At 47.8% G+C, this 115,540-nt stretch overlaps 4 protein-coding genes across 10 annotated transcripts; 1 reads left to right on the plus strand and 3 right to left on the minus strand.

Annotated features, from left to right (window-relative positions):
* Positions 1-10,015: 10,015 nt before the first annotated feature.
* On the minus strand, positions 10,016-10,270 carry HRK (harakiri, BCL2 interacting protein; the record flags this gene model as incomplete). The annotated part of the gene is made up of 1 exon (XM_080628882.1): positions 10,016-10,270. One exon carries the CDS (start codon positions 10,268-10,270, stop codon positions 10,016-10,018), a length of 255 nt encoding a protein of 84 aa, XP_080485008.1.
* Positions 10,271-13,488: 3,218 nt separating this feature from the next.
* FBXW8 (F-box and WD repeat domain containing 8) lies at positions 13,489-68,170 on the plus strand. Of its 4 annotated transcripts, none has more exons than XR_013957915.1 (12): positions 13,489-13,856; positions 16,850-16,954; positions 25,750-25,914; positions 27,350-27,438; positions 40,705-40,862; positions 48,444-48,640; positions 50,252-50,461; positions 60,678-60,805; positions 64,307-64,480; positions 65,559-65,696; positions 66,538-66,654; positions 67,321-67,337. XR_013957915.1 is itself a non-coding variant. In XM_080628343.1 (12 exons), exons 1-12 carry the CDS (start codon positions 13,539-13,541, stop codon positions 67,463-67,465), a joined length of 1,854 nt encoding a protein of 617 aa, XP_080484469.1. In that variant the 5' UTR covers positions 13,489-13,538; the 3' UTR covers positions 67,466-68,170. The 4 variants fall into 4 exon arrangements, 2 of the variants coding, with proteins under 2 accessions (XP_080484469.1, XP_080484470.1); XM_080628343.1 differs by having other exon boundaries at positions 65,559-65,606; positions 67,321-68,170; XR_013957916.1 differs by lacking the exons at positions 65,559-65,696; positions 67,321-67,337 and adding an exon at positions 66,312-66,439.
* A 6,417-nt stretch (positions 68,171-74,587) lies between these two features.
* Positions 74,588-81,694, minus strand: TESC (tescalcin). 2 transcript variants are annotated; one of them, XM_080628875.1, is made up of 8 exons: positions 81,630-81,694; positions 77,848-77,917; positions 76,615-76,695; positions 76,263-76,402; positions 75,449-75,510; positions 75,271-75,378; positions 74,882-74,929; positions 74,588-74,790 (listed from the first exon to the last, which is right to left on the minus strand). In XM_080628875.1, the coding sequence occupies exons 1-8, from the start codon at positions 81,685-81,687 to the stop codon at positions 74,713-74,715; spliced, it is 645 nt and encodes a 214-aa protein (XP_080485001.1). In that variant the 5' UTR covers positions 81,688-81,694; the 3' UTR covers positions 74,588-74,712. The 2 variants fall into 2 exon arrangements, with proteins under 2 accessions (XP_080485001.1, XP_080485000.1); XM_080628874.1 differs by lacking the exons at positions 74,588-74,790; positions 74,882-74,929 and having other exon boundaries at positions 74,949-75,378.
* A 5,807-nt stretch (positions 81,695-87,501) lies between these two features.
* On the minus strand, positions 87,502-105,853 carry FBXO21 (F-box protein 21). 3 transcript variants are annotated; one of them, XM_080628695.1, is made up of 12 exons: positions 105,628-105,853; positions 102,863-102,998; positions 102,069-102,163; positions 100,188-100,309; positions 98,162-98,308; positions 97,189-97,322; positions 96,860-96,996; positions 95,917-96,093; positions 95,014-95,146; positions 92,233-92,423; positions 91,175-91,332; positions 87,502-88,154 (listed from the first exon to the last, which is right to left on the minus strand). In XM_080628695.1, the coding sequence occupies exons 1-12, from the start codon at positions 105,783-105,785 to the stop codon at positions 87,976-87,978; spliced, it is 1,767 nt and encodes a 588-aa protein (XP_080484821.1). In that variant the 5' UTR covers positions 105,786-105,853; the 3' UTR covers positions 87,502-87,975. The 3 variants fall into 3 exon arrangements, with proteins under 3 accessions (XP_080484821.1, XP_080484822.1, XP_080484823.1); XM_080628696.1 differs by having other exon boundaries at positions 102,863-104,677; positions 105,628-105,766; XM_080628697.1 differs by having other exon boundaries at positions 102,863-104,695; positions 105,628-105,685.
* Between the last annotated feature and the right edge of the window lie 9,687 nt (positions 105,854-115,540).

Raw genomic sequence — 115,540 nt, forward strand, 5'->3', positions numbered from 1 at the left:
GTTCCCCATCCTGTCCTCCCCATGTCCTGTTCCAACCTGACTGTGCAACACTGTACACACAATTGCACTCCCTCGTTTGAGTGATCTGCAGAAAGTTCTATTTTTAAGACTATGCCTGATCCAGCACCTGCAACACTGCTGAAATCAGCTGAGGCTCCTCCTTTTGCTAGAAGAATTCTTACTTATCTCAGCAGGAGGCTGAGGCAGGAAGGGGACAGGATGCTGAGCATTACTGAGCATCAGGCCCCAAGTGGTAGGAAAACGTTTTGTGGTCCCTGTGGTTGTGAGACCACCGAAACTCTATCAACAGACAAACTACACGTAGCTACATGATCCCTCCCAACGCTGCACATAACCTAAAGTAGGGCAAGGTTACTCATTAGGAACAATTTGCTCTTTCAGCATAGCCCTTTCTGCTGTTTGTGAATTGACTGGGATCAATGATACCCATGAAGATGTGTGCAGGGGCCCAAAACATATCAGAGAATAGTTGATAAAGGGAGAGTTGAGCTTTTAGATTGCTTAGAAACATTTCTCCTGCAGTAGTGAAGAGCACAAAGTGTGACTTGCCTTGTTCCTTGGCAGAGGGTCAGGGGTTTTAAAAGCAGGGAGCCAAACTTCCTTTGGAAATCAGGTTCCTGACATTCCTTTATGCCTTTGAAACCACCCCCCTGCCATGGGAGGGTCAATTTTGTGGTTCAAATATCTGAAGCTGGGAGAAATGTTTCTAAAACCCTGCACATAGTGATCACTGTCAATAGCATCTGGAAGGTATCCTACATCTGACAGGTAGTTTTGGCTGCAAGAAAAAAGTGCGCTGTACTAGACTGAAAAAAGCCCTTTGCTTTCTAAGGACAGGTTCTCCTGTTATCCCCCAGTTTATTGATTAGTCTAGATGCAGTTCTCTTCCCTGGTTCATGGGATCTGAGGCTTAAATCACCATCCAGGAGGATACCCAGCTCTGGAGCTGTAGGAGATTCTGCACCAGCAGACTTGGACAAGTCCGCTGCAGTGAAAAGAGCTGGTGTGCCACTGCCACCCCAGCAAATGCTGCTTCCCAAGCTCCCAAGCATCCAAAGAAAAAGAACTGCCCCAAAGAAAATGAGTTTTATAAAGTTCTGGGCTAGATTCTTTTGTCTTAATTTATGCAGAGATTGAAAGAAAGAAAAAGTAATAGCACCTTCTCAACAAGTAGTATTTTTTTGCTATCTTGTGTATAAATATCAATAACCAAAATAGATTTTTCCTTGTCCCATGTTTCAGAACATCCTCTCAGGGAAACTGTAGCACCACAGAGAGGCAGTTTAGCCCCAGACAAATATGAAATGTAGCACCAGAGAAACTAAAGTCAGAAGAACAGCTTATCTCACCTGGTGCTATAGCACTGAATATATACACACACAGACTGTATGTCGTCCAAGCTGCCAAGCACCCGTGCCCGCCCCACGGCGAGGCTGTGCCTGTCCCGCAGCAAGCTTGGTCTCTCAAGGTAGTACTTAACTCTGGATGTATTTTCCACCCCACTGCATCGAAAGGAATGTTTATGTTGCCATAAACAAGGTGCAGTGGAGATACTGCCAGCGTTACAGCAAGGACATCACTAATCTCTTGACTCAGACTGCTGGAGCACGAATGCTCAGACCACCATCATCTACAAGGAATGTTGCTTACGTTCTCAACAAGGCATGCACGTCTTAACGTATGCATACAGGAGGGTTTACATTCTTCTATATATAAGCATGTATGTGTCTCTGGTTTGCTGCTGGGCCCTTGAACAGCTCCTTCTGTGCAAATCCTTCTTCACGTTGCCCAAAGCACTTCCAACATCTTCCACTTCTTTCTTTCTCTCCACTCTTCACAGCTGCTGCTCAGGCTCTGGATTCCCTGTAGGAAAAGGGGAAACAATTTTCTCCAAGGGCACAGGGTTCTCTCCAGCCTAAGAAAGCAAAAGAATTGTGTTTGGGTTTAATTATATTGATGCATTGGTTACAATAAAAGCTTCTTTGAAATTTATGCGTGAACCCTCCCGCTAAATTTACTGACAAGAAGAGGTACGTAATTTATGGGGAGGATGGTTTGGTGGTTCAACACGAGATTACACCATTACCCCTGTGCTACTGCAGGATGCCTGGTGAGCTCTCATTCTGCACCGCTCCTTTTGGGTGCTCCATCTTCATTTACATCACGTTAACAAAAACATTAACTTTTAGGGAAGCCATTAATTTTGTTCCAGGTAGGCAACGGGGCGCAGTGAGTACCACAGGAGACTGGAAGAGCTCACTCATTCCTGCTTCTGCCACTGATTAGATTTGTGGCCTTGGGCAAACCACTTCTTTCAGTTGCTGCTGTAAAATGAGGGCAGTAATAACTTCTTTGCCTTAGAGGTGGGCTGCAAGCCTTAATTAATAAAGTGCTCAGAGAAAGGCACCTATCTAAGTGCAAATTAGCAGGCAAGGTGCCCAAGGGGCAGCCACTCTGCAATTCCCATTTATACCTAGGGTTGTTGATACCAGCACTCACTGGGGTAGGTCCCATCTTTCAGGCTGTGGTGTCTGGTCTGCAAAGACTGTGGCAGTGAGTGACCTTACAGAAACCTCAGTGGAGAGATGTCTGCTGCCTTCGGGATGAGGTGATTTCACCCGGCTGGGAGAAGGGAGGGAGGAGTAGCTGACTCTGCAAGTGCATCAGCTATGAAGTCAGTGTAATTAGGGCTGGCAAACAGCTTTGGGACAGATTCTGAGCACCATTACTCCGTGTAAACCCAGAATCACGTCCCTGCTTTCTGTAGCACTGCCCTGCCTATGCCAGCGTGAAGGTTGTTGTGATTCAGTGGCACCGTCTCTGAGATGAACTGAATCCTCCTCTGTGAGGGGACAAGTCCTGGTGCTGCAATGGGACTCAGTAACCTGCAACATCTCTGGTTCAGCCTCATCAGATTTAACCTCATCTGCTCTATCCCCATTGCTGTGAGCTCTCGAGCTGCTGCTGTGCACAGAACGTGGCGATTACAACCTTTCCCTCAGTTCACAGTCCTGCTTTCTGCTTTTCAGGAATCTGAAGCAACCCTGGAAGTAGCTTGAAGGACTCAAACCAGAATGAATCATGCGGACTCGAAGCACGTTTCCATTTGCCTTGCTGGGATCAATGCTTCTGGGGCTCCTGTATCTGCACACACAGACTCCACACACCCCCCCCCCGCTCTCTGGAGTGCTCCAGGTATTCTAAAGGTCTTCTTGCAGAGCTACTTCGGGTTGTGGGAGAAGGTAAATAGGAAAGGTGCTCACTACTTGGAACACCTATTTAATATTACCTAAAGTAGGAACACGGTAACACTGGCTACACAAAACCAGCCAACAGAGCACAGACCATCAATAACCTGGACAGGGTTGTTACAATATTTTACTTTTATATTAACTTATTGTTATAATTTGGAGAGGGGCTTTGGACAAGGGCCTGTAGGGACAGGCCAAGGGGAATGGCTTTAACCTGCCAGAGGGGAGACTGAGCTGAGCTCTTAGGCAGAAGCTCTTCCCTGTGAGGGTGCTGAGGCGCTGGCCCAGGGTGCCCAGAGAAGCTGTGGCTGCCCCATCCCTGGCAGTGTTCAAGGCCAGGTTGGACACAGGGGCTTGGAGCAAGCTGCTCCAGTGGAAGGGGTCCCTGCCCGTGGCAGGGGTTGGAGCTGGATGGGCTTTAGGGTCCCTTCCAACCCAAACCATTCCATGATTCCTGGATAACCAGCTGTCAGTAGGTAGCCCAGCAGGGGTTGAAATGTGTCCTGCTCAGCCTCCTGGCCTGCACACATGGAGTCAGCCCTTCCTGCAGCCTTGTGCTCACACTCCAGCCTCCATAGATCTCAGCCTGCACTTGCACAGCTGCACTCTCAGCTCCAGTCCAGTGCCGAGCACAGACAGACAGCACCCCGGATGTCTCCAGATGTGTCCAACGTCACAAGGAGGAGATTCTGCACTCCTAACAAAAGGTGTCTTTATAGGGAGGTCTTCAAAACAAACCACGTCAGCATCACTGGGGTGGGACAGCAGAGCACAACCGGAGCTGTGTGGGGCTGGGATGCAGAGGAAGAGCCTGGGATGTGGCTGCTTACACTCAGGTGAGGCATTTACTTGAATTACACTGGATTAAAGACTTCAGGAGCTGATCAAAGGATTTCCTCCCAAGCAAAACCATTCAATCCCTATTTATTCTTTCTCCTGTAGTAGCTCTTCCAATTGCCAGCTATGAACCCTTGTCCTCCTGTGCCATCTATGGCCCGCAACAGATCATCCTTGCTGCCATTGTATTTTACAAACTGTCTCTCTGTGTGTCACTTAACGTACAGAAAAATCTATAAAAACCTGTAAAACTTGATAAATCCTAGAATGTCTTGAACTCTGAGTGATAAATCTGCTCTGGGATGGGCAAAGAGCTCAGCACAATGTTTATGCATCTCATACTACCCCATTCTAAGAGCTTTAAATGGCTCTTAAGTTTTGCATCAGCCTCGTGCTGGCCTTTTGCATAAAGGTGTATTTCATGGAAAGAATAAAAGAGAATCCCAGAATCCTGGCCTTCAGCCCATCTTCCCATAAAACAATTCTGAATATCCTGGGCGGTGTTAAAGCCATTTCTGGGTGCATATTGGCTGCATTGCCAGTATCTGACTCATTAATGGAATATACTTTGAGCCAAATTCTGATCTCATTTACAGCACTGTAAATCCAGGGCAACCCAATTGACTTCTGTGGAGTTCCTCCAAATTTCCCACAATAGGCAGTCAGCAGACAGATCAAAATGTGGTACTTTGGGTCTGAACAGGCTGAGGAAAGCCAAACTGCATCCCATTGTAACACTGGGGTGGAAAGCAAGTTGGAAAGGGCATCCCCCTTCTGTGGAGCTGCTGCAAATGTGTTTATTTTATGTGTCATAAGGTTGAAACCTGGAGGGGGGCAGGAGACTGTCCACTACTATCAATATTTTTCATGGAATCCCAGCCTGGTTTAGGTTGGAAGGGACCTTAGAGCTCATCCAGTTCCAACCCCCTGCCATGGGCAGAGACCCCTTCCACTGGAGCAGCTTGCTCCATGCCCTGTCCAACCTGGCCTTGAGCACTGCCAGGGATGAAGCATCCATCATTTACTTATAAAGAAAGAAAGGAATTACAGCTGAGTTCCTGTAAGAAAAATGTGGTGTCTATGGAAAACATGAAGTGATAAAGAAAATATCACTTGCTTCGAAATGTTTCATGGGACCCACCATTCCCTTTGGTGATGTGTCCCTCTTTTCCTGGTTATTTAAGGGGATGCAGATTCTGCTTAGCAAGTTGCTCTGATTCATTGCTCCTATTAAGCAATGAGGCTGTGAGACGACAAATCACGTTGGCTGCTATTTGCAAAACCATCTCATCCAGCCTCGACACATCCCATTGCTTTTAATAGATACAGGCAGCTCCACTTCCCAGTTCCTTTGAACTCTCCAGCCTTAAATCCGGCAGTTTTATCACACAGCTCTGAGCTGCTGTTTACACACACACACAAAGCAAGCTGCTCTTCTCCAGGATGCTGAGTAGGATGAGCATGAAATGACTCGGGTAGGGGGTCCCTGCTCTCAGCTCAGCACTTCTTTGACTAATCTTTCTTCAGCCAGGACACAAAGCCATGCTTGGGCACCACCTGCATGAAGCCAGGGGAGAATCTGAGCTCATGGCCCCTAAAGCAGTTGGCAAAAGGAGCTCTGCTCCCAGCTAACGTGTCAGCATGTAACTTCTTGATTTAAATGGATTACCGAGGCAATTCTGTTGGCACAAGTTCCACTTCTAATAAACAAAATAACAGTTGTTCATATATTTAAAGGAAATATATATGTTCAAGGGCTTGAATTGCTAAGGGAAGGCTTGAGATGGGGACTAAACCAGGCGTGCTCTCTCTCGCTTCCTTCCTCACACAGCAGCAGGTTAATGAGAGAACAAGGGCTGGGCAAGAGCCCTTCCAAATTCCCAAGCAGCCTGTATCCATGTACACTCACACTTCATTAGCATCTCTGTGGGAGACGGAAGGGTAACTTGGAAGACCAAGAAACAATTAGGAGGAGGTTCAAGAGGTAGGAGGAAAGAAGAGGAGAACTACTAGGGAAGAATTCGGCAGAACAGCGTGTTCAGGAGACCTTAGCACAAGAAGAATGAGGAACCCAGACAGGGGAAAGAAGTATGTCGGGGCTCCAATCTTTCCACAAGGCAGTGGCCTGCCTGGCTATAGCCCACCTGCAGAAAGAGGCAGTTCTGGACTGCTGTTTGCTTTTGAAAACTCTGCTGCTTGTTTATCATGAAAGTTAACGATGGAGTTTCCCTTGTGCAATTGAAGTGTGGCGGGCACCTTTGGCGTTTTCGAGTAGGATGCTTGACACTAGGAAGAGCAGGCTCCTTCTTCCCTCATTATCCAGGAGGATAAACAACAGCACTGGCCTCTTTGTGTCAGGGATGCGCACAGGGCACAACATGCTGAACGCCTGTCCTCCTGCGGAACTACAGCTCACTGCTGAGCTCACAGCCTAGCCCTCTGCGAGCTGCACTGCCTCTGGTCCTTCATTTCCTTTGCTCTCCTGCACAGCTCAGTGTGACATCTCCAGACATCTTATCAACCCTGTTTTAATACAGATAATTAACTGCACGGAGACTCTGGACAGAGTGGCTCTGCATGAACCTCGCAGCAAACAGCGGGGGGGATTACTGGCAGCACAGTGGGCACAGAACCAGGCTGATGAAGCTGGCAGGGACAAATAGGGTTTGATTTTAATACGCTGCCACTTCTGAACTAATAGAGCGAAACACAAGTGACACTGGATGCCAAAGTGGTACATGACAACTATACTTCATGCCCTGGTTGGGTATTTCAAGGTGATGTCAGATTATGTATAATAAAACTGCCATTTGCAGAGCATCCATCCCCAAATCCCAAGCATGCTCCACAGATACAAGCTGGTCACATGCAGCAGCCCTAATCTTGCTTTCCCTGGCATCACCAGAAGTTCCTTGGTACACAGGATTATTCCCTGAGCTGCAGTGTTGTGTAAAGCCACAGGGACCTGAGGGAACAACTACCAACCTTCTTCCTCAGAAACACGACGTAGGCTCATGGCAGCCAATGCAAAATGCTGTTACCACTTGAAAAGGCAGCAGAGGAACTCAAGTAGTAAACCAAGCTGAAACCGGCCTCTTCCTCTGACTTTCTATTCCTTCTGCAACCATCAGCTCACAAGACAAACACTGACTGCAACACATTTGTTAAGTGTACAAATGACTCTCCTCTTATGAGCCCTTCCATGAAATCCCTAGATCACAAGTGCTCAGAACCTGGACTTCCCATCTTGTTGCAGAACGATGTTATTATCAATGCAGTGTCTCTGAGGGTGGCAGAAAAATACAGACTTTGCTCAGAAACACTCTGCAGAGTTAAAACACTGCTGTCCTACCACATCCCTGAGTCCAACCCAGCACACTGCACTGTCACTTGGGCTCTGAGACACCTCCACTGATGTGAGCAAGTTACTGTTCAGGATGAACAGAAAAGATTCTTAATGGCAAAAATAACCCAGAAACTGAGGTGTAGATGATCTATTTAATTGTTCTGGGGTTGCAGTAAATTCTCGTCCTCAGCCTGGTCACTTGTGCCTTAGCATCTTGCCAGGAAACAGGCAGGTCAGTCCGCTGCACACAGCGACAACCAGGAGACTGTCCCTTAGCTTGTTCCTCTCTCACATCTGGCCGCTTTATCCCTGCAACTGCTTCACATCACACACAAGGATCTTCTCTTCAGAGACTGACATTTGTATTTGTGTCCACGAAGCCCCCGAGCATTTGGAGGCAGCTCAGCGCATCCTGTCTGTGCAGCCTTTGAAGCGGCGAGGCAGGACTGTGCATGCTGAAGGAGCTCCCTTGCTGTGATGAGGATAACGCTTTGCTTTTCCATAGTGTCTTTATCAAAGCAATTCACAAGCAACTGGTTATTGCTTGGCCTGAAGTGCAGAGAGCCAGACGGAGGTGAGGGCTCCACAGAGTCAACAGCAGAAGAGATTGTGGGGGAAAATTAATACCTGGCCAACCAAAGCTACGTGAACCTTCACAAACAGCTTCCAAACAGCTTTGGCCTCGTGGCAGTGCCAGAAGTCTGGGCTGAGTGTGTGCACGGATCCATGGGGTCAGAGAACAGGATCTCTCTGCTGGCCCGACTCACCGCCACCTTCTCTCCACGGGATGAGAGAGTGGGCAGGGAGGAAATTCCCTGGCTTTTTAGAGAGAAAAGGACCCCAAGATGAAGGAGATCACTGCAGTCCCCCCATGGGTTTCGACTTTTAGAGGCAAGCAAGTCAGACGGGTGGGTTTGCTTCAAACACTAGAATTAAACTGACAGGAAGGGAAGGAGGGTCGGTGGCTATCCCAGAGCCTCCTACCTCTATAAAACACTCATATGTTATAGAAACTGAGGCTTTGATTCCTCAAGAAAAACCCCAGGTTTGTTCTGGTTTTGCTTTCAAAGAAAGCTTCCCAAAGGTAACCAGCTCCCGACAGACACAGCAGCTGTGGCTCAGACAGACAGACGACAGCGATGCCCCCTCATACACCAGGGCACACACACAGAAACCTGCTGGAAAACCTGTTTTCAACTCTCCTAAGAACCATACTCCTCCTCCACGCTATTCATATGTACTTAATGGCATCTCGTGCACCTAAAAAGCATGCAAGGCATTTTGCAATAGGAGACCTGATTCCTGACAGGCAAACTCTTGTTTGCCCAAGAGTTGCAAACAGCCCAGTTAAACTGAATCGTACAAGATCAGCCCAGTGTTGGTGGCATTTTTCACCTCATTTTAAGCTCCTCTAAACCCTATCCAAGCTGTGGGATATGAGAGGATGCTCAAAGTTAGACATGCACTTAAGGTCTTTCCTGAACAGGGACAGACATTAAGGAACACACACGGGATACAATTTAAAGCAACCAAAATAGCAGCCCTTGCTCCTCATGTCTGTGGGGGCAAACCCATGTCCCAAAGAGCACTTCAGAGCACCCAAAACCCCTAAGGTGACCCCACATGCACTCAGACTCCCAGAGCTGAGGGTGCAGAGCTGTCCCCACCAGCCCAGGAGGTGTCCCCAGGATGACAAGGAGGGTTAGAGGACCAGGTATGTCCCATTTCCCTGCTGCTGCTTTGCTCGGTGGCTCTGGAGCACAGTGGGAGCTCTAGGAGCAGTGACTGGGCTTGGATGCTTTTGCTCAGCTGGTGGCTTGGGGAAAGCCTCCAGCACTGGAGCAAGGCATTATTCAAAACTCAGAGCCAGGCACTGCCAGTCAAAGTCCTGGGCTACCCTGCTCGATGGTCCTGTGGGGACATCCACCACTCGGGGACCTTAGTGATGGGTGCTCTGCAGCACCCGTGGGTCCAAAGCCCAACAGGGGATGGCAGGACATGGGACATTCCCGCACTCACAAGAGGGCTGGAGGCTCTGCAGGCACGGGTGTGCAGGACAAGCACCCTCTATCTCCTAGGGCTCACAGCTGGCGCGATGTGGGACCTGCTCTGATCCCTGAGAGCCACACCGTGCTGCTGCCGCTGCCTCGCTGGGGCCACAGGCTCACCCAGTGCGGGCATGGAGCTGGAACTGCCCCGTGAGAGCATGGGTGACCCGGGCGGAGGCTGGAAGCCGTGAAAGTTTGGGGAAAGGGAAAGGGGAGTCCTGGGAAAGGGAGAGAGGGAGGAAGGGAGAGAGGAAAGGGTAAAGGAGAGCAGAGATCGGAGCGATCTGGCAGTGACGGCACCGGCGTCCGGGGCTCCGTGCGCTGCCGTTATCAGCCACCGCAGCCGGTACCGCGGACAGCACGCTCCGCCCGTCCCAAGCCGTCCCGACCCCTGCCCCGCCGCGCCGCTCCGGCCGCAACCGCGCCCCGCCAAGCGCCGTCCCCGTCCCCGCCGCGGTGCCGACCTGTTGCGCGTCCCGCCTGCTCCCCGCTCCGGCCAGCGCCCCTCTCGCCTAGAGGCTCCTCCTGCGGATCAGCCAGGCCAGCGCGGCCGCGGGCGTGATGGCGCACAGCAGGCACACCACTGCGGCCAGGCGCCGGCCGGCCCCGGGCCCGCGGCCCCGCGCCTTGCGCCGCTGCTCCAGCTCATCGCCCAGGCGGCGCAGGCGGGCGGCGACCAGGCGGGCGGCGGCCGAGGGCCGAGCGGCGCGGCCGGGGCTGCAGGGGCAGGGCGCGGGGGGGCCGCCGCGCAGCGCGCAGGGGCACATGGCTGAGCCGCCGCTCACCGCCGAGTGCCGCGCAGTGTGCGGGCGGGCCGGGGCGGCGGCGGGCGGGGGCCGGGGGGGGTTACATCATCCCCCGCGGGGCGGCGCTCGGCGGCGGGCGGGGGGACGGGGCGGTGCGGGGGGGAAAGGGGGATGGAGGGGACGGTGCTTGTGCGGGGGGAAACTTGGGTACCAGGGATGGGGGAGGTTGATGGGGCTGCGTGGGGGGACAGTGTGGGATGGGGGGACAGCACGGGGCTAAAGGGACAGTGTAGAGACACAGGTGACAGTACGGGGATATAGGGACAGTGAGGAGATAAAGGGACAGTGTGGGATGCAGAGTGACAACGTGGAGATGTAGGTGACAGCATAGGAATATAGGGACAGTGTGGAGACACAGGTGACAGTATGGGGATATAGGGACAGTGAGGAGATAAAGGGACAGTGTGGGATGCAGAGTGACAACGTGGAGATGTAGGTGACAGCATAAGAATATAGGGACAGTGTGGAGACACAGGTGACAGTGTGGGATGGAGGGACTGTGTGTGGACAGACATGATAGTGAGGGATGGAAGGATAGCAAGGGGATATAGGGACAGTGTGGGGATATAGGGAATGCTTGGGGATGGAGAGACAGTGGGGGATAGAGGGACAGCGTGGGGATGCAGGTGGCAGTGTGGGGATAGAGTGACAGCATGGAAATATAGGGACAGTGTGGGGATATAGGGAATGCATGGGGATGGAGAGACAGTGTGGGAATATAGGGACAGTGTGGAGACACAGGTGACAGTGTGGGATGGAGGGACTGTGTGTGGACACACATTATAGTGAGGGATGGAAGGATAGCGTGGGGATATAGGGACAGTGTGGGGATATAGGGAATGCATGGGGATGGAAAGACAGTGTGGGGATAGAGGGACAGCGTGGGGATGCAGGTGACAGCATAGGAATATAGGGACAGTGTGGAGACAAAGGTGACAGTGTGGGATGGAGGGACTGTGTGTGGACACACATGATAGTGAGGGATGGAAGGATAGTGTGGGGATGCAGGTGACAGCATGGGGATATAGGGACAGTGTGGGGATACAGGGAATGCATGGGGATGGAGAGACAGTGGGGATAGAGGGACAGCATGGAGATGCAGGTGACAGCATAAGAATATAGAGATAGTGTGGAGACACAGGTGACAGTGTGGGATGGAGGGACTGTGTGGACAGACATGATAGTGAGGGATGGAAGGACAGCATGGGGATATAGGGGCAGTGTGGGGATATAGGGAATGTGTGGGGATGGAGTGATAGTGTGGGGAGAGAGAGACAGCATGGGGCTGCAGATGATAGCGTTGGGATAGAGGGACAGTGTGGGGATGCAGGTGACAGCATGGGGATATAGGAAATGCATGGGGATAGAGGGACAACGTAGGGATGCAGGTGACAGTGTGGGGATGGAGTAACAGCATGGGGACGCAGCTGCCGGTGAGGGATGGAGGGGGCAGTGTGGAGATGCAGGGGGGCAGTGAGGGGATTACGCAGAGCTGGAGTGGATTTCATCACCCAACGCATTACCGATGCTGATCACATTTTGGGTGGCCGAGGCAGGAGCACACAGCCCCCGGGCACTGACCCGGCGCTATGCAGAGTCTCCACAGCCATCAGTGCACAGCAGCAGGGCTGGGACCCCCTGGGCAGGACCCCCAATCACACCTCAGCCCTGGCACAGCAGCGGGGCCTCCCTGCAGCTCCCTCTGGGGCAGGAATCACCCCGACCTGGCCTGTTTCCTTCTGCCTCGCAGGGAGGCTGCTGCCACCCCCCCGGCAAACCACCCCGGTATTGCAGAGGGGTCTGGGGCTTGCTCTCTTCCCAACATCTACCCTGCCTGGAGCATGCATCCATCCTGATGAAGGGGCAGCTCCTGCTCCGCAGTCCCTCCGCTGGCCGGGCTCACCGCGGTCAGTGCATGCACCCGGGGCAGGCCATCCTCTAAGTGCAACTGATTGTTTCGCAGGGAATAAAAGTCTTTTGAAGGGTTTGTACATAGAATGATGGAATCACCCAATGGTTTGGGAAGGGACCTTAAAGCTCCTCCAGCTCCAACCCCTGCCACGGGCAGGGACACCTTCCACTGGAGCAGCTTGCTCCAAGCCCCTGTGTCCAACCTGGCCTTGAACACTGCCAGGGATGGGGCAGCCACAGCTTCTCTGGGCACCCTGGGCCAGCGCCTCAGCACCCTCACAGGGAAGAGCTTCTGCCTTATCTCCAACCTGAACTTCCCCTGTTTCAGTTTGAACCCATCACCCCTTGTCCTATCGCTACAGCCCCTGATGAGGAGTCCCTGAGGCAGCTCAGGTTTCCCAGAATCCAGACTGTGTTCATTACATTGGGTTTTATAAACTGCATGGATGGCAACAAGCTACCAAGCACAGACACCAGCAAGTGGGCACTGAGGGTGCTGAAGGGCAGCTTCAGGAGGCGGACACAAGGGTGGATGGATGTTCACCAGCACAAGCTGCTGCTGGAAGCAAGGGCCACGTGTTTTACCACTGTTCACCAGTGAAGGAGCAGCCATTTGAGTGACTCCATTGACAAGTGTCACTTACCTGCTTCCTCGAGTGCTTCACAGAACCGGTGCTGAAGACTTGAATACCCGCGGCCTTTCCTCTCCTCAGGGCAGCAGCTGAAGCGACAGCAGCTCCACGGCCATGTTGGGTTCAGCCATCATTTGAAACGCAGCCTTGAAGCAACAAGATGGGTTGATACTGGAGGGCGTCTCCTCCCCAACGCGCCACAGAAGTGGCTGTGGAAGCCAGCGGCTGTGACTGGGGTGCTCTGACCAGCACAGCACCTTCCTGGGGCGCACAATGGTCACGACCGCCCCTGCCCATGAGCTCCGGCTCAGCCTTGGCCAACAAAATGGGTGGAAGATGCGGTCCAAGTGGCGCCCATCACCCAGTGCCACAGCAACCCGCCTGCTCTCGCTCTGCGTCCTCTCCTGCTCTTCTGCGAGCAGCGTTCCCCCATGGGCCGGCCACTGCTGAGGGCTCACCGTAGAGCCCTGCCCGCGGCCCTCGCGAGGCCACCGGCAGCTTCCCAAGGCCCGGGGCCTCCATCCGGCCCCTCGTGTGCTGCGGGGCGCGGCGCTCACCCCGCCTCAGGCCCGCAACACGGCGGCGCCGTCAGCCGTAGGAACCTTCGTGCGGCGGAACGCGCGGGAGAGGGGGCGGTTTCCGGGCCGGGCCGCGGGGGAGACTGGGCCGGGCCCGGCCCCGCCGCCATGGCCGAGGGCTCGGCGGAGCTGGAGCTGTTCCGCCGCTGCTGGCGGGAGGAGCTGGCGGGGGGCGCGAAGCGGCGGCGGCGGGAGGCGGCGGCGGCCCCGCAGCCCCCAGCGGGGCCGGCAGCGGAGCCCGGGAGCCGCTGCAGCGCCGAGCAGGCCGAGCCGGGTTACCTGGCGCTGGCCCGCGGCCTGCTGCACGGCGGCGCCCCGCCCGGCCCGGCCCGCCGCAGCCCTTCGCCCGCCCGCCCCGCTGAGGAGCCCGCGGGGGATGGAGGCGGCGATGGCGACGATCTGCTGGGGCAGCTCATCCGCGACCTGGTAGGGCCGCGGCGGGGCCAGGGTGAGGTGGGGGGGGAGCGGGGGAAGGGCCCGTCTGTGGCCGGGCCAGGGAGGGGGACCCGGGTTTGGGTTCCTGTGGCTCCTTTATACCCTCAGCGTATTCCGTCTTAGAAGGTTTTATCCCTCCAAAATGTATTTTTCTGCTTATGAATTGGCATTTGTTTCTTCTCTTCAAAAAGGTTTTGTTTCTTATTTAGGCTATTTGATGCAGGTGCAGTGCTTCTGACTGCTTTGCCTTGTGACATGGCAGTGTAGTAACAAAGCCAGTATTAATTCATTAAATAAACGGGTTAATTCGGAAATAGTCTTAAATACAGTTCCGAACCAGATCAGAGTTATTTTGGCGAGTCCTCTAAATGCAATAGAGGTTTTATTTACAGCGCAGGAAAACAAGGGGGGGAACCCATTTTCTCGCTTCTGACTAACCAAACTGGGACTAATTACTGTTTGCTTCAAAGAATTAAAAGGAAGAGATTAAATTTCTGTCTGGGAGGCACAAATTAATCCATTTACAGAATTAGTGCCCCATTAGCACACAGGAGCCCAAATCGGTCTCAGAGGGATGGATTTTGGATCCATTCCAGTAGACTTTTAGAGAGGCTGGTGCTGACTTCACGTTACCGCTTGGTTTGCAGCCCTGTGCTCAAGACGAGCTGTGTGGATTTGGGGGTATGGGAAGGGGAGACCTTGGTCTGTCTCTAGTGTTAAGGTTGCGTTAGAATGGGATTAGTACGAGCTGCTCCTTATGCTTTGTGGCAAGTCTGTGCTTACAGTTTGGCTATAAATGCTCTTGCAGGTTAGTTAAAATGAAATCTCTACACCTGGTTTTAGGTTTTCCCCCTCTTTTTCATGTGAGAGCTGTCAGCCCTGACCGTCGTGTCTGTACCGTCTGTCTGTAGGCAGTCTGTCCTTCCAATGGCACCTTTGGGTACACGCAGACAGACCAGATTCTGCTGGCTGGATGTGAGTCAACTCCAATTTGGAAGCAATACGTTCATAGTGGTGCTGTGCCTGAGCTCATAAGCCTCGAGCTAATAAGGCTTGCCGAATGGCTCATCTTGTTTGTTTGGGCAGTGTGTTGCTCTGAAATGGTTCCTGGAGCTGGTTCACATCTGGCCAGAGATGTGCGCTCAGAGCTCCTTTGATATTTTTCTTTGGTGTCCCCTTTGGAAATGGATGCAATTTAAATCACATTGAAAGCAAGCAATCGTCTTGCAAATCCACAGCAGGGAGTGGAGCCAGTGGTCCTCATGCAGGGGGAAAGGAGCTGTTTGTGCAGGAAAATTATGGATGAGGAGGGAGGGGACCAGGAGGTTGGCGGCAGGTCCTAGTTTAAGTAACTTTGGAATGAGTGTAATATTCCAGTGGTTATAAATGGTGCTGTATAGCTAAAAAGACCTAATGGGAACATTGCCCATATTTGTGCTGTCTCAACATTTACCTGATGTATCACAGAGTCCCAGCCTGGTTTAGGTTGGAAGGGACCTTAAAGCTCCTCCAGCTCCAACCCCCTGCCATGGGCAGGGACCCCTTCCACTGGAGCAGCTTGCTCCAAGCCCCTGTGTCCAACCTGGCCTTGAACACTGCCAGGGATGGGGCAGCCACAGCTTCTCTGGGCACCCTGGGCCAGCGCCTCAGCACCCTCACAGGGAAGAGCTTCTGCCTAAGAGCTCAGCTCAGTCTCCCCTCTGGCAGGTTCAAGCCATTCCCCTTGGCCTGTCCCTACAGGCCCTTGTCCCAAGCCCCTCTCCAGATTTCTTGTAGACCCCATTTAGGTATTGAGGTATTTGAATTACTGAATATTAGGTGTTAGAATACCTTTTGCATTAAAAACTTCCATGCAGCCATATTCTGCAATGGTTTTTCCTGTGTAACTACTTTTAATAAACCCAGCACTGCCTGTATGTCCTACTTCATGGGTACTGCCAAGGGCCCAGGTTTAAACAAGCAAGGAACATAGAAGAGACCTACAAAGAAATGAAGGTATTTGGGCTAAAGAGGTGCTAAGGCACAGGGGATGATCCTGATTTGGGATCTGCCTGATTTTCTGATGGAGACAGGTTGTAACTGAGCAGCTGATGTTGTGCATAGGGACCAGGCATTCAGGACCACCTGGGGAGGGTACAGGAACCAGGGAAAAACACCAGAGAGCAAACCTTCAAAATGGGTGATGTAGAAATACCCAGAATGGGGCTGATTTTGTTCACTCTCTATTATGTGGTATAAAAATTTGGGATATCCAGGCAGAAATGAGGGAGACAAACCTTGATGTAATGACAAATCTTGATGCAGAAAGAACATTTAATAATTATGTAGTTAAAATAACCAAAAAGCATTGATATATGCCATATATGTGTTGCATTTAGTTGTAAGGTTGAAGTGATGAGTCCTTTGGGTTTGAGTTGGTTTTTTAGGTACATAATCAGTTAAAGCAGCAACTCTTTCAGCATGTTGCATATTAAAAAGACATTTCTATGTTACTGATGAAAGACAGAAACTGTAACATGATTTTCATTCAGTTTTATGTCAAAATACTCATTTTCCATCATCTGTTTGAAGTCTTGTGAGTGAAATTAATACTGGGCATATGTCTTCACAGTTTGATCTGCTTGTTTGGTCTTTTTGGTGCTTAAACCTTAGACAAACTGTTTCACTGGAACTTGTGTCTTGCCTTTCTCTGCCATCTGACTATAGATAAGCCTTACATTTTCCCTCAATCTGCTTGTTAGCTCCACTCTGCCTTCTAATATCCTTTACCTGATGTGGCTCAGAGAGAACAGAGTAGCTTGGGTACCTTCACCCAGCATGATCTGTCTGATGTGCTGTTACAGGAGGGAGAGGCAGAACGACCTTTGCCTTTTTGGTGGCACTGAGGACACAACATCCTTTCTCCATACCGTGGTAACTTTAGCTGCTACCTAGCTGTACATTAAGGAAGCCTAACAAATTATTGTCTCTCTCTTTCTTTTCAGAATGAAATAAATGAGGTTCCTTTCTTTGATGTCCAGCTGCCTTATGAACTGGCACTGAAGATATTTCAGTACCTCGGCAAGGCGGAGTTGGGAAGGTGTGCTCAGGTGAGTGCTGTTGGCTGCTTCCCAATACTGTGTCAAATGGGCAGGAATATTCCAGAAACAGTCATTGACGAAGGGCAGGTGTGTGGTAGCCCTTGTATATAGCTCAGCTGATTGTGCTTTTAAGTGCTGAAAATACCTCCAAAGGTGAATATTGAAAAGTAATAGTAAATGGCCTGGATTTAGAGCTTGCAGTTCAAATCATAGAATCATAGAATAGTTAGGGTTGGAAAGGACCTTAAGATCATCCAGTTCCAACCCCCCTGCCATGGGCAGGGACACCTCACACTAAACCAGGCCACCCAAGGCTCTGTCCAACCTGGCCTTGAACACCACCAGGGATGGAGCATTCACAACCTCCCTGGGCAACCCATTCCAGTGCCTCACCACACTCACAGTAAAGAATTTCTTCCTTAGATCCAATCTAAACTTCCCCTGTTTCAGTTTGAACCCGTTACCCCTTGTCCTGTCACTACAGTCCCTAATGAAGAGTCCATCCCCAGCATCCCTATAGCCCCCCTTCAGATACTGGAAGGCTGCTATGAGGTCTTCTCCACGCAGCCTTCTCTTCTCCAGGCTGAACAGCCCCAACTTTCTCAGCCTGTCTTCATACGGGAGGTGCTCCAGCCCCTGATCATCCTTGTGGCCTCCTCTGCACTTGTTCCAACAGTTCCATGTCCTTTTTATGTTGAGTTAAATAAAGCATGTGTGGCTTGGACAAAAGTGAAGCCTTCAAATTTAAAATAAATACTTCCAAAGGTTTTGGGATTCAAGTGAGTGTACTTAGGACCAAGTGAGTGTCTTGCTGCAATATTTAGAACACAACACTTTGCAGTACTAAAGGGCATGGCCACAAAGGTGTTTCTCCAGCTTTTCAGTGTGTGATCTGCACCATAAGGATTGGAGTAGTAACTTCTTGTCTGTAGTAATTCTGTGTGAGGCTGAATTCTTATATGATGCTGATTTCCCTTTACCCCCCGAGGGCTTCATAACTTTATTTGGTGATACTTTAAGATAATGTTTTCACCAGTCTGTACTCAGATGTTGTCCATGTGTAGTAATTTATGTGTAGCTGTAAACTGCCTGTCTCTTCAAGCAGCTTCACTGACTTAAACACTTACACACACCTGACTTGGGATTGTTCAGCCCACCCTACTGAGCCTCTTTATTACCTTTCTTCACACACTGAAAGATTAATCTCCTCTCTGAATGAAGCAAACTTAATTGGTGAGTGCTGAGTACCCTGTGACCTGGAGCAGGATATAGTGGATGTTCATTGCCAGCTTCTTGCATGGCCACTGGTCAGCGTTTCAGGCTGGTGTTCACTGCACTCTTAAGCACAAAGCACATCTTGCAACTTCACAAGAAATCCATCCAGACCCATTCTTTGTGTTACACTTGAGCCATGCTCTGGATTGTTTGCAGGAGAAAGAAATGATAACATGTGAAAACTGACAGGGTCAGGCAGGGTACAGGTTTGTTGGGGAGGGTGAACTGGGCACAAGTATTACCCAAATGGCACGTGTCTTGAAATCAGGCTTTTAAGGTTCTGTATGAGCAGGTCATGGTGTTGAATAGCTACCACAGTTGTTTATTGTTTAAAGCTTTGACTTGCTGATGCCTTTTATGAACAAGGACTGTTAGAAGAAGAATAATTCCTCTTTCAGGGCTTCTGTTGCAGAGGAATAATTTCTCCAGGATTACTTTTTGGTGTTGTCCAGGAGACGAAAGCTTTCAGATACGCTTGAGCTTGTCATTTGAGGTAGAGAGATGTGATCAGTAAAGGCCCCATCGCATGAAATGGAACAGGGTAGCATTTCTTGAGTGGACTACTTTAAGGTTGTTCATTTTCCATCTCTTTTGTTGCTGCTGTTAGTTTTGGTTTGCTTTGTTTCCCTTGGGATGATCAGTTTATCTCAGGGCATAATAAAAAGATTGGCTGGTGAAGGGCTGCTCCTTTTCTGTGTGCTCGGGCTGCACTTGATCTCTGTTCCACTCACTTGGGTTTCTAACCTGAACCTGTTCTTGTAAGAATTGCTTTAACACTGAGAAGATTTTCCACCTTTCTCATTCGCCTTCTCACACTGAGTCAGTTGGTCCTGCGTGGCAGCTGACAGGTAGCTGAGCAGATGTCCAGTGTTTTACAGGGCTTTCAGAATGAGGTGAAGATCCAATGCTTTTGGAGCAGAGCTGGCTGCTTTTGAAGTGTTCAAATAAAAAGCAAAGCGATAAAAATAAATCCCATTTGCATTTTTCTCTTGGTGCTTTGGTTTTTGAAGTGAGGGGGGGAAGCCCACTTGTGTGAAATGGAAAGCCCTGCTGCTTTATGGTGTTATCCCAGAAAGGTGTTTTTATTAAGGTGCCTTGGGATTTTAATGACATCGGGCCAGTTGGTGGAATTGGCATCAGGAGCTATGTGAGTGCCTTTGGAGAAAACCTGTTAGCTTAGTTCTTTATGCCAAATTGGTACCCGACTAACGCTGCAGTCAGGCTACTTCACCGTCTCTTTGAGGTTTCATCACACCACAGACTGCTCTGGAGAGCTTTAATTTCACCTTGATATTTCCCCCCTCCCACTCTTCCCCACAGCTTTTCTTTGAGTTTTGGAATTAGTACCCTAAACCACAAACTATCTATATGGCATTTCAAATACCAAAGCCATGCACAGCATGTAAATGAGTGGTGTCATCAGTTCCTGAGCTCTGCTGGGTTCGCAGGAGTTGTGTGATACTCAGTAGCATCCAGCAGACCACTCTCTCTTGATATCCCGTGTTTATAATTCAAGAAGTGTATCCAGGACTTAATGTGTCAGCAGAACAGGCCAGAGTAAGGGCAGAATTTTCCCTCGCTTTGTGCCAGCTCTATGATCACCTTTTGATTCTGGTCTGACCATTGAAAGATGTGTCTGTGCTGTGAGTGATTCTCTACAGCTGCCTGACAGGAGGATGGAGCCAGGAGGGGCTGGGCTCTGCTCCCAAGGAACAAGGGATGGGACAAGAGGAACCGGCCTCAAGCTGCACCAGGGCAGGTTTAGATGGAGCTGAGGAACAATTCCTGCCCCAGAGGGTGCTCAGGCATTGGAACAGGCTGCCCAGGGCAGGGCTGCAGTCACCGTCCCTGCAAGTGTTCACACACCCTCAGTGCCATGGGTTAGTGGTGGCCTTGGCAGTGTTGGGGAACACTTGGACTTTATGAGCTGAAAGGTCTCTTCCAACTTAACTGATTCTGAGATTCTTGTGTTATTTGGGGCTGATACTGCAGATACCTGCAGTTAACTTCACTCATGGTCTGAGGATCTGGCCTTTACATTGTCAGCTTTGTGACAAGGTGATATGTCTCATCTATGAACTTCTCCATAGACTTACAGTTACTGCTTTCTAGTAAATGCCAGAGACTGCATGAGCTGCGTTTTGTGTTGTGAAGGGATCAGGGGGAAGTTACCTCTTTGCATTTTCATCCCAGGGAAGGTTTAGAAATGTCTGCCAACACAATTGTGTATGTATTTAAGACAAGGGAGACTGTTTCTAGGAATTTAAGAACGAATTGCCTTCCATAAATGGAGAATTTCAGATGCTTGTCTCTAGAGCTTCAGGAATTTTCAACCTGTTAGGATTTTAGTGTTTATACATATAAAAGAAGAAAATCTCATGTGTTTTTTGAGCATACTTTTGCATCATGGTTGTATATGGATAAAAGAAATCACCCTTCCTCCTGATAGTTGAGAAGGAGAGCAGAGAAACCCATGGATAAGGATATCCTGGGCTCAGGATGAGACTTAAAATAGCAGATGGACCGCTTGGTGGGTAAGGAATTGGCTGGGTGGTCATGCTCAAGGGGTTGTGGTCAGTGGCTTGATTTCCAAGTGGGGACCAGTGATGGATGAGTGGTGTTCCTCAGGGGTTGGTGTTGGGACTGGCGCTGTTCAACGTGTCCGTTTGCCATACGGGCAGTGGGATTGAGCAGCCTCAGCAAGTTTGCTGATGACACTGAGCTGTGTGGTGTGGATGACGTGCTGGAGGGAAGGGATGGGAACCAGAGGGGACCTGGGCAGGCTGGAGAGGTGGAACTGTGTGAAGCTCATGGAGTTCAACAAGGCCAAGTGCAAGCTCCTGCCCCTGGGCTGGGGCAGTCCCCAGCACAAACATAGGCTGGGGAATGAAGGGATTGAAAGCAGCCGTGAGGAGAAGGACTTGGGAGTGTTGGTCAATGAGAAGCTCCCCATGACCCAGCTTCAGTGAGCGCTTGAGCCCAGAACCCCCCTGTGTGCTGGGCTGCACCCCCAGAGCGTGAGCAGCAGCTCAGGGAGGGGATCCTGCCCCTCTGCTGTGCTCTGGGGAGACCCCCCCTGCAGCCCTGATCCAGCTCTGGGGCAGCAGCACAAGAGGGACGTGGAGCTGCTGGAGCGAGGCCAGAGGAGGCCATGGGGATGCTGCGAGGGCTGGAGCAGCTCTGCTCTGGAGCCAGGCTGAGAGAGCTGGGCTGGGGCAGCCTGGAGAAGAGAAGGCTCCTGAAGGGGAGACCTGAGAGCAGCTCCAGTGCCTAAAGGGGCTGCAGGAAAGCTGGAGAGGGGCTTGGGACAAGGGCCTGTAGGGACAGGCCAAGGGGAATGGCTTGAACCTGCCCGAGGGGAGACTGAGCTGAGCTCTTAGGCAGAAGCTCTTCCCTGTGAGGGTGCTGAGGCGCTGGCCCAGGGTGCCCAGAGAAGCTGTGGCTGCCCCATCCCTGGCAGTGTTCAAGGCCAGGTTGGACACAGGGGCTTGGAGCAAGCTGCTCCAGTGGAAGGGGTCCCTGCCTGTGGCAAGAGTTGGAACTGGATGGGCTTTAAGGTCCTTCCAACCCAAACCATTCTATGATGCTGTTGTTATCACTGTGAATTGAAAAGATGAGCAGCTTCCACCTGGTGTGGCTTCCATCTGAATGGCTTTGGATTAAATCTGGTTTGGCACTCTGTATTGTACTGAACTGAAGGTGCAGGTATTTCTAATTGAGGCCCCTGGCTTCAGCGAGTGAACTTTGACAATGCCTTGTGTGTCTAGGGAAGAAAATTAACCTAATGAAACAAAGAGAGTTATTTGATGGAAAGGGATAAATAAACCTTTGTTACAGTTTGAGCCAGTTGATTTAGGTAGGATTAGGAGGAATTTAGGATTTAATGGAAGAGGTGGCCTTTGTTTGTTGCTTTTTTTGTGTGTTTTTAATAGCAAAACCTATGTGAGTGAAAGCCTGCGAAGTCCTTCAGACCATTATTACTTGCTGAACTAGAAGATATAAAACCATTCCTGCGTGGAGCTCAGGGGAAACCAAAGTTTCTTTGCTGAGAAAGGTTGAGAACTGTAGTAAAAAGGTAATAAGAACACTAAATGCAAAATGAAACTGGGAACTCTCAGTCTGTAAACAGCTCTGTGAGATGCTGTCATTGATGGTTGCTGGAGTTTCTACATGATGTAGATTTGGAAATCATTATGTTTGTAGTTTAATAAGAGCTTTGCACATCTCAGCTACTCCCCAACAAGCCGAATGTATGGGTGCGTATAAATAAAGCCGTAATGGTCTGGCTTTCGGGGCCTCACCTGAAACTCGAAGTCAAGCGGATCTAATAAAGCTGACTTGGAGCCAATGGCTGGTTTTAATGCGGCAGCTCACAGTGGTGCTGTAAAGTGGAATGCTTGAGACACTTTTATTAGTGATTTCTTGCAGCTGAGCCTCGCTCAGTGGGGCTTTTACAAGGGATTGTCATGCTAGTTTTGGTGCAGCAAGAAAAGGCTGCGTTAAGGACCCTTTGGAAATCCAGGCTTGTAAAGCAGCAGGATTCAATGTAATTTGATTTAAGAAAATCGTAATAGGCAAGGATCTTTATTCCCTTTGCATGTTTGTTCCTGAAAGTTGAAAAGGCAGCCTAAATTTTATGTAGTTCCCCCCCTTCTTTTGTTTTCATACCGTCTTTATAAAATGCTTTTAAGACCTTGAAACTGGAAAGCTCTGAACAACATTGTCTATTTTGGCAAACTCCAAAGGTGTGTGTTTTTTCTTTCTTTTTGCTTCTTTTTTATTAAGCCAGGCAAACATTGCCATCACTTGGCTTTGTTTCCTTCTGCTTGGCCCCTCGCCTGTCCCCTCCATGTCAGCAGAAACGTGCTGCTGGAACAGGATGGGGGCAGAGGTGCTGCTCATGTCAACCCGACTTGGCCCAGTGCTCAACTCCTGCCCAGCAGCTGCTTCGGTTTGGTGTGTCAGCACAAAGCTGGGTGGTTTTTTTTCCTTTGAACAGTAATATCTGGACTTATATTGCTTTAAAATCAAGTTGAGAGCAAATTCCCCACTAAACTGTAATGCTCCGAGGGTTTTTCTTTTGCTTTTGAACTTCCTGAGTATGTCCCTATAGGGAGAGGAGCATTAAGCACTGCTTTTTTATTACAGGCTGATGTATAATGCTAGAGAAGACTCAGTGCTGTTTCTGTCGTTTGTAAGGCATTCTGATTGCCCTATCCAGGTTGTTTGCTTTGTCAGATGATGGAAGAGGATTGCACGTGTCTGCTAGTCTGAATTAAGTTCTTTTGGTGATTAAGTATTAGTTCTGCTGGACTTGGATGTTCCTATTTGAGAGCTGCTCTTGTATGTAGGTATCTTTGGGCCCCTCACTACAAGAGAGACATTGAGCGGCTGGAGCGGGGCCAGGGAAGGGCACTGGAGCTGGTGCAGGGACTGAAGCACAGTGTGATGGGGAAGGGCTGAGGGACCTGAGGGGTTCAGTCTGGAGAAGAGAAGGCTCAGGGGGGACCTGATGGCTCCCTACAAGTGCCTGAGAGGAGGATGGAGCCAGGAGGGGCTGGGCTCTGCTCCCAAGGAACAAGGGATGGGACAAGAGGAACCGGCCTCAAGCTGCCCCAGGGCAGGTTTAGATGGAGCTGAGGAACAATTCCTGCCCCAGAGGGTGCTCAGGCATTGGAACAGGCTGCCCAGGGCAGGGCTGCAGGCACCGTCCCTGCAAGGGTTCACACCCCGTGGAGACGAGGCCTCAGTGCCATGGGTTAGGGGTGGCCTTGGCAGTGCTGGGAACGGTTGGACTGGATGAGCTGAAAGGGCTTTTCCAACCTGGTTGATCCTATGATTCTATCAAATCTTAAAAACATATTCAGGTTACTCAGTCCACCCTTCTCTCTTCATATTAAACTTTTCTTTTCCCTGGAAGAATATATAATGAAATACATCTTATGATGCAATCCTTGATTCCTAGTGGGATGCTGGGTTTTGAGAGCGGTGATCATACATGTGTATCTTCATAGCGAGGCAACACAATGTAAACAACATGGGTAGAAGATTCATAAAGCTTTCCACAGGGGAGATCTATGCTGTTCATTGCGTAGATACTGTCCCACTGCTTGGGGACTATATAGTACACACCATGTGTGCAAGATGTTTTTGCACTTACTGTGACCCAGGGAGACCTGTAAGACACAGGGTCATGTCGATGGGTGCTTTCTGGACCTTAGCTCCTGTCTCCCTGTGATGCTGTGGGTGTTTTAGTTGGGCTGACTCGCCAGTCTCGGCCTGATGCTCCATTTCATAGAGCAGACTAAGGCACGCTCTTCCAAGTCATCACATAACAAATTGTACAGATCACGTTACAAACTGCTTGATTTATTTTCCTAACCTCTGTGTAAGCCTCACTGCAGGCTTTGTTACTCCATGGCTTGTGTTCTGCATGGACTCCTAGCACATCCCTGCTGCCAAAAGCATCTCGTACTTTCAGTATTCCTTATGCTGTATTTTGTTGTGACACTCTACTTTGGTTTTAAATCTGAAGCAAGGTTTGCTTAATAATGATAAAATACAAATGGCGAAATAGAGAACAAGTAATAGTTCATCTTTCACTTCCCTCTGTCGTGTTGTGTCTGTGGAACACATGGCAAGTGAACACAGAGTGATGGTCCTGTGAGAGTTTGTCTGAATGGGACGCCTAGATTCTTGGTGTAAGCTGGGGACTGCAATGGACATTAGATGCTTAATTGTAAGATGCTTAAAAATGATGTCAGTCTGAGAAGGCTTTCTTTGCCTTTTGGAAGCAGTGTACAATTGATTGCTGCTTTCACTGGTAGCAGGTTTCATTGGTCACCTCTTTTTTTTAGATTAAGAATTACAGGGAGCAGATTGCTACTTAAGCTGCCTCTTACCTCTTGAATCTTTAATTCTAAGCCCACAATTGCTTGTGATGAGGCTGTTCTCTCTGCAACGGACAGCAACTTGAGGCTGCTTGAAAAACTTAATAATTCATTCCTATTTATGCATACTGTAATACAATAGGTTATAAATCACTCATGTCATACAGCTAATCAGGCATTGTCAGTGAGGCTTTAGAGAGATTGTGGTGTGATCTTAGAGGTTTTCCTAGCAACAAATATGAACATAGATTCATATTTTTGCTCTAAGCTTACAGTGCTGTCTTAATGGTTTTCTTGCTTTTTTCCCTTCACAATTTTCTAATACACTGAGTTTTCAGTGTTAGTGGCAGTGTGGCCACTGAACACCGGTGTGCATCTTGCAAGGAGTTTTAGTGGAGTAGAAATTTAGGTCCTTCCAAAAGAATGCACAGAAAACAAGCCTTTTGTTGAGGGTTTGGGGGTTTTATGCTCTCAGTAGTGTAAAGGGTGAAAACCTATATTTGTTTAGTTAAGAATTTAGTCTCAGTTTATGCCTAGATTGATTTATATGTGTGCATTTCAGATGTTACTTAAATAATTTTCTATGAAATCCATGTTTTACAACTTCATGCTATACATGTCTATAAATTTGGTTTCTAGGTCAGCAGGACATGGAAGGTGCTTGCAGAAGATGAAGTGTTGTGGTACAGGTTGTGCCACCAGGAAGGATACCTGTTGGATACAAGCATCTCTGATCATGCCTGTTGGAAGCTTGCCCTCAAGAACTGCCGGGCCAGAGAGCGCACGTTGAAAACCAACTGGAAGGTAAAAGGGAACTTCTTTGATGGCATCCAGATGCTGTAGAAAAATGGGAACCTGGTTCAAGGAAGTGGTGGTGAAAAGTTGGTCTTTTGTATTGCAGCTTCTTTTTGCCAGTGGAAAGGGGAAAGCTGCTGAAGGATTTGTGAGACCTGCTCCTAGCTCCATTCCCTTTTTTTTCACCCCATTGGCTGATTGCTTTTGGGAGTGAGTTTTTGTTTGCTATGCTGCTCCATTGACTTTGAGAGAGACTTTTATACCTCAACCATCCACTGATTATGAGAAGCAGTCTTTAAGATGAAGGCTTCTTCCTCTGCTCATTACATACCCTAGCTTAAAAGAAAGCTATCATTTTGTTGTTGTTGTGATAGTTCTTTCTCTGCCTAAAGATTATGAGTGATAATGAAGAGTGATAGCTCTTCTCCTTCATTTCCATCTGTAACAATTCCAGGCAGCAAGTATAAGATACGTGTGACTTGTCTCAGCTGCACTGCAGCTTATCAGTAACAATAGCAAAGCTTGGAGTTTTCCACAAAGAAGCAAATTAATCATAGAGTCAGCTGGGTTGGAAAAGCCCTTTCAGCTCATCCAGTCCAACCGTTCCCAGCACTGCCAAGGCCACCACTAACCCATGGCACTGAGAGCTCGTCTCCATGGGGTGTGAACCCTTGCAGGGACGGTGCCTGCAGCCCTGCCCTGGGCAGCCTGTGCCAATGCCTGAGCACCCTCTGGGGCAGGAATTGTTCCTCAGCTCCATCTAAACCTGCCCTGGTGCAGCTTGAGGCCGGTTCCTCTTGTCCCATCCCTTGTTCCTTGGGAGCAGAGCCCAGCCCCTCCTGGCTCCATCCTCCTCTCAGGCACTTGTAGGGAGCGATCAGGTCCCCCCTGAGCCTTCTCTTCTCCAGACTGAACCCCTCAGGTCCCTCAGCCCTTCCCCATCACACTGTGCTCCAGGCCCTGCACCAGCTCCGCTGCCCTTCTCTGGCCCCGCTCCAGCCCCTCAATGTCTCCCTTGCAGTGAGGGGCCCAGAGCTGAACACAGGATTTGAGGTGTGGCCTCACCAGTGCCCAGCACAGGGGCACAATCCCTGCCCTGGCCCTGCTGCCGCACTGGTGCTGATCCAGGCCAGGATGCTGGGGGCTTCTTGGCTGCCTGGGCACAAGCTGCTCATGCTCAGCTCCATCAATCAGCACCCCCAGCTCCTTTCCCATGAGCAGTTTCCACCGCTCTTCCCCAATCCTGGAGCATTGCAGGGGGTTGTTAAGGCCCAAGTGCAGGACCGGCACTTTGCCTTGTTGAACTTCATCCCTTTGCCCTCATCCCATGGATCCAACATGTCCTGGTCCCTCTGCAGAGCCTCCTGTCCTCCAGCAGATCAACACTCCTGCTCAGGTCAGTGACACTGTGGCAGTGCCAACACCATGTCTTCTTTCCGTGCAGAACCGCATCGGTGCTGTGAGCCAGCTGCGGTACGAGCTGGGAAGGATTCTGTGTGATGTACATTCCTGTGATGGAGTTGTCATTGCTGGGTGAGTATGAGGTTGCCTGATGCTCACTTACACTGCTTGAAATCTCATGTACTGCTTTTAACACATTCAACAGAAGCATTTGTTAGAGGCGACAAGAATGACTTTTTCTAACCACAGTTCCTTTGTGGATGATGGTGACTGTTCTTCAGGTGACTGATAATGATGGTTACCTGCAAGTCATTTCAGCAGTGCAGGATTTTATTGTACTATTCAAAAAGCTATCTCATGTGCATGTGGTCCCTGTAAAGTCTGCAGTACTTTGTGATGAGCTGTATCCATTGTTTTGCTGTGGAAGCACCCAGAGTGTGTTAAACGTCGTACACATCTACTGAGACATGCTCTCTTCATTATTTTTTTCCATAAAATCCCTTAATCTCAAGGATGTTTTTGTGTGTTGTGCAAGGTAACTTGAGGACTCTGACATTCCTCCATTTTTATTTGGAGGACAATCTAGGGAGGTGAAGAACACCCAAAACCTGAGAAACTCAAACTTCCCTTTCCCTAATATAAAGCCTTGTCAGGACCTTGATGTAATGTTAGCTATTCATTTGGTTTAAATACGCTCTTAAATACAGTTTTAAGAACCTTACAAACGCTTAGAAGAGGTTACTGTGACTGTCTCAATAGATGTAAGGCTTTACTGCTTGAATTTTACAGGTTCAGTAATTAGTAGCCCTCCAAAAGAAGCCACACGAGTAAATACAAATAGTGTCATCCTTGGGGCAAATCAGGGAACACTGTCCTCAACATACCAGAGCTCCATATTTATGGTGGCACTTCACATTAATGGTATGCTTGTGCATTATGGAATTAGAGAGAACTATTTACGAAGTACTATAAAATTCACACACTGGTTGTACGAAAGGTGCTTTGGAATACACTGGGTGTAGGTAACTCCTGTACACATTGATATGCTTTTCATAGAATCATGGAATGGTTTGGGTTGAAGGGACCTTAAAGTTCATCCAGTTCCAACCCCTGCCACGAGCAGGGACACCTTCCACTGGAGCAGCTTGCTCCAAGCCTCTGTGTCCAACCTGGCCTTGAACACTGCCAGGGATGGGGCAGCCACAGCTTCTCTGGGCACCCTGTGCCAGTGCCTCAGCACCCTCAGAATGCTCTTGGGCAACTGAGAGCAGAAATCTGAACTAGCAGCCAGCAGGAGGAAAAGGGGAATTTTCATCTTTGATGGTTTGGTTTGTGTTTGGTTTTGGTTTTTTCCGCTTGTTTTCCTTCTGTATTTGCAGGTCTCCCTTTCTCTTCTCTCTGCCATCCTGTTCATTGAGTGCTGCTTCTCTTTCTCTGCTTCTCGTGCAGTGTTTTCACTGCTGTAGTTGATTGTGTTAGAGGAATGGAAATGGTTCTGCTGAAGAGCCGTGTAGTCTGTGACCTCTGGAGGGGCAGTGCCACACAGTGGTTAACCTGAACAGTGGCCATAGAAGAGACTGGAAGAAGTTGTGTTGCTGGAAGACCACAGATCTTAGTGCCTGATGTGAGACCCTTGAGGCAGTGCTCAGACACTGCATGTCCCAGCTTGCTGTGGTCTGTGGCTGCGCTCCAGCTCAGCCCACAGCAGCCTGCCTTCTTCTGTGTCCTTCAGCTTGGGCGCTGTGTTTCCTGGCCTTGGCCAGGGATCTGCACTACTGCATCCATTCCACTGACTCTAATGAAACCTCCTGTACTTTTTTGGGAGCCAGAAACCCCAGTTGTCTCCATGCTGCTGCCAAAACCTCCAGCTCTTCTTTTTCTTCATTTTCTCCATTGTGTTTATATCCAAATATGCAATACATAGTATGTTATAGAATATATACTATAGAATTTTATATAGAATATATAGAAGATAAGCAGAATAAATTAAGTATCTGAAGAATTAATAACCAAAGGACAACAATCCTGCATATTCAACTCAATCTGTATTTCAGCTTGGTGTATGGTGGAAGTTGGGTTTATGCAGTTTTACACAGTGTTTTCATGTTGGTTCCCCAGTTCCTCCAGTGTCTCCTGATTCTCTTGGCGAGTTTGCAGCAGTTGGCATGGTGAAGGGAGGTGGTACATTGAAAAACTGTGGTTCCTGAAAGGTTTGTGGAAATAGATGAGCAGGAAAGAAACCACCGAGGGAAAAGCCGCACGTGTGTATCCATTAGGAAAAGCAATGTTCCAGGTTTCACTCGCATGACTTTTCAGTCATTTCCCTTCTCCGAGATAATGAATGTTTAGTAAATAGTATCTTTTTATGAAGCTATGAGCATATATTTAGTACAACAACAGAGAGAAGTCAGAATTCAGCTGTTTGATTTGATCTGGTCAGGAAATGAAATGTTTAGAACAGAAAGTTATATTCCTCCCTTTGCTGTTTACTGCTTGCCTTTCACTCTGCTTTGGTAGCTTGAGGTCTCTGACAGCATCTCTTAAGTTGCTTCAAGTAGAAAACCATCCTGTGCATCTTGCCCCGAAGAAGATGAATTCATTTTTCTGCCAATAATGGTGAATATCAAACAACACAGACTTCAAGTTATAACTGAAACTTGCAAGGACATTAGGAAATGGCTCAGGGAAATTACTTATGTGCATGTTCAGGAGGGGTAGATTGAGGAATCTGATGGGGTTTTGTTGTTTGTTTTCTTTAAACCCAAACATAACCCTCCCCTTTCTCTCCCTGCTTATAGTATTGTACTTAATGGCATTGTGCTTTCAAATTCATAATAAAAGTGTAATGAATCAATAGTAGCTGTTGCATTCGTTCAGTATTGAAGAAGTAATTTAATAGCTGAGGTTAACAGAAGTCAGTATTCTTCTCAGTGTAAGTATCAATTATCTGTTACATTTACGGATTATATCTCCAGTTTCACAAACACTTATGTGCTTATATATGTGAATAATCCTAGGCTACAGGGAGACTTGCCGTATGCGTAAAGCTAAACTCGTGTGACTTTACAAGACTTCAGAAGTCAGTGATGATCTTGAGGCTGCTTTTGTGTGTGGCATTTCCTGGAGTTTCTCAGCAGTAGCCTGTGGCATCATTTACCTTTCTTTCTTCTGTGGTCAGGCTGCTGCCCTGGATTAGATAGGGCTGCTCAGTTTTTAGGAGGTTTTTTGCTGCCTGACTTTGGGGAGCAGCTGCAGCACTCTGGCTCAGCTCAGTCAGACCAGCCAGGCATTACATTCTGTCTGTATAGCTGGAAACTGTGGCAGTGTATAGCAGCTGCTCCTGGGTTTCAGGATGCTCAAGTCGGGATCTTGGGAGATCAGAGAACGGTTCTAAAAATCAAACAGGGGGTGGAGATCAAGGATCTCCAGCAGAAATGCCGGGGCTGTTGTGCGTTTGGAGTCTTCAGCAAGCCTGGGAACAGCCTTTCTTGATGTGAACCTACACTGTGATAGACCTGATCTTGTGTTCTTCACTATCCAGCACAGTTTGAAGCAGTAAAGTGGGATAATTTTTGTTTAGAGGTTTTCTGTTATACTCTTTCTGAAAAGGAGCTTGTGCAAGTTCTGAGCAGAGTGACCTAAAGCTGCAGCCACAAGTGTGTTGGAGGCAGAGTTTGCCTGAAGTGCTTCAGGAGGAGATCTCTGTTGTTAACGTTATGTAAGGAAGCAAAGATAAACTGTGCAGGGTTAGCTCTCCCTTAGAGAAATGCACGTATTTCATGGACTCTCCTCTTCTCTCCACGCTGCTGCCAAAGCTCAAGCCAGAAGATGGCAGAATATCAAGGATTGATTAAGCGCAACCTGAGCTACGAGTGGAAGGTGGCTGCTAGCAGCTCCTCTTTCTCAGAGCGCCTCGCATTTACTGGCTGACATCAGATAATTCAATCCGGCCTGCACAGAGCATCTTGTGTTTATCATTAAAATTTCATCCCAGCGGTTACGATGCTTGTTTTCTGGGTCAGACCTCGAATCCCTTCTCATTTGAGGCAGTGGTGTTTGTGGTTACCTCACTCCCAATCGATGTTGTATTCGCCAGCCTTTCTACAGTTACATGTCTCGAAGGATCTTCTTTAAAGGGATGCTGTCCTCCCCCTCCCCTCTGTATTCAGTTCAAATGTAGTTTTATCTATAAGTCAGAGTTTACTTAAAGCAATTATATATCTGCTCGCTTGGCTTTTATAAATCACTACTGATGATTGGGTTCACTGTACCTAATGCTTGGTTTCAGTGCAGAATGCCTGGATTTCTTCATTGTCTTTTAATCTTATTTATATCTTTCAAGCAAGCACACGTTCAGACAGGAAAACTGCTGCTTTGTTTTCTGGGCAGTATTGACAGCCACGCTGATGGGCATCTGCGGGCAAAGGTTGGGTCCTCCTGGAGACACCAATCTCGGAGCATGTATCTGGTCCTTGTTTGAACTGTGTTGTCGTTACACAGTGCATCCTGTGGTATAACATGTAGTGTGTTGTGAGAGTGTGTTGCTGTCTGTGTGGAATACACACGTGGCTGTTCTTGAGCTGTTTGACAAACCTGCCTTGTGTTGGTGGCAATCATCTTACCTCACAACTCTTACTGTAAAACCCCACCAGGTCTGCTGTGAGGCAGGGTGATGGTTTAGTGTGCAGCGCGTTAACTTTTATGCTTGCAGAAGGGGCACTGTGGCTTTACTGCTGCTGTTTGTAGCTCTGAAAGCTTCCCAATTGAAAACAGGAGTCAGTTCATCCTTCCAAATACCCATATATATAAAGGTATCTGCTTTTTCTTTGTTCAGTTTTCCTTCAGACTGAAGAAAGAGTGGTAAACTGTTAGTGAAAAGCTTGCATAAATGGAAATATAAGGGTATGCTTCTGCTGTGCTACTTCTGTTGGAGACCTATCTAGCAGATGCTGCGTGGAGTCCCTGCCCCTCTTACAGACTAGGCTGGGACTCAGCCTGTAGTTCTTCTCTTCACTGTTTCCTCCTTCCCCCAGAAGTATTGTCATCTTTCCTAGAGACTTCATTTTGTTAAGTTACATCTAGTGAGGTTTAGCTGCTCTGGAATGCCTCGATAAATCAGTAGATGAACACTTCCTCCTTTTCAGGGTGGAGCAGGCCTAGCACACATGGTATTTCTCCAAGTGATGCTTGATAAAGGTAATGAGAAGCAAAAGAACTTTCTAAACACTCTGTGTGGTTGGGGGAATCATCTAGTTTAGAGGTAGCAATAAGTTTTGATTCTTTCATAGTGTGGAATGCACTGAAATGATTGTCATACAGTTGCCTTTGTTCTAAAGAGTCTTATGGAGACTACAGTTTAAACACTGCAGCACGTCCAAACAATTTGGACCTTAACAGTTTAAGTCATTATGAGCAACATAATGTAAGTAGCTACTACTATGTGGTGGATGTCTTTGTTCTCTATGATCACCTCCCAGTCTGCTTTCCTTATGTGTTCAAAGGTGACCTGCAAATGACTTGCTGTTCTTTTCAGCTTCATAATGATGTGTGAAACTAGCCCGAAAGGCTTGAAAACACTTCCCTGCACTTTCAAAACTTCATGTCAACTCTCATCTAATTTGGTTTGGGTTTCTTTGGTTTTTGCTATAGGGCTTGTGGGTTATTCTCAAGGTATTTGTTATTAGCTCTTGCATCTTAATTCAGTGTGCAGACCTGAGGAAACCAAATTGTTAATTAGTAATGAAAATGAATCAAAGTTAACAAACTGAAGTCTTGAACAGCCTGAGTAAACCCCTGCCTTGCTTAATTGCTTAAATTGTACTTGTATAATGGCACAGCTTTGATAGGTTTCTCCCTCCCCTCCCAGTGACTGAGAGCCTGGATGTAAAACAAAGCAGTAAGGCAAAAGGTAAAATGCTCGCCTTTTTCCTTCAACCTTCCCTAAACCTTTTGTGTCATCTTCACTCATTCTCATCATTGTTAAGAGATAGTAAGTGTCAGACCTTCCTTTTTCTCAAGTGAGTCACCTTTAGGAGGGTTGAAAACAGGATGACATCATTTCAGAGAGGTCAGATGACAAACTACGGGAGTTAGGTAAGGTCGTGTTCAGTGACAAACACTTTGGCTTCTCTGTCAATTATGGAAAAGAGCCTTTCAGGTGAAACCAAGAGCGGAAGCTTGATCCCGACTCTTTGTGAAAGATGCTTTGCCAGCCTGCGTGACCATGGAGCTATTGGTTTACCTCTAGGTTGTGCTGGATGCAGATGAATGCGCTGCTGCAGTGAGGCAGGCTGTGTGCTTAGTAAAGCCCAGTGTTTTGAAGTCGCAGTCGTTATTTTTGAGCTTGTGAAGGCTGCTTTTCTACTGAGGGCAGACAAACCCATCCTTCTTTCTAGTAAACTTATCATTGCACTTTTACTGTTTACCTGACCTTCCAGCCCCTGCGCTTTTGCCATCAGTGTCTAGAGTTCAGGTGATACTTATCCTCTCTGCTGTTTGCAATGTGTTGCAGTCTGTGTCCCGTCCAACACGTAAACATTCCAAGTAACATCATCTTCAAGTGGAGTTTTCTCCCCTGTATCTGAAACTGGAGCCATTGTTTTATTTGTTGCATTATGTGTTTGTCCTTTAGGAAATAACAGGTCTGATGGAGCAGATCCTCCCCAAATTGCAACCCAATTCCTCTTGAATTCTTTTGAGAAAGATGATTTCTTTCTTTTCCTCCTGCCACGACAGTACCCACAGTATTATGTTTCCATGATCAGAGCAATTGGTTCAAAATCAACAGGACTGGGCTGATGCAAGGCACTGGAACTTTGATCTAAATGATGGGAGGTTCTTGGCCTTAAGGAAATTACTAGAGACAGTTTGTCTTTCTCTAACTTCTGCTTTTGTAAGTGTTCATTAAAATGTTTTGCCTACCATATAACCCTTTGGCTTGATTCTGTTCCCTTGGTATGACATTTACATCCACTTCAAATTAATAAGGAGGTGAGGCACACAGAAGTAATTGGGATGGAAAAATACTAATTCTGTTACAGATAACAACAATAGCCTGCAGAAGAACTGCACGTTATCTCCTGCAGCTTAACCCACTTTCTAGAGCTGTGGTTTCCTAAATAAGGCCGTAAGAAGGAAGAGATAAGCTCTTTGCAGCTCAGTATCTATGAGTGGTCCACAGATGGACGTGGGTTGATGAATTGAGAAGTCATGTTCCCAGCAGAAGAGTTTAGGAACTGATCATAGGGATGCTCAGAATGTGCTTCCTACATGTTCAATCTTAGTGTTTCCAGATCCGTTTTGGTACAAGTTAGTCACTTTTCTCATAGCTGCAGTCATATCTCAAGCAACCCAAAATAGTGTTGGGATGAAATCAGGGGCATTACTTGTCTCCTTCACGTTCTTCTACCAGTGTTACGATTGTTTCAGATGCTGGGTTGGTTTAACCCCATCTGTTTTTTCTTGTATTTTATGGCATAGCTTTCTGCTATGCTCTATAATGGCAGAAAATTTTCTCTTTCTTGTTTCATTTGTATTGGTTATTGTGTTCTCTTTATATTCCTTTCTGCCATATAAAATAGTTCTTCACTCCTTGCTAGTAGCCTGTTTTTCCTGAATCTTTCCCTTAAGGAATCCCTTAGCCAAGCTACCTGTTGATTATATACATAGTGGCAAAATCAACGTCTTCACATAATTGCTCTGTGAGGTATCTAACACTGTGGTAAGTGTATCTAAGCATCATTATGCCTCATCTCAGAGAAGACTTGTGGGTCTTCATGTTGAGTATAAAGAAAGTAATAGAATCCATTGTATTTCAGTATTGTGTGTTGCCATTGAGGTATCTTCCCACTTGCAGTGGTTGTGGTGAAGAGCTTGTGTTTGAAATGGAACGTTATCAATTACCACTACCTTATGGAGAAGATGAAGCTTAGGAGCAGTTTGAAGCAGCTTCCAAAGGCGTTTGGACTTGGGTTTATTTGGACCTTATTCTTAAGCCTCCTGAGGGGGTCACTGACTACATACCTTAATTAACCACATGAAGGACAAGTTACTTGTTTTTGGTGGAATAGGGATGAAAGGTCCGAGATGCTTCTTGCAGCAAGACCATGCAAAATACTCATTATTTTACTTACTTATCAACAGGCATCCATTCAAACAGAACTATAGCTGGCGACTGTTACTTGAGCAAAATTCCGACTGACTTCAATAAAATGCATTGACATTGTAAGGACTTCATAATAAGATCTGTTGAGTATTAACAGATGGTCACTGACTGCCTGAAACAGAGTTGTTGGGTTTTTTCTTGTGTTTTGTTGAGCACCGCAGGTATCTGGAAACTGAACAGACTTTGCCTTCTGGAAATCAAACCTGACTGTGAAACAAAGGGGGTTTCTTTCTCATTCCTTTTTATTTTCTTGCTACAGATTCTTTAGAGAAAACACGGAAAATATGAACTGATTTCTGAAGTGTCTTTGGTGTTCACACCAACTTAGCGTAGTAAGACTTGCCCTGGCATCGTGTGCTTGAGACAGCCAGCAAAATGGACTGTCACCAGCATCCTGTTTCACCAGAAACCCAGTTGACCTGCTTGTTGGAAGTGAAATTCTGCAGTGCCAGCAGTAAGCAAGCCATGAAGGGAAGCAGTTTGTCTTTGCTGTGCCATGGACTGAATGGGGAGAGCCTCGACTGTTTTGAAAATGTTCCTGTTAACAGTTTTTCTTTTGTGTATTTGTCAGTTTATGTATTAGTTGCAGTTGTACTTTGCACAAACACTAATTAGACAGCCATCAACACTCAGGGCCAAAGGCTTACTAACAATGCAACTGTGATAGCAGGGTCTTAATTGGTTGAGTATAATTGTCATTAGGCAACGATAAAGACATCTGGGGCTCTGGAGAGAGATCAGCCTCCCCCTCCTCCTCCTCATCCCCAAATTTGTTCTGGCTATGGCTGTCCAACACAGTTGAGCTTTTTTCAGATGAGACTCTGTGTTTTGACCAGTTTCCTGATGTTTTTCTCCTTATGAAATCGTCTGCCTCTTCAGCACCACTTCATTAGAGTGATGCCCAGGCTCCATCTCGGCTTCCTCCCACATGTGCTCTGCACTTCACCACCTGCTTCCCAGCCATCATGGGACATCAGCAGCTTTTAACCCCCAGCTCTTTTCTCCTTCAGTCTTCTGCTTTCACTCATGTGAGAGGGCACGAGGAAATAGTTCATCTCATTATGACATTACTGCCAATAAAAAGTAGTTGAAATGCTTTTGATTAGTGAGTAGGTATTTTTATTATGCTGCATTTGTAGATACCATAAGAGTTTAATCTATTTTTGTGGAGTTTCTCTGTACCATATGCATTCCAGCTATTGTTGCTTCATTTCAGCAAGGTTTTTAGGTGTATCTGTAAAGCTGAAGCTGAATTTGCAGACTCATTTTTACAGATGTATGCATATCTGTCCAGAATTACAGAACTGGCTTGTCAAGGAGTATAGTCAGAAAATCACAGCTCTTGTCTTGCTCCTCCTGCTACTTTTCCGATGTATACACTGAAATGTTCAAAAGAACAAGAGGTGAAATGTAAATCTATTGGAGAAGCTGAGTTACTTGGGTGCAGAGTGTCTGTTGAGTGCTAAGAGGGGGGATGACTGGGTCTGGTAAATAGGGATTGAAGCACGCAGACCCCTGAAACTGTGTGGATGAAATGCTTTGGAAGGCATCAGGGCAAGGAGGGGGGAAACCTAGGATTGTAAGCAACAGGATTTTACTTGTGCTTGGGAAAGCAGGACTTTGGACAGCCTTTCTAAAGGAAGTAAATCAGGTATGGTCTTTCATGTGGTTTGGTTCTGCTCTGAGGCAGAAGATTTGCATCTAATGTTCTTCCATTCAGTAGCTGGTAACCCAAGGTAAATATTCATGGCGAAGTGTAGAAATTGTGGTAGGAAATTAATAGAAATACTGAAATTATCTAGAAATAGGTTGTGTAGAGAGCAGCATGTGCATATTGTGCTCTTCAGCCATCGCTGTTGCTGTGGCAGATTTGCCAAGTATCTGCTGTAAAGTGGCCTATTTATTTTTTTACAGCAAGGCAGTGCTTTAGTAGTTTAAAAGCCTTTTGTTGTGGTAACAAATTGAAAGAGTGCTGCTCTTTACAGCAGCACTGAAAGCGGGGAGTTGAACCTGTTAAATTTTTTAGTTCTGAATGGGATCCATCTGTGTTTGAAATTCTTCCAGTTCAGTTCTGATAGAGGCCCAGTCTATGCTGGAAACGGGCATGTGCTGGTGATGGCCAGCGGAGCGCGTTGTCAGCTGAGGAGGTGGTTTATGTCTCCCCTTTCCCCATGCTGATTCCCTAACCAAACTTAGACCTCCGCTTGTGTTTCCATCATGGTCTTGTAACATCTCTCCAGATCCTTCAGGTTTGCTGCGTGGGACTGATTCGCTGTCATGCTGCACTGGGAAGGATGAGTGTGCCGAGTGAGAAATAGTGGTAGGGATACAGGAAGGATGGGGGCAAAGATGCCTTGCTGCCATCCGCCCACTTCTTCCTGATGAACGTAAAGCCCTTGTCCTTTCTTGAAATGCTCTTCAGCATGTGCCTATCTATAGGTTCAAACTTAAACAGAGGAGATTTAGGTTAGATATAAGGAAGAAACTCTTTACAGTGAGGATGGTGAGGCACTGAACAGGCTGCCCAAGGAAGTTGTGAATGCTCCATCCCTGGAAGTGTTCAAATCCAGGTTGGATGGGGCTTGGTGCAACCTGGTCTAATGGAGGGTGACCCTGCCCATGGCAAGAGGTTGGAACTGGATGATCTTAAGGTCCTTTCCAACCCAAACCAGTCTGTGATTATATGATTCTATCCATCATGGGAGATGATGAGTATGAGGAGGCTACAGGGAAGTGTGATGCAGAGCCTACCAAGCAGAGACAGTTCTTGCTTTAAAACAGGTCCCAGCACAACCACATCAATTCAAGTCAAGTTTATTTCAAACTGATAGAAACATTTGGTTGGTTGTTCCAGTCTGAGCTTGGCTATAGAGGTGCTTCAGGTCTTTCAAGAACAAAGAATGGTTCAAACTAAACTTTGACTTGATTGAATTCAGAGCTAAAATTAATTCAAGGACTTGCTGTGGTGCTGCGATGTTGGAGCTTTCATTCCAGGACTGCAGTCCATGTTATTTTCTATGGATGGTGGCATGTCTTGAGTCCTGAATCCCTTGTGTTGCATGCTAGATACTAAAACCATAAGCAGTGCACTCGGAAAATTAGCCAGCCCTGTGTCTCTTCTCTATTCCTGTCATTCTGTTTCTCCATCTGTTAGTCTCTTTACATTCCTACACTGGACTATGTGAGAGCGAGTATGTGTATGCACTAGGAGGAGATGCTGTTCTTCCTTGCTTATTTGGGGATGAAAATGAGTATTCTGTCAACTCTGCCAGTATTTTATGTCTCCCTTGGGACTTACTTTTCAGGGTCACTTACTGACAGGAGAATTTTTGGCTTCCTCCTTGGGAATAATCTGCTACTCTTTGCAGTTAAGCTTGAAAACGTGACCCCAACCAACTCAAACATAAAAGCAAACAAAAAGCAGCTCAAAATTAAAATGCTTCCAAATGTTAGGTGTGGGTCTTGTTGAAGGGGACAGCAACAGCTCTTTGCAGTTATCTGTCCCACTGTGTTTTATCTCTAAGTTTTAAAATATATCTGAAGTAGGCACTTTTCGGTGTTGTAAACTGATGTTGTGGACTGATCTGGGCTGCTTTTCCTTCCAACATGGAATATTTTGCTTTGGGGAAGGAAGCTTCTTTCTTGATCTGTTCTTTTGAAATAGTGCTGCTGTAAATTTGAGATGAAAGCCGGGATTTGAAGGGGGATTTGGGCCTCATTTGCAGAAGGAAGAAAAGGGAGAAGTGCTTTTCCCACCCTATTCTCTCATTTTCTTCTCTCTTACTGTGTAAAACACTGATGAGGAAGGCGGGTGAAAAGGACACAGTTCTCTCTTCCCGATTCAGTGCAGAGAATTAATGTGCATCTCTTTCTGCTTGACAGGCTTCACCGCCCCCTCAGGCACTTTAATTAGTTGTATGAAGTGGAGCATTTTCACCCGGAGATGTTGGGAGTGATCTGCTCAGAGTACCTGTAACCCATTGCATGGTACTCCCCAGAGAACTGGGTAACCTGAATCTAAGTCCAGCATCTTCTGAATCTTTCTTAAGCACTTCACCTCCCTTGTAAATAACTGTTTTCTTTTTCCCCTTATAGCACAGCCAGATTTCTCGCTGATAGATCTTTGAGGCTTATGAGGATCATTCTTTTGAAACATGTTACCCCCAAAAGATGGGAACAAACATGAAGCTGATGGGGCAGGAAGCATCCTGCTTTTTCCTGCAGAATCCAAGTCTCAGCTATGGCAGAGAAAGACATCTGAGGCTGTTTGATAGTGTTGATTGTCACAGTTCTGTCCAAACTTAATTACTGAACTGTTCCAAACAGCTATTGTACTGTGTTCTTTGACCAGTCTTAGAGGGAGCTTCTCCTCCCTCCTCTGTGACATAGAGGAAGCAGTGTTTTGGGGGGGGGGTGTTCTTTAATAGGATGTTGTGTGCCGCAGGAAAGATGACACAGAACCATTTCTGTGTTGCTTGCTGTGTAAAACCTTTGTTCATTTAGATATATTCGGTATTATCTGAGAAGTGTAGTTCTGTTTTTACATGTTCTCATTGGCAAACTGATGCTAAACTGCAGGTTTTTCTGATGTTTCAGTGAGAGAGCCTTCTGCAGAGAAGGCAGCACTTTATTCTAATAAGTGTTCGTTCTAAAGACAACACTTAACAGTATTAATAAAATAATTAGTCTTCAGAGATGTAGGCAAATCTGATCTGTTGGTGAGACATTAAGAAGTTTCTATGAAGAGCAGTGGGTTGGATGGGTGCATGCGTGTGAGTGCTTGTGTGTAGGTACAGAAATGCTCTGATTAAACAGCCTTTCCTTGGCCCAGCCACAATCACGGATTTTTAAAGACCAAAAAGAAGCAGTTTGAAGTTTTGCCATGATGTAATTTAGACTCGTTGCTTGATTGCCTTTTCCCCCTTGAGCACAGCTCTACTTGCTTTCTGGTTGTAAACCTAATACTGATGGTTGGTAACATGTGGTAGCTCAGTCGTGTCATTCTTGTAGCTCCAATTTACTGTCTTAGTAGCCTTGATGTTGCATTCAGTAAATGGGAATAAAATGAGCAAAGTTGACGGGCTTGTGTACAGAGTGTGTGTGTAAACAGAAGGAGAATCACTCCAGGAGCTGTAAATGGTGTTGGGTTTTAAGATGCTTTTTGTTTCTTCCTCCCTCCTCCTGCAGTTCCCCTTTTCAGATGTTTGGGGATGAACAATAGCCTTCTTTTCCAGATACACATCAGGAGAAGTGAGGCTGTGGGACACTCGCACCTGGGACTACACAGCCCCCATCCTGGAAGCAGTGCATGGTCCTGGTGATGCTGGACCTCGGCCACATGTCTCCTTTGTGAGGATAAACAGCTCCCTGGCTGTAGCAGCTTACGAGGACGGTAAGTAACCACAACTCTCCTCCCTGTTGGAAAAAAAAAGGGCTTTACAAAAATGAAGCAGCTGTGCTCAGCTTTTTGTGTGTCTGTAATCCCGTATCCACACACACACGCACACACTTGCTTTTATGTGAGAAAGTTGGCCAATAACCCTAAATGCATTAGGAGGCCTTGGAACATAGCACCCATTAAAACTGATGTTTAATTCCTCCTGGAACTGCTACACAAAGCTGGAGTGCCAGGCTGTCGTCCAGCCAAACTATCTTAAGCAAATAACTTGTTTTGCTATAAAAATATTACATTTTCTTCCACCAGCCTTCTCCTCTGTGCAAAACTCCCTTGGGATGCTGTGGAGCTTTGTGATGGGAATACTGGTAAACTTGCATGTGATTAATCTGCATCCTCTCTTGGCGTAGCGTATGGATGCACATTTTCTTCACTGAAGTGTTGGTTTGCAGTGGTGGGTTATTACATACTTTGACCTAATATTTAATAAAACCTTAATAAAATCCTTGTTTTAAATACACTTAGATGTTTGTGTAATGGGCAACAAGAGACCAACTGCACATGGAAACAGCAATTATAAAAGTCAGGTTTGGACAGTGCTGGCCGGTTGGGATCCTAGGCTGACTTGCTCACGGAACTCAATTGACACTTGAAAACCTCTCCTTGGGTACGAATAAAGAGTATTTTGAAAGTTAGGGTGCTTGTACACCTATTATCTTTGAACCTGGCATGTCTGTGTGTGAAGACAAAACCAAAGATGGGTAATCCCAATTAAACCTCTAATCTCTGTGGTTTAGTTTAGAAGTAAAGCTAATGCTTTATATGTGAAAACAACTGTTTGGAGATGATCAGCATCCTTAGCTGTTTCTCTAGTGTGAATCATGCTGTAATGGTTTTCTGTGGCTTAAAATTGTTGATGGGCAGTGTTTTCTGCCAACAGCAAGTCTGCTGGTACAGAAGACTCATTAATATTATTTACTCGAGTCATAGGAAATTATAACTGTGATAGTTTTCAGTGCTGGCTTTTTGTCCAGTGTACCAAACAACGAGGTTCTTTTGTTTGTTTTCTAGTCTCCCACTGACTAATCTAATAATTTATGTGGGGTTTTTATCTGTCATATTCCTTGTGTCAGTCCTGGGTGTGCTGTGACTAAACTGGTTTACATAAACCTCAGTGCCTTCTATTCTTTTGGGTAGAAATTGTAATGGGCTCTGTGATACGGCAGTTACTCTTGATTTGAGAAGCCTGGTCGGAATAGATTAGTTTCTGTGTGAATAGGGAATTATAAAGGCTGGTTTTAGAAATGTTGACTAACTGGAAGCTGGAAGTGTGTATTTACACTTTGGGGGAGAGAATGATTTTCAGCTTGGGGAGGGAGAGGATGACTTTGAAGATAATGTGTTTGATTGTTCTTTGTTGTACTTTTCCAGCTCCCTTTTCTCTTTGTTTGTAAGTTTGACTAACACAGAGAAACCATCTGCTAGTGTTGGAGGTGGTGCTGTCAGGCAAAGAGTCTAGACTTCTCTGTCGAATCCCTGGCTCGCAGACTCACTCAGATAACATCAGTTTCTCCCAGTTCAACAGAGCTCACGCAGCGATGTCCTTGGCACCCGATCACAGGGAAGAGCTAACAGGCAGATTCTGCTCGCGCCGTGCCTGCCTTACAGCACTGTTCTGCTGGTTCCGTAGTAGCGAACGCTTCCCAAGGCAGATGAAATATAGCAAGGAGAAAGATTTGTCTTCCTGGGATGCCTGCATCCAAAGTGAATTGTAACTCCATGATGGTACTAAAGCAAAATTGAATTGTGACTTCTGGTGAATGTTTCCAATGGCGTCAGCCTCTGAGAAGCAAGGAGAGGTAAATGAGAGAAAAATGTATGGGGGGGAAATTGAAGTTCCCTCTGCCCATGCCAGTGCTCAGTGGGGGCACTGTATGTACACCTGGGGCAACAGGACTTGGCAAGTTGATCCACAGTTGTGATTTTTGAATTCCAACCCACTGGCCTCATATTTCTTCTGCCTTGTTTCCTATTGTCAGCACTGGCAGTGCTCCAGTTTGATTTTACCACTAATTGTGTTGCACGTTACCGAACTGAAATGAATCAAATCAAAATGCTTTTCCTGGAGCATTAGATAAAGCAGGCGAGGGTTCTGGGTAATGAGCAGATGCTGCTAATGCAGGGACAGTAGAGGCCTTGCCAGGACTCCATCTGCTCCATGCTTGCCTGGCTTTGGCTGTGAGCCACAGCTTTTGGGAAACAGCAGTCTACTTCAGCCATCACTCTCCCCCCCTGTCCTCAGAGTCTCATAGTTTGACTTGAAAACAATGTGCTGCAACAAGAGAACATACTTTGGGTTCTTTATCTCTTTCTTAAGTGCTATGTTTCATACCCATGTAGGCATGGCAGGGAGATGCTGAGCTGCTGCCCTTCATGGTAGAGCTTTCAGACCTGTTGAGAGGAGTTTGTGGTACTTTACAAGTTGCAGAAGAGCAACATGAGCAAAGGAAGGTGATTTCTGCAGGGATCAGAAGTGCTGTTGCTTGCTGGTGGGCTCCAGGAAGGGAATTCTGGCAATGTTACTTTCTGGGACTGGAAATGTGCTGTCTTGTCCATTCTGATGCCCTTAAAGCTGCTCACAGGTATTGTCCTTCTATGCCCTCTCTGCAAAGATAGAAAGGAAGTATTGTGTTTGGTGCCTTCTCCTAAGTGCAAGGATGTGCTGTAGGATAGCAGGGAAAGAGGCTGGCTCAAAGAAAGGGAAAAGTTTTTGAAGGAATTAGTGTATTTATTCCCATCGGATATGTGCAGATGGCTTTGGATGTACAACTCCTGGTTTGGGTAGATGGCGTGGGATTTCACATCAGGTCAGGGAGATCTGCCTCCAGAGTGCCCAACTTGGGAAGAAAATATAGACTTTGTCATATGTGCCTTTCCTGAGGGGCTGTACAGGGATGGTGTCACTTGGAAATCTCTGTAAGAAGAGTGGTGGAGGTAAAAGATGACATTTGGTGAAAGCTGATGTGGTTATGGTAAGGTAAAGGCACACCTCATGGCTGAGGTCTGGTCTCCCGCTGTTGAGTACAGTAAGTAGCTTGCTGGATCTGCTGACAGTTGAGAAATGGCCTTGCAGTGAATATAACATGTAAAATCTCAGTTCATGAACACCCAGCATCTCTCTGGTGAGGTTAAGTTGCCGCATGTTGGTTGTCCCTCTGGCTGGAGATGATGTGGGGAGAAAGTCACAATTCAGTAGAAGTTTTAAGACTTCAGGCTGGTGCTCCTTTCCACCTGGGTATTGCATCTACTGTTTGTACTCCATAGAAGTATGATGGTGTCTGGAAGTTATAAGGAAATTTGATGTTCTCAACTGGAAGAGAAGAATACATGTAAGAAGTGTTTTCAGGAGGTTTGGTTTTGTTTAACTCAAGATGAAGGGGCAAGGCTGCTACTCACAAACTGCTTCTGAATGTAGGTGGCAGCTCTGGCCTTACCACACAATGGTGTTCAGAATCTGAAGTGAATGACCATGAAAACCATGAGCATGTTCAGATTGCCTGCTTTAGAGTATACAAAATTCTGCCTTTGCCTTTTCTTTTTCCCTCCCAGATAAAGCACACGTAGGTTGCTTTACATCTCTTCTAAAGCTGACAGCAACTGCTAGCCCTGTCGTCTTAATGTGGAAGAGCTGATGTAATGGGTCATTAGAAGCTGTGTGTAGCGTTTTCCACACCAAAGCACAGCCCTCCCTCCACTTAGGCAGGTTTGCTGTTAGCAGGTAGCACAAGCGGGTGGCCGTGCTCTGCTGTGACGTGCTGTATGACACTGGCAAACACCACCAATATCGTATTGACAAATGTGATTTAACACGTGATTTACAAATGTGATTTAACACATGATTTTGACCAGAGAAGCTGTGGCTGCCCCATCCCTGGCAGTGTTCAAGGCCAGGTTGGATGGGGCTTGGTGGAACCTGCTCTAGTAGAAGGTGTCCCTGCCTGTGGCAGGGGTTTGAGACTGGCTGAGCTTTAAGGTCCCTTCCAACCCAAACCAGTCTATGATCCTATGATCCTTTTTTGCCTGTGTTTATGTTGCTTTTCCCTGTTACAGGATTAGAGTATTTTATAGGAAAAGAGATACTGGTGGCAGAAGTGTTGCCTTTTATACCAGAGAGAAACCTGTCTGAAAACAGATGTAAAACCCAGCTGCTCTTGCAGGATGTCTTTTGTGCTTCCAGCTGCAAAGAGGGGAATAGCTAGAGACAGGCACTAATGGAGAACAGCTTCCAGCCATTCACCTTTGATCTAGCAAGAGATGTGTAATACTGGCTGATGCTTGCTAAAGCTGGAGTACAGTCAGGATCTGTGGTGCATCGTGTAAGGCACAGTAGTCTTACAGATAAATATTTTATCCAAATACCTGCCAATTGAGAGTAAATTGCAATAAATGGACCTTTCATGAGGCCACATTTCAACGACATATTGGGTTAGAGTTTTGAATTCTGTGTACAACCTTGGCTGAACTGATAAACAAGACAACTGGTACAGTGACTGTAGTGTTAAGTGTCAGCAATTGCAGCATCTTCATCAGCATCTTGCACTCAACTAGTTTCCTGGAGCCAAGATGTAATATAAGATGTAAATAAGCTGTAAACTCTAAATCGAGGAGTTTGAGGAGTTATTGTTAGAGTTCAGTTGGAATGATCACAACCGTGGCGCAGAATTCAGCATGCTGAGAAAGTGTTGCTTATAATTGGGATTTAATGGCTCTCTAATACTGTTAAGAATACAATAGTAAAACCAAAAACAGATACTGAAGATACTGTATGCTTGTAACCTTAACTTCACCTTAGCAAAGATACTGCTGTGGAAATGAAGTGCTGGTCACTGCTGGAGGCAGGAAGATAGACTCTCTAAAGTAGTGATCTCATCTGCACTGGTAAATCTTATGCCTAATATTTTTTATGTTGCTATACTAATAACTAACTGTAATGGTGGCTTTTTTGTCCTGCTCTTACACAAACATGATGGACTGTTGCAAAGGCTCGCATGCTAATAAATACATCTTGCTGTTTCTGCAGTGAAATAGAGAGTATTCTGAGGAGCACTTTTAGACCCAGGAGTAACTTTACCTATTGATAAATACAGTGCTTTTTCTGTGTAAAAGTTGATGAGGTTTTGCTGCTGTCATACAAGAATGCATACACCTTGTTTGACACTAGTGCCTTTACATAGAAGATCCTTGCATGCAGTAGTTGAAGCTTCCGAGTGGGAGCAAGTGAGAGATATGTATGTACAGAATCGTACACTCTTTTGGAGGAGGGGAGAAGCAAGGGGGACAAGCAACGCCTTAGTAAGCAAATAGTTGTTCATCCGAATGAAAGAAAATGGTCTTTCCCTTGCTCTTTGCATTCCTGAACAGTCCTTTTTACTCCTTATATTGTGCTCCTTCATTAAACAGATATTACCTTGTGCCCTGACAAGTCACTTGGTTTTTTTAATGTTACCAAGAATGTTTTCACACCACATTGTGAATCAGATGTTGCACACACTGTGTTTTATATCTTTTGGACAGATTTTGCTATTGAACTTAATAACAATGGCTTTCTTGCCCAGTTCTAGAGAGCAGAACTCTGAATTCTGGGTTTCCCAGTTTGCTCATGTGGTCAAAAGAGGGTTCTCTGACTTGAGTATTTTGGGGTATTTTGCAGAACTTTCATACGTTAATACACTGTTAAAACCAGCAAAATGCTCATCGCGTAGATGTTCAAACAAAAGCAAATCACCTTCGTTTTTTCCCTTCACAAAAGTAGCCTTTAATTGGCTTAAACGTCCTGCAAAACAGTTGGAAATACGGAGAGGCTTGGCAGCAATATTCCTCATCCGATAAAAAAGTCCAGTTGTAATGCCCATGATCTGCAATCATTGCAGTCTTTTATGATGGATGGTGTTTTGCTTGCTTGTTTAAATCAGCTGTGCTGGAGGTAAGACTTCACCCATTCCCTTTGTCTCAGCTTGGAGCCAAGGCCTCACTGTGGAGGCACAAAGCAGCCAGGCTGCAGAGGGAATCCGAGCTTGTGCTGTCCATTTGTATTGGTTAACTTGTGTTAAGCCTAAGTATGTGTGATGTGAGCTTGCATCCTGTTTTTCCAAACCCGTTCAGCAGTTATTTACCTTTCAAGCAATTAACATAATTACCATTATGCTAAGAAGTAATTTTGGGAAGTTCTGCTCTGAGCCCTTACGACTCCATCGGGACAGTTTTAGTTGGGACTTATCTTTTTGATGGAAGCCTAATTGCAGTTTTGGCTTTGTGTGAACAAACAGAGGCAGCTAATTGTTTAGGCAAATAGCAGATTAATTTAAATATTCATCCCTAATAAAACAAAAATGGTCCCCATTATGGTCCTCATTCCCATGGCGAGGAATATAAATATTCAGTGGGAGTGCCATTAGACAGGGATCTTAAGGATTATCTGCATTATTTCACATTGGTAGCGCTTTCCAGATACCAAATAATCTTTACAAAAGCTAACATAAATCAATTTAAACTCATTTAGATACCATTTCACTATGTGCAGTTTCATTACCACACTCTTGCTTCACCTCCTTTGGGACGTAGGAGGAGTGTTTGCAAACTGGCATTGGTGCCCGTCCGCAGCTGTCTGTCAGAGCTTTTATGTCTCCTTCTGAAGGAATAGCTATCATTAATCATTTCATCATTAATGGCTCAAGTAGAAGGAAGGCTTCTCCAGCCCTTTCTGTCACATCTGAAGATTGCTTCTCTGTTAATTCAGTGCAAAGGTGGCCCAGAAGTCTCCAATTCTGTCTGGCCCTGCTGGTCTGTAATACACCCCCTGATTGCTTCAGGTTGCTCTTACTCAGATTATTGCTTTAATGTACCACGCTTTTAAGTCAAGTATTGGTGATCTGTGCTGGGAAAAAATGCAATTGCAAACGCTTTGTCTTTTGGCTTACACTCCTGTATTCTTTGGGATTTGTATTCTTTAGCTTTTTGGACCCTGCTACATTTTCTGTTTACCCAGAGCATCAGGATCAGGAGCTGGTTGTAAACGGTTAAGAATGGTATTAAAGTCCCTGACCTGACTGCTGTGTGTGCAGAGCGTCAGATTCTTCACTTAAAAACTCCTCTGTGTGTAGCAGGGTGACTTCATTTTGAATGTGGGCTCTTCATCACTATTTTTAGTGACTATGGAGGGCAGATACATAGTAGAACAAGAATTCGGGTATGTGTTTAATCTGATCTTCTCCAAACGTGGCAATGTGGGAGAAGTCAAGCAGTCTTCCTCAAAATAGATACCAATGCTAATTGAAAGTCAAAATTAGGATTTAGAGAGCACCAGAGCCTTTAATGCCAGAGCATGTGATTTTGGAAAGCTTCCTCTGAACGTGTTACATGGTGCTGTGCTGCATCCTGAAGTTCTGGTTTCCTGCCCTACAGTCTCATTTCTGTATATTAACTTGTTCCATTAGAATGTTTTTAAGCTTACATCTTTCAATGCTCTTTTAAAGTTCTGTTAAACTCTGAGATAACACAGCGATTATCTTTCGTACACAGGGACAATTAGCATTTGGAACCTGATGTTCGGGCGGGAGCCAATCCATCATTACCAACACAACCAGAGGATACAGGCTCTAGCTCTTGGTTCAGAGGGTGCAGTGGTAGCAACGGCATCTGGCTTTGAGGTCAAAGTGGAAAGCCCTGATGACAGAGGATTCTGGCAAACCGCAGCAACATTTGACATCCAGAAACTGGTGAGTCTCCAGCTCCATTCCAGGAGCTCCTGATGCACTCATTATTTTTGGTACAGTTAAGAGGGATCTTATGAAAATCTTAGAAGAACTCGATAACAGCATTATCAGCTAGAGGCTATGATTTAGAAGCAGGTTAATGGATGAGCCTTTCATCACTGAAGAGCAAGGGTGAAATGCTGGCTGAAGCTACAAGTGAAAATGAATAGAAGTCCATATGGTGCAGGAGGTTGGCTGTTTTTAATAAATTTTTTTTTGTCAACATTAAACTAAGTTGGCTCATTTTGTAAATCAGTTTTCTCGCGTAGAATTGGAGCTAAAACTCGAGGTCTCATTCCAGATCAACGCGCTCTGATTAATTCTGAGGCAGGATATTGCAGACGAGCTAATAGCATCACTTGTGAAGCTGTAACTAGTTGTGCAGCTTCTTCAGGTTGCACCTTCTGTCACTCAAGTTTTGAGACTATTTTAATTAACACTCAGAAGCCGTCCCATTCTCTGGAGTTTGATTATGTCTCAGAGCATCCACATTGCTTTGAAAGGGGAAGGAAGTGTGTAGGAATAAATTGACAAGGCGGCTTCTCTCGTACTGCAGGAAGCTGACTGCACATCTGATGGGTATGAAGTTGTGATTTAAGCCACACCTGATTAATCCTCAAAGTTAAGTCAGTTTTACAAGACTTAAATCAACAAAATCCCGAAACATTCAAAGAGGTTTCCCAGTAACAGTGTTAAAACACCACCATGCACTCCGTTGTAGCTGGATCCATTTGACTCTTGCATGTTGCTTGCTGTGAAAGGCCAGTGTGCCACGTGTAAAAGATGTTCAGGACACTACGCTTTTTTCTAAGGTTGGGTTAGAAATCAACTGTGCTGTTAAGGAGTTTAAACCCCTCCTCTAGTGAGACTTCCCAAACAGCATCTTAGCCATTTACTGAAATGGGAAGAGCAACATTATTCTGGTCTTGTGACAGAAAATAGGGAGCTGATATTCGGGCTGTCCTAGAGTCCTGTGATGACTTTTCTGTTAATTTAGGGTATATATATGATTGCAGGGTAAGCATCAACTATATCCAAGGCCAGGCTGGACAGGGCTTGGAGCAACCTGATCTGGTGGAAGGTGTCCCTGCCGTGGCACGGGGTTGGAACTGGATGAGCTTTAATCTCTCTTCCAGCTCAAACCATTCTGTGGTTCCATGATTCCACAATAGTTCCATTAACGTGTTGTCTCTTCTGGAGCACCATATTAATGTTCTAGCTGCAGTATTTGCTTTGTGTGCTTTAACTTTATGTCTCTCTGTTCTTTGTCTGAATGACTCCATTAATTCTTGGTCCTTTCTTTGATGCAACATTTTAGTGTGTTCTGTTGTAGTACGTTCTGATCAGTTTTTTAAATGGACTAATTCTAAAGATCGAGCCTCATTTCATCATAGGAGCTAAACTTGAGAAGTTCAGAAATAAAATTGATACTTGGTCTTTGTCTGAAATTAGTCCGGAATTGGAATGGTCCAAGATTGCTGCAGTCACATCAATAGTTTGCTCAATTTAGCAAGTGGCAGTAGTGATGTAAAAGGAAGTTTTGGCTGTAATAAAAATTAAGTCTGCTCTTTCTAGGTCAACTTCCTTAATCTGGTTCCAGATGTTGTGGGAAGTCCAGTGACGGTAGCAGCTGCAGAAGACATTGTCTATCTCCTGAAAGCAGAAGATCCTGGCAAAATTCTCCATTCTGTCTATGGTCAGCCTGTGACGTGTCTCGATGTGTCTGCGCATGGAGCTGCCTTTGGGGTCAGAAACTTTGGCTGGTTATTGAATGAGCCCAACCAGGTATTGACATTTTTTTGGTTAAGATTTTTTTATACGTTCGTAATTAACAAACAAAGGGGTTCTGACCATTTCCTTCCCTGCTATTCAGCTTCTGACAGTAGAGGGCAGGCATTCTTTTAATGCCATAACGTGATGCTTCTGTTAGCGTTCTTCTAGTGCGCTAGAGGAAAGGAACTGGTTCACTGTGAATACTTTGCATTCTCTGCTCCGCAGTGAGTCCCATGTCATGCTGCAGCAGTGGTCTTTTAGGGGGAACTTGTCTCAAAAAAACCCCACCCAAAACCTAAAGAATCCAGCCCAAAAAACCCAAACATCCCTCAACCTTTCTGGTGAGGGCATCCTGAGCAGTGTGTCCAGCCTTGTACATGCAAACGTGCAGTCTCTGCAGGATGCTTCTTTCTTTTTCTGCACCTATTTGAGCTAAGTTACTTCCAACTTGGTGAGGATGGTGTGAGTGTTGTATTAAAGGAAGCAAAATGATAATTATAGATCTGAAGCCCCCTGTGTTACCCTGTGCTGCTTTTATCAGCACGTCTTAGCAGTGGCAGGGTAGATCAAAACCAGACTGGTTTTGTAACCCTGCTGAAGACTTGTGGCCAAGGCACACTTCTAATGCAGCTCTTGTCAAACTTCTCTGCTTGCAGGAGAAGCTCTTTTGGGCTTATAAATCCAAACAGGTAGCATAAAGAACTGTAATTTTGGAGGGATCAGAATCCTACCTGAAACCCCACATAGCTGGCGGCAGCAGCCTGGGCACAGCCCCACTCCAGGACAGGGACCAAGCTTCAGAAAGACCTGTTCCAGATGCCTTGCAGAGAGTTTCTGTCCCTTTCTTACACCTTGTCTAGCTTTTCCACTCCCTCATTTCACTCCAAGTTTTGTGGTTTCACTTTAGGCATGTGATGTGCTATCAGCAGTGAGGGAAGGAGAGTGCTTCAGGCAGGTGGAGAAAGAAGCATGAGGTGAGCACCCAGATGAAAAGAGCTGTGGTGTGTAGTGTAAAAATGCAGCGTTTTCTTTGGCAAGCAACTGGAAAGCTTTATTTAAGAGTACCTCTATGCTAGGAATAGATGTGTCCAGCTGCGTCTGATTCCCCTTTAAAACTCACGTTCACTAGGGAAATGCTGAGGCCACCATAAATACCTTTAGGGTTGAGAGATGCTGCGAGGCCATGCTGTCTTTATTAATTCCTTTGCTGTCCTAATCCAATTCTTCTCCCTACAGAGGTGGGAGGTTAGAAGGTAAAATTGCCTCATTCAGGGGCATTACCTCGGTCATTGCCTTTGGTGCCTCATAAAGGAATAGAGAAATCTACTTAGGCCCCCGAGCACCACTCTGTAAAGCCGGACATATTTCCTAATTTACTTCTGAACTCTGGTGTTTGCTGGCAGATTGTATTAAGCAGTGAAGCAGCAGCGTGCATCCTAATCAGGGACATGGGACTGAGGTGGCCGGGCTGTGTGTGACAAGGACACTCGCTTGGCATTGCTGCACCAGCTGACATCACACTGGAAATTAATTACTGATGTCTATTATGATAATTCTTCGCCTCGCGCAGACGTGAAGGGACTTTGCATTGGCTCATTACAGTGGTCACCAGTTGACAGTCTGGCTTTAAAAGAGCTTTCCCTCTTGGAAATGGGATGATGAAGAATTCCAGCCCTGTTTTGCTGCTGGCTGGGTTGTTGCTTCTTCTCAGTTTGGGGTTTTCTTTGTTTTTCCTGAGGGATATGGTTTTTCCTTACTCTAAGCTCACAGTCCCAATGCTACTGCCTGGTAACCTGCATTCTGATCAAAATATAGTTAGAAAAACCACCTTTTCCCCTCCCCTCCTCCCCTCTTTTTTAATCATTGTCTAATTTTAACCAAACTTGACAGCAGAGAAGAGGTCTGAGGCATACACTTTGTAAGAACTTTTATGTTGGAGAGGAAGAAAGCATCAAGTCTGTGGCATAGACTTGCCTGCTGTTAGATGAGAGGCACACGTGCAGGAATGAGGGGAGAATAGAAATGCTTCATTTGTGAGGAGTCCAACTTTCACATTATTAAGCATCAGAAAAAGCAGGTATGATGCTGTTTCTTGAAAGTTGATCTGTTTAGCACTCCTGGAGCACTTTGTTTTATGTTAAGCTGGGAGAAATTGCTTTAGTGAAGGCTATTTCAGCTGTATTAACCCCACATGGAATGTACTATTTTCCTTAGATTCCAAAGTCTTGAAATACTGAGATCTATGTTTCCCATCTAGGCTCATACATGACTAATAATACAGACCAGAGCCTCTAGCCCTGGCTTTCCCTGTCAAGTTTAAGTGATGCTAATGACATCCACTGGACATGGCCCTGAAGGATGACATCTGGCAAATAGCATATTACCCTTCGTGATGCAGTTTGGAGACCCAGGATCTCGATGCTGCAGCAGCATCACAAAGTCACGGCATTCACACACTTGCATTTTGGGTCTGAGCATTGTATCTAAAATTAAATGCACAGATTTAAACTATAGAGCTGGCTTTGGTCCTCTTCATGTCAGGATATAGACCTCCTCCACAGGTGACATTGTAACTGTTAGGATTAACATCATCTCATTTCTGATGCAATTATCTCACCGATTGTAGGATGTGACTGAAGCTTTTCTCATAGTTATGTATTTAGGTATATATAGGTATATTTATAAGCTTCCCTGAATGGACCATCTGCTTTTAAGTCTGGTCTCCTCTGTAGCTTCAGGTGAGCTTTTCTGCTTGTGGATCTTTTCTCTGAGATTTGTAAGTGCTTTATCCTCTTGGGATGGGGGAACAAACCCAACTTTCTCCTGTATTAAAATCTAGTTGAAATTGTTTAACATATTCAACAGTTTTTGTTGATAGAAGATAATCAGCAGAGGAGGATTTTGGTGGTTTTTCTACTAAAGAAGCTGCTTCTAGCATGGAAGAGGATTTTATGTTAAGCTCATGCGTTTATGCTTCATAACTTCTATGTTACATGCATTATAAGGTGCAGTCCAGAGGATGTCTCTGGTTTTGGCTGCTTTGTGCACAAACTTGAACTTCAGAACAGGTAGATGGGGAAGAGAGGCGTGAAGGGAGGATAGTAATGATTTTAGAGACTCCAACTTAGAAACAGAAGGCTGGATACATTGAAATGGGATGTCTTGGGAGTTGTTTGTGCTGTTGCTTTTTCGCCTGTTTTGAGCTGCTGATTGGCTTGTACTTGATGAATGGTATTCAAAATCATTTGTCTCGTATCATCATCAACTGAAATAATGCTGAGTTTTGCTTCTGTTTAATGGTTCCACAATGTTCTTCAGCTGCTTGCTAATGTGAGTTCATCCAGTAGAATTAACCGCTGGAAATGGATGTTATGAATTAATAGTAAGTGGAAAAACAAATTTTAAATAAGCCTTTAAATTGAGTTTCATACTCTACAGTCTCTCTTGGATGATGCATTTAGGTCAGAGCTGCTTTCTATAAGCTGTTACATCTTTCCTGCACCTTATTTTAACTAAGATCTTCGTCTTTGTTAGCTGATAAGCTTGCACTGGCGTTTCTGGTGTCATGTCTCCAGTTCTTGTTGAGTTCCAAAGACTTCACATTATTTTAGCTTGATTTTTCTTGTTTAAGTAAAGTGGGTGGTTTTTCAGTTTTATTAACCACGGTGGCCCTTTATACAGTCCAGTTTTCAATTAATTGATCTTTCTGAACTCTTGTTTTAATACCAGTAGAATTGCAGGCCTTACTGGTGACTGAATTGGAATGTATGGGGCTTGCCCAGATGTTTCTCTTTGGGGAGCTGTAGGACTGGGGAGGGTTTTAGCAGATCTTTGCAGGTGAAAGGTGTTTTAAATACTTTTTTCTTTATAAACTCTTTGGTACCATATAGGAGAGACAGAACTCTTCCTTCTGAGGATCTGAACTGTGTAACTTTTCCAAGTCAGCCACTATAAGAGATGGAGGCTATAGACAGACCAGAAGTTGTCCTTGCCTAAAGTTTGCATGATGTGTGGATTAACCCCTCTCTTGCTGAAGAGTAACAACCATCCATCTTGGCTTTTGCTGTGTTTGCAAATGACCAGAATTAATTTTGCAAGTTAAAAATAAAAGAATCCCTTTTGTATTGGCTATTGTTAAAAATGCCCCATCCCTGGCAGTGTTCAAGGCCGGGTTGGATGGGGCTCGGAGCAACCTGCTCTCATGGAAGGTGTCCCTGCCCGTGGCAGGGGGTTGGAACTGGATGAGCTTTAAGGCCCCTTCCAACCCAAACGTTCCTATGGTTCTATGTTCTGCTTTAATATTTGTATGCTTATGTGAATGGCTTGAAATCGGCACAGCTGCTTAGGTAAGTGCCTTAGGATTTGAAAATCCAGCTGTGGGGTGTGCCATGAATGTTCAAGGGGAAAATCAATGAAAACAAAAGAATTCAATCAGGTTATTAAGAATTAACCTTCCCTTCCTTTTCATTTCCCTATCCTTAGGTTAGGGCAAAATGTGTTTCTGGACCAGGGCATGTTTTCTTGGTGAGTGGTGGTTCAGTGGGCAGACGTGCTGTCCTTTCATCTCTGGGTACCTGAACTCTTGCATCAGCCTTCAGCCACAAGTCAAACAAGTCTGGTGACCTCATTCCAGATCCTAGCAGACATCTGTCCACATCACAAGCCCATCAGGGCTGGCAGGCTGGCACTGTCCCGGGGGCTGGCAGCCGGGGCTGAGGCAGTGTCCAGTGCTGGAACACCAAGGGTTGCAGGTGCATTGGCAGAGTCACGTTGCCTAAGCTCGCACGCTGCCTGCTTGCACAATGCTTGGCTCTGCTTCTTGCTACCAGCTTGGAGTCGCACTTTTTAGCTCCAGTCAGATGAAAAACTTTGAAGGAAAAACCGAGCTACGCTTGCCTTTAGCTTCATGTGTAGTTTTTTACAGCAGATGTATGTATTTGGAGGGCAGGGCAGTGTGTATGGTGGCTTTTTGTGCTGCTGGATTTGCTGCAAGCTGCTTAGACCCTGTTGTTTTCCCAGTCCTCTGCATGGGTCCTTAAGCATTGCTTGAGGCTGCTTGGTGCAGCTCAGCGCATGCGAAATGAGAGCTCTCCCTTGCCAGCCTGAAGTCACCTTTAGGATGGCATGAAAGTCAATTTTCCACATGCTCAGAGAAACGGTTGTGTTACCAGCTTTACACAATGACTTCTCTCTGGCAAGAACTTGCAAAATAGTCTCTCTGGCTGATTGTCAAAAATTACATCATATTGGAGTAAACTGCTTTTAAATCAAACATCCATTATTCATGTATATTAACTGCTTTTATTTATTTATTTTTTTTTTACTGGCTGTTTTGTGTATGATTTACTCTTTTTCTTTCTCTCTGATTGTTTGTCTGTCTCCCTCAGCTGCTCCTTTTAAATCTTAGCTCATCTTGAAATTTATGGAGCCAGAACACTTATCTCTGCGCACCAGTATCAACGCGCTGACCTTGCATTTGTTAACGGTCACATTTTGCTGCTGTTGTTGCGGTGCTGTGTGCCACATTTACAGTAGGCAATTCAATACGTTTGCACGGGGAAACTGTGCCCCTGAGGCTTGTAAACTTTGAAAATATCCCTTTTCCACATCACTTGAGAAATAAAACTCAGACTTGCCGCACTCTGTACCATATGTTGTACTCAACTGGATGACTTCTGCCACCAGTGCTTGTGAAATAGCCTTACTGCTTTTGTAGATACCCTTTGAATTGAATGGGTTTGACCTGTGCAAAAACCAGATCCCTTTTAATTCATGGTGCACTTGAAATTTCACGACCCTTTCTTTTGTTGGCAATATTTGTGTGTATTGTGCCTGTGTTCAGGCGATGTTTTGGGAGGATTTTCCTAATCGGCAGAGGGATGGGCAGAAGGAAAAGGGGAAGAAATCTGAAATTAAATGCAGATTCTGTTTCCAAAGTTGCTGCTTGTTTCTCCGTCTCTTTGAGCAGCTCAGGGTGTTCTTTTAATGTTTTCTTTTAATCCTGTCTCTAAAATGACAGACAGAAACCTCTGTCCTCGACAGTTCTTTCTGGGAAGGTGGTTCTTCAAGTGGTTATTCGGTAAGAAAAGGGATGGAGGTTTTGAGTATGGTTTTACAGTGTACTCTTTGCCAATATTTACGATACTCCAATACTTCATCTAAATAATAACTACATATACTGTATATAGAGTGCTGTGCCCAATTCTCAGGTCTTACTCAGTGGTAACTTTGACAAGAAGCAGAAATGTGATTGCAGAAGGAAACCAGCTCTTTCACAAAGCAGTTGTCTGCTGGCTTTCAGCCAGGACAGTGGGTTTGAACACCCCTGCTCTTGTTGAAAGTACCACAGGCTCTTTGATAACAAGTCCTTGGGGATTTGTTGTTTTAATGTTCCATCCAAAAAAGACATCTCCAACAGCACAGGATCCCAAAACACCTGCTGGGGTATTGGACATGCATGGAAGAGTTCCATCAACAGCATTTCCTTCAGTTCCTTGGTTTTTCTTGGAAGTATCTCAACCACACTATGTCGACCACGCTTGACCTCACTTAGCTGCAAGATGTAACGAAGCTCACAGCTTAGCTGTTCTGGCTACAGAGACTTTAATTCTTTGTGAATTAATTTAGTCGTCCGGTTTGAGTTCTTGGACAGCATTTAGAGAGAGCTCCCCATACTCACTGCTCAGCAGCTTCATGATGGATCATAACTTCTCCTTTCTTCCTCTGCCTGATCTCCTGAGTTTGCCAGCTTCTTGGTGCCTCTATCTGTGAGCAGTGGCCACAGGTTAAGACTTGCCCAGCTCATGCAGTAAAGAGGAAAATTAGTCTAATGCACTGTCTTAACAAAAGAGAGAGTATGAGCATGAATAATTAATACCTCTAGTCTGTGGCAATCGGATAAAATGAAGTCCCATTTGCTCAGCCTTATTAAAAGAGAGAGAGGGAGAGGGGGAGATGGTAAAGGTTGTTAAGGGACTTGTAACATGGAAAGAATCGCCTCCGAGATGGATAATGTGTTTTCTAATCTCTGTGGTCTTTAACTAAACATAATGGTAAAGGTACTCTGGCTATTTCTGGCTTGTTGAATTATTCAGCATTCTGGGAGATTGCCTGGCTCTCAGCCAGTAACTTGGACTTTTCATTTGAGCAATGTTAATAGGTAACACTTTTTATTTGTGCGTTAGATCCTGATACATCTGCACAGAGTATTTAATGCTTTTCCTCCCCTGTGTTGTCCCTGCAGTCCCTCTGGGGGAAGGGATGCTCGTTAGTGTGTTATCCCAGGGCACTTCATTTCACACCCAAATGCTCTTGGTTCACTTACCTTCACTTCGATACCTATTAGGTCACTGGGCTTGGCTGTCCATTATAGGATTATAAATACCTTTAAAAGGGCAATCCCTTTGCAGTGTGCGTTATAGGATTATAAACCTCCTAAAGATCTTATGCTTTATCTGCCCTTTAACATGCAGGCCCTTATTTCAAGTCCCTATTGACCAGGTATTTTCATTATCTCTCCTTGGCCTTTGTAAAGAAAATCCTTGTTGCCTTGGGATGCTATAGGAGAGCTCATCAGAAGTGTTCTGCCAGCTTCAGGACTGTCATCAGTATGCTTTTAAACCCTCTGTCCTCAAGCAATTATTACGCAGACTTCAAGAAGCATTTCGAGTTCTTTCTGTTTCTTTGCCTGTCAGTTTGTCCAGGTGAGGTTTTGAAATTCATTTGCAGACCATCGAATCACTCAAGACAGAAGTTGAAGTTAAAGATGGGCAAAACCTGGATGTGGAAAATCTTAAAGAGAATCTTTCTTCCAATGGTAGACGTAATTGGCTGGAAATACACACGTGCATCAAAGCTAACCCAACAGTCTTTAAAAGAAGGGAGACTGACATGGGAAAAGAAGGAATTGGAGGGGGTAGGAGATAAGACAGAATCTTTCCTTCCAGTTTTGTGGATCTGAACCTTTCTTTTTCTACACTCTCATCCTTAAATGCAGACACTTTAAATTGGTGGCCACCTACAAGTTGTGTGAGAAGAAATAAATAATACTTTGGCTGGTGCTACCTACACGTGAGGATTGGCAAAGGTCTAAACTGGAGCTTTCAAGCAGGAGAAGGTGTAATATTTGCCCCAGTGTGTAAAACAGGGGAATCTTTAAATGCTGTATGGAAGCAATTTTTCATTGTCATCTTTCACGACCATAACTGAATTTTCAAGGGTGTATCATATGTTTATAGGATAGATGGGAGCTATGGGCATTTAGAGAAATTAATAGTTTATGGATGTTCACTTTAAGTATTAGCCCCAGGGGACTTTGGAGAAAGCAGCATTTGTCCCTCTCTGGAGTTTCAGTGTACAGCTGGGAAGGGCTGGTTCAGAGCCTCAACTGGGAGCTGGAACATGTTGCTCTTGACCCGAGCTTTTATTGTTCCTAAGTTGAATTCAGCAGTTTATTGACTTTGTCTTTTGTTCCAAACTTTCCAAGGAGAAATTTGGTTGCCAGGCACAGATATTAATTTCCTTTGCACTGAAAACTGCACAAGGTACCTTGCCAGAACATCATTATCTCTGGGTTTGGTTAGTGAGCTCTTGGAAGCTGTGCTGCAAGTGAGAACAGGTTGTAAATTGGTCTTTACCTTCAAGACTGATGTTTTCAGGCAGTTTGTAGCAACTTTTTCATAGCTATGGAAGTTTAGATTCGTTTTTAGCCACATTTATGTCCAAAGTCTCCCTGCAAAGCTGGAGTCTTCCTTGCTTTACAGAGCTTGGGTAAAATTGCTTTAGTTTTGAGGGTCTTGAGGGTAAAAATTGCATGCTAAAGATTGCTACTTGAGGCAGCTTCACAAAAACAAGGCTGGGAAAGGGAACTACTTGGGAGATTATAAATACTACAAGCAACTGAGGAAGTCAGGTATTGATGTGTTGATTCTAGGAGGGGGCTGATAACATGTCTGAATAAAACTGTGCCTGCTCTGTAGCTGGGAGAAAAAGCAGGTGGAGGAAACCTGCAAATTCTCTGCCTTTCTTTATGGTATTCCTAGACATTTATGAAGCTTTAATCCTATTGCCTAGAGGCATCCGTCACAAAATGATCCCCTCCTGCTCTCTTAACTTGACATTTCAGATGCTTACTGAAATTGTAGAGATAGGAAGCAAAAGGCTGTATCACTACCGCTGTTGTGGCAAATGTAGAAATGATATGTACAGATAGTGGAATATTTATTAAGCTGCATGTGGATATGATCAGAAAAGTACAAGTTCAGAATACTGATGTATCCTTGACATAGTCATGCTGATGTTGCCCTGGAAGCCCTAAGTTCTTTCTGAGGTTTTAACTCCCGTTGCTCTTTTCACGGTCATAGGTTTCTTTTAAATTAAACGAGCATCACCATGAAATTGGTGATGTTTGTGGGGTTATGGAGGCCCAGGTGCTGTGCTGAGCTCCACTGGGCTTTGACCAGTACGTTTTTCTGTTTCTAAAAGTATTTGCTCTGCTTAATTGAAAAGCCCAAATAACTGAACCTCATCTGGCCCCCCAGGAGAGACAGTGAGCGTGAGTAAACTGATCACTGCGCACTGGAGAGGCGGCTGAACAGACGGGAGAGAGCTCGTACCCTCTTCCAGGCTCTGGTCGAATCATCTTGGATGTTGCTTAAATCAGACTTGTTTTTATTCCTTCCCCATCTGAACTGCCACTTGAGATGTAATGTTTCTCTTTATCTGTTTGTGCTGTGATCTGTACAGAAGCCATCAGCAGGGCCTGTCAGCGCTGCGGCGGTGTTTGTTCAGTTCTGCTCTTCCATGTCTGCTGTATTTGATTGAATCTTTCTTGCACAGTCCATCTGTCTAAACCTTCAAAATGTTAATTTTGTTTACCTTGACTCTCTCAAATATTAAAATTGGGGAAGAAACTGTTTGCTTTTCCATGGAAGCCTTAAAAATTGGAGCTGGAGAAAATCCTCATGGCTTCTTTTGCCTGCCTGAGAACTATACCTTCTGATAGTGGCTGGCAAGAGCCTTGCTTCCTTGCTTCTTGCTTCTTGATGACTCTGTTGTGAAACTTGATTTCCTTCTTTCTGAGGGTGTTGTTGCCTTTCTTAACAGGGATAGTTCTGTATCTTGATTGTTTACCATCTCTGATGGTAAGAACTCTGCTTTACTTCACATGACAGCAAAATGTACTTGTGTTCCTGCTAAATTTAGCCAGTGTTTGTTCTCTTTCTACCAGATTCTTCTTTACAATCTGGAAACAAGTCAGTGTCTGAAGAAGATGGGCAACTCCATAGGTGACTTTACATGTGTCAACCTCCAGAACAGTCCTCCAAACATGCTTGTAACAGGCAATAAAGACAGAAGGTAGGTACTACCAGGATCTGTAACCCATCTCAAATTAGCTTACTTCTATCATGCTGTCCTACATCTGGACCTTCTAGAGTTCGTTTCTCCTCTAACGTTTCAAAAGCAGCCTGCATGAACTTCAAGAACAAAATATTAGGTAATAGTTGGATGTGGCTGCCAGTTTGCTTTGTTTCAGAGAGCTCCATGGGAAGACTTTCTTTTTAAGCCATTTGGTGGACGCAGTTGGTGTACGGCCCAGCGAGACCACTTGGAATCTCTTCCACTTCCCCACCACCACCCGCAAAATGAGTTTGGCATTTAAAAGCTCACTTTCTGATATTAAAAAAATAACCTAAGGGATGAATCATGTAGGATGAGATGGGTCCGTCTGCCAAATGATGTCAAGAGTGTATTTCGGAACACTGTGATGTCCCTCAGGTGACAAAAAAAAGAGACTTTCATATGAACAGATTCCAGCTTCTATTTAGCTGATTAGCAGCTTTCTCTTTAACTCCTTGGCTTGGGGAGTAGGATTTTCCCAGCACAATATCTGATGCCAGGATTGGACGCGCTGGGAACAGTCAGCGCGAAAGGATTAAAGTGCTTAAAAAGACCCTTTGAGTCCAATTTTTAGATTTTCTTTTTTTGGCTAGTTATTTGTGGGGTCTGATCCAGTGCACCAAAGGAGATGTGGGATGGCGAGGAGCCAGTCTCTAATGGCTCCCTGTTCCTTCCCTCCTCCTTTCTGCACTGGGCATCAGGCTGCAGGTGGTGGTCTGGTGTGGTGGTGGGTATCAGATTGTAAGGCGGATACTTCCCTTTGCCAAATCCCAGACCTCTGTCCCGCCAGTGCAGCAGCTTGCAAAAATGATTATTTTGTCAAACAGCTTTTTTTCCTTCTCAGCAAATAGGCAGCGCAACCAAAACTCACACTTCCTCAGCAAAGAGGTTAAGGAAATAGCTGAAGTTTGACAAGTGTAATTGAAACCGTGAGATTTTGGGGTTTTTCTTTCTCTAAAAGCAGATAGTTGATTTCCAAAGCACCCCAGTAAAACCACCTCCAATTTTGATCTCTTGCACAATGATGGGAGAGTTAATAAAGTTGATGTAGAATCATAGAATATTTCGGGTTGGAAGGGACCTTCAGAGGTCATCTAGTCCAGCCTCCCTGAAGGAGCAGTTGCATCAGGTTGCCCAGGACCACATCCAGCCTTGGTATCTCTTAAGTGAGGTTGAAATTTATTCCCTTTGTCCTAAATGTCTGTGCCCTTTCCCCTCCAGAAGGCTCAGTGTTTCAGCTCAAGCATTGGCTGAGTTCAGGGGATCACTATTACAGGAAGTTAGGAATCAGCAGTTCAGCAAATAAGTTTGGCATGCAGGAGGCAAGGCCATGTGTATCTCAGAGGTCATTTCCTCGTGTGTTGCTGCAGGAAGGCCATGAATAGGTAAATGAGACTTAAACATTCATAGCCCTATTATGGAGCAGTGTACTAAATAGGGACCTTGCCCTGGGAGTTCAGGCTGCTGATGGCCAGTGGGAAAACTTCCTGCTTGAATTAAGTTCACATTTTCCCTAGTGTATGCTGTTCTTTTATTCAGAGAGATCTGATTAACAGGGAGTGTGTGCTGATGCACTGCACGACAGCATCCTTTTCCCTGGTGGTACCTATGGTGATGAATAGCGTTGGGAAAGCAAACATATGGCAAGCCCAGTGTATTGTGCGGCTGAAAGGTGTGGAGCAAAACACGTATTCCATGCTCTCCTTAAAGGCAAGTAAGCTCCTAAGGTACTCTAAGAGCAGAATCAAAGCCTAGTCATGAGAATACCTTCCTCACAGCTCCCTTGAACCTGGATGAATCTGAAGTGCTCCCACTGAGCCCAGCTGCTGAGGCAGGAGACACTGGGCCATGCCAGGTCTGCATTAGAGCATCACATTAAATTTGCAAAATGCTTTTTCCTTTTTTTTTTGTTAAAGCACATCTAAACAACTCAAGTGTGCCTCTCATTCTTCCTAGGGTGTGCCAGAATGGACACCTGCCTGAAACCTGGGTCCTTGCTAATGAAATAACCAGGGCACAATCAGATCTTTGTCTCCAACAGTGCTTACCAAACAGAAGGAGCTTTGATTGCTGTGCAGAACACATGCAGTAAGACAGGGAGAGTGCTGGGTGTGAACACTTCCAAAATCCCCCATCCTTACCCAAAACACAGCTCTAATATGTAGCCAAAGCTGCTCTCTGCTGGAGTTGGAGAAAGCAAGAAGTCCTTTTCACCATCAGCAGCTGTTGTGATGGGGTTTTCCTATGGGTGACTGGAGAGCCACACAAAGCATGCTCCTCGCTCTGTTCCAGCATGTTTTTCCACATGTCAGATGGATGTTGCTCTGTTGGAGTTTTGGATTGTTCTGTTGCCTTTTATTTCAGTGGCTGAAATGTGTTATTTGTAAAATCATATGATGCAATCTCCATTTGAGAAAGGAAAAGGAAAGACTTGCAACACCATTAGGATCATAGCAGGGGTATGGAATAAAGTAGAGTTAATGTGTTGGAACAAGTGTGTTTTGGCCTTTTCTGGAATTAATGTGTACCTGATGGTTTCACTCTCGATAGCCATCAGCTGGGAGGAACTTTCTCCTCAGTATTTCTCCTTCTGTTTTCACTTGCTGCGTTATTATTTTAATTCACTTATGTACTTTACTTGATCTCTTAATATATCAGGGTCAAAAAATCATACTCCTTTGTGCGATGTGCTGGGTTTAAAACTCAACACCGTCAGCTTTAACTGGTTTTGTGGACTTGTTGCAGTGGTTGCAATCCTGAACTCTTTCTCTACTGTTCTCCTCCTAGCTGAGTCTTCAATACGTTTCCCTTCAGAACCCTTTGTGTGACTGAGCAATAATTTCTGCAAATCAGATGTACCTAAAAGCCACCCGCAGTCAGTAGCTGTGGTTTTGGAATCCAAAGAGATACTGATTGCTGGGTGCTTGGGGATAGCTTTGTTTCAATACTGGTGATGAACTCAAGTGTATAAACCTGCAATTCCCTTGACTTACCTTTCGAATTGCCACAGTTAGTCTCTTCCGTAATCTTTGCAATAATAGCTCTTTCCTTGATCCTCATAACATTACCCCTCAGCCAAAGTGGACGTGGGTTGGTACCAAAGGGGAGGATGTGTTAGCAGCGTGCCGAAAACAGAGGACTTCGTGCTTCAAGGCAATGCTGACGTGTTGGGAGGCACAGATAGAGAAACTTTACCCGAATTTCACTTACATTTTATATCACCCATGACTTGTGAAGACATTTTTTGAGTCTGCCTCAAAAATCTTTGATAGAAACCAGAGTGAGAATTCAGTGGTGAGAAGTGTGAATCACATGGGGTTTCTGGCCCTGTAGTGGCCATGGGACTGCTGCTGTCCTAGACCTGTTTTCATAGCCCCGAAAAGTACTTGTGCTGTCAGAACCCACAACCTGCACACCCAGAGCTGGTTTGATCTCTGTCCTTTCTTTGCTTTCATTTAGAGTCAGGGTATTCGACCTCCGCAAAAGTGAATCCCTGTGCTCCCTGTATGCCCACCAGTTAGGAGTGTCTGCAGTCCAGATGGATGACTGGAAGATCGTCAGTGGAGGAGAAGAGGGCTTGGTCTGTGTGTGGGACCAACGGATGGGCACCAAGCTCTGGGAAATGCATGCCAGGTAATTTTGTCTGCATAGGGTCCTGTTGCAAGGGTGTTTATAGGATCTGATAGACAAGGAGGAATGTGGGAAGGGGATGATCCAGGACCAAAATGATAACATCCCCTGTCTAAAGCTTGTGAGAGCTCTGTTGTCATGTGATTTGGGAACAGATTGCCTGCCCACCTGGAGTCTTGTGCATGGAAGTTGTTTCCCCTGCATTTCTCATGAAGATCTTAGAATCACAGAAACATGTGATTCTGGGAGCTTTACATAGAATCCCAGCCTGCTTTGAGTGGGAAGGGAACTCATCCAGTTCCACCCCCCTGCCTCAGGCAGGGACATCTTCCACTAGACCAGGTTGCTCCAAGTAGCCACAGTTTCTTTGGCCAGCCTGTAGATCACTGTCTTCTCCCTGCCCCATCCCCATCCAGTATTTTCTTTATTGAAACTTGGATTTAAAGTGCCAGACCTCCTGGCTGTTGTCTGCAGAGTGACTGGTTCTGGCTCTCTCTATGCACTATAGCCTTAACGCAATCCCTGTGTTTCTGTTCACCTCATCCACACATTCAGGCAAATCCAGGTTGGTATTTAAATTTAAACTCATTTAAATATTAAAATACCAGTTTGTACCGAGAGCACAAGTAGTGCAGTACTGCAAGTACAAGCAGAGATGAGTATCCTGGAGTTGTCAGAAGACTTGGTTGCTACAGCTCAAAGCACAGTTCCGAAGGCGTTTGTCTGAATGAAGACCTTCAGGATTTAGTCCCTTGTAAGTCTGAGTGATAACCCTACTAAAATGAACAGATAAATCCTGATAACTTTGGTTTTAATGCATCTTCCCCAAAGAGGAGCTAGATGAGGTATTTACAGTCAGAGAAGTTCAAGCTGGAGTTGTCACTGATTAATGGCAGGTACCACCTTCTCTTTTGACCCTGTGAATTATAAAGCCTGTTGTGATGTGGCTGATGCATTAAGGACAATCTTGCATTGATTGTCTCCTGAAGCATGCCAGGAAGGAGGGCAGGTCTGAGCTTTGGGGTGTACTAAAAGTAAAACCATTAGATTAAACCTTTAAAATACTGTTTAATCTATATAGGGAGCAGAAGGGATCACTTCAATCAAAAAGGCTTGCTTGGATAAGAAGGTGTGTGTGTATTGTTTTCCATGCCTTCAGCCAGGTGTCATGAATGGAAAGCAGGGGCAGAAGTAGAGAGAGGTGACAGGAGACAAGGAGGTGAGCCATCTTAATCTGAGAAGATAAGTTACTCCTGCTTGAACAGTAAATGCTGTCACAGTGGTTCAGGATTAGTTTACTCACAGTGAGAGGAAAAGGAATGAAGAGCAGGCCTCTTAGTTTGTGCCATACAGTGCGCTTCTACATCAGCCATAGCTCAGTGCCTGGGGTGTGGGGGTCCCCATCCCTCCTTCGGGAAAGCAGTCCTCAAAGCAGCAAGGCAAGCAAGCAGCCCGAATCCCTTGCAGCCTGTGTGCTGCCAAGTGTCTTAGAATCACAGAACCAACCAGGTTGGAAAAGCCCTTAAAGATCATCACGTCCAGCCATTCCCCAGCACTGCCAAGGCCACCCCTAACCCATGGCACTGAGGCCTCGTCTCCACGGGGTGTGAACCCTTGCAGGGACGGTGCCTGCAGCCCTGCCCTGGGCAGCCTGTTCCAATGCCTGAGCACCCTCTGGGGCAGGAATTGTTCCTCAGCTCCATCTAAACCTGCCCTGGTGCAGCTTGAGGCCGGTTCCTCTTATCCTGTCACTTGTTACTTCGGAGAAGAGACCGACCTCCTGTCAGGCAGTTGTAGAGAGCGATAAGGTCCCCCTTAGCCTTCTCTTCTCCAGGCTAAAGAAGCCCACGTGTGTTCTGATAACAGCCCACTAGATGGGGGTAAAAGCTGTGTTCATCTGCTCCAGAGAGGAGGAGAAGTGCAGATTCCCGACCTCTCTCCGTAGGGAGGGCGCTGTTTTAAGTAAGTTCTTATTTAACGCAGAGCAACTCCTTTCTTGTACTTGGATTTTAAGTCTAATGGAGGTGTCACCTCACCCAGTGCTGTGGGTTGTTTTTCAGGCATCCAGTCCGCCATGTATGGTTTAATTCTCACAGCCTCATCACTGCGAACATCCCTGATGAGAAAAGTCTTCCAGGCACCAGCATCACAGATGATGACCTTACCGTGCACCACAAGTGAGTATCCCAGCTCTGAGGGGTGGGATTTGTGGCACTGGGAAGATCTGCTTTAGCAAAGTGGCCCACTAAGCACCCAGGTCATGATCCAGAGCAGTAATAGAGAAGGTATAGCAAAAAGAAGTTTAAAGATAAGGCTTTCAAAACCCATTGGTGAATTGACTCTTTACTTCCGAGCACTTCTTTTTCAGCAGGGGAATGTAAAGGCCACTGAAGCCAGACAGGGAATGCAGCCCTTTCCTGCTCTAAATATTAGTAATGATACCTCCTGCTAAAGGAAAACTACTGGTATTTCAGCTCCAGGTTTTGGTATTTGCATCTCAAATGGCTCTTAGCATGTCTAATGGAACTACCAATCTCCAGTGTACTTACCTTCCCCCTTCCAGAGCAGATGAGAACTGTTTCAGCAGATGACAGTCATGTCTCTGCGGTGCTGAAGTGAATGATTCACTGTTTGTTTCCAGGGCTTAGTGGGTCCCTGGAAGGCGGCAGGAGGGAGTTTTCTCTGTTAAAACTGCACAGACAGCCCTAGTGCAGAAGAGATTTATATTCAACTTCTAGAGCATCAGATGCTGATTCTTCATGGCAATCTCTAACTTTGCTTCCCCTGTTGGAATATGTAATTCACCCATATAAAATGATGTGTCCTGGTTGTGTTTTGTGCAGGTATCGAGGAATCATTTATGCCTACGAGTTCTCAGCAGACCAGTTGGCTGTAGAAAGTGTCCTTCCAATCTGCCGCTCTTCCTATGATGAAGTGACTGGTTACAACTACAACATTGGCCTTGCAGTTCCCTATGATAACATTTAGGTAACTCACTTTACTTGGCTTCTGAGGTCCAGCCCTCTACCAAGTATGTGGCCGAAGGCAAAAAGGAGATCCACATGGGATAAGAGCCAAAAAGATGGGCTGCAGGCACGTGGAGCAGGCTGAGCATCTGCTGAAAACCTGGGGGTATGAACAAGAAGAGAAATGATCTAGCACTAAAATACATTGCTGCCCAAACAAAACCTGTGAAGGAATGGAGGGAAGGGGAACAGTAAACAATGTTCCTTCCTGCTGCTTGTGGGAACAACACTGCTGATCCCGTCTTGGCAGAGGACATGGACAGGAAGCGAGAGCCCTGAGTGGCAAACTGCAGGGGTAGTGGGAGGCTGGGAGCACACTGAGGAGTTCATGCCTATCCTGAGAGGAGAAAACAACCACCAAGGACTTGGAAGAAGCGTCCTGCTGAGCCACGTGGTTGGGATTTCTTTGCTTGTAATGAGCTGCTCATTCTCCTTTTCCTTGGGGTGCATCAGAATGTGTCTGAGAACAGGACCGTGCGCAAAAGGTGGTTGGGAGAGGGGGTTATGATGGCGAGAAGGAGGGGAAGGGTGGCCCTGGCCAGGTTGGGTGCTGGGACACTCAGCAGGCCGCGCGCGTCAAAAGGATTTTAAATTAAATTATTTTTATAAGTCTCTAAAATAGAATTAAATTTTTTCTGATTGTAACATGTTTGTGAGGGGTTTGTTCACAAAATTAACCCCTGCGCGCTGCAGCATGGCTCAGGTTTGTCGTCAGGTTGGTTTGGTGCTGAATCAAGCCCTTCCACCATGCACCTTCCACAGAAACTTGGGGTTCCAACACTGTCCTTGCTTCTAAGCTGGGAACTACTCATGTTGGAGTAATGGAACTGAAGGGGTGAACTGGCTGCAATCCCTCTGTATGGGTAGCACTAGCACTGTGGAGAAGCATCCAGGCTGAAGGGTGAAATGAGGAGTAAGGCTTTAGCTTAAACCCAAGCTGCACTGACATAGGTGGAACCAGTTTGGTGAATAAGAGCTCATATCCGCATGGATATGTTTTACTGGTTTAAAACTATTTCATGGTGGTGACTTGCCCTTGTGAACTCATTATTACTGGTGCAAGCTCAGAGCCATGTAAATGAGTTTAAACTGAGGTTAAGTTTTAACGTAACACCTCTTCACTGGTTTAATGGAATCCATTTGAAAGAACAGTGTTGGGGTGGGGTACAGGGAATGTGCCTGAACCTGTAGGATTGGGGCTGGCTGGACTGTCACCAACCCTTCTGCCTCAGGCAGCCCCTGGAGAGCTTCATGCTGCAGCTTCCTTCCTGGAGAGAGAGACACATTTAATGGGGATTCATTGTCTTGGGGTGGTTTTCCATGCCCCCTAGGCCAACTTTCACTTGTGGTTTTGGTTTTGAGCAGCTTTCTCTTCATGATGGACTTCCACAAGAAGTGCAAGGGGCAGACGTTCGGTCTGACCAATAAAGTTGTGGTCTTTTTATCTCTTTTCTTCCTCCGCCCTTCTGGGAAGGCAGCTCCGTCCCTTCGCTGCTGATGGAGCAAGAGGTGTCATGGACGTGTGGTTTGGACAAGAGTTTCTGTAGCATCAGTGCTGTTGTGGGTTGCTCCAAGCCTGGGACTTCTGCTGTGGCTAAGCAGAGAGAGCGCTTCCACCACCATTGTTCTGTTGAGCCGTGACCTGCGGCCGTGTCTCACTGGCTACACCTTTGGCTTGTTCCCACTTTGACTCCCATTATCTTGCCTCATGATCTAGGGCCACCTTTGTTCTTTCTTCATCTTCCTGCTGCAAGGAGCAGATAAGTTTTGTCTTCTGTGTGTGTTGAGCCCCTTTCCTGGAGGTCACCTCTCCTGCTGTCTCCTTGACCATGGTCCTTGACCATCAGTCACTGAGCTGCACCCGCATTTACCAAGGTGTTTGCTTGCTTATGCAGAGAAGACCTATGAGTCAGTTCACTGGGGACCAAACATCAACCCATCCACATGCTGGAAGGCTTGCCATCATCTCCAGTGAAAGAAATTCTGGTCCCCATAGCACCATTTAGATGGCTTGGGGTCTGGATGCAGTAGTGGATGGGAGGGTGGTCCTTTTGGTCTGTTTTCCCTCTCACTGGAATTCATTCAGGAAGGTTGCACCCCAACAGCAGTTTGTGTATGTGTTTAACTAGCATTCATAATGCAGATGAGGGCACTTATGCCTTTGGAGAGTATCCATGGTGGGTGTTTCTCAAAAGGGGCGTCCTGCTTCACTGATAGTCACTAATACTGCTCTGGAGTGGGTGCTGGAGCGTAGCAAATGCAGTCGTGACTGTTCCCATCTTCACCAGGGGTAGGTGACATTTAAATGGGACCTGTTTCCTAATGAGTTCAGGAATGGAGTCACCATCTGGTGTTCACTGGAGAGAGATGCCACCTTTGCATTTCCCATCTGGGCACTCATTAGTGCTACCAGTTTGTGGTGGGTAGGGGCAAAGGTGGGCTCTTGTCTCTGCAGACCCCGGGCAAAGGTTATTGCTCAAGAAGGTTTCCATGTAGCTGCACAAGGAAGAGGACTCATTCAGGGGCAGTGTGGAATCACCATCCCGGGAAGTGTTCAGAAGCTGTGTCAATGAGGTCCTTAGTGCCATGGGTTAGAAAAGGTTGGACTTGGTGATCTTAAAGGTCTTTTCCAACCTCATTGGTTCTGTGGTTCTGAGAAGGGGGCATCTCTACTGTGTTGGGTGGTGCCCAGGGCTGATGACAGGGGTTTGAGCTGAGGAGCTGCAGTCGGGACATGTTGGACCAGTGCTGTGGATTGACCCCACAGAGGTTGGACTGCAGGTGAAGGCTCACACTTGGTGCAGTGTGCCAGGCTGGTGACCATTAAATGGGCTGGCTTGGTGGGGACAGCTAAAGAATCACCAAAGGAGGCAGTGATTTGGGATGAAGAGCCTCAGGAATGATTTCTGGTTTCTATTGCTGATGGCAGCAATCCTTAGCAAAAGAGGTATCCATTGTCTTTGTGAGGAGAATCCCTGGATAGAAGTTTCTCCCTTCCTATCCTCCAAAGAGAATGTATGATCAAAGGGGATGTCTCTGTATCGCAGCCTCCAGCTGCCGCCAGGCTGCAGAGCTCTGTCTTTAATGAGAAGTGATGGGTGATGCAGAGCAGAACAGCCTTGATGTAAAGGACATGGTAGGACACTCAGTGTCACCCTGTGCTATCCTGCCACATGTTTGGGTCCGAGCCAGCAGCAAAGGCCCCAAGAAAATGCTTTTTGCCTCTGTTCTGTGTCCTTGAGGCCCTCAGCAGGGGGGAAAGAGGAATTCCAGCACTTTCTGTCCTGCCATCCCTCTCTTGACACTGAGGAGTGGTGGGAGAAGGAGCAGCGGGTGCTCTTTGTGCAGAGAGGGACCAAGGGGGTCTCTGACGCCTCTCCCCTTCCCTGCCTTCCCTGTATGTGTCCAGAGATGAAGGTACCTCTGTCATTCCCTATCCGGTTGCTGACAGAGAGGGGTTTGCACATGGTACCAGTGAGCCACAGTGGTGCAAAAAATACCTCTTGATGCCCCCTCTGCCCTGTGCCAGCGCCTCAGCACCCTCACAGGGAAGAGCTTCTGCCTAAGAGCTCATCTCAGTCTCCCCTCGGGCAGGTTCAAGCCATTCCCCTTGGCCTGTCCCTACAGGCCCTTGTCCCAAGCCCCTCTCCAGGTTTCCTGCAGCCCCTTTAGGCACTGGAGCTGCTCTCAGGTCTCCCCTTCAGGAGCCTTCTCTTCTCCAGGCTGCCCCAGCCCAGCTCTCTCAGCCTGGCTCCAGAGCAGAGCTGCTCCAGCCCTCGCAGCATCCCCATGGCCTCCTCTGGCCTCGCTCCAACAGCTCCACGTCCCTCTTGTGCTGCTGCCCCAGAGCTGGATCAGGGCTGCAGGGGGGTCTCCCCAGAGCACAGCAGAGGGGCAGGATCCCCTCCCTGAGCTGCTGCTCACGCTCTGGGGGTGCAGCCCAGCACATGGGGGGGTTCTGGGCTCAAGCGCTCACTGAAGCTGGGTCATGGGGAGCTGTTTGGTCTCTGCCTTCCCACGCTCCACTGTGCTGAGGTGGGTGCTGTTCGTGGGGAGCTGGGTCAAGGTGTCTGTTCCCTCTGTGCCAAGAAGCCGCCTGCCTGGGGCACCTGCCCTGCGGTCATGCAGGTTGCTTGGTCCTGCTCTTCCAGAACCTCTCCCATTGCACTCTGTGACCCTGCTCAGCCTTTATCAACCTGCCTTCATCTTCCCAACACGTGGCAAAGCAGCTTCAGTTTCTCCGTTTCCCTCTGCTGACCACCGTGGGTCTGCAGTGGAGCTTTGTGCTCCCAGCAGCTCTCACCATGCCCTGTAGCAGAACCATTCTCTTTCATGGAGCACTCTGGGCTCTGCAGCATTTGCCGGTGCTCTGTGACACAAACATCACCCGAGCCAGATTTCCCAGTGCTCCGCCAGGTTTTCCTGCACGTTACAGGATGATTTCTCCTCCATCTCACCGGGCTTTGCAGCATCAGCATTGCTCTCACAGCCTTGGCTTTCCACTGGGAGCGATGCTCCTGCCCCCCTGGAGGGACCCTTCCTGCTCCCGGCCTTTATCTGCTGGGCTGAGGATCAGGTTTATCTTCCCAGGTCCCTCCCGTTCCACTCCCTTTCATCTGCTTCGTGCCCTCCCTCCTGCTCTCAGCTTCATCCCATTTCCCACAGCGAGGACAAACACAAGCGAAGGCAGAACACGCTGCAGGCAGTTTGCTTTGGGTCCTGCTCCCCTGCTTCCCACAGCACCCAACCAAACAGCTGGGAACAGCTCCAGGGGTAAAAGTCCCCTCTTACCCAGGCCTCCTGCCCTCTGTTTCCTAGCCCTCGCTGGCTGCAGTAGGAGCTGGTGTCTCCTCCAAGCAAACCACATGTGGAGGGGTAATGGGACCATGAGCTTAAACCAGCAGCAGCCAGGGCTGTGCTTGGGAGGGGTGATTCAGGGGTGCAAAATGGCCTTTCAGACACACACAGCTGCTGCCAGGAGCAAGGAGAGCCTGGAGCTGGTCTGGGTGGGACGGTTCTGCAGCATCTGCACAGGAATCCCTGTGGGAAGAGGAGGACAAGAGCCTGGGGATTTCGGGAGAAGCTGGATGTTGTGTGCATGGCGGCTGTTGTGTGCATGGGGCAGAAGGGAGCAGCCAGGGTCTGGCACAGGCAGGAGGAGGAACAGGATCAGCCCCAGCTGAGAGGTCAGGCACAGCCCAATGGTGCTGATGCAGAGCAGCTGGGCACAGGCCCAGGAGATGGAGGTGTCCCAAGGAGCGAGAGGAGAACCCAACTGAAGAGTCCCAGAGCCCTGCACACACAGACAAGGCCGTGGCTGCCACCGGTCCTGAGGGGCTGCACTGCAGGAGCTGGGAGCTCCATCACCGCCATCCCCTCCCAGCACCAGCCCTGGCTCTCACCACCCAGCCCATGCTGAGCACCACATGCCAGGGCTCAACCATCACCACGGGCACTGCGTGCCGAGGCCGTGGCAACTCAACCACCACCAAGGGGAGCCCATGGCTTTGCCCATGCCCAGCCTCCCGTGGCAGCATCCCCATGGATGGAGCTGTGAAATGGGCTCAGCCCCATCCCTGCTGCTCCCTCGGCAGCCGACTCAGCCCCAGCCTGTCCTCAGTGTCTTGGAGCAGTGCAGGTCTCTCCAGGACAGGACTGCATTGCAGGGAAGGGCTGCAGGGATGGGGTGGCCTCCGCTGGCTGCTCTGCTGCAGGCTGAGGAGCTGCTCCAGTGCAGAGGCTGTGAATGGAGAGCAGGGGCAAAGCTACAGCAGCCTCTGAGGGCAAGTCCTGAGCGTGCCCTGAGCCAGGGAGAGGCCGGGCACCGGCTGCCCTTGGGGGGACGGAGGGGGCTGTCCATGGTTGTCCATGGTTGTCCATGGTTTTCTATCCTCCTGCAGGCGCTGCTGGCCGGGGGGGGGGGGGGGGCCGTTTTCCCGCCGGGAGAAGCTATTTCTGATAAAACAAACAAATCCTTCCAGCTTCCCTAAAAATAGGCGCTGCCCTTTATCGTTTCCCCCCTCGCTTCCCAGCTCCGGCTGGGAATCCGCCCCCGTTAATAGCAATGAACAGACCTTGAGCTCCGGTGCCTTGTTCTAGTGGGAACATGCGGGGGCAGGAGCCACCCGGCTGCCACGTCCCTGTATCCCTGCAGCCTGCAGGGGGGTGCCAGCGCCCCAGCATGGTCTCACACTGGAGAATGAATCCATGGGGTTTGGGTTAAACGGGGGTCATTCCTCGTGCCGCTGCCACCCTGAGCATCTCCTGGGATGCAGAGGGGGTGTAACAGCCTTCCGGGTGATGAGGATGCTGCCTTCACCTGGTGCCCATCATCATCCCCATCCCTGCCTGCCCACACTCCCCATGGCATGGGGATCAGCCCCTTAGAGCACACACTGGGCAGCTCCTTCCCCAGAGCAGCACGCGGCAGAGGCCCAGCATTCGGATTTATGGGAAAACCAGGATCTGTGGGTGCTTTCTGCACAGGGAGAGACCCCCCAGGCCCTGGGATGTGGATGGATGGATGGATGGATGAAGGATGGAGGGATGGAGGGATGAAGGATGGAGGGATGGAGGGATGGATGGATGGATGGATGGTGGATGGATGGAGGGATGGATGGATGGATGGATGGATGGAGGATGGATGGAGGGATGGATGGATGGAAGGATGGATGGATGGATGGTTAGATAGATGGAGGATGGATGGATGGATGGAGGATGGATGGAGGGATGGAGGGAGGGAGGGATGGATGGAGGATGGATGGATGGATGGAGAATGGATGGAGGGATGGATGCAGGGATGGATGGATGGAAGGATGGATGGATGGTTAGATAGATGGAGGATGGATGGAGGGAAGGATGGAGGGATGGATGGAGGGATGGAGGGATGGATGGATGGATGGATGGATGGAGGGATGGATGGTGGATGGATGGATGATGGATGGATGGTGGATGGATGGATGATGGATGGATGGAGGGATGGATGGAGTATTTCTCAGCAAGGAGTAAAAAGAGAAATACATTTTATTACAGATAAAAGCCTCTTATGTTTCTAGAGAGCAGAGGGCAGCCCCACAACGGCACAGGCAGGCGGGACATAGCGCTTGGTGCCAGGAGCATGGAGATGCTGCAGAGTCCTCTTCATCTTCCTCCTCCTTGTCCTTGTCCTCTTCCTCCTGCTCCTCCTCCGGGTGCCAGGAGGAGGCAGGGTCAGTAGCAGTGTGCGATGGTGTCCACGTTGAGGAAGCGGACGTGCATCTTGGTTTCGATGTCGATCCCCTGCCACATCTGCAAGGGGAAGAGGGTGAGCGGGGTGGGGGGGATCCCCACAACCCCCTGGCACCCTCATCCTGGGGACACAAATGGAGGTGCCACCAACCTTAAGGAAGTCTTCGAAGGTGATGCCCTCATAGACCTGGTCTGGTCCCTATGGGCAGCGAGAGAGAAAAGGTTACGGCTGCCCTATAGGGCCAATGGGGCACTGGGTGACCAGGGGATGGGACAAGTCTCCCATAGGTGCACAGTGCTGGCCCCACACCGTGCCCTATGGCCAGCCCCAAATTGGTTCCCAGAAGCACCATGGCTGCGCGGAGCTGCCTTTTAAACAAGTGTTAAAGCCCCAAGCACTGAGGGTGATGCTTTGTGGGGCTGTTTGCTTATGGCCCTGGGGACAGGGGAGATGCCCAGCCAGAAAGGACATTTCCCAGCCCCATTTCGATGCCATCTCGGTGCCTCTGTGCCAAGATAGAGCAAGGAAACAGCTCCCACCATTTGTCCCACACAGATGCTGGCTGCCTCCATCATGGCCCCATCAGCAATGGAGCGGGCCGACTCCTTCTCCAGGTGGGGGTTCCCCGACAGCAGCTCCTCCACCACCTACAAGGCAGGAGGTCAAAGCTGGGGCTGGGGATTCGGTGGTGATGGGGTGGGAGGGACCATACGTTACATTTCTGTACTCCTGCAGCGTGATCTTCCCATCATGGTCTGAGTCGTACATGTGGAAGAGGACTGGGAGGGACAAGAGGAGCAAGACGAGGTCAGAGAGTGCCTTCTCACCATCCATCCTTCCATCCATCCATCCATCCATCCATCCATCCACCCATCCCTCCCTCCATCCCTCCATCCATCCACTCATCGCTCCCTCCATCCATCTATCCCTCCATCCGTCCATCCATCCATCCATCCATCCATCCATCCATCCATCCTCCATCCATTCATCCATACATCCATCCATCCATCCCTCCATCCTCTATCCATCATCCATCCATCCATCCATCCATCCATCATCCATCCCTCCCTCCCTCCATCCATCCATCCATCCATCATCCATCCTTCCCTCCACCCATCCCTCCCTCCATCCATCTCTCCATCCATCCATCCATCCATCCATCCATCATCCATCCATCTGTCCCTCTCTCCATCCATCTCTCCATCCATCATCCATCCATCCCTCCACCCATCCCTCCCTCCATGCATCTCTCCATCCTTCCATCCATCCATCATCCATCCATCCATCCATCATCCATCCATCTGTCCCTCCCTCCATCCATCCCTCCATTTATCCCTCCATTTATCCCTCCATCCATCCATCATCCATCCATCCATCCATCCTTCCCTCCCTCCATCCCTCCATTTATCCCTCCATCCATCCATCATCCATCCCTCCATCCATCCATCATCCATCCACCCATCCCTCCCTCCACCCATCTCTCCATCCCTCCATCCATCCGCCCCAGCCCTGGGCTTTGGGCAAGCCTCACATTTGAGCTTCTCTTTCCGGAAGCGGTCGAGCTGCTCCTCGTCCATGTTCATCTCGATGGGTCTGAAGTAGGACATGATGGTCAGGAAGTCCTCGAAGTTTATCTCATCCACCAGCCCATCCGACTCCTGCCGCAGGTTCCTGCCAAGAGCAGCGCTGCTGGTGACAGCCAGAACCCCCCTCTGCTCACCACAGAGCCCAGCGCATCCCTTGGCAAAGCTTCAGGGCTCTTTTATCCCCAAGACTCATCTCAATGGCTGTAATTCCCATCCTGGCTCCATCCCACCCTTTAAGGAGATCTTTGCCCAGTCGCATCCTTGTGGAGGATAAACCAATGCTGGGGCTGTTCTTACCTCTTGTCAAAAAAGGCATGGACGATTTTCCCCCTTATTGGGTTGAATTCCAGATCAGGAATGCTGTCAAAATTCTCCTTGCTGCAAAAAGGAAACAGGGAAGTGGGAGGGAGCTGAGGGGGAGGGAGATGCTGCCACTGTGAGCCCATCCTCTCAAAGCAATCATTGAGTATAAAGAGGTTTGACATGAAACCCCCTTGTTGCCCCAGCTCAGGCTGAGAACAGGCCACGCTGCTTCCATACTGCATCCATCTGTGCTTGCTGGAGGTTTGTCCCACTGCAGTGGCTCTTTGGGACACTCGGACACAGCAGCACGGAGCTGATGCTGGGGCTCTGCATGGCTCGGCCTGCAAATGCCCGCATGGTTTTCAGAGAGTTTTCCCAGGAATAACGTCCCAGATGAGGCTCCATAAGGCAAGAGAAGGAGCTTCTGCTGCGCACCCTCCCCTCGGCTCCCTCTGCCCCGCACCACCCCACTGCACCCGGGCTGCCGCCCGGGTTGTGCCGCACAGACACCGGGCTGAGCCTGCGCTGGTGCTTTGCTGTTGGGCTCCTCTGAAGCAAAGAGCCAAGAACTGATCTGTGGGTGGTGGGGAAGCAGAGGGCAGCTGGGCTGGTGACACCGATGGGAAGTGCCAGAGCTTTCCCAAGGAGGTGGAGTTGTGGCTTTGGAGCACAGGAGCCCGCACAGGCGTCAAGGAGGGGGAAAAGGGAGACTGCAAACCCTGCTGTGCAGGGACTGGTCACTGCCCTCCCCAAAACCGGGTTCAGAGCTGTGGGGTAATGGGTTAAAAAGAACACAGCGGAGCTTCAGGTTGGATCTAAGGCAGAAGCTCTTCCCTGTGAGGGTGCTGAGGCGCTGGCCCAGGGTGCCCAGAGAAGCTGTGGCTGCCCCATCCCTGGCAGTGTTCAAGGCCAGGTTGGACACAGGGGCTTGGAGCAAGCTGCTCCAGTGGAAGGGGTCCCTGCCCGTGGCAGGGGTTGGAGCTGGAGGAGCTTTAAGGTCCCTTCCAACCCAAACCAGGCTGGGATTCTGTGATTCTATGACTTGGCTGGAGCAGCCCTGCTCCTGGGTCACCACTCGCTATCCCATCTCCTCATGTCATTAATGCCACACTGCAGAGAACCAGCTCAGCACAGCCATGGGATGACGGGGTCAGGACACCAGGCTCAGAGCCTGGGGAGCCGGGCATTCCCCCCAGGCACCATTCCCAGCCCCGGGAAGCGCTGTACCGGATTGTGAGCTGGTCCTGGCTCAGCTGCTTGAAGCGCCGGTGCAGGTGCTCGATCTGCTCAGAGGTGACTGTGGAGGGAAAAGAGAGAGGTGATGGTTGGGGGTGAGCATCCTTGGGCACAGGGCAGCACCCGGGGACCCATCTGCAGCACCCATGTCCTGCCCAGGGACATGGGGTGGGCACCAAAACCTGCCACAGAGGTTGTGCCCTGGGGACACCACCAAAGCCCACCAGCAATAGGCAAAAGGCTCCTGCATCTCCCCCAGCAGCAGGGCAGGGGCTTGGACGCCTCTTGGCACATACGTCCCTGTCCCTGTTTCCCTTTGGTGGCTCTATGTAGCCCTATGGGGGTTTGAGCAACATGGTCGCGTGGAAAGTGTCCCTGGATGAGCTTTAAGGTTCCTTCAACCCAAACCAGGCCGGGATTCCATGATCCTAGGAAACTCCCTGGGGGCTGCATGGCAGGATCCCACCTCCCTGTTTAGGTCTTCAGTAGCAGACCCACCTTTCAAACAGATAACACTGATAAAAAGGAGTGATCAAAGCTGACAGCAGCAGGGGGAAGGTTGAACACAGAGGAGATGATTTGGCACCCAAAAAGCAAAGCCCAGCTTTGAAACAGCCGTTACGGCTGCTTGGAGGGAGCCGGGACATGTGGAAACCACAATCCACAGAGGTGGGTGCTGAGTCCTGCAGGGAGGCCCCAGCCCCTGGGCAGCGTGGCTGCACCCCAGAGCATCACCTTAGGGCTGAAACTGGGGCGCCAGCAGCCCTCCTTAGGGACCCACAGCACCGAGGTTACAGCGCGAGGCTCAGCAGCATCCTTCCTCCTCCTCACTCCCGTGACTCAGGGTATGTTACGTAGTCCCAGCTATTCTCTACAGGCCATAACCAAGCTCTGCAAAGCCCCGGAACACGCAGAGCCCGACTCTTGTGCAAATATTGACAGTGGCCGTTCCCAGGAGCCAGGCAAGCAGCTCCCAGCTTTGTTTGTAGGAGCGGATGGAGTCTATCCAGGCACCAACTGGACCCATAGGCTTGCAGCAGCTCTGGCTGGAGCCAGGCAACTGATCATCAGCCCTTCCCAGTGCCATGGAGCAAGAGAAAAGCATCCCAAAGTACAACTGAGGGGCTGCAAACCGTCAACTGCTGTGGCTGAAGGCCAACGGGTCGGTGAGGAGCTCGGGGCTGGCTGGCTCCCTTCTCTTTCATTACGTTTAATGTCCTTTGCTCTGTTTCTGACTCCTGTTTCTCGGTCTTGAAATAGAACCCGTATTGATCAGGAAGGCTGAGCCCTTCCAGACCTCTGTTAATGGACTGGAAAACCCATCTGTGCTTGTCGCTGCGGCCCTGTGCCCGCTCTGCTTTGCAGGATGAGGCCATTTAAGCCCCCCCTCAATAGGCTTTGGAGGTCCCCCCCAAACCCTCTGGCTCTGAGGCAGCGATCCCAGGCTGCACAGGCACCAGTTCACCCTTATGGTGTTTTTTCTCCCCTAATCCCTGTCTGCGTGCTGCTCTGCTGCTGCCTGCATCCACATGGAAACTTTCTCTGCACTTTGCTTTCCAATTTTGGCCATGGAGAAGTGACCTTTCGCTTCCTGCCTCGACAACATCACCATCACCATGGGAGCAGCTGGGCCACCAGGCCTTCAGCATCTGCCCCTTGGTTGCACACCAAACCCTTTGATCTCTCAAGCATCCCAGACAAGGACATGACAAAAACCCAGGGTCACCGGTTGGATGCTCACGGTCCCCATCTGCAAGGCGGAGAGGAGGGATTTGCATCCCCACACCCGGGTCCTCCTCTCACAGCCGAGCTGCAGCGCGGGGCTGCGGTGCGGGCAGGTCCCTGAGGACTGCACTGTCCTGCGAAGGGCAGCAGCGCTCGGCTGCTTTCCAGAGATAAAGCTGCACCTGCACAAAGGGCAGCGGCTTTGCTGCCAGCAGCAGCGGCTCAAGGGCACCGGAGGCTGCTGCATCCCTGAGAAACAGCCCCAGCACTCGGATGCTGCAGGCCCGTGCCCAAGCCCCGCAGCTTATGCTATAAGGGGAAATAGGGCATTTAAACTGAAGGTGTTGGGTTTGCTCTTTCCCAGCCTGCGGTGGTTTCTGCTGCTTCAGCAAAGGGGAAGAGATGGGCTGGAGGGGCTCAGCCCTGCGCTGTGCTGGGTTTTGCCTTGCAAGACCATCTGGGGTGCAGGCAAAGATCGTATTGTCCCAGGAAGGGCCGCTTCAGGAGAGGGGAGATGCCTCTGCTGCAGCTCCATCATCAAGCAGGGATGGGAACTGGCCCCACCAGCCCCAAGCTGCCATGGGTGTCCCCTGCAGCTTTTGGGGTGGAAAGCACTGGGAGGAAGGCAATGGAACGCTCCATGGGCACATCTGGGGACCCACAGGGAGCCCTGTCCCTTCGCTGCAGCTCCCAAGGGACCAAGGGTGGCTGGGATCCCCCTCCCCGAGGCCGTACCCCAGCAGCAACCTGTCAGGAGCGTGCATTCCTCAGGTTTCGATAGCAGCAGCCACAGTGGGAGGGAGCCCTGTGAACGCTGCCAGGAATGCACCCTGGCCATGGGGGTCACCGTGCCCCTCACTTCCATCCCCTCCCGGCCTCTGGTTTCGATGGGTGGTGCCTTTGTGAACCCTTCTCCGGGTGGATTCACAGGGACAAAAGAGGTGGGAAGGTGCCTCCCATGGGCAGGTGCTGCAGGAAGGCCTTGGGCAGCGCTGCCTGTGCCCGAGGTGCCGCTTGCCCTGCCGGAAACCTCATAGGATCAGAGTGGGTTGAAGGGACCCTTAAAGCTTCTCCAGCTCCAACCCCTGCCACGGGCAGGGACCCCTTCCACTGGAGCAGCTTGCTCCAAGCCCCTGTGTCCAACCTGGCCTTGAACACTGCCAGGGATGGGGCAGTTTCTCTCCCACTCTGAGCTGCTGCTCGCATCCCGCGGGCGCCCCCGGCTCCTGCAGGGAGGGCTGAGGTCAGCTCAAGGGGTGCTGCCGTGCTCAGCCCTCACGGGAGGAGGAGGAGAGGGGAGGAAGATGTGACCATAGGATCAGCAGGGGCAGGGCTGGGGGGAGCTGACGGCCCCTCTCAGCCCCGGCACATCCTTTGCCCATGGGCAGTGCTGCTTCCTCCCTCCATCACCACCCGCTCTCGGTACGGCAGGAGCCGGAGGAGCCAGGCGGGAGTATCCCGATCCTTGTGCCCAGAGCTGGCCACGTCTGGGGCATCCTGGAGTGATGACATTCACCTCCACCACCCCCTGCTCGCAGCCTTAGGCCACATCCTTCCTGCACCCCCCCCCGCCCGCTGGTTCTTTCCCCGCACCACCGAGCATTAGCACCGCATCAGCGCCGGGAGCAGCGCAGGGGGACCGGGGGCTCTGGGGCAGAGCAGCGCGGGAGGGGGGACACCCAGCTCCCTGCAGCAGTGCCGGGGGTGGGCAGTGCAGCGCTGGGGCTCACCCATGTGCACCCTCCATGTCCCTGCCGGCAGCGGTGCGGCACGGGGGTGACATGGCTGCACCCCCCAGCCCCGGTGACAAGCCAGCACCCCGTGTACATGGATACACCCCTACCTTTCACCCCCCCACCGCCTCCATCCCCCGGTGCGATGTCGCATCCCCCCCCCGGTGACACGGCCTGTACCCCCCCCGCGGACACCCCTTGTCCCCTCCGTAGGGCTCCGCTGTTTGGGGTGGGGGGGAAGCAGCGGGCAGGGCCCTGCCAAGGTGCTCCCGCCCCGGGGCCGCTCTGCTCCGGGCACCCGGGGTCCGTACTCACAGCCGGTCCTGTCCGCCAGCTCCCGCATCTCGGCGGGCACGGAGTGCGCGGAGCCCATGCCGGGCCGAGCCGGGCCGTGCCGGAGGCGGCGCTCCGCCGCCGCTTATAAGGGCGGGCGCGGCGCGGAGGGAGGCAGCGGCGGCGGCGCGGCTCCCCCGGGTCCCTGAGCCTTCCCGCTGTCGTTAGGTTCCAGAGTTAACAGCGCCCCCCCCCCCCCCCCCCCCCCTCCACTGCCTGGGGTCCGGCGCGGATGGGATCCCCCTGGGATGTGGATGGGGGCAGCTCTGTTGTGGGTTGGTGGCACGGGAAACCCGTGGCTGTGCTGTGACTATGCCCCAGGAGAAGGCCAGGTAGTGCCCTCCGTGCCCTGCACTTGCGCCAGGGGTTTTCCTCACCTCAGGATGCCCTGAAGGAACCCAGTGCCCACCCAAACCCTTTGACTTTCCCCATTCCGTGGGATGCAGGAGGGTGGGAAGAGAGAAAAGGGGATAGAGGGGAGACACAGGACCCCCCCCCCCCCCCCAAAGGAGAGATGGGATGGGCTGCGAGCCCAGGGGGGTGCAGGGTAGCAGCAGGTCTGGTGCAGAGGTGAGTGCTCATCAGCATCTCTCTCGCTGCCAGACGAGGCTCAGGCCCTGGCAGGGACACGTCAGCCTCCCACAGGCACCAGGGAGGAGGAAACTGCATTCAAGAGACGAGGCAATGGGTTCAAGACAGCTCTGGAAGCACAGCAGGCTCAGGCAGCAGGTAGCAAGTCAGTGTGGTTTATTGGTTTAAAGCCAAATAGAAACAGGAAAGGAACCAGTTCATTCCCAGCCTCCACCTGCCCCAGAGCAAACAAAATACCTGCTTCTTTGAAAAATAAATAAAGGAGAAAGGAGAGATGGCCCCAGGCTGCAACCTCAGCAGTGTCAGGAGGACCCTGGGGCTCACCCTTGAGCTCTGGGGCAGCAATTCATCTAAGGTGTCTTCATGCCCAGCCCTCTCCAGCTGACAGGAGCAGGGTAGGAGAGAGGCATAAGGAATGCACCACTCCACCCCTGCCTACACAGGCAGGCCCTGGCTCCTGATGTTGGGGAAGAGCCACAAGCCAGGTAGGTAGGGCCCATGGAGCTGTGACATCCTTCAGGGATGCTCAAAACCTGCTCCGAGGGTCAGAACAATACCCTGAGCAACCCAGTGTGAACGTGAAGGTGGCCTTGGAGGGATCAGAAGAGCCCCAGGGCTCTCCTCCAGCCCCCAGCAGTCCTTTCCTCCCCTCACCCTCCTGCACACAGCAGCAGAGCCGCAGAGGGAGCAGCTCTCCATGGCTGGTGTGCAGGTCTTGGGGCCTCTGGTTTTGCTCTAAAGGCTGGTGACAAACTGGCAGAGTTTGGCACAGAGGCCACGCTCTCTGCATGGCCTCAGCTCTGGGGGCTGTCAGGTTACGCTGTACTGTGTCCTCACCAGCCCCATGTGTCAGCATGGATCCCAAGAGGATGGGGCACCATCCGTTGTCCTTCCCCTGCCCCTGGGAACACACGTTGGCGGTGAAGGGCCCTGAGCAGCTCTTCAGCCCCTCTCACAAGCAGCAGCACACCAAGACATTGCCCTGTGAAGGAGAACAAACCTCTCGCAGGAGGCTACTGCCCACAGCCCTTGCTGGAGGAGATCTGGGAATGGCACTAACCCGTGTGACATTCCCAAGCCCCAAAACCCAGTGGCACCACTGGCTCAGCTCTCTGTGCCATTGTCCTAACGATTCAGACCGCAATTACTACCTGCTTCCTACCCCATCCCAGCCTACTTTTCTCCTCTCCATACATCTTTCCTTCACCCTCCAGAAAACCATTTTAACATGATAGCACCCCTAGCTGTCCTGTCCACAAGACTCAGAAAGAAAAGGGAGAAGATGGAAAGGCAATCTCCATCTGCATGGTGCTCCATGCTGTGGGAAATTCACCCCTCTGTCCCCAGGAGACTCAGGACCAGAGGTCTTTGGTGCTGCACCAGACCAACCTGGCCAGGCTTTCTGCCTGGTGGGATGGTGGCAGGTCAAGTCAGACAAGAGAAGGGCAATTCCACCTTCTCCAGAAAGCAAAGTATCCCTTCTCCCCAAACAAACTCTGCACAGACATGACAGATCACAACATACATGCACCATCTTCGACATGTACGTCCACATGGACCCAGACATTACTCACAGATACAAGGAATTTCCAGGATCCACTGCTGTTTTCTTGGGGAAATGGTGACTGCAAAGATGCCTGTGCTGCCAGGGAGGGAGGGACAGAAGAGCCACCTGAGACACAGGCAAACACCTAACGTGACCTCCACCAACCCAAAGGGGTGTTAGCCAGCAGTGCTGGACCTCGGATGCTCAGCCCATGGGAACTGAAGTCCATTTCAAGATGTTCTCAAGCAGGGATAGAGAGGTATCCTTGTGGTTCTTCTTCCTTGGCCACACTGGATGCTTGGGCTGGGGTCCCTGCCAGCTGCAGGTAAAATACTTACATGGGAATTCCTCCTTGTCAAGACCAAAGACTCAACCTGCAGCATGCAACACAGCCTACCCCACAAGCAGCAACGTAGGAGGAGGTGGCTGGCACGCCCAAGCAAACAGAAACACAAAGGGGAGCCTTTACACACCACTTCCTTTGGTTTTGTCTGGATCCCAGAATTGGGCTGGGACCCTGTGCTCACATTGTGTGGTGCCTGTTGCGACTCCTCCAGTCTCCTCTGTATTTGGCACGTTCAAGGCTGTGTTGGCACTGACACGATCTGTGTGGCAAAGCAGGCAGGCAGACCTGTAAAACATTACTGAAGGGATGAGAGACTTCAGTGACAGGGCTGCTGGATTCCCTGTGCCCACGTGCCTGTCCTCTACTGTGACACCCTCCTCTTGCACCCCATGCAAAACTGGAAATGGCTAAAGTCTGTGGGTGGGGGAAGACTGTGAGAACCTCATGAAGAGCAGTTCCCACATTTCCTCCTTGCTCAGACTCTTTCCATGATATAAACCTAGAGTGGCCCCAGCAAGGTGGGTATAATGGGGTCTGTCGCTACACTGGGACCCACATCCTGAAGTACGCAGCATGTTTACAAGTGGGTTACATGTGCATTGCCCAGTACCAGTTTTCAGAGCAACTTTGGGTAGCTTTCTGTTGACGCAGCATTCAGCAGCCTCTTTTGCTAAGGATTCCTGTGAGCTCAGTATGTGGCAATCCTCTTGATGCACTTGAGGGAGGGGCAAGGTGTCAGACGGCCTGTTTGGCAGAGAGGAGTAGAAAGCCTCAGGAAACTCACCAATACCTATGCTGTTACAGAGCAAACCTCAAAGCTGAGGCTGGGAATAGGGAGCCCAAGCCCTGCTCCTGCATGCCTGTTCTCAGCTACCAGCATCAACCTTGTGACTCCAAGGTTCCATTCCCAGCCTTGCATCCCTGCTAGGATTCTGTTTTCAACCCTCAACTAGGGTTGGAGGGCTGGGGTCCACCAAGAGATGGGTTTTATGATTCTGCCTAATGACTCCTACCTGGCTTTCAGCTGGGTTCATCCTCCTTCCATTGAAATTCTTCAGTCCCTTCCTTCTCCCCTCCCTTCGAGTTCATCCCAGTAGAGACTTCTTTAAATACAAATATATTTAGAGTATAGCACCTTCACCATTCCTCGGCACTAACCACACAGGGCTGCTCTTCCTAAAGCACAGAGATCCTGCACACCACCATCACCACTCCACCGGCAAAAGTGCTGGGCTTTCCACATTTATTTCTCATATTAATCAGTGCTTAATATTCCAATAGGATGGCATGCAGTTCAAGCATTCTTTTAAGAAGGCTGTGGGATTTAATGTGGGGATGCCTGAAGTGCTATAATAGAGCATCCACCTAACTCTACAGGGCACAGTACCTAATTCTCATCTTTGAGATAACTACTGTACTGCAAGTGGACAGTGACAGGACACACTAACTGCAGTTAGTCTATAGACATTGCTTCAGAAACCACAAAGATATGAAGGTTCTATGTATGCAGACACTGTGTCACTCTGTACCCCTGTAATACCTGATCCCAGAGGAAAACCTTTTCTGCAGTGGTTTTGTCTGGACCTTTAAGTCATGTTAAAATTCATGTGCCTTGAGCTGCTGAAGCTCTTCTCTTCTGGACAGCAGAGTATGCGCTCCCCAAAAATCCATTCTCTTTTGGCAAAAAGGAAGAAGGCCTCAAGCTGCAGGAATTCACATCTCTCTTCCATACACAGTCTGGCTGACTCCAGGGCTGGCCAGTTTCCAGTCACAATCCCACTGCATCGCATGAATACCTACAGATTGGAGGTGGCAGCACGTGGAAGCTCCCCATACATCAAAGAGATTTTCCCCAAGGCTGGACAGTCATGAGCGGCAGGGTGTGTGGGAGAGTATGGGCAAGTCCAGTGGGCCCCTCCAGTGCTTTGGAAGCGTTGGAGATGGAAGGCAGCTGTATGGAGTCCCCTATGACAAACTGCAGAAACTGCTGAAGGAGAGGGTGAATCGAGTCAGTTTGCCAAGGTGAAAGCCATCCAGCTGGCCTTGGACATTGCTGAACAAGAAAAGTGGCCAGTACTTTATCTCTATACTGACTCATGGATGGTGGCAAATGCCCTGTGGGGTGGTTGCAGCAATGGAAGCAGAACAGAGGTAAACCCATCTGGGCTGCTGCACTGTGGCAAGATATCACTGCCCAGGTGCAGAACCTGGTGGTGAAGGTAGGCCACGTAGATGCTCACGTACCCAAGAGCCGGGCCACTGGGGACCACCAGAACAACCAACAAGTGGGTAAAGCTGCTAAGATTGAAGTGGCTCAGATGGACTTAGATTGGCAACATACGGGTGAATTATTTTTGGCCCGGTGGGCTCATGACACTTCAGGCCATCAGGGCAGAGATGCAACATACAGATGGGCCCGTGATCGAGGGGTGGACTTAACAATGGACACTGTTGCCCAGGTTATTCACAACTGTGAAATGTGCTGAAATTAAGCAAGCCAAGCGGTTAAAGCCTCTTTGGTACAGAGGACGACGGCTGAAGTATAAATACGGGCAGGCCTGGCAGATTGATTATATCACACTCCCACCAACCCGCCAAGGCAAGTGCCATGTGCTTACCATGGTGGAAGCAACCACCGGATGGCTGGAAACATACGCTGTGCCCCATGCCACTGCCTGGAACACTATCCTGGGCCTTGAGAAACAAGTCTTGTGGCAACATGGCACCCCAGAGAGAATTGAGTCAGACAATGGGACTCATTTCCAGAACAACCTTATAGACATTTGGGCCAGAGAGCATGGCATCGAGTGAGTATATCACATCCCCTACCATGCATCAGCCTCTGGGAAAATCGAATGGTACGAGGGGCTGTTAAAAACTACACTGAGAGCAATGGGTGGTGGGACTTTCAAACACTAGGAGTCACATTCTTTCCATTCTCCTTCTCATCCCTCCGGGAGTGAGGGGAGAAAGACTGACCTCAAGGTTTCCATGAAACAGTGCCATGAGATTCAAAATCATTCTAGGAGCACTCACAGCTGTGCCACAGATCCTGCCCTGGACATAAACGATGAACAGACCAAAAAACAAAGGAAGAACATAGACTGCATATGTTTAGCAGGCAAGGGAAAGGGCTAAAAGCTCATCTTCAGCATTAGGGAAGTTTGTGTCATCAGCAAGGTGGCCAACTGGACCTCACTGTTACCAGGGCTCTGGCCACCCCTGGAAGTTTAGCTGCTACTGGTTTTGTTGCTGGGGCTCTTTCCCAGGCCCGTAAGGATATTCAGAATTGGAATGGTAGCTCTATGAACAATCAGACTACAGAGGTGGACCAAAATCTGACCAAGAATTCAGACTGGAGGAGACAACAGTGAAACGTATGAGACTTTAAGGACTATCACCTGCATGAGATTAAAACATTAAAAAAACCCCAGAACACAACCAAACAAAACCCACATCACTGCAAGGACAAGCAACTTCCTTCTCTGGAAGAGTGACTTCTTCCATATTCCACACCAGGGATCTCACTGAGTTGACCTTCTAGGCAAGACAATCACAGAACGAGTAATATGTGCAAATCCTTCCAGAGGACAACACGCTTTCCAACACGACTGTCCCTGCAAGATCCTTAAGCTTGGCCTCAACTACCAACGTGTCCCTGTGCCTTTGGGCCAGAATGGGCAGGCAGGCAACAGAAAGATGCTATAGCACCAGTTAACAAAGTTCAATGCAATTTTCAATGCATTAAGCCAAAGGATTGTCACCAAACTTGCCTTCCATGCAAGTTTTGCAAAGAGGGTAAAGCTACACTCCAGCTGCTTCTGTCCTCACGGTGCCTTTTGCATTCACTCCTTGCCTGAATTGCAGATCTTCTGAACTGTGGCACGTGTGAGCTCCAGATCCTCTGGGTACCGAATTTCTAGCTCGGTATTTGCTAGGTAGTAAACGCCAGTAAACTCTGAGAAGTAGCGGCCGATGTCAGGGTGAGGGATCTCCCGAGGTTCAGAGTTGTATTCCAGGTTCTCTGTTAGGAAAGGAAACAATGGGTTATCACCTCATAAAATAGCCTACTGCAAGGCAATAAATCCTGCACCTCTCTTAAGTCTTGTTTCTGTCTCTACAAACACCACATCTCGATGCTTTAAAGACAAAAACTAATCCAGGAAACTACACAGAGTGCACCACTACAGTTGCTCCAGAGCCTTATCTCCTAAGAAATGCTGACCCTATCTACTAGCAGTATGAAAACTGTTTTGTGCCTGAGACTACACTGTCTGACATCAGGTTAAAGTAGCAGGATGCTGGCCTGCTCCTACTCATTCAGAGGTCCTGGTTGTAAGCCCAGGGAGAAGCTGCCACAGTGAGCTCTCTGCCACAAACCCCACGAGAGATCCAGCTGCTAGAGGAGATCCTTCTCAGTTGCTCCAAGGGCAGGCTGACTGCACAGGGTTGCCCTGACAGAGGAGCTGAGTGCTTTCTTGCTCTAAGTCACCAGCCTGGTCTCAAGCATATCTCACACAGCGAAATTAACTTCTCTAAATCCAAACTTCCCTGAGTCAAGAGAAAACCCCTAAGAACAACACACTGATTCCTTCCCAGAGCAGCCCCTTTCCTCCTCTGTACAAGATAACCTGATTAAGCACAACAGTAAACAGTGCAGAAGCACTGGCATTAAAACACAAAGGGAACCCAAGCTGAGGGCCCCTTTGCTCCTGCAGTGTTTGTATAAAGCAGTGTGACTGGGAGGCAGCCCAGCACTAAATCACATGCTCAGGTGCCCTGCAGCAGTCCCCAAATGATGTCACTTCGACCAGCACGGTGCCAGACACACAGGTAGAAACCACAGCTGCTGAAGTCCCAAAGTCTGACTGATCTGCAAGGCAGGGTGGGAATGAGATGGGATGCATTCAGGAATAATCATGTCTCAAACTATTCAGTTCACTACAGAGAGCACACAGAAGTTGTATTAATCCATACAGGTGCTTTCAAGCTACTGTATGTCTGTGTGCAGCCAAAAGCACAAGCACTTTTTACACTTCAGTGGGCTGGTGCAGTCCTTGCAAACTACCTTGTTTGTATACTGCACCACTGCAGAAGACAACTGACACTCCAATATGCTCTGCAGAAGCACAGCTGAGCACTGAGCTGTGAACAGAGAGAAAAACACTGTGATGAAACAGAAGCTGGCAGGGGAGAAGAGTCTGAGTTTGGCACTAGGTGGGGAGCCTGAGAAACATGCTGAATAGTGTGTTCTGAGCCAGGTACCTGGCCTGGGCTGCCACAAAGCAAACAAAAAAAGGCGAGAATGGACAGGTAGGCACCAAACTCACCGTATGAAGCAGGTGGTTTAGAATTAGCTACAGCTCAACCTACAAATATACAGGAAGGACTCAAACTGAGGTGCAGTTATTTGTAATAAGCTTGAGGTTATTTCTGAACTGCTTAGATAAAACTCTGCATTACTTAAGATTCTTTCAGTAAAAAGCTATCACCCCCTCCCCAAAGTCAGGTCAGTTAGTTATGAAACAGACCATTCCCAATTGATCTGAGGATCTGTTTTAGAGGAGATTTTATCAGCAAGATTTCAGCAAGCAAGGACAATCCTTTCAATGGCAATATCAGATCAGTTACATGCCACAGACACAACAGTGTCACCTACAGCTTGGATAAAATACACTGTCCTCTGGAATCAGTCAGTATTATATTTTTGTCTAATTTTTTATAAACAAGTATAAGATGCATATTTTATTATGTATTACGAATAAATTATTCTATAGTTCTTCCCTGTGAGGGTGCTGAGGCGCTGGCACAGGGTGCCCAGAGAAGCTGTGGCTGCCCCATCCCTGGCAGTGTTCAAGGCCAGGTTGGACACAGGGGCTTGGAGCAAGCTGCTCTAGTGGAAGGTGTCCCTGCCTGTGGCAAAGGGTTGGAACTGGAGGAGCTCTAAGGTCCCTTTCAACCCAAACCATTCTACAATTGTATGATTCTGTATTTTAACATCAAGGATTTTTGGTCTTTAAGACTCTGAGAGGTCAAGTACTGCCTAATAAGAGACATAAGAAGCTGCAACATTCCCAGTCCCAACTTCCTCTACTGAATATAAAGTACGTTTCAGGACACTAGGAAACACCTGCACTTTACACCTACAAAAGTAGGAGTGTCTTGTAAAAACACTTCTTGGTCACATATAAGGGATCAGAACGTTCTAAAGAGCACCCCTAGTGAAAGAGCTGAACTGCATTTTCTTCAGCATTTCCACTCCAGCAGCTTCCACATCTCTTAGCAAAATACAGTCAGGCTGTGCAGCTGCCCTGCCAGCTGGATGGGATGCCTCTGGATCAGAGGGAGAAGAACAAACATGAGGCAAAGGAACACTCTGTTTACAGTGTACAAAGTTACAGATTTATTATTTTTCCTTTTGAACCTCAGTTCAACACTTCTTCCTGTGTCCTAACCTCATATTCTGTCCATCAGACAAGAATTTCCTTTCTTATGGTATACTGCATGAAAAGTGAGTGACAGATTTCTACATTGCTTTGCAGTTGTACAGACGTTAAGTTTTGTCCTGTTTTTATGAGAGGTGGCACTAAATCCATGCTACCTGTGCTCTTGGCACATAGTGCCTTGACGACAGGTGCTCAGAACTACGCCCTGACAAGCAAAGCTTATTTGCTCCCTCACTAATTCCTATTTTGAGGTCCTACCCAAAGCACAATATGATTTCAAAGAGCAAGAGCTACTGACAGAACTTCAGAGTGCAGTAAAAGATGAGTGACTTTTTTAAAAGCAGCTATCATGGTTTACGCAATAAAAACAATCACGTCCAAAACACACTTCTTGGGCAAGAGAAGATTACACCAGAGTGGTCCTTAAAATTCATTCATGGAGAGCAAACAAAGCAGGCCATGATTCAAAATAATTTTCCTTCCTACCTCAATCTTAACTTACAGTTTATGTTTCATACTTAAAAGAGTTAATCCCTTAAACATCCCTTTCTCCTAATGCACTTCTAAAATGGATAGTAAACACAGGAGACTTACTCACCTTGAGCAGCATATCTGCAAGAGCCATCTTCCACTAGCACATTGTAGAAAGGCTGGTGGGGGCCATGTGGAAGGCTGTGGACGTTCATGTTCCGGATCCATTCATGCCCCATCATGCAAGCAGGATCCCATCCGTAAATCACACAGTTGTAGCCATATCTAAAGAAATAGCACACCAAAGACTGTGAGAGTTCCAGAGCCAGCTCTTGTCTCTCAAGACTAATACAGCACAAACAGGACAGGAACCTCCTGTCAGGTGGCACAAAAAGATTGTGTGCATATTTGGAGGCTGTAGAAATGACCAGGAGTCACTGGATAAGCAGACAGGAACAAGCAGCTGAGGACAAAGGAAAACCAAATGTGAACAAGGGAAAAAGAGAACGGGAAAGAGACCCTAAGCCAGCAAACAGGAGAACAGGAAACAATAGAGAGGGAATCAACCATCCTGCTGTGTTGTGCAATGACTCTGTGCCCATCACACAGATGTGGTAATCCCAGTACTGAACTCCCAGAACCAAAGCCATCATTATTTTCAGCATATTTATGTGATTTCATCATGAGGTATTGTAACTGTCACTGCTGTTACCCCTAAATATGTTCCACATGTCGAGTCAGAGGAGTAGCTGAAGCAACACAGGGCTGGCACGTCACTCTGAGAGAGTAGTACAGACAGGGACACAAAGCCTCTGTGCAGTGCAGGAAGAGGGGATAATAATAGCACAGGGAAAGATCCATAAGCTGTCTTAGGAATCTTACAGTCTCTTTTGAAGTAGATTCTGTTCCATGATCCCTCATCAGAAACTGATTACTGATGTTTCTTCAAGAGCTCTGGGCTGTGGAAATTTTACCTCTGCAAGCAAACAGCAATGAATATACTTGCTCTCAAAGGACAGAACTGCTCCCATTTTTCCTACAAGGTGCATGGCAGTGATGCAAATGGCATTTTCCATTCCATATATCTCCTTGGCAGATAAAACCACATCTCATTCCTGTCAGAACCAACACCTCTGCACTCATCCTTACAGCCTGCTAATGTGGGGAAGGTTTTGAAGAGCTCACCTCTTGTGTTTCATTATCAGCCCGATGGAAAAGCAGACCTCTTTGTGTTTCTCATCTGAACGGTGCTTCACCTCGGGTCCCACCTCCTCCTTCCGCCGCTCAATGTGCTCCAGGGTATGCTGAACTAAGTACCCAACAGCCCCATGCTGGGACGGGTCCAAAGCCTGAATATGCTGCAAGATGTCCAGAACCTTCAGCAACCGAACCAAAAAAAAAGATTCAGAACAAGTCTCTAGAGCAGCCCAACACTTACATATATATATATACACAGATATATTACTCAACTTAGCTGGGTCTAAGTGCCCAGGCCTAGAGATCCACCACACGAGTTTTCCACACAGGACAAAGAACCTCTGCTCTAGGAACACACTCCCAAGTAGTTCCTTGTACTCGCTTAGCTTAGCTTGCCGAAACTGCACAGTCCTCTCCTTTTCTAATTGTAAAGCTCCCTACTTCCAAGGAAGGGCACTGTTGAGCACAATAACCCCTTAAAACTAAGTCATACAAGCTAGTCATGTCACATTACATGACCACAGGGCATTGACAAGACTGTTTCAAGGTTTCTGGAATGTTAGTACTGTTGCTAGTCTCCCGACCTGCTGCTGTGAGGGCGTTCCAGATGACTTCTGCTGTACTTGAGGAAAAGCATCTTAGTTTAAAAGAGCTCCTCAGCATGTCTGTGGGAGCCTGACAGAGGAAAAACATGGCAGCACAGAAGGAAGGGCAAAGAATCTCTGTGATGCTATACCATGTAATAGAGAAAAAGAGACACAGAACCTGCTGTCTCAGGATGACTAAAGAACATTAACTTTAAAAGTGCTCTCAAAGTAGCAAACCAAACACCAACCCACCCACCAACAGCCTCTGGCACACTGTCAAGCATCCACTGCCAAGTTTGTTAGAGACAGTTAAAACAAGTTTTACTCTCATTTTTAATCTTCCTCCTTGTTCTTAATAGAATTATTGTCTAAACAGGTTGGGAAAAGACAGATACACCTGTCCCAACATCAAATACCTCAAGTGCTGCCACAGTTCCAAAAGCTGACACATTTCAGCACCTGGCAAAGGGACTGTCTCCTTGATCACACAATGGAAGTTTTGGTCACTCTAAGTTCAGAGCAGCAGCAGTAGAATACAAATCTCAGGCTGTTGAGCATGAACATCAGCCAAGAGGTGAAAAAAACTGATTCAGAGAAAGAACAGGTGAGTAGAGAAGGCATGAGAAGAAGCAGCACAGCTCAGACTTCTTGGCCAACTTAATTCTTTGGCTGGCATCTTGAGAAGGATGAGAGAATCCTGGAAAATCCTACAGAAAGGGGAAGGCCCGACAGTGACCAGAGCTGCCAGATTCTTGGCTATTTAATTTACTGTTATTTGCTAACATTTAGGACAACATTCTGTGCAGCTTGGCTTGACTTTTAAGATTTTGTACCACTTGCCATAAATCTGGCAGACCTCTGTTAAATCTGGTAGCTTTTCTTCTGTCAGACACGGAGCATTCTCTCTGGCTGGCTAAAAACCTACCCAATAGCCTGGAACGACTGGGTGCAATACTGCAAAGCCCAAATTTGCACATTGTCAGTGCATCTGACAATGTGCTACAGAGAAATCACATGTAAAACTCAGCCATGATGTTGCATTGTTTGCTCTGAGGTGCAGCAAAATGCAAGTAGGTAAAGCCTTGGTGCTTTAAACACATCACTGAGTGCAAGGAAGGGGAAGGAAGATCTTGCAGTGTTTCACTTAGCTGTCCCCTGTATACATACAGTTGCTATTTCAGCTTAGTGAGTCCCTTCTGTACCCAATGTCTTTGTGCTGGTTTTAATATGGTGATCCTAAAACTTGCTGCTGTAAGAAAGCAAGGGTGAGCTTAGCACAGTTTGCTCTTCAAAAAGAAGGCAGCTTCTCCAGCAGTCCTGAACTTCAGTGATCTTGGTGGAAAGAGCTTTATCTTCTGCTCAGCTGTCCAGACAATAATTTTGCCTCCTCACCCAAACTTCACTTTTGGAAATGGCACAGGCATTGTCCATGTGTGCGAGCTTCAGTAAAGCAGTACAAGGAGTTTTCACTAGGGAACACCTCTCTGCTGTACTGACACACTAAAGAAACGATACTTTGAGTTATGTACTTCTTCCCTGTGCCTTAATGCAGCGAAAGGCACAGAGATGATCCAGACACCTTGGACAACTTGCAAGTCTCAGCACCTTCTTTCCCACATTCACAAGACAGCAGCACTCAAGTTGCTAAAGTAAAGATGGTATTAAGAAAGAATCCCAAGGACAAGAATATTAAGTTGCTTTTTCACAAGAGCCACTGACTGTGTGGCTAAGGTTTCAGAGAACAGTTTTGGTTGTATTTATAAAAGATAACTTCCTGTAAGTTTTTTACCAAGGCAATTGCTTTTATATGAGTCCAGCAAGAGTTTTACCACCACTACCACAATCCAGGCGTAAATCAGAATGCTCTTATAACTTATAACTAAAGTCCATAGCATTGTTTGCAAGATAAGCTGTCAGGCTTGGGCAGTAAATCATAAATTATGACTCAGACTTGATGCTGCTCACAAGTTTCCTCTAGGGCAAGCAAGCAAGCATCATCCTCCTTTCCCTGTTTCATAGAGTAGAAATCGATTCTCTGAAATGTGATAACTCATTCAATTGTATTTATCACAGAAACAACTCGTGGCAGACTGTAATGCAAGCTGACGTAGTCCAAAAATCAATAGACCAGTGTTAATAGTACTTAGTCTATCAGAAAACATACAACCAAGTGGCGGGGTACCTTTTCTGGCCAGATTCCCAAGTGGAAGTATAACCTAGCCTGGAGCATTAGATGCTGCACATTGTCCGGATACATGGCCAGGTAGAGATCCAACGAGTCTCTCAAGAGTTGGTAAGACTGATCAGTGCTTTCTCTGCCAGCAAAAAAGAAACTGAGTTGTAAGGCTAGCTCTTTAACCCCTGCCCCCGGTACTCTGATGTACATAGACAGTCACCAAAAATGATGCTACAGGTCATTCAGTAATGATGCATGCTCATTCAGTAAGAGTGACTCCAGCACTGACTGTCACTCATAGCATCCAACAGCCTGCTCAGCAGGAAAAGTGCTACAACATGACTTCTGATTGGAATCTACTCTCCCACTTCATTGATATTCTACTTGGTGAAATAATCCTACACAGATAATTAGCTCTCCAAGACATTTCCTTTTGAAATCTGCTTTTGTTCCCCTACCTTAATTATCCCTAAAGCAATCCTTTCACTCTGTGATTTCTGTCTATGTGATTTATCAGGGGCAACTGAAAACAAACCCAGATGTTCTGCAAACCGAACGTATCTCTGAAATTGCCCATTTCAGCATGTGGGTTGTGCTTACCAGGTCATAACGAAGGTCTCTATTCAATGGTGGACAGTGCCTATCAGCTTTTTACAAAGCAAAAAGAGATCTGTCCATTTTCTTGGTGAGAACTAGTTTTATTAAATCTTCTTGTTTCCACTCAATACCACTGCAGGTGATTAAACGCAACTACAGAATGGAACATGACATACAGAATTTAAGATCCCCTGGGGTGACTGACATCTTTCTAAAGCACTCACATACTATGAGGAAGAAGTATCACATATGCAGACAGAACACCCTAGGCCCTTCTTTCCAGAGGCCTGATGGGCCTGATGGTCAACTCACCGCTTGCCAAGGTTTAAGAGATTCCCCACCATCCGCTGCAAGACCTCTTTAGAAGTCACCACTCCATAGAATTCTTCTGTCACATGGTGGCCAATAAGGTACTCACACTCCTTCACTGTCAGCTGTTTCCCCTTCCCAAAGGCATCAATGTAGGTGTAGTCAAAGATATCAGTGCTTCTAAGGAAATAAAAAGGGAGCTAAATTGTGATGATGGGTCTCATGATCCAGCAGGATTTCCTATTTCTGTGCTTCCCTCAGCACTCTGAAGCTTGTTTGTTAGCAAGTCTCATTCTTACCGCAGCTCTCTCCTAAAAAAGAGATAACCTGATACTTTCTCTCTCCTCTTAGCTGCTGCTTCAGATAAACATATATGGGAAGAGACAGAACAACTACAGGGACATTTCACTCCATCATGCCAGTTCTCTCCTTCAGGTTTGCTGCATCTATTGCTAGATTATACTATGACAGTGTACGCAGATGACGTCTGAAGCCTAGTGCCAAAAGGGTCTCTTGGACTGCTGATGTCATTCACAAACCACAGAGCTCTGTAAATTGATCACAATCTGGTGAAAGACTTGTTCTGCACTGACTCAGAGAATTAAACGAATGTCCAGAACAGCAGCAGTGGCCTGCAGCAACTGTTCTGTACGGAAGGTTAAATGAAATCAGCACCTTTTTTCTTCTTTTCAGCTTTTCGTAATTTTCTTAAGTTAGAGAACCATTACCTCACAGGTACTATTATTGCACACAGAAAATCTGTTACCATTTATCATCAGTACAGTTCAGTTCTGGGAAAACTTTTGCAGAGGTCTTATCTTTTTCTCCATATAGGCTATAATTACAGATAGAAAATAATACAACGTTCTGGTATAGGTATAGCCTTGTAAATCCTTTTGGCTTTTATTACTGTGGGCATAACTTCAAAATTCAGCAGGTCACTTACCCTTCCTTCCCTTGACACCATCGCAGCAGAAAATGGCTAGGGAAGTTCACTGGTTCAAGTTTGACTCCCAGCTGCCTGGCAATTGTTAAATACAGCACAGACAAGCTGATGGGAATTCCTGTCCTGCGGATCAAAACCTGAGGATAAAAACATGATAAAACCATGAGGAATATTAAGAAAAAACAGAAACCCCCAATGCTTGATTTTACAGATGAAAATACACCAACTTGACAGAGCATTATTTGTCTGACTATATCCAGAAAGATAAACACCACAAATAGATGTCTCAAGCCTTGCAGTCTCCTGGGTTTTGCCTAACATACACATACCTGGTGAATGTACGAATTCAGGGAGTTGTAGTAATCCAGCTCGTTTCCTTTGTATTTCAACTGCTCATATAGGACACAGTTCATAGCATCAAGTACCTGTCGTTGAAGCTCCACTTCTGGAATCAGGATCTCTCCTAAAAGTACATGCAATGAAATAAAGACTGAGAAAACAAGTGTACTTAACCTTTATGCAATGAATTCTGCCCAAGGACTAAGGACACTAAGACAATTCAGATAGTGAAGAGACTGGCTGGAGTTTACCATGGCAGTGCTGTAGAGCTCTGCTCACGACATGGCCTGGCTCAGTGGATCACCCTGCAACTAAGCTGTGCAATAGCAATTCCTTGCTTCCTTGTCCGGCTGAAGGACTGGATCCTAACCACCCTGTGCCAGCATAGCACTGTAGCTCGGACACGTCACACTGCCTGGGCATGGGAAGTGTGCTTTCACTGCTTGAGAGTCCCAGGTTGGCCATACCAGATATACAGGTACAGACAGACCACTTGTTCATCCATTTGACAGACAGCAAACATTTAATAGTGCTTATTAATAAACGAAAGAGCAAGATGCTGCCCGACCTCTGGAGATGGTAAAGCACCTACCTTTTCTACTGCTGCTGACTTTGAGACTTGCAGAGGAAAAGAGGTCAATCCCACGGTGTCCCTCAGCTAAGCTATACATATCAGGACTACTTAAGTCTTCAGGTACAAATGGGGAAAAAAAAAAAGGAAAAGAGAACACTCCTCCTAATTCTTTTTGCTTAGACAGCATCAGATGGACTGACAACCCTGGGCTACTGAGTCCCTGGGGCTGCTGCCTGACTGCTGGTTCAGGCAAATGTCAGAATACGCTTGCCAGGGAATAAAGTCCAACAGCTCTTTTCAGCATCAATAACTCAACAGCTTCACCTTCTCTGCCTGTATGTAGGCTTACAGAAATGCTCTGCAGCAAAGCCTGTGTTTATGTACAGTACCTGCCTTGGAAGCCAAGCTGGGGTGCCTCGGGTTCCTCGTCCGCAGCACTTTGCGCACTTTATCTGTGATATCATCCACTTGTGCCTGGACACTTTTTAAGCAGATGTCTGACAGGGGGTTACAGTACTGATCAATTAAAACAGCACCTGCAAAAAACAAGCTATATAAGAAACAGGACTTCAGTTTTGTCTTGGCTTAGTTTTCCCTGCTCTAAATTCCAGGCATGCAGCAAGCAATTGCAGCAGAACATAAGAGCTTTCCTTTTAAAATCTGCAGTCATTTATTGGATTTGTCACATAAAATGCAAAGAATAAGCTGACACAGAATCATAGAATAGTTAGGGTTGGAAAGGACCTTAAGATCATCTAGCTCCAACCCCCCTGCCATGGGAGAAATACCAATTCAATTCAGTATTCTCCTCTCCACCATCTGGAAGGGAAAGCAATAGATTCGTACATTGAGCAGGTATGCTGCTAGACCTGGCTTAACCAGTCGACCCTCTGATCACACTGCATATTCTGGCATCCTCTCAACCTACAATGGTTTTTATTCAGAGCCTGAAATCATATCAACTTTACTACTGCTTCAGTTCTAATTTCTTCTTGCCACATCCTCCACAGCTATCATTCTTATCATTCTCTTTTCTGCTACATTCATCTTTCTCTTCCACACCTGCTCTCCATCTTCATGTCAGAAATCCACTATTACAGAAGAGATTGTCATTTTCCTTCTGCCCAAGCCCCCTCCCCCATCAAACTTCTGCAAGAAAAAAAATTGCCCTTTCTCAGAATTTTGTTTGTTATCTTGCCACCACTGCTCTTTCCCACCTTTTTCAACCTTTGGCATCAACTGTATTCATCTGCAAGATTTTTGCCTGGATGCAAAATTGCTCTTCCAGCTTCCCACATGCTTTGATAACATGTTCATGACAGGCCTGTATCCAAAGCTTTCAGCAGGGGCCTAGGCAACATCTTCTTTCCCCGCCCCCCCAAAGTGCTCCCCATGCTGACCAGGTGAAACTGCACAAAAGGCTATGTGTTGATGCTTTAACAGTACCTCCACAGCAGATAAATGCATGTATTTGTGACCCATATGATCAAGTCACACAACTAACTGCTTCAGTTATTTCCAGAAAAGGCTACTTCTAGCTTTCCCTTCTTTCCCTACCACAGTCTCTCCTTCAAATTCTATTACCACTAACAAGAACCAGCTTTGGTGATAGAGACTCTTTAGTATGACATTTTTGAGGTACGTATCAGGAGTAAGGGACTCTTCTACAGACACTGGCAGCTTTTGATCTGTTCAGAAGACTATATTCTCCACAGACAGCTTGAAGAGGGGAATAATTCACCACACTGAGGACATGAATAGCAGAAAAGGCTTTTCTTTCCTCCTATCAGGTGCATGTGCCTTCTCTCACCCTTTGACTGGACTTCCATCCATCCATCCCCCAGCTCTACACTGCACAGCTTCAATAGCAAATAGCTCCCAAGAGAAAAATCGCAATGCACAGATTCCAAACTGCAACAATTTCCCCTGCCTGCAGGTTGCTCCTTGTCTTTATCTGAGAAGCTCTTGGCAAAGGAGATAAGAGGGAGCTGACTTGAAATCAAATCAGTTGCTCTGGTAGGGCCCTATTCAGGCCATGAGCCACAGTTAAAATGCTTCTGAAATGTCAGCTAATGAGGATGCTGAGCTACTGCTGATTCCTTCAGTACATTATTCAAGACTCAAATAGAAGTGTTTAACATTTTCTCCACAGCTTTTCAGCTCATCTGTCCATAGGCAATGATTCAAGCACAAAGCACTGTCAGAAGCTAATGCAATCCTGACATTCCCATACAACACTGTGCAACCACTGCAGGCTTGTAAGGATTTCAGCTACGTCAAAAATGCAAACTCAATTCACAGTCATTGTCCAAGGGCTACTTGAAATATAAGCAAGGAAGGCTCTTTCCAAGTAAAAGAATAATGATGGAAAGCTGCCATTAGGTGCTCAACATCGGATTTGTGCCAAAGACTTACCCTCCAGAAACGACTGCCGATCAGTCGGGCGCTGAAGATATTCCTTCAGGTTTTTCAGAATGTTCTGCTGCCGTAGGAAGTAGAGAATTTTCTTTGCATAGTACTTCCAGGTGAGACCTTTCCTGCACATTTAAATACAGAAAGCAGCACTGCCCTAAACAAGCACTTTAAGGATGATAATTTGGTTTCACTTTTCCAGTGAATACAGGTTTACAAGTTAAGACTATTGCTTTGCTAAACTAGTTTGAGAACACTGTTATAATGAAAAGGCAACCAAAACCAAAGTGTTAAAAGGAAATTCGTCATCAAAAAAACACAATATAAGCAAAATATTGCTGCTGTCATCTCTGTTTTTTAATCTATCACCAATATGTAATCTTGAGAGGATACAGTATCATGGGAAACACCACAGATCCTAACCAAAGCAGCTCAGGAAGATCTGATTAAAGTCCTGATTTCATTCATAAAGCATTACCCTCTGACTGGATCCCTCCAGAGTCAATCTTAAAGTATCCTCTCACCATCAAAGCTCTGGCCTATAGCAGTGGGCCACCCAGCGCCTCACTGAGCACTTTTACACCAAGTAGTTAGGAATGGCACAAAGCCCTAGCCCCCAAAAAACCCAAACGGTGAATTCTACTGATGCCCATGCTCTGCCCCTACTGTGTTTAAAACAAGACCAGTTTCCTTCTTCAGAAATCACCCACTGTCCCTGCTTACATTTCCTCTTCAGACTGCAGGTCAGATCAGCCTTCTCCATCCTTCTGCACAGAACAATAGTAACACTTTATCCTCTTTCCAATAAATCGGGATGCTCGATAGGGACAACTGCTTTATTGGGATATCTTCCAGGGAAATGATTTAGGCTAACGCTCCTGAATGGCAATAACTACAGTTCAATCAGGGTGTAATTAGCATCAATTCTACTTTACGGGGAGGCATTTGGCCAGTGCAAAGGCTCAAAGGCTTTTTAACCAGTTGTCAAATGAGAGATGTTTAGTCCCAGTTCAAACAGAGAAGGTAATAAAATGGATGTGAAAAGTCAAAAAATTAGATGATTGCTATTTCAGTTATGTTCTTCCAAGATCTACTAATAGTCCCTTTAACCAAGGCTATTAGACTGCATCAAGAGCAATCTATTGCTGCTTCGTATCACAGCAAGATCAGCATGGTTTATGTGCTACCAGCAGAAAAAGCTTCAAGTAAAGCAGTGACTTATCTTGCTCAGTGTTAACCATGGTGATGAGAATACCCAGGCAGATGCAAACCAGAAGTTTTATTGACCTGCTTGGCATTTCACCTGTGTGAATAATTTATAGAGCTGCAAATTTAGCAATGGCTGAATTCAACTCAGTTGCTTATTTGCAGACAAAAATTGTACTGATCTACTATAGCCAAGAAAAACAACAAGAGGCAAGAAATAAGATGCTGTAGTTTCATGATACAGGAGTTCATCCTTCTTACTGAGTACTCCTGCTTTCCTCCCATTCTGTGTCCTCATCTGCAAATCACTTCAGCAAACTGATCCAGGTTTAAATAAAAAAAGGAATGTGAGGATGTCCTTAACCCAAAATTACTACAGAGAAAAGGGTGCATGGAACATTGCCCCAAGAGATGTCATGAACTGACAAGGAAACAAGCAACAAACAGTAACACAAAGCCAGAGGAACTCCTTGTAGAACAGTCTTCATGGGAAATATTGCATTTGTTCTCAAACTAAACTCATAGCAATACTTTCCAGCCTTGGTAGGCCTGGGGATGTTGTTTTATGAGAGTTAAAGGAGGACAGAAGTTGAGGTCAAGCATCCACCACAGTGACGTTCTCCTTCAACCACTGAAAGGAGAAAAATCCCTTCCATTCCTAACCCCTCACTCTCTTACCTTCCTTCCATGTTAAGGATACACATCAGCTCATCCTCAAAAAAGTGACTTGGGCACCCAAGAGTCTCAATGTCACTGAATCCATCACAGGGGACCTGCCAAAGCAGGCAATGAATTATGCAAAGCACTGCAGATTCTTCTCAAAAGAACATCATTTCATTAGAGGTCTCAAAACTAAGTTTTTTCTAGGTTTTTAAATTTATGTGTCCAGCTCACCAAGTATTTATAGTCTCTAGTCTACAGATTCATTACAAGGATCCACTGATAGCCCCACAGCAGCATCTTACAGCAATCTGAACTAACTACTACAGCATTCAGGGCTCCTACCGTGGGTGTATGGAGCAGCACAAACACCCTAGATCTTACGCGTATCTCCAATTCAGTGAACCTGTGCTTGGTTGTGTTTTCAAATGACTTCTGACAACTCGCAGGACACATTCTTGCACAAGGCCTGTAGTGAGATAGACTCATAGGCTGTGGTATGTGTCAATAAACTGCTGGTCCTTCAGAAGTTTCCAGAGCCAGGTCTGAACACGCAGCAATGAGCAAAGAGCTTTTAAAGCTGCAGCAGCAGCTGAATGTGATATGCAGAGTGTGCTTTGGAATCTATGCACCTCTGCATTTTGAACTCCTTCCCTTTTTGGCTGGTGATGGAGCATTTTCATACAAAGTGAAGAAATACTAAAGTTCTCATGACATAGTTGAAAAGATGTGAAGAGAGAGGGAAGACAAACTAGTAAAAAATACTAAACAAGTAGCTAGGCTGTTGCACATACTTATACAAGATGACTTACATGTTCCGAAAAGAACCTTTTGGAGAACGAAGCTACAATTCTCTGGGCTTCCAGGCCAGCATTGTGCCGTGCTTTGTATTCTTCAAGCCAGCTAACACCATCTGTGTGACTATAGTACTTCAGCAGCGATGGCCATCTGCACAAGAAGACATAAGTGAATACATTCATTAGTATTTCCATATAACCAAGAACCTCCAAAACTGTGAAATGTTACTTAATGTAAGCACGTGACGTGAAGAGCTGAGACACTGCCAAGACACAGCACAACTTTAAATGTAATTGTATAAATTCAGCCAAAAAAAAAAAACAAAAAAACCTCAAGCACCAAAGCATAAACCCAACTGATTATGCTGATTACTTAATGGTTACTTAAAATTAAGGTCTCCTGAAGCCTGTCAGCAGGAAACCTTCAAAAGGTCAGATCCTAGGTATTTCAATACCTAAATATCCTATACACTTTCGAGATGTCCTCTAGAGCTTTGCAAGATCAACACAGGTATCATATTGGCAGACAAGAGGCAGTGTTTTATAATAAATAATAAAGTTTGGCATTCTGAAGCAGTATGACATGTAAACTAACTTGTCATCTAACAGAAGATTTCATTGTCTATGCTCTTCCTCCTGCCTTGGGGGTTTCATTAAAAGGATGCACAAAACAGAACTCCCTCTATTTCCCTTGCTGGTGGCAACATCTACTGAAGGAAACCAGAATTCTGAAGTCAAATTGTGACAGCTAAATGCTTTTGCTGTTCATTCTTAATACAACAAATAATTATGACACCCCCCTACCCCCAACAAACACACCTTCCTTGTAGAAGAAAGTTGTACCTGTTTTAATGAGTCCAAAAGTGCAAAAGCTAAAACACATTCCACAGTTTACTGAGCAGTGTTTCAAGGTTCAATTGAAAGCCTAACTTCAGGTAATATTTTGGGGACTATTAGCGCCAGCACCTTGCACAATAAAACACCAGCACAGCAATACCCACAACTGCTCTGAACATATCAAGATCATTTTTGTATGAAACATGAAGAAGAATCAGTGCAGAAGGAAGAAACCTAAGAGAAAGGCCTCTTGTAATTTATAGGGATGGTTATGTCACATATTGGGATTCTGTTAATATTTACTGGTTTTTACAAAACATTTTCCTTTAACTACATGGATTGCCTTAGGTTGCTTTCAGATTTTTATATATATATATATATATATATATGCATATATATAGTTTCATGCATCTACATATATTTATTTTTATAACTAGAGAAAAGGCCAAATGTTTAAACCACTACTTCTGTACAAAAATCAGTACCAACTAACCAAACCACACAGTTACGTACATCCACACATGGAGAATATTTTACTACCAGTTAATCATAAAACTCCACTGCAATTGCAGGTACAGAATAAAGCCAAAGACTAACCAAGTAACTTCCCATTACATAAACAACCTCTCTGCTCATGGCTCCCCAGCCACTCACCTGCTGCTGAAATGTAGCCACATCGTAATAACAATTACAATCATTTATTTTAGGATGAGAAAGAGTAATTTCTGGGGTTGAAATGATACTGAAAATGTTAGGAAAATGAAGCGCAATTACTCACGATGGAATCCAGCCAGGACGACAAGGTCAATGTCCAAACTCCTGCCAAAAGTTTTCTATCAAAGCCAGAGGAGGACAGCAGCATTTGCTAATCACTCACCACACTCCATTTCAGCTGCTGGATCTCACCCAATTGTAACATTTCAGGTTGACTTCAGAAATTGGAGCCACTGAATCGGTGACAGGATCTGGCCACAGCTCAGTGAACTGGGGAAGCTGTAATGGTTCAGTAGCCTTTTTCACCCATGAAAAGAGAACAATTCTCTCATTTGAGCTATTTTGGAAACCAAGGGGCAATTAAGGAAAGCAATATTGCTACTTTTCCTGTGCCAAAACACAGATAAAACCAGGTAGCAGATGAATATGCCTTATTCTAGATAGGTTGGCAGCCCTAGTGAAGGAGTGGTGTTTCTAGGACTGCTGAAACCAGTGTAATATAAACCATACTACACTCAAGCTTTACTCCCAACTAAAGTGTTAACAGCTTCGCCAATTACAACCCAACTATGCCTTCATCAGGCAGCCTATAACCACCTTTGGGGGAAACTAAACTCACGAGCAGCAAAAGTCAATCCAAAGGATTTTGGTTTCTGTGAAAATAGCTCTCCCAAAGGCACTACAAATAAGCACTACTGCTGTAGAGCAGCAGTCCTGCAACAGGACAAGCCTTGGCAGTTGTTCTGGAAGCTGTTAGCTGCTAGTGGGGCCTGGGAGGCCCATCAACACCACCAGTGTGTGTGGCCCTACATCCAAACCAGTGTCACACCCCAGGCTGGATCTGCGGCCTGCAGGTAGCCCAAGTGTCCAGATGTGGAAAAGGCTGCAAGGACACATCTCCTCCGAGTGGCTCAGCCTGATCCCACCCCATGGGACCGAGGCGGTGAAGCAGCCCTGCAACAGCCCCTGCTCGGGAAGGACACCCGTTAGATACCACCAAAACGCCACTGGGCTCGTTCAGGCCATGCGGGGCCCAGCATGCACCTTATGGAGCCGGAAAAGGAAAAGGGGCAGGGATGGGGTGACGCGAGGAGTTAGGCTCCATCCCCCAGGAAGCACCTGGGCCCTTCCAGCCCAAGGGTACCTTAGAACCGCTCCAGCGTGGCCCGGCCCGCGCTGACAAGGCCCGCCCGGCCCCACCGCCCCCCTCGCCAGGCCGCGGGGCCCACCTGAGGCGGAAGAGCTCCCGCCACACCTTGCCGCGGGGCTGGCACGCCTCACGCAGCCGGCGGCAGGTGCACGACACCCGCCCGATGTCGGCGGCTCCCAGCACGTCGCAGCAGAGGATCAGCTCCAGCAGCTCTCCCGGCAGGTCCGTCAGGCCCATCCTGTCACCGTCCGCCTCCGCCGGGCCCCGCGGCACCCCCAGCCCCGCTGCCGGGTCCTGACCCTCCCCCGCCGCCATCTTGGATGTTTACCTGCGCGGCCCCCCGCGGGAGGGGTTAGGGAGCGTCTGCCGCTTCCGGCGCAGGGAGAAGGCGGGGGAACGGCCCGGGGAGCGTCTGCCAAGTGCCGCCGCCTGGAGAAGCGTAGAGCGCGGCCGCCAGTTCTCTTTGTAGGCGCTAGGGAGCGTCCGCCAAGTGCTGCGGAGCGCGCCGCCTCGCCTGGTTAAGGGCAGCGGCGGAGCCCAGGGAGCGTCTGCAAAGTTCCTACCCCGACGACAGACGGTGCCAGCCACCATGGTGCGACCTCCAGTCCCTCTAAACGCTGTGAGAGACCGGGGCCGGTCCGGCGTCCCGGGCAGGCTGCAGGGAGCCGGATGGTTTGTGCCCGCCCGCCCTGGGCTCACAGGGTGTGTGCGGCGTTATCTGAGGTACCGCTGCCGCCATGGTTGCACGTTAGTACGTGCATGCCTGAGGTGGCACCCGGGATAATGCCGCCGCCATGGCGGCAAGGGCACCCCCGCGGGGGCTGAGGTAAGCCTGGCACGGCGTGTGAGGTGACTCCAAGGTGGCTGCTGCCCTGCCCGGGGTAACGGCGTGGCGATGGCTGAGGTAACACCGCTGTCATGGCTGAGGTGAGAGCACCAGGGTGTGAGCTGACCCCGCCGCCATGGCCGAGACCATCACGCTGTGAGGTGACACCGCCACCATGGCTGAGGTGAGACCACCACAGTGTGCAGGGTCATGTCACTGCTATGGCTAAGGTATAACTGCAGCAATGTCCAAGGTAAAACTACCTCCAGGTATCAGGTAACACTATGGCCGCGTTCCCCTCACCAGCTTGGCCCTGCAGGGCTTGCCAGGGAGCATCCCCTCACTCCTGCACATGGATTCCTTAATCCTGTCTCTGCTCCTTGGGGAAAACCTGAAGGATCTTTCTGGCCTGATCACATCCGTGTCCTGCTGCTCTTCAGGGAGCACTGGGGTGTCTGTTTAAATAAAGGCAGATTTGTACCCCCTGCAACAGCACACTACCTCCCCATGTCAAAAGCCATGGCCACACTGCTGGTTCACTGTCCTGACCACAGGCAGCCATTCTCTTTGCCCTGGTCTCTCGGGTCCTGCCTGGAGCACTGCTGCTGTGTTCTGCTGGCTCCAGCACCAAAAGCTGCCCCGGGGCTGTGTGCAGACATCCCTGGCTGTGCCATCTTCCTGATGGACGTGCTATGGATGATGTGAGACACGCCATGCTGTGACTCAGGTAACCTTACAAGAAAGTGTTTGTCTTGAAGATAAATAGATATTGCTGATTGACGCCACCATCCTATTTATAGTGCCCTGGCATTACAGGCAGCAAACCAGAGCAACACCGAGATATTGGGAGAGCCATTCCAGCATTAAAACCTTAGAGATAAGAGAAGAACGAGGTCTGCTGGGTTTTACTTCACTTTTTTATTTTGACTGTAATGCAAACAGGCATAAGTATTCCATAAAATCAGAAGATTGGAACTATACAGAAAGAGGTGCATGCTTTAGAACAATGTGGATATCTTGCAAACAGAGCCAGAGTCAGTCCGAGAGAGGGGGCTGGAGTACATTGTACGAATGGCAGAGATTTTAGCAGCATTGAGAGCTCAGAGGTAGGGGAAAACCATGTTTGTAACCACTTAAAGCACTGGTATGATCGAATACAACATCAGCTCATCCATCCCTCCTCCCAGTGTCCCCACCCGTTTGCTCCTCAGAAGAAACCTACCTCAGGATCACGCGAAAAGCTACAAAATAAGCTACACCCCCCCTGCACACATACCTGTCTTATGGGATGCAAAGTGAGAGTAAAGACAACGTGCCAGTGTTAAATCATGGCATCATTTGATAAACCAAATGAAGGCACAGTGACATGAGGAGGTGCTGAGGGGAGGGAGGAAGGAGCAGGAGGACCAGAGAGCAGCGAGAGGTTGGAGTCCCTTCCAGCACAGCAGAATTTGCTCACATGTTGAGAAGAGGTTTAGGAAACCTCTGCCATGGAAAGTTTGGGAGTCGCCTGCCCCAAAGCTGCCACCCTTCACAGACTGGTCCCCTTCCTCATTGTGGCATCAGGCAAAAAGGCCATCAGGAGAAAAACTAATCCAAACCAACCTTTGAGGCTTATGCTTTTCAAAGGTGCCTAAGGGAATCGAGGGACGAAATCCCTGTTCCTATTACAAAGATGAATTGGCACTGAATATCAGAATCCCTAGATGGCCAGCAGAACTCATGTTTCTAATTCCATTCAATCTAAAAAGCAACGAAAAAAGCTGAAAAGTCCTGGCTGAAAAGTCATCTTCCTCTGTTCATCTGCTGCCTGCGGAATTGTGCACACTCTGGAAGAGCTGGGGATGGTGCTGCAGACTGAGGAATCTGTTCTCAAGCTGTTTTCAGCATACAAATCCCATGGCTGTTTGAAGGCATCTCAAGGCAGCAGAGCGCGGTTAACCTTGGGAATTGTGGACATTTGCCTATTGTGTAGAATTCTAGCAAAGCAGAGACTGGGCATTGAATTTCACTGGCTTCAAAGCCATCACTTCAATGCTGTGCATGGGGAGGTGCTGAAACACCATCTTCTGTTTGCGGACATCCTGTCGAGTATTGTAAAACGTATTTTGTCAAGACGTGATTCCATGCCACAATCACACAGAAAGAGAATAAAGCAGGCTCAGAAGCAAGTAGCATTAATGTCTCTTGTCAGAGCTGAATATGTATTAAGGCAGTTTTGTTGCCCTTGGAAAATCTTTAAATCTCTGTTAGCAATTCTTGTGAGAACAAAATATGTGATTGAATCCAAAACAATCTGATATGCTTTTTGTTGGCTTTCTCCACCCGAAACCAACACATGAAAACAAAGCAACAAAAAGAAGCCCCAAATTTTTTGCTCTTTTAGATCATCTCTTTCAGTATTTACCCTTTAAATTTTTAAAGCATTAAGGATACTTATGGAAATAAAATGCTTTGCCCAGTGTTATTCACCCACTTCCACACCATAGTAGCAAGGTGTAGCTGCAAAGCCTTGGCCTGTGGGCTCCTGTCCAACGAGGGATGCTCAGGGCAAGGCTCACTGGTTTCAATCCCTTGCTTTTAAAGTGCTTCCTCCCTCCTCTCTCCCTGAAATCTGGCCAGGTAGGAAGATGAATAAGGCAGGAAAGCAGCAGCCCTCACAGTAAGGTGCTCCCATTGCTAAACAAGCTGCGACCGTTCCGCTATGGGCTCACAATCTGTTGGGTTTTGTTTGCTTGCTTGGTATTTTCCCCTGTGATTTCAATAGCTCAAACTTCCATCACAGCCAAACATCTGTAGGGGTGGAAGCCAAGCCTTTCTAGTATGCTTCATTCCTGGCACAGCAGGAAAAAGGTATATCTGTATCACAATGCTTAAATATTTCATGAGTTACCCATGCTAAAAGCAAGCCAGTGTCTGGGAAGGTCTGTCTTACTTGTTGAACCAAGTGCTTTAAAGCAGCAATCTCATTAGCTTTCTCCCACTCCCCTGATTTCCTATTAAATACACACAGCCATATGGAAGAAGCTAGAGCTCAGATCTCCCTGTTGAAGGAGATTTCAAATGGATCACTAGAGTCATGCATTGCAGGCAAGTGCAGATAGACACACACAAAATCACTGCCATCATGAAACTGCTGCTGCTGTGAAAGCCTGATCCTGCAAGCTGCTGAAATCCCCAGGGCCACTGAAGCATGTGGAAGGTGGTTTGTATCTGGGAGGGCTCAGATCCAAGTTCAGGAATACAGTTTTCAAAAGCATTCAGCACTGGCCAGATTTTCCTTCTCCTGTTACAGCAAAAGAAATCATTTTTACCAAAACCAGAGTTATAGCAAAGTGGAATGGTCCTGAAAATGCATCTCCATCTGTTCTGTAAAGGGACTGTGCTCCCCTCTGGAACTATCAAAGTGATTACAAAGTTATCAGAGCAATTCTGAAGCTGAGAGCTCATCCCTAGTGAAAACAGGAGCAAAATCTTGTTTTGAGCATAAAAATTCTCCTTCCAAAGAGCACTGGGAACTCTCTGCAGCTCCCCTACAGGTATGAATCAGAGGAGTGAACAGCCTCAGTGGTCATCAGTTGGGAGGCAGCAGCTTTGGCTTGGGCTTGGTGCAAGGCCATGAAGCTTCAAGCACAAACTCTCCTCCTGCTGCCAGCTTAATAAAACCATGGTCTCCAGTACATGGTAGGTGTTTACGGACCTGTGGTGCTTCAGAAGGTGATGTCCAGTTTTCACCCACACCTTGCACTTCCTCCATACATCTATCAAACCCCTTCACTGGAAGATTAAGTGCAGAGCAGGGCTGTAGGTTTGCTCTCAGTTATCCCAGGGGCAATTTGCCCATCAAGAATTTCACTTATCAATTGAAGTCACTGTTCCCCTCAGCCCCTGGTCTCTGTGTGTGAGGAGCATTTCTGGAGAGAGCAAGAACAGGAGTGCAGCCCTGGTACAATAATCTCTTCCCAGCCCAAGGCACTGCAAGTCCGTTGCCATTTCCAGGACTCACCCTTGCCACTGCACCGTTTGGCTGGGCAGACAGGGCTCAGAAAGGAGGGATCTCCAGAGGGAAGTGGTAAAGGGAGCGTGGGATACAGCCTGGGAAGGGGTGAGAGGCATCACATACTAACAGTAAAGGAACAAACAGAGCAACCACAGTAAGACTGGACACAGGTTCAAGCAGCTCCTGTCTCTTCCCATCTCCTCTTCTGCATGTCTGCAGGACACAACTGCAAGTTGTGTTGCATGGATGCATTGGCTCACACTGCTCTGGGTGTAAACAGAGTCCCCTGCTCACCCCTGGGATGTGTAGGCACAGGATGGCACAGGGAGCTCAAATCCATTTCTCTGGCCAGTATGGACGTGACTGGCTCAGTTCCTCTAAGTTCAACAACCTCAGGCCCACCCAGCAATGACGGTGGAGTCATCTTCCTGAGTCTGCTTCTGAGGGCAGAAGTCTCATTATTTTCCTGCTGTCTCTCATAAACAGAGCAACAACAAACTCCCAGGCAGTCCTTATGGGAAGATGAAACCTTTGAAGTCATCAACAACGCAGGCAGTAGACACCCTTGCGCTGAATGAACAACTTATTTTTCCCTGCTAGTGGACTCAGCAGGTTGGAAAAACAGAGACTCATTTCCCATGAGTTTTCAAGGTCAGGTAATAACTTTCTGTGGACATCTGAAAGACTTACGAATTAAAATCTTTGGCAAAAAACCCCTACTTCATAGTGTCTTGAAAATGAAATCTCCTGTTTAGAGAAGACCCTCTTTATGTTTAATATCTGGGGAGCCAAAAAGGAGCAAAGCTGCTCAAAACGGGCAGTGGTGGTGGTGGACATCCTCCTCAGACACTGGATCAGGCTGGGTGTCATCAGGAGCCACGTGGGGCTATGCAGGAGCCTGTCTGGGCAGCAGGCACCTGGAGGTGACAGATCTGTGAACCAAGTGCCCAAGAGGCACAACCTCTCATCCATGACACCCCGGAGCAGCTCACAGCACTAGTTTGTGGCTGACCCCACCTCGCTCTCTGCTGCTTATCCACACCAGAGCTATTGTAGCTATTGTATGTCACACCGGCACGAGCAGGGTGTAGGCAACTGGAGGAAGAGCCACATTTGTGGAATGATAAAGCAGATCCACAAGTTGATTTTCCCCTTTGCTGTGGGAGAAAATGAAGGATGAGGGGAGCACAAAGCCCCTGCAGGTGAGAGGATGAAGTTGAGATGTCTGAGACTGACTCAACAAAAACCAATGAATCAAAATTCCCAGTGGTGCAGCTCGTGAGGAGCAAATGGTCCATCTCAAGCAGAGGGAGCAGAAAGGCAGCTCAGAGCCCTGGGAGACATATGAACCGGAGTCATGGACCTTCATGGCAGGAAGGGTGTTTTTTCTCCAGGGCCAGGCAAAGAGGCTACCCTTAAAACAGCATATCCCTTCCAAAGGGCTCTGAAGGACTCACCTACCCGATACCTGTTGAACTTGAGGCTGTCTGTGACACAAGCCCCTGCGCAGATCCCGCTGAAGGCAAGGCACATGCCCCATTCCCTTCTCCACTGTGCTTCCCCACTGCTTTCACTGACAGCTTGGGTGGAAGGGGGAGATGGAGGTGGGAAGCTGTGGGGTATAGGGAAAGCAAGTCAATTCATCTCGGACGCAGACTCCAGCAGCAGTATGTCTTCCAGATGGGAGGTGATACAGGACAGGAGAAAAGTAATTGCCAGCAACACGGGATGAGCTGGGAAAAGGACAAAGGCAAGGGCATTTCTTAGCGCACTACCTCCTCTTCAGGTTGTATCGCGCCTTCTACTAAAAGGAGAACCAGAACACAAAGTCTAGAGCCACAAGCAAATCTCCCAAAAGAAGGGGATGAATTTGATTTTTTTCCCTTTAGCTCTGTTTTTGCAGCCACAGGACTGGGGGTTAGGACCAGGCTTGCTCTGCGCTCACAGCTCTCAGGCTGTTTTCCACAGACAGCAAAGGGACCCAGCTCCTGCATCCCACTGCCTGCCCTGGGATTAAGGCACAACCCACAGAGGAGGACCATGGGCTGCCCTTTTCCCTCTCCTGTCCAGCTTTCACTTCCAGGTGACAAAGTCCCCAGGCAATGACACAAACCTGCCCTCTCACCCGGCTCCAAACCCTGCTCTGGCCACAGAGTGGCAGCATCCATTCGTATTTTCCACCACTCTGGTGGAAGCAGGAAAACCGAGACTTGGAGCTCAATTCAGTGCCTTTTGCTCCTGAATTGGGATTGGAGCTGTTTCAAACATTCAGGGAGTCAAGGCTGCAGAAGATGATCACAGTACGGGGAGACATGGCTAGCCAAGCAGCAGGAAAGAGCAGGAAGTCCTGGCTGAGAGTGGGGATAATGGCACAGCCTGGGGCCAGGGGAGCCAGAGCAACTTGTACCATGGGCTGGGAGAGCAGCAAACCTCCTGCAGCTTTTTGTTCTGGCTTTGACATAGGGTGGCTAATCTCTGCCCTCTGAAAGCAAGCTCACCACTGCAGCTCCTGGACAAGCCCTCTGCTGTCACCGGTTTTGGTGCTTTGCTCCATAGAAGCATCAGCATAGAGTTCATCAGAGCAAGGGCAGGAGGAAAGGATGGACATCTCCTACATCTGCCAACCCCATATCCCTGCCACCAGCAAAAGCTGCAGCCACGCTCTGCTGTCCTTGTCCTGGCAATGAGGGAGGACAAACCTTTTCCACGGTGAGGAAGAGAGGAGGAGGAGGAAGGACACCAAAGGTCATGTATGCTTTACCTTGCAGACAGCGTTTCTCTGTTAGAGGGATGATACCTTCCTGTGATCGTGCTAACAGACTGCTTTTGGGGCCAGGTTTCTGCAGCAGGGCTGAGGTGTGAGCGTGCCAGAGCCAAGAGTCACGCAGCACCTTGCAGCCCATCTCACCTCCCTTCTCACATGAGATGTCCCAGCAGACACAGCTTGTGCCGCTGGCAGCTGATGCAGAGCCTACAGAGGGGACTGGCTTGTCACCGAGATGCCACATCCATTTCTCAGGTCCGTGCTGGCACTTTCTGCTCCTGAAGGTGTGGAAGACGCTGGGCTCTGCTGTCCCAGCACTGCTCATGGGACTGTGCTAAGATGGAGATGATGCTGTCTTTGGGCTTTCAAGAGTCCTTGGTCAGCACATCCTCACCAAGGAGCAGGAGCCTCCGTAACCCTCCAAGTGCTGCCTTCCAAATAGGAGATGCCTCTTGCAGTGGGGTTGGAGTTGCTTCTTTCCCATCCTTGTGGCTTTTCAGTCTCACCTGGGAGAGGGTTCACACGTTCACAGCATGCAAAGCTCTGGAATGCAGCCAGTCCCTCAATCTGTCCCATCAGCATCATTGCTGCAGGTCACACATCTCCTGTAAAGCCCTCCAGAGGACAGCCTGGCCAAGCAGCAGTCAATGGCATGAGTTTTTCCCCAGCATACACATCAGCCTGTGTGTTTGATGCTTGCTTCTCTGTGGGAGGACTCATGCCAACAAAAGTAGGGGTTGAGCAAATGGAGAGGCTCGTGGGGAACAGGGAGCAGAGAAGGAGGCAAACATAGCACAGAATCCATTTAGGAGAAATCATGACATGAATAAGAGACATCCCACCCTTGGGATCAAAACAGACACTTGTATCCAGGCTGCTTGGGGGTGAACCAAGTTCATAGGCACGAGGGCATCACACATCATCTGCCCCAGCTTCAGGCATATGCCCAGGGCTGTGTAAGTCCAAAGAAAAGCCATGAAAATGCAAAGATTCAGCCAAGCCCCAAGCTGGGGAGAGGGGGAACTCTGGTCAAGCAACAAGACGTAGCCATTTCCCAGCCCCTGCCACCTCTGCTGTCCCACTGAACACCAAAATGTGGATGATCACAAAGGTGATTTCATGCAGCTGCAAAATGCCCTCATGAGAAGGAGAAATGTGGAGTTCTGTTAGGAGCCACTGCAGGTTATAAAGCCATCGTACTTCAGTGGGGAAATCCAGGGAAGGGAAAGGGGGTGAAAAGAAATGGGCCACAGGACAAGAGCAAGAGAAAGAGGAAGAAAAGGAAATAAAAATCATCATCATCATCAGGACACAACGACAGGACGAGAGACAGAGCGCTTTCCATGGGCAGTTCCCCGCGGAAAAGGAGCCACCGTGTCCGTGAAATACAAAACCCTCCAGCTAGAGGGTGCAGCAGGAGCCGGGACTGGTTTGGCATCCCCTTGGGGTGAAGGGTCCAGTTAGGAGCAGAAAACCCTGCAAGGGAAAGGGGAGAAAGGCTGGACTTAGTGAGAGCAGGGAGGAGCAGCTGAGCACTCTGGATAAGGACCTTCCCAGGGACCATGTAGTAGACAGGAATTTACAGTGCCCTTTGCGGACAGAGAGGTAACCTTTATCCCACCTTGAGGTGGGAAACTGAGGCACTGTGTATGCAGTGCAGATCCCAGAGTATGTGCTGTATTGGAGAAAAATTCCTACCCAATCTGATGGATGTTGGGAAACCCACTCTGGGTCAACAGGGCGCTACATGGCACAGCCAGGAGTGCAAGGAAGGGATCTGCAACCCAGGTTACTGAGGGCCAGGACAAGGAGGAAGATCCACGCAGCTGCCTTTATCCTAAATAATCCTTCTGCTCAGCCAGGGAAAATCCCACCACGACTGAGCTGAGCAAATGGCAGGACATGGTAGAGCAGAAACAAACAGAGCAAATGTCAAGGTTTTCTACTTCTCTTGGTTGTTTTTGCAACAGTGGAAAGAAAAGTCTCTAGATCTTTCCTAACAGGGCATGCAGCAGCCTGGAGACCTCTCCCACTGTGGGTACCTGCTGCCTGCATCCCTTGGGCCAGCCAGGAACCCCCAAAGCCAGCACTGGAGCTGGGGAAACCACTCGTCACCATGGGTCCTGTAAACTTTAAATTAATGGCTTTAAATTTAAACGGGGGAGATGCTGGTTAGATATTGGAAACAAATTCTTCCCTGTGAGGGTGCTGAGGCGCTGGCCCAGGGTGCCCAGAGAAGCTGTGGCTGCCCCATCCCTGGCAGTGTTCAAGGCCAGGTTGGACACAGGGGCTTGGAGCAAGCTGCTCCAGTGGAAGGTGTCCCTGCCCATGGCAGGGGTTGGAACTGGAGGAGCTTTAAGGTCCCTTCCAACCCAAACCAGGCTGGGATTCTGTGATTTGAT

This window comes from Psittacula echo (assembly GCF_963264785.1).
Source record: "Psittacula echo genome assembly, chromosome: 13".
Lineage (NCBI taxonomy): Eukaryota > Metazoa > Chordata > Aves > Psittaciformes > Psittacidae > Psittacula > Psittacula echo.

Coding starts and splice junctions, on each gene's coding strand:
- FBXW8 (XM_080628343.1), top strand. CDS start 13,539: ATGGCCGAGGGCTCGGCGGAGCTGGAGCTGTTCCGCCGCTGCTGGCGG. Junction 27,439..40,704: donor GATGGAGTTGTCATTGCTGG/GTGAGTATGAGG, acceptor CTTCTTTTCCAG/ATACACATCAGGAGAAGTGA. Junction 64,481..65,558: donor CTCTGGGAAATGCATGCCAG/GTAATTTTGTCT, acceptor TAATCTATATAG/GGAGCAGAAGGGATCACTTC.
- TESC (XM_080628874.1), bottom strand. CDS start 81,687: ATGGGCTCCGCGCACTCCGTGCCCGCCGAGATGCGGGAGCTGGCGGAC. Junction 76,403..76,614: donor CATGCCTTTTTTGACAAGAG/GTAAGAACAGCC, acceptor TGCTCTTGGCAG/GAACCTGCGGCAGGAGTCGG. Junction 75,511..76,262: donor CCGGAAAGAGAAGCTCAAAT/GTGAGGCTTGCC, acceptor TGTCCCTCCCAG/TCCTCTTCCACATGTACGAC.
- FBXO21 (XM_080628695.1), bottom strand. CDS start 105,785: ATGGGCCTGACGGACCTGCCGGGAGAGCTGCTGGAGCTGATCCTCTGC. Junction 100,310..102,068: donor ATCCTTAACATGGAAGGAAG/GTAAGAGAGTGA, acceptor TTAAATGTGCAG/GAAAGGTCTCACCTGGAAGT. Junction 96,094..96,859: donor TGGTGTCAAGGGAAGGAAGG/GTAAGTGACCTG, acceptor TTATTTCCTTAG/AAGCACTGATATCTTTGACT.